General features: G+C 44.5%; 2 protein-coding genes across 2 annotated transcripts; one reads left to right on the top strand and one right to left on the bottom strand.

The window, feature by feature from the left end:
• Positions 1–13739: 13739 nt before the first annotated feature.
• On the top strand, positions 13740–48841 carry Aknad1 (AKNA domain containing 1). The gene is made up of 12 exons (XM_059266110.1): positions 13740–13875; positions 17578–18681; positions 19881–19923; positions 20069–20211; positions 20337–20399; positions 30133–30260; positions 38169–38266; positions 41658–41780; positions 41871–41978; positions 44858–44936; positions 47654–47783; positions 48445–48841. The coding sequence occupies exons 2-12, from the start codon at positions 17638–17640 to the stop codon at positions 48577–48579; spliced, it is 2094 nt and encodes a 697-aa protein (XP_059122093.1). The 5' UTR covers positions 13740–13875; positions 17578–17637; the 3' UTR covers positions 48580–48841.
• A 12267-nt stretch (positions 48842–61108) lies between these two features.
• Stxbp3 (syntaxin binding protein 3) lies at positions 61109–109765 on the bottom strand. Its single transcript, XM_059266111.1, has 19 exons — positions 109603–109765; positions 98174–98223; positions 97637–97718; positions 94948–95024; positions 90759–90837; positions 90079–90179; positions 86639–86793; positions 83644–83734; positions 79987–80111; positions 75782–75877; positions 75603–75660; positions 71912–71977; positions 70650–70730; positions 68997–69135; positions 68339–68445; positions 67311–67403; positions 65470–65555; positions 62623–62774; positions 61109–61801 (listed from the first exon to the last, which is right to left on the bottom strand). The coding sequence occupies exons 1-19, from the start codon at positions 109649–109651 to the stop codon at positions 61707–61709; spliced, it is 1782 nt and encodes a 593-aa protein (XP_059122094.1). The 5' UTR covers positions 109652–109765; the 3' UTR covers positions 61109–61706.
• Positions 109766–113497: the final 3732 nt, after the last annotated feature.

Genomic DNA, 113497 nt, shown 5'->3' on the forward strand with positions numbered 1-113497 from the left:
TCTTGCTAAGTGTTGCTCTGGCTGGGCTGGCACTGGCTATATAGCACAGGATGACTTTTAAATTACAGCAGTCCTCATGTCTCAGCCTCCTGAGTGCTTGGGTTACAAAGATAAGCCTTTGTGCCCTGCTGGAAGTCACTTTTAAGACGGATCTCACTTCTCAAGAAGCCAGGTCCAGTCGTCCTACAGATAGATACTCTTGGCCTCCAAACTGATGAATTCTATATGTTATAGATTCAACCTATTGTGTATTGAAATACTATACTGTTACACTACACATATTCAGACTTGTAATAATTTCCCAAGAAATACAGTGTAACAACTGCTTATGGACTATGTAGTGGTTTGAATGAGAATTGCCCCATAAGCTTATATATTTGAATACTTGATTCCCAGTTAGTGGAAGTGTTTGGGAAGAATTTAGGAGGTGTGGCCTTGTTGGAGGAGGTGTGTCACTGAAGGTGGGCTTTGAGGTTTCAAAGTCCCATGCCATTCCCAGTTGGCACTACCTACCATGCTCTCTCTTCCTCTCCCTCCCTTCCTCTCTCCCCTCCCCTGTCTCTGCCTCATGGTTGTTGTCTCTACCTGTAAGCCCTCAGCTACTGCTTTATGCTCCCACCTGCCTGCTGCCATGCTCCCCGCCATGACTGTGAGCCCCATTTAATGCTTTCTTCTGTAAGCTGCCTTTGTCCTGGTGTCTTTTCACAACAGAAAAATAACTAAGTCGGGCCATTTGCAATGTATCAATGTTTTAGTTTCATTTTCTGGGGCTGTGATAAAACACTCTGACAAAAAGCAACTACTCACAATTCCAGCTTACATGCTATCATTTTGAGGAAGTCAGTGCACAAACTTGAAGGAACTAGTCACATCAGACCACAGCCAAGAGCAGAGAGAACGCATACATGTCTATTGCTCAGCTGGCTTTGTTACTCTTACACAGCTCAGGACCCAAACCCAGGGAATCTACCACCCACTTAGAGGCTGGTTCTTCCCAGTCAGTTAAGGCAATCAAGACAATCCCTCCACAGATGTGCCAACCTGACCTAAACAATCCCCAATTGAGACTCTCTCTACAAATGATTTTATGTTGTGTCAAGTTGACAATTAAAACTGATCATCTCAGTTGAGTACTATAGCCTACAAATGATTCAAAATATACAGGAAGAGTGTGAAGGTCACATGCAAATACTACATCATTTTATGTAAGGGACTTAGGTGGATTCTGGTATCCCCAGGGGTCCTGGAATTAATCCCCCATGGATACCGATAGACAATCATGCCAATGTGCATGGTTGGGATTATGAAGACAATATTTGTTCTTGTACAAACAATAATAACACCTGAGCGCCTCACATTCTAGTCATTACCTCCACTGACAGCTTGTTCAGCTGCCTCCTCCCGACCAGGCTTTGTTGAGGTCAGCTTTGTCAAGCCATCTAGAAGTCTTAGAGACTTCCTCCCTCGACCATGCTAGCTCCAAAGCCCCCTTTCAGTCCAGACGTCTTTAGTGTCTCCCTTCACATGCCTGCATTTGGACAAGAGGGAAGAAGGGAAAAAAACGTCCACCCTTTATTGAGCACCCACACTTGTTAGACACTGGAGAAGCTACGCTGTCTACTCACCTCATTAATCCGTGTACAAGCCTCCGTTCCCAATCCTGTGGATGAGGGAAAAAAGGTTCAGATCCTCAGACAACTTACCAAGGTTCTCAGTAAGACGGAGCTTAGAACCCAACTCTAGTTTTTATTGTCGTTTTGATTTCAAAGATCTTATTGCATGTTTTATCCATTGGGATACAGTATATACACGGAGGTCAGAGAACAATTTGAGGGAGTCACTTCTCTCCCTCTATCTTGTGTGTCCTGGGGATCAGCAAGCCTCTCTACCCACTGAGCAATCTTCTCTCAAGCCCTGTCTTGTTTTATTTGAGACAGAGTTCTGCATATCTCTGGATAGCCTCGAACTCACCATGGAGCTGATGATGGCCTTGAACTTTTCTGTTCCTCATTCTACCTCCCAAGTGCTAGGATTCCAAGCGTACACCACCACGTGCTGAGGATCCAGCCCAGGGCTTCATGCACGCTAAACAACCTTTCCACCGACGGAGCTACATCCGACGGGGCTACAACCTCAGCTTCACGCATTTTTTGAGCTGGTGGTTTTCCACTCTCCTCACGCACACAGTGGATCTTCTCCACACCCGCCTCCCCCACCTCACGGCTCTCTCACTTCTCCTTTCCCATCAATAGTTGATGCCCTTATAAATGTCATTACAGAGATGCTGAGAGCTTTGAAGGCTTGTAGCAGAGGACCCTGCCCTAGTGCTGGGGTGAGAGAAGGTTCTCGAGTGAGTGACCTGCTAAGAGATGAGGAAGAAATAGGTAGGAAGGAAAGCAGAAAGAAAGTGGAGCATGTGCCTCACACAGAAAGAATGGCGTGAAGAAAAGGCCCACAGCGGGCAGGGAACAGTGTGTTTGAGGAAGGGCAGGCCAGGGGCCTAAGAAAGAGTAAGTGTGAAAGTAGCTCCTTTGGGAAGAAGATTGTGAATGTCATCACTCACTGTACCCACACTCACCCAAACTACCCAGGCAAAGATTAATCGTGATCTTCCCATAGCAAACGGGTTCTATCTTTTTTTTTTAAATACACGATAGTTTCATTGGCATTTTGGATGGACTCCTGTTGTACAGGACTGCTCTGTGTCTTGCTTCTAGCCCAATCTGCAGGTATTATAAATACCAGCACTAAGTCTCCATTTCCTGAAGCCTCTGGGTTTGACCTGCCTTCCTTCTGAGTACCAGCTAGCTGCTCTGGTTTAGGCTGCAGGAGGATGACTGCCACCAACTTTTATAAGTAGTTTTGTCCCTTCTTCCAGTGACCTTTGAACTCCTCTTTACCAGAGCTCCTTCCCATATAGACACATTGATGATTCCAGCATTTACCAATTCCATTCCATAACATAAAAGTTGAATCTCCACCATGTGCCCAGGTTGGCAGAACCTAGTACATAATAGTGACAGGGACAGAGTAAAAGACTTAGTTAAAAGATGGTGAGGAGCTGGGTGGTGGTGGCACACGCCTTTAATCCTAGCACTCGGGAGGCAGAGCCAGGAGGATCTCTATGAGTTCGAGGCCAGCCCGCTCTACAGAGCGAGATCCAGGCCAGGCACCAAAACTACACAGAGAAACACTGTCTCGGAAAAACAAAAACAAAAAAACAAGATGGTGAGGAAGCTCAGATAGGAAGTGGAGGTGACCAGTGGGAGTAAGGACCACTCACCTAACTAAAGAGGCCAGAGGCGAAGGGCTTTTCCCGCAACGTATTCAGAGACATAAGGGTATAAAGCACCAGTGGAGCTTGGGAACCCATGGGAGGCTCAGGATTGCTGAAGCCTGACTGTCGAGTGGGTGTGGCCAGAGGGCAAGTGGGCGGGTTAGTAGCCTCAGGCCACAAAGGAGCTCCTTTTAGCTGCTAAGGAGCTTTGCCTACGTGGAAGTAGACTCTCAACTCCTCACTGTTCTTGAAACACCAGTATCTGAATGGGGGATTTGAGCTTTGTAGATTAGGTTACTCTGGTGCGATACATGCTCTCATTTATGAAGTTCTTGTGTGCCTTGGAGGATTTTAATGTTGTAAGGCTTTGTTTGTGTGGCAGAACTAGGAATTGTTTAGGGTATTACGCTTGCAAGGCAAATACTCTACCACTGAGGTACTACTACAGCCCCTCCACACTTTTTTTTTTTTTTTGAGAGAGTATTTCATGAAGCCCAAACTGGCCTTAAACAAGTTATGTAGCTAAGGATAGCCTTAAACTCCTGATCTTCTTGCCTCTAGCTCTCAAGTGCCAGGATTACAGGCGTGTGCTACCATGCCCAGTTTACGTAGTCCTGGGATTAAATCCAGGACTTTGGGGAGAGGTATTTTAATTATTAGGGTATGTGAGGGGGCTAAGAGGTATGTTTACACGAATGAAGGTTCCCTCAGAGGCCAGAGGCATCCAATCTCCCTGGAGCTGGAGTGACAGGTGGTTGAGTGGTACCCGGCATGGAGGCTAAGAACTGAACTCAGATCCTCTGCAAGAGCAATACAACCTGTTAACCTTTAAGGCAGCTTTCTCCAGCCCTGAATCCAGGGCTTTGTGCATGCTAGACAAACACACTATCAACAGAACCATATCCCCAGCCCACACTGTGTTATTCTTTTACAGCTTCCTGGAACTAGAGCCAGCATACAATAAATAGTATACATTTAAAGGCAGGTTCTGGCATACATACATACATGTAAGGCAAGTTCTTTAGAGAAAACCAATGAAACCATCACTACAACCGATTTATCCATCTAACACCATCTTAAAGTTCCTCCTGCCTTTTGGAAATCCCTCTTTCTGCTCCCTAACCTCCACTCCTATCCCAGGCAACTAATCATCTACTTCTTGTATAATCTGAAATTTTGTATAAATAGAATGTGATATATAGCCTTTAAAAAATTCAAGTAGCATAATTAAGATTCACCCTTGTATTTGTAGCTATCAAAACTTTAATTAAAGTTTGATTTTAAACTTCCATTTTTGAGATATGCCTTCCAATTGTATCTACTACACCTTAACAAATTCTGGTGGTTCCATGGGGTAACAAAGCCTCACTCACATCAGAATAGGTAATGGAGGTTGAAGCGTCCTCTGGAGACACAAAGGATACTGTTTGGGGATGAAAGGAGATGATAGTCATTTTCTAAAACACAAAAGAGCACCATAGTAAATCAAATGGTCCTCAAAGATGTCCACATGCTAATCTCCCAACTGTAGATGTTACCCTCCAAGTCAAAGCGGACTGTGCAAACATGACTAAGGGTCTCCAGAAGGAGACATCATTTTGCATTATCTGGGTAGGTCCAAGACAACCACAGGGATCCTGATAAGTGATAGAGGGATGCAGCAGGAACATCAGAGGCAGCAGGATTGAGGATGCTGTGATGTCATTGAAGATGGAGAAAGGGGTCAGGGTCACAGGATGCAGACAATCCCTAGAAGCTGGAAAACACAAGGGAACGGACTTCCCTTCCCGCAGCCTCCAGAGGGAACGTAGAATGCCAGTGCTTTGACTTCTGATCAGTGAATCTACTGACCAACTTCCAGCTTCAAGTACTGAAAGACAACCAATTTGTTCTGTACTGTGTCACTAAATTTGTAATAATTTTATGTAAGATTTATTTGGAAGGTCAGTGTCTTGTATTAAGCTCTTGTCTGAACCCTCAGCAGGCCACACCAAACCAGGATGATATCATTCTTGCTAGGTGCCAGGTAATCAAAATGAGCCTGGAAACCACCTGAGACAGAGGCAGGCACCAATCCAAAGGGGTCCAGTCCGTATGAGTGGGCATGGGAAGGAAGCCTTCTCGGCTTTAAAGGAGGCCACCCACCCTCGAAACAAGTGGCCTGTTTCCCTTCACGTTTCTACTCTCTCCAGTCTTTTCTGTCTGGAAAACCTGCTGCTTCGTTCCAGCTCAGAAGGAGAAACTTCCTGTTCTGAAGTTCCAGTTCATAAGCACCAAGAAGAAGAGCTAGCTAGATCTTGTTAGTTTTTCATGGCTGTGACAAAATGCCCACAGGGTTTTAGCCCGCAGTTCCGGGGTACAGTCCATCGAGGTGGGAGAACACGAGGCAGCTGGTCACACATCTGCAACCAGGACGCAGAGAAAGATGAACACTGGTCCTCAGCTTGCTTTTTCCCGTTTGATGCAGTCCTGGAATCCACCACGCCATGGGACAGTACCCCCCACATTCAGGGTGAGTCTTCTTACCCCACCGCACCCCACTGCAGGAAACCTTTCTGGAAATGCCCTCTCAGACAGACACAGCAGCTTGTCCCCTAGACCATTCCAAGTCTAGTCAAGTTGACAATGGAGAGTAACCATCACTAATTTTTAAATGGAATTCATTGAGATTTTTGTTGAGCAATTTGTTACGGTAGCAATAGTAAACTAATAAATAACCAATCTCGGGGAAGGAAGAGCAAAAAGCAGAACTCTGGGTCTGATTCTGTTTCTTCTTCCTTGTGACAGGTGGTGTAATAGGAAAGGAAGCTGAGTGGCTCCTTAAGAGCTGTGGGAGGCAGAGTCAGGCGGATCTCTGTGAGTTTGAGGCCAGCCTGGTCTACAGAGTGAGGTCTAGGACAGGCACCAAAACTACACAGAGAAACCGTCTGGAAAAAAAAAAAAGAGCTGTGGGAGATATTGAAATGGTACCTACAAAGTGGTACTAGTGCCTCCAATAAATATTCCTTTCTTCACTCCCCAACAAATGTTTGATTTCAGGGCACTAACAGCTCTTGATCAAGGCATAATTTTAGCTAAATGTTTTCCTCTCCCTAGAACAGCCCATGAATGCAGATGGTGATGCCATTAATTCCTCCTAGTGTTTAATTAGGTTTGTGATGTGACTGGATGTGGCCGAAAGCATGTTTTAGGTACAGTGCGCTGCTGTGCTCTGAGCAGAATCATAGTTTTCAGGACAAAATTGTTCAGCATCATACTGTTTTCCACCTCGGAAATGATGGCATTTGCTTGAGAGAGGAAAGAAAATGCCTCACCTAGGAGTTAACTAATGCCTATTAAGCCTACACAAGCCTATCTTAAAAAGCTAAATGTGGATTGTTTACCTAAAGTATGGGCGTCACGTCCACTTCTGGTATGTAATACAGAATCTGATATTGTCCAATAAAGGTTGGCATTTCAGCATCAGCTGAGCTAATATTTTCTCATAATCATGGGGGTTTCTAATTTATTCTGAAGAGTTATGTAGGTTTGTTTGTTTACAAGGGTTATGAGTACTGATAACTGATTTTTTTTTTTTTTTTACTTTATAACAGGTTTGCATTTCAAATCCTTAGCTTTTAAAATGATACAGACTGGCTGAAAGGCTAAGATTCCTATATAATAGCTATATGTATTTTTTTTTTCCTGACAGTTGTTGGGATTATATTTGGGGGTCATTGGGGATGCTAGACAACTGCTCTACTACTGAGCTATACCCCCCAGCCCTTTTAATATTTTGTTACACAGTTTAATTCATTTTATTATGTGCATACATTGAATTGGTGGGCACCCCTGTGCCATGACACCTGTGTGAAGGCCAGAAGACAGCTTTGGGGAGTCTGTTTTCCTCCTTTCACTGTGTGGGATCAAGCTCAGGTTGTCAGGTTTGGCAGCTGGACCATCCCACTGGCGTCAGTTAATATTGCTTTAAAGCTAGTATTTATGAGACATTATATGGCAAGCACTGCTCTAAATTCTATGTGTGTGTGTTAAAGCTAAAATAGACACAGCCCAACCCTAATGCACTGCATTTATTTGTTTACAATGTTCCCAATATATAGCTGGTTTAGGATGGCTCATGCTGGGGTGAGGGTGGAGAAGGATTAGTAAGGCCCAGGACTTTGGTCCTATAGTATAGTAGCTTCCGTTCCTATGTATGACAATATTATAGGAAGTAAACACATTTTCTTCTTTATTCTTAGAGGAAATGTGGAGAACAGAGGAAAACCCCTGTGAATGTGTATAATGGAAAAAACCCCCAATGCCTCAGACCCATAGGAATTGGTAAAGCCTTCTCCCAGGTCAGGGTCAGGGAATTGGTAAAGCCTTCCCCTAGGTCAGGGTCAGAGTCAGGGAATTGGTAAAGTCTTCCCCCAGGTCAGGGTCAGGGTCAGGGAATTGGTAAAGCCTTCCTCTGGTGTGTGTGTGAATGCTGACAGAGTGTCCAGAAAGCGTGACCTGCAGCTTCCTCCTCCAGATGTTTACAGCCTGAGACTGTCTTCTACAAAGATTCTGAGACGAGCTAGCCCTCCTGGGCAGCACATCAACACAATGGCATTCCTGCTTGCTGTGTAGTAGGTGCCGCTCCATCAGAGCAGGCACAGCCCACCTAATCCCAGCTTTTCTGTACACGTCTGTGTGTCTGTCCTTCATTCCTGTGTCACCCGAGTCTGCTTCCCAGACTCAGCCCAGAATCTTTGAAGTTCACGCTGTGACCACCATTTTACAAAATAGATAAAATAAAAAGCAGAGAATTTAGCTAACTTGTGCCGAATTGTAAAACTAGAAAGTGCTAGTAGCAGGATTCAGACCCTTGTCCGGATGTCCCCAGAGCCTGTCCTTCTTGCACGGTATTCTTGGCAATTATGATGTCTTGAGTAACATCCATACACATATAATAAAGCAGTAGTGAATTTTTGTTTAATTAAGGTACGTCTTCGGGCTGGACATGGTGGGTCACATCTTTATTCCCAGCATGCAGGAGGCAAAGGCATACAGATCTCTGAGGCCAGCCTGGTCTACACAATAAGTTCCAGGATAGCCAGAGCTACATAGTGAGACCCTGTTTTGAAAACAAAACAAAGATGCAGCTTCACTTAGGCCACTGAGACAACTCTTTTGTCTGGAGGTACGCTGTATCTAAAAAGTCATCCTCTCTTTGCTTCTTATAGTTCTGTGCTAGCCTAGGGCTGGAGATGTGGGCTCGGTTGGTAGTGTGCTTGCTTGGTATACACAAGGCTCTGGGTTTGATTCCTAGTGCCTGTAATCCCAGCACTCTGTGGGTGGAGGCAGGAGGATCAAAAGTTCAAGGCATCCTCTGTTACATAGTGAGTTCGAGGCCAACGTGGGACAGATGAAACGCTGTCACAAAAACAGTTTACAATTTTGATTTTAAAAAGTAAACCTTAGTTGACCACAAATGTGTTCAGTACCTGAGACAGACTATTCTAACAAAGGTGAACACAGATACCTCTTTTCCTAGGCCTGTGTGCCCTGTGTATTTTTCTGTTACTCCACATCTTTTGCCCTTTGAGGTCATTTCCATATCGATCTGTGTGATCTCTGTTGTAGGATACCAGAGAAGAGCAGGGGGTGGCCGAGGAGGCAGGTTCATTGTCTTCAGTTGCTCCCCAGATTATTCTGTATGTACTGCACAACGTACACTTGCTTGGTTTCTAAGTTATTTCATGTGTACTGAAATGTACTTCTTTAGGCCTCGCCGCCGCCGCCGCCGCCGCCGCCATGCCGGCTTTCACTTGCCGACACCTCCAAACCTCTTTCTCACTTTCAGGTCTTGTAGACTTGACACCTCAGCCCAGACATTCTGTCTCTGCATAGCTGACTTTGGGTCCCTCCAGTCCTCAGGCTCCAGTCTGAAATGCTTGTCCTCCGACATCTCTTTCCTGCCTTGCCATTCATAAGAAAACCTTTTCTCTCTTTCCAACATTGTTTTTCTCAGGAGATTTTTTCTAACCTATTCCCCTGGCCCTTGCCACCATTCATAGTAATATACAATATTCTAAACATCACATTGTAATAATGTTTGTAAACTGGTTACAACAGTATCAGGCACATAGCGATATGGTAAGAGATTTGGTTGGTTTGTTTGGTTGATTTTATTTGTTTAGATGGGGTCCAAGGCTGACCTGAAGCCACTCTCTATATAGCCCAGGATAATCTTAATTCCTGATCCTCTTGACTTCACCGCTCTGGATGTTAACACTTGACAGGTGCATGCCACCTTGCTCATTTGATGCTGGGATCCAACCCAGGGCTTTATGCATGCTAGGCAAGCGCTCTACCAATACCCCTAGCACATATGGATTTCACTATGTAGCCCTGGCTGGCCTGGAACTTGCTATGTGGAACAGGCTAGTTTCCAACTTGTGATCCTCGGCCTCTGCCTCCTAAGTGCTGCCATTGTTCATATGTCCTTCTCTTGGGCCCTTGAGATGGCTCAGGGAGTAAAAGTGCTTTCTGTCAAGCCTGCAGTAGGTCTCAGGGGCCAAACTCAAGTCTCCAGGCTTATGCGAAAGGGCCTTTACCTGCCGAACCGTCTTACTGCCTGGAAGTTATTAGTATAATACTTCTTTAAAATCTTCTTTAAAACTTCTGAAGAGATGGGTCTGTAAAAGCTTTTCCTTTTCAAGTGTGAGGACCTAAATTCAGATTCCCAGAACCCATGAGAGAAGCCAAGCACAATGGCCAGCCATCTGATCCCAGTGACGATGAGTGGGGGAAGTAGAGCCTGGCCTATGTGGTGAAGTGCCAGGCCAGTGGCAGACTCTGACTCAAACATGTGGAAGGTGTCTGAGGATCTACACGGGAGGCTGTCCTCTAACTTTCACACACACACACACACACACACACACACACACACACACACACATACACACCTGCACCCCCACGCGAATCCCCTCACGTGAATGTATACATATCCATAAACACTTAAGAAGTCTATGGTGAGAATTATTTTTCAGAAAATCAATTGCTTCCCAAGTGCTCCTTGAGCATGGTCAAGGTCCAGGGGTTATGTATGGTGCAGATTAAACCGTCTATGACGAGAACAGGGCCACATGAGCAGGAAAACTGGACAAAACGACCGCGAAGAGAAGGTGTTTCTCCCAATGCTGGCTTGCTCAGTTTCAAAGACTTTCAAAATAGCCTCTGGACAGACACTCTCTCGCAGCTGGTCACCACATTCATGCCCACTTGTGGAAGAATGGTGTCCCTAAGCCCGACTATAAATAATGCACCCACCTGGCTCTCGAGGGAGGATTGATCTCTTGCTCCATCCCAGTTTCCTGCTGTCACTCTACAATGACAAGAGGAAGCTGGGCCACCACACAGAATGAGATACAGTTACAGTCATAGACACCACATTTGTGGGCAGCCAGAGGGCTGAGAGCCAGTTAGCGGATTGGATTGCCAGCTCGAAATCCAAGGCAGCCTTCACAGAGGTGGTCTCATCACATTACCTCTGCAAATATTTTAATCTAGAAACACCTTAGACTGGATACAAAAATCCCTGACTATCTGACCCCTCGGTGTGGCTTGGGACTTACTTTGAACCAGCTGACTTTTTTTCCCCTCATAGATAAACAGAAGTCCACAGCTAGAAATAAAGGCAGAGCACATAAAGATTAAGAGTGAAGCCACGTGGTTCTCTGACCACTCTTAAAACAAAGACAAAAAGTTTAGATCGCATCAGAAGTTCCCTGAGACTTCTCAGAGCAATCCCTTGCTTAAAAGGACCCGGGAGAGGCGACACACCACAGTTTTGAAAGGCCGCTTTTGTTCTGTCTTTCGATTGCAACCAACTTCCGGTGACCGAAAGAAATAAAACATGATTTCGAGTTAAAGGCTGGCTCACCTGCATTGCAAGACTCCTCACCATGGGATGTTGGGACCCCAAGACGCAGGTGAGCTTCTCCTGCTACCACCCTTGCTTTGCCCACAGTGGTGACTGTCACATTGCCGTCTGACGACAGGGCAGCATGTTACTGTGTGCGGAACAAAATGTGATGGAACGGACCCTCAAGGCTCCTGATTCTAAGTCAGTCATATTCTAAAGGAGGGGGAGGTGGCTGAGCTGATGGGTACCACATGGGGAGGGCAAGAAGGAGATGGGGTTTAAGTAGAAGTTGTTCTGGCTTTCTCTTCCACAGCTGGGCCACAGACATCTTCCCATCCACCTGGCTTGCAGAGCAGGGCATGGGGGGCTCTGAGATCAAAAGATGGTCATGGAACTGTACCTGGTGGTATAGGGCCACATTTCCAGCTGTGAGGGAGGCTGAAGAGGAGGAGGATCACAAGCTCAAGATGGTTGTAGGCTGTAAAAGTGAGTCCCAGGCCAACTGGGCAACTTACTGAGACCCTGTCTCAAAAATTAAAATGAGGGCTCAGGTGGAAGCTTTGTCCGTAAAGTGTTGGCTAAGAATCCATGAACCCTGGGATTCCATCCCCAGCATGAATTTGTCATGATGAGGCACACCTGTAATCCCACAACTTGTAATCCTCCCCAAAGCAGGTGGAGACAGGATGTACCGTCTAGTTTTATGTCAACTTGATAAAAGCTAGAGTCGTTTTGGAAGCGGGAACCTCGGTTGAGAAAATGCTGCCACTAGGTTGCCCTATGGGCAGGCCTGTGGTATGTTTTCATGATTGATAATTGGTGTAGAAGGACCCAGCGTATTATTGGTGTCTTAGTTACTGTTCTATGGCCATGAAAAGACACCATGATCAAGGCAACTTATGAAAGAAAGCATTTCATTGGGGGCTGGCTTACAGTTTCAGAGGCCGAGTCTGTGACCATCATGGTGGAAAGCATGGCAACAGGCAGGCAGGTAAGCATGGTTCTAGAACAATAGCTCTGAGTTTATATCTGATCCACAAACAGAACGCAGGGGAGGGAGGGAGGGAGGGAGGAAAGGAAAGAGAAGAGAGGAGAGAGGGGGTGGGGAGACTGGGCCTGGTGTGGGCTTTTGAAACATCCAAGTCCACTCCTAGTGACACACCTCTTCCAACAAGGCCACACCTCCTAATCCTTCTTAAACTTGTCCACCAACTATGAACCTAAGGGGGCCATTCTCACTCAAGCAACCACAATTGGCAGTGTCGCCCCTGGGAACAGTGGCCCTGGGTGCTTTACAAAGACAGGCCGGGGGCTGGAGAGATGGCTCAGAGGTTAAGAGCACTGGCTGCTCTTCCAGAGGTCCTGAGTTCAATTCCCAGCAACCGTATGAGAAAAGCAAACAGGCTGTAAAAGAGGCCAGTGAGCAGCATTCCTCTGTGCCCTCAACAGTTCCTGCCTTGAGTTCCTGTCCCAACTTACCTCAGTGTTGAAGAGTGATCTGGGAGTTGTAACATAGACCCTTTCTTCCCCGAGTTAGTTTTGGTCACGGTGTCTTATCACAACAATAGAAACTCTTAAGACAGAGGTTCGTACCGGAAACGGAGTATTGCTGACAGACCTGACCGTGTTTGGGGGAGGATCGCGGCTGAACAAGCCATGAGGAGCATGACAGGAACCAGTGTCCCTCCATGGCCTCTGCTTCAGCTCCCGCCTCCAGGTTCCTGCCGTGAGTTCTTGTCCCAACTTCCCTCAGTGACTTCGAGTGTGGCCCGAGAGCTGTAAGATGAAATATAAACCCTCTCTTCCCCCGAGTTGCTTTTGGTCATGATGTTTTACCATAGTAATAGAAATTCTAACAGACACAGGAGCATCAGAAGTTCAAGGTCATCCTCAGCATGGAAGGCTGGGGATATAGCTCAGTGGTAGGATGCTTGCCTAACATCTATGAGGCCCCTGGTTCAAGCCCCAGGTACTACAGCACAAAACAAACAAAAAAATCACCAACAAACCCAACCCATGACCCAATGATGAAAACAGACCTCCCAGGATGTGAAGTGATGCTATCATGAAACCAACCCAGTAAACAGAAGAAATACCACCTACCAGCCGGAAACAAGAGTCAGCTGACCGACCTTTGCCTCTACACTAAGTGGTCCCCCACCCTCAACTTGAAGATATCTTTGATTTCTCAGAATCCAGCTATTCCAGCCATCCTCTCTTCCACAGGCAAGTTAGTGGGCTTAGGCCAGCGCTTGGGCACCCAGTTCAGAGTTTACGATGTCGTAAACCACACTGGGAAGAGCTGTCAGAATGGTGGGCACCTGCACGCCTCTGCTCAGGGCTGGACTAAGGTGTTCTCACAGGCTGGGGCCCCGGGGCTCCTCTGTCCCACAGAGTGACTGTGAGCCACCGCTGAGTTCACAATACTCAGGTCACGGTGGGGGCAGTTGTGATGCCAAAAGTTCTGTTGGGTTCTCATCAGAATCTCTCAGAAGACACCTTCAGATTCCAAGACTGCGCAGGGTGGCATCGCGAAGATGTTCCAGTTCTTTCCAGCTGCCTGTAAGGGGCTTGTGATAATCAAAGGATGTGGAGTGCCTTGTGACATTCTGGATGTGCACCCAGGGGGACAACAGTAGTTCTGAAGCTGGCTTTTCTGTGTGTAATGAGGGAATTCCTTGGACTTCTGGCTCATCTTTGTGAGGTCTTTCCTTTTTTCTTTAAACAGTGTGTGTGTGTGTGTGTGTGTGTGTGTGTGTGTGTGTGTGTGTCTAGAGAGAGAGACAATCTGTGTGACTGTGGCTGTGTTGTACCACACCATGTGTGTGGAGGTTGGAGGACAAATTTCAAGAGTTGGTTTTGTCCTCCTGTGTGTGGTTCCCCGGGTTTGAACATGGGGCTTGTACCTTTGTCTACTAAGCCGTTTCTTCAGCCCTTTATCTTTCTTATCTGTTTGTCTATCATCTATATATCATCTATCTATCTATCTATCTATCTATCTATCTATCATCTATCTATCATCTGTCTATCTATCTATCATCCATCTATCTATCTATCTATCTATCTATCTATCTATCTATCTATCTATCTATCATCTATCTATCATCTATTATCCATCTATCATCTATTTATCTATTATCTATCATCTATCTAGCAATCATCTATCATCTATCTATCTATCTATCTATCTATCTATCTATCTATCTATCTATCTATCTATCTATCGGCAGGGTCTCTATGTTGCTCTGGCTGGCCTGGAACTCACTCTGTAGACCAGGCTGGCCTGGAACTCACAGAGATCCGCCTGCTCTGCCTCGAGTGCTGGGATTAAAGGTGTGCGCCACCACACTCAGGGAGCTTTTATTTTTAAGCCTATGCTTGCTGCACTCTCACTCTGTGCCACACACCTCACACGCCTTCTGTCAGGCCGTCATCTAGAAGTCCTGGGAACTTGGCACTCTCATTCCTATTTTTTTTTTTCAGAAGGAAAACAGACTCAGAAAAAGTTAAATAAAAACCAAGCACAGAGACACATGCCTGTAGGTCCAGCTGCTCCAGTTTGAGGCCAGCTGGCTATAGTGAGTTCTTATCATAGAACAACAGAAAAGGTAGATGAGGAGGAGGAAGAGGAGGAGAGAGAACTAAATGACTAGACGCCATCCAGCTAATGGTGGAGGCGGAAGAACCAGGTCCAGGGCTGACTCCAGCTTTCCCATTGTGTCTTCGTCTGTCCCGGGAAACATTTCCTCCTGCCTTCGACTTGGGCTGGAGTAACCCGTAATTCTGCTCACACAGATGTGCCTTCCCTGCTCTGCAGTCAGCGTCCACCTCTATACAAATGGCAAAGTAATCCTGTGGCCATTGTCTCTTCCTCCCCTCCCCAAAGCAGTTTTCACTCTTTAAAATCCAGGCTCTGTAACACTGGCGTGCAACCACAAACTATGATCTTTGTTTGGTGTTTCCCATATGCCTTAAGTTTCTGCTCCTCTTTTTTTTTTTTTTCTGAGGAGGAGTGGGGAGGGAAACTTAGTTCAATGTTTTTTTTTGTCAAGCATATTATTTCAGCCTTTGAGGTTAACTAATAAATCACAAGTTCTTGGGCATAAAAATCTGGACGAGGAAGGACCTCAAAGATCTGTTCACTTAACCCCATCATCAGATGGGCGGGGCTAGCCAGTGGTTATGGTCACCCTGCGTCAGTAGAGCTCAGGACCTGACTGGTGCTCTTGGGGAGCAGGAGCCCTCTAAAAGCTGAGGTGCTTTTACTACTTCTAAGGGGTTCATCAATCAGGAAGAGCTGTCTTCTAAGTGCTTTGTAGCTTTTCTGTAGTAAAAGGATTTGTACCCAGTGGCAGCCAGCTGTATCCTGACCATTTTCTAGTAATATCCCCAAGACACTTGGCAGCCACCACCCTGCCCTCTGGGCTGTGGCAGCTGCCCTGGACTTGCTGAGGCAAAGCCTCCCTGGCAAGCTTCCTGCCTGGGTCCCCGTCGAAGAGGGGTGTTGGCCTGTCTCCCAGGTATTCAAAAGACTCCACCTGTGCACATTCCTGTCAGTCCTTCTATGCCAGTGGTTCCCAACCATCCTCATGCTGAGACCCTTGAATACAGTTCCTCATGGGGTGGAGACCCCCCACCCTAAAATTATTTCGTTGCTACTTCGTAACTGTAATTTTGCTACTGTTATGGATCATAATGTAAATACCTGATATGCTGGATAGCTGATGTGTGACTCCCAAAGGGGCCGCAACCCACAGTTTGAGAGCCATTGTTCTGTGCTCTTCTAAGACACAAGAGGAAACCTTTGAAAGACAGCTGAGGGGAAAGAGCACTGAGACCTATGTGAGGTGAAGTAAGCCGGGCATAGGAAGCCAAGTACTTGATCATTCCTATGTAGAATCCAGAAAAGCTAATCTGATGCTGGGGGATGGCTGGGTCTGTAAAGCACCTGCTGCATGGCATGGGAAGTTGAATTTGATCCCCAACACCCATGTAAGAAGCCGGGTGTGCTGTGGTGTGTGCCTGTAGAACCAGTGCTGAGCAAGCAGAGGTGGGAGGCTCCTCGGGGCTCAGTGGCCAGCCTATCTAGTCAATTGTAAACACCAGGCTCAGTGAGAGATCCTGTCTCAGAAACCCCACATGCACATGCACACATGTGCAAGCATACCCACACACAAACATGCTCATTCAATCAGTGCACACACACACACCACATACACACCACACACACACACAAATTGAAAAGCTGATCCCATAGAAGCAGAGAGCAAAACAATGGTTAGCAGAGCTGTAGCAGGGATGGGGAGGACCTGGTCAATGGCTACAAAGTTAGTCTAGGAAGAGTATGTCCTGATATCCTAGTGCACAATGAGGCACTTGACAAAGATAAATATTTCAAAATAGCTCGCAGAGAAGATTTGTTTTGTTTTGTTTTTCGAGAAGATTTGTTTTGTTTTGTTTTGTTTTTCGAGACAGGGTTTCTCTGTGTAACTTTGCGCCTTTCCTGGAACTAGCTCTGTAGACCAGGCTGACCTCGAACTCACAGAGATCTGCCTGCCTCTGCTTCCCAAGTGCTGGGATTAAAGGCATGCACCACCACCACCCGGCGAGAAGATTTTTAATATTTCACCACAAAAAAATAATATGTGTTCAAGGTGATAAATAAGGTACTCTTAGGCCCAGTGTGGTGCTGCTCGCCTTTAATCCTACCACTTGGGAGGCAGAGGAAGGCAGATCTTTGAATTGGAGGCCAACGTGGTTATTATAGTGAGTGAGTCCCGGGTCAGTCAGAACTAAACAGTTAGACCCTGTATTTTTTAAATGCTACTACTTCATATTCGTATAAAAACATCATATTGTGTGCCACAAATATTTACAATTATTGTGCGTCAATTAGAAAATAAAATACTACTTTGGAAAAGGCAACAGAATGGAGAACTTGAGTGGCCATGTCTGAGCTGAGGCAGCTTCAAGCATCACGTGACTCGGAGACGTCACGGATGTGTAGATAAGTAATGGGCAGCAACTTTAAATGGCCTTTTACCTTGGTTTCAAGCTCTCACTCTGAGAGAACAACTCCACATTTGATCTTCACCAAAAGGCTGAGAAGTGATGAGAACAAATGCCGAATGGTACCTCCCAAGAGAGAGTGATAAAGACATGGTTAAGTATAGACCACATCTCCTTAAAATTTAATGGCTAAAAATTATTACCCTCCCATCATCCTTTTTCTCAACAGTATTTAGGATGAGTCATCCTTTGGTTGAGATTTCTGCTTTCAGGTCTGTAATTGAATTTCTCTAAATGAAAAACATCTGTTTCTGTTCCTCCATAGGAACCAGAACAAGCATCGTTTCGTACATTATTCTGATACATTCCCTAATGAAGCTGTTTTCTCTTCTGACAGCATAGAACACACAGTGCAGACATTCAATGAAAACCAGACGACGTATTGCGACCATTAAGAATGCCAAGGCCAGGCAGCAGAGGACCACAGACATCAGCCCACACCATCATGGACGAAGCCGACTTTTCAGAAGACACAACCTGTAAACAACAGGAAGATTTGCCTTACGATGGGGTCTTCTCTCAAATGAAGATGTGCAGCTCTTACAACTTTACCTCAACAAACAACACCCTTGCTGTCTGGGAAGACGTTGTTCTGTCGGGAGAGGACCCTCGGGAAAAGTCTGCCTGCTGTAAGATGTGCCAGAACACAGCTGTGGTCATGATTTCGGATAAGATCACTGCAAATGTTGTCAACAACAAACACGATAAAGATAAACAGTGCACCTCGGCTTCTTGTGTTCCAGCTAATAAAGGAGATGCCCCAAAGTCACACATTTCCGACGTTTTACTCCATCGACTCTCCAGGGAGCAAGTCTTAAGGGGACAAGGCGTTGGCTATGAAACTCTCCCAGAGACCTTGAATGCTCACCGTCTTGATGACACAGCCATTCTTACAAGTGTCATTTCACATTATGGAAAGAACTACTGCCCCAAAGAACAAAGTCCAGAATTCACTGACCAACCCAGTTCCAAAAGTGGTACGGAAAATAGCAGTAGGTCCAGCTTCTCTGCAGGCACAGCAGAAGAAAGTACCTCTCCCTTAGAAACACCAGTGACTGCTGGGCAGAACCACCAAGAAGCTCCAAGCTTTCTGAGTAGAACGAAAGGTCCAGGTGATGAACACAGAAACTGCCAAGGGCAGACACCCTGGAGATGGCTGACTGAAAAAGCAAGCTCAGGCCACCGGTTCAAATACAGTCCAGGTCAAGTGCATTACCACCTTCCAGATTTTTCTAGGGTTGCTCCCCAAGTGAAGATCCCTAGAAATGCCGTAACTAGTAAACCACTTACAATAGCTAACCAAGCCAGCTTTTCTCCTGGGTTGAGAAATAAATCAACAGTTGCACAAGATAGTTTAGGAACCATGTCTGGGCCAAATTGTGTTGGAAAACATCAACCAGAGCAAAAAAGGAAACTTACGGAACCTTCGCAGGAAACCCAGGTAAGTGGAGAACGGTCCCTAACAATACTGATGAACTTAAGAAGTACATTGGAGAGCATGGTGGTGTGTACCTTTAATCCCAGCACTCTAGAGGCAAGAGGATCTATGTAAGTTCAAAGCCAGCCTGGTCTACATTTTGAGTTCCAAGTCAGCCAGGACCATAAAGGGACTCTGTTTCAAAACAAACAAACAAACACCCCAGCAGCAACAACAACAACAACAACACGCACACACAGGCACACACACAGGCACACACACACACACACACACACACACACACACACACACACACCCCTGCAGCCAGTAGCCCACCTAGTCTGACTGGCTGTTTCTTGTCTTAGAGAAATCTACATTCCTGTGATATTGGGAAGCTATGGGGTTCCTCTTTCTTTTTACAAGAGCACATTCATACATGGCCAGCTCTCAGTGGCCCATGGATCCGTGGATCGTGGGATCAGAGAAGATGTCCACTTATCTCTCCTCAGCAGTGCTTGAATTTGTCAGGACGCTTGAGGTCAAGCCTCTGATTTTTCCCCCACCAGTCCTATCAGCTTAAATTAGAGAGCTGGACCCAATAGTTTTCTTTAGTGGATATGTCCATAATGGTCAGAGTCAATTTCAAACAGTCGTGTATCTCTCTGGCATGCATGTTTCTCAAGACCCTAAAGGTGAGTCACTCAAGAGTTTAACCCCTGTCCAGTCATCCTGCAGCAGTAGGAACCACCACCATCTTGATGCATTTAGCATTTAATGCATATTGTATTATTCCTGGAATCTGGCTGCCATGTTTGGTATTAACAAGAGCATCAGCAACAGAGCTATGACGAGATTGACCGTGGTCCTTGCCCTCATGCAACTTACGTCTAGGAGAAATGCTGGAGTAGTCCACATGCTAGTGTCAGCACATTCATGTCGACTGAACGTGTGCCCCAATTAGTCCTGAGAGTGCCCTATAAAGTACATTCTCCACTGTCCCCACTTTACCACTGAGAACTCGGAGGCTTAGAGAGACGAGCAATTACCAGTGTCACTCAGTCAGAGTTACAGTGGCACAGAGAAATTCAACCTCAACACATCGATCACAGCTTGGACCGTAGCTTTGTGCTGCCTCCTCAATGACCGGGACACAAGGCGTTCTGAACAACAGTGTCACTGATCAGTCTTCACGACCAATGCCTTCTCACTCTTTAATTTTGCAGATGGAGCCTGCCACACACACCTGCCAAGAAGCCCTCACAGGTAGTGTCTTAAACTATTATTTAGAGAAGCATTTTGAAACCTTAATAAGAATGGTGCTCATTGTTACAGATTCCTATTTGTAACATTTGGTAAAACTGTGCTGAGTCGAGATGAATGGTAGCCAAACTTAGCCTCTTTTGCATAGGAGTTAAATCTGTGAACTTTCACTTGAAGTTGACACCAACAACTCAGAGAGACCCTTCCCCAAATTCTTACATATTTCAAAAGATCTCCCAAGGAAGACAGATGTGCCAGAAACTGAAAGAACAGACTGACCAACTGAAGACTAAGGTAATACTTATTGAGTGTGTGTGTGTGTGCATGTGTGTGTGTGTGTGCGCACACACACACGCGCGTGCACCAAATGAAAGAGGCCATGCCATGAACGAAATATTGTATTTTTTTTAAAACTGCAGATACAAGAATTTTCCAAAAGAATAAAACAGGACCCTCTCTGCCATTTGCAAGACATCAGACTGGTAATGAACTTAATTTAATTTTTTCAATCTTTATTTGGGGACTCCAGTGGGTAAATGCGGAGGCTTCCACGGTACTGGACAGTCTGTACAGCAGTAGGAGTTGAAAAAAGGAAGGAAAATCAACCCATCTTAGTTTCTGGAGCTACATGGTCTAGAATTCTGTTTCTATATGTATTTATCCTTCTTTTCTTCTCAAAGAAGCTGTAATTACCTCACCAGTCACCTCATGATAAACCTGAGACCATGGAATGTTCCAGAGGAGACCATGGAAGCCACTGTAAAGGGTGACCTTGTCCATAGTGAACGGGCCCTGGTAAATTCCGATTGTAAAAGTAGCTGGTATCTGGCAACCCGACACGCAAGACTCTGAACACACCTAGAAATGAAACTCAAAGCAGGGCTTGCAGATTGTTACCTCCGACACGCTTCCACACCCTCGCCTGTGATCACAGCCAATCAAATGACTAATGCCTGTTGTCACCACAACAGCTTTGCTGTCATAGGAAATGGAAGTGTAGCAAGGGGGCAAAGGTTGAAACATGAGCTGAAGATGTGGAAGATGGAGTTTAGGCCATGGGGTCAACACAGGGAAGAGCCAGAAGACCTAACGTAGGTTTGAGCAATATTCAGGGCAAACCGGGTTCCAGAAACCCCACACTATGGGCCAAACCCAGGAAAGGACCCAGTGATTATTTGTTTACTCATCATATTAGTTAACTGATCTATTTATTCATTTACTCTTCATATTAATTAACTGCTCTGTCATTCAGAAAACACTTATCAAGCATCATTTTAAACGTCCCACGCACCAGGGAGTTAGAGAAACACCTCCTTTGCAAATGTCTTTTATTCTGGTAGGAACAGATTGATGAAGAGATCATTAAAATGTGTCTTGAGGGACGTGATAGCTGATGCACATTGCAGCCTAGCGGAAGTTCATCCTTTGCCATTGGGGTGGGGGGCTTTGGATGGTCCTCAAAGGGATTGCTCATTTGCGTGTTACAAGAGGAACAGAGTGAGCTTGGCAGAGCAGGGGACAAGAATCTTCCAGACCAAAAAGAAACAGCAAGCGCAATAGCACAGAGACCACACGGAACTAGTGTGAGGACCTGTGTGTCCACCTAACTCACCAGGTTGAGCTCAGAGTGCACACGGAGACTGGTGGGACGGACAAGGACCATGTCACGAAAGGAGCTTGGATTGCATCCTGGGTTTGCTGGTGGAGCAACAGGGAAGGAATTGAAGCCAGGGCACGGCAGGCGCCATGGGGAGAGTCTGGAGGTAGGGACTGGTCAGGAAGCCAATACTGGGCAAGTTGGAAGGGTCTGAACCAATGCTGGCAGTGGGGATGGAGACGGGGTGACAGATTGAAAGGGGAAAAAAATCAAGAAGAGGAGGAGGTGTGGATTGTTACAGGGTCCAATGGTTTGGAAAACAAAGTCAGAAATCAAAGTGGAGGATCCAGTTCAGAAAGGGTGTGGCAAGCAGGCCAGAAATCAAGTATAGCTTAGGAGATTTGAGGTCCTCTTAAGGACCTTCCAGTGAGGAGATCCAGCAGCAGGAAGTTGGAGCAATGGACCTGACCCCTAGCGGTATTTGGGTCAGAATAGATGCTTTGGCGAAATGGTTGAAGTCATGGTGTAGGTGAGACGCCCCCCCCCCCCCCCCCCCGCCCCCAGCCAACAAACAGCCACGGGTGATAAGTGGAAAGGGTTAAGGACAGGGTCCCAGGGAACAGGGGAAAAACAGCAACCCACAAAGGAGACAAAAGAGGAAGGACTCCCAGGGTCAAGCAGACCTGAAGGAGCGGAACCACTGAAGCCAGGGGAAAGAAGGTTTTGAGAAACAAGAGTGGGCAGCATGGCATCATGTGCTCAAGGAAAGGAAGATACGGGTGGATTTAGCAAGCGAGCTAGCCTAAGTGCCCTGGCCAATCTTGGAAGCTTCTAGACCTAGAAGCCAGTGGGGCCAGGGGGGGGGTGGGGGGTGGAGGAGGGGGAAACTAAGGAATAAATGATTGACAAAGGACAGTCCAAATGGAAGAATACAGACATTTTGTTTTGGTTTCATTATTTGAGACAGAGTTTCTCTGTGTGGGCCTGGCTGTCCTGGAACTCACTCTGGAGACCAGGCTGGCCTTGAACTCAAGGAGATCCACCTGCCTCTGTCTCTCGAGTATTGGGATCAAAGGAGTGTGCCACCACCTCCTGGCACAAGAATGCAGACTTTTAAAGGGCTCAGCAAAGCAGAACTGATTTGAGTCACTGGCCTCCAGAGGCCTCAGTTGAAGAAGTTTCTTTCTGGTTGTACAGGCTAAACGGGCATTCTTGGTGGGACTTTTAAGACCTTAAAGTGGCCCCTTAGGGGTCAGTCTGAGAGCTGCAGGCCCACAGCGTTCAGTGTTGGAAGAAGGGCTACAACCAACCTTCTTAGTACAACAGAGTGCAAGGAGATTGGACTTGAAATGTATAATTTTAGACATATCATCGTAGCATGTCCTTAATCTCAGCTCTGTTAGCAAACGAAATGAGATAAATCATGTCGCCTTCAGAAATGTGACTTAAATACCCAAATCCCTTTGCTCTTTTAGACCGAGTCTTATTATATAGCCCTGATTAACCTAGAACTCACTGTGTAGACCAGGCACGCCTTGAACCTGAGATGGTTCTCCTGTCTCTGACTCCCATATACAGAGGATCATGGCTATGCACCACGACGCCTGCCTTCTCTTTCCTTCTTCCTCTCTTTATTTTGACCACCTAGTCGCCTCTCATAGCTTTCACTGCCGTTTTCCAGCTTAGAGTCCTGATGGCTAGCCCCCACTTTTTGCCTACGGCTCCCAGTGTCTGTGTTCACCTTCTCTTGGACATTCATGGGCACTGCGAATCTGCCCTGCCCCAGGTTGGTACTCTCACTCCTCCTCACTTCAGTCAGACCTGTCCCATCCATCCCTTCCACCTCCCATCCTAACCAACCCCCCCCCCCCCCCCCCCGTGACATCTGTGAGACTCCCAGTATCAATCAGCGTCCTGGCAGGGACCAGATGGTTGACTCGAATGTGGTAACTGAGGAGAGTTGAATAAACGCATGGCTCTCCAGCAGCCTGGGCAAGGCTAAGGGAAACTCATGTAGGCTGTGGGGAGCTACCTCATCCCCAGGCCTGAAGGAGCAGAGGAAATGCGTGCCCTGGGGCCTAAGGGAGCAGCTGCAGCTGCAGGAGGAGCTGAGATGGTCTGTGGCTTTTGGTAGAAGGACGCAGTCTGTCTGTCTGTGATGGCGCAACAATGGGGGAATCAGAGAAACCAGGACTCTCGCCTCATCTTTAGCCAGCTCCTCTCTCCTGCTGCTCTCTTCCTTTGGCTGACAACTACTGAAGCCAGGGTAGAAGGGTCCTGGTAGTCAGTGGAGCCAGGGCCAGACTCCTGCAGAGAAAGAGGGCAGCCATAGGGCGAAGGGAAAACAGCCCAGCCATTTGTATACCCAAGAGCCAATAGGTTGCCAAAGTCATGTTTAGTATTTTTTTTTTTAAAGACAGGGTCTCACTGTGTAGCTTGGGCTGGCTTGAAACTTGCTGTACAAACCAGGCTGGCCTCAAACTCACAGAGATCCATTTGCCTCTGCCTCCAAAGTGCTGGGATTAAAGGTGTGTGCCGCCATGCCCAGTCGTTTCTGTATTGATAGGAATCTGTAGTAATAGCAGCTGCAATCTATTGAGTGTGCGCAGACAAAACCAACTCAGGATAGTTTGACTTAATGGGTGTTCAGCTCTACATGATGCAAACAGGACACCCATTCCGTAGATGGCTTAGATTGCGGGTCAGGGGCCCATAGATCCTGACAAAGGAAAAATGCTAAAGCTTAAACAATGAATGGCCTTTGTTGTCATATTAGACACTTGGATTCATCCTCATATTGAACTTTCCATTTTTGTGGGATCATTCTCTTCCCTCTCCACTCTAAGTAATTTTAGAATTCATTCCAGAGCTCCAGGCTAAGCTTATTTTCATGAATTTCCTGGTATGAATTAAAAGAACCCATTGAGTAGACTTAGAATCTGTCAAGTTCAGCTCTTTCCACTCATAGCATTTTAACAGGAAATTTTGATGCCAAAATATTTTAACAATTGACGTGTGGAAAAAGCATCCTGAGGTATTTTTCCCTGGGGCACAATTTTACTTTTTAGAAAAATAAATGAAAGCTGCCTACCTTCTGTCAAGGCTGCATAATTAGCCAGCGGCAATGGGTTTAATACTGGTTTTTCCCCTAGGGGCTTGTTTTCATTTTTGCTCCTGGGGGAAAAATTGCCACACGTTTCTGCTTTTTTTAAGGAAGTTAATAGAGTAAGTATATTTGTTTTCCAAGGAATCTCTCATTTTGGCAGCCATTTTCAAGACAGGCCTCTGTCCACATTGAGACCAAAGTTATACAATGTTTATTTATATCCTAGCTACAACCACACTGTGTCTGGTATGAATATAAATCAAAAGGGTTTGAACTGCAATTATATCCCATATACGGGAGAAGTTCTCTACTCTGGGAGAAGGGAGGGACTCAGTCTTTCCCCACACTTATTTGGAGCCACATCAGGACAAGCAAGGGCCAATAGCTCAAGACAGGCTCTCAGCCTCATGTGGGCTAACACGGCAATGGGCAGCGTCCCATGCAATGTTGGGGCTTTAGTCTTGTGTGGGCTAACACGGCAATGGGCAGCATCCCACGCAATATCAGGGTCTTGTAGAGTGCAGAACTTTAGCAGAGGTCTCCTCAATAGCTAATGTAGATAATGTCTCTCTACAGGGGCAAGAATTTGGCGAATTTGGTGACTAATTGCTTCTTCAGTAGCTGTGCTCTTATTAAAACCATGTTACCTTTTGAAGCCAGGTGTGGTGCTGAACACCTGTAATCTCAGCACACAGGAGTTCAAAGCCAGCATTGGCTACATAGTGAGTTCAAGGCCAGGCTGGACTACATAAGATCCTATCTCAAAATCAAAATAAAGCATGTAGAGTTGCACACACCCATCAGCTGCATTTGGAAGATGGAGACAAAAGGATTAGCAATTCCAGGTCATCCTCAGCTATTCTGTGAGTTCCAGGCTAGCCTGGGCTCCATGAGACTCCATCTCAACTAAAGAAATGGATAAATAGATTTTAAAAAACAGGATATATCTCAGCGACACCATGCTTACCTAGCATTCACAAAGTCCTAGCAACATACATACACTCAAATTAATATGCAACATTTTGGATCCAATAATTTTGGATCTGATGTGTCTTGCTCATTAGCATCTATCCAATAGGCATTTGTTTTTTTACACATTAACAGAAGAATCTGTAGTCAAGAAATTAGTCTATCTCCATCAATCCCTTCCCCCTGATATTTCCAGAATACAATCTTGTCTTCCATTTTACAGAAAAGAACATAAATTCCCTCCTAAATGTCTTTCCTATATCTCCATGTCTTTTTTTTTCTTTAGCCACCATCTGTGGTCTCCAGGGATGTCCTTGAGCCCTCCACTTTATACTACCTGGGGTCTTGCTCTCTCTCATCTCATGTTTTATTCCCACTGGAGCTTGAAGCCAGGGCCTTGTGTATGCTAGATATGGTGCTTTGCATGAGAATGTCCCCAACAGGCTCATGTATTGGAACACTTGGTCCCCAGATGGTGGATCTGTTTGGGGAGATTTAGGAGATGCAGCCTTGTTGGAGGAAGTATGTCACTGGAGGCAGGTTTTTGAGACTTTAAAGACTTGTATCATTTCCCATTCGTTTTTTGTTTTTCTTCATGCTTGCATTTGAAGACGTGAGCTCTTAGTTCCAGCTGCCATACTTGCTGCTTGCTGCCATGATGGACTCTATCCCTCTGGAACTGTTAGCTCAAATAAGTCCTTCCTCCTGTAAGTTGTCTTGGTCATAGTGTCTTATCACAGCCCCAGGATAGTCACTAACGTCCTAGGCAAGCACGCCACCACTGAACTGTGTCTCCAGCCTCCTTTGTCTTCAGATACCGTCTCTTCTTGTTCCCAATTTCCAATTTTTGTTTATTTGTGTGTGTGTGTGTGTGTGTGTGTGTGTGTGTGTGTGTGTGTGTGCTTGTGTATGAATGCGGGTACATGAGCGTCATGGCATGCATGTGGGGGCCAGAGGACAACTTTTGGGTGTTGGTTCTCTCCTTCCTCATGGTTGAGGTGAGTCTGTGCCAGGCCAGTTGGTCTGAAGGTCCTGGATGATTCTCTTGTTTCCCTCTCCCATCCCACCACAGGTGTTCTGGGATTACAGCTGCATACAGCTGTGCATCATCATATGCATCCAGTTTTTCACATGATGACTCAGGTTGTCAGGCTTGGGTGGCAAGTACTTTTAAGTATTGAGCCATCTCATCAGCCCTGATTCCTCCTTTTAAAATTTCCTATTTAATCCAAAGTTATTTAGGTGAGTGTTGGATAAAGTATGTTCTTATATATGTACATATATTCATAACAAACTTGTTAGGTTATTTGTAGATTTTTTCTTCTTTTTTTTTTTTTTTTTTTTTTTTTTTGGTTTTTTGAGACAGGGTTTCTCTGTGTAGTTTTGGTGCCTGTCCTAGATCTCACTCTGTAGACCAGACTGGCCTCGAACTCACAGAGATCCGCCTGGCTCTGCCTCCCGAGTGCTGGGATTAAAGGCGTGCGCCACCACCGCCCAGGAATTTTTATCTGCCCTCCTATAAATTCACATTAATAAATATTTCCTCAGAATCACAGCTCTTAGGACTGTGAGAGTGGGGGCTGGGGATGAGGTTTGCTTCCCAGGCTCACTTAGGTTTGATCCTCAATACAAAACTGGGTTCCCTTTCAACAACTCAGCAGAAAGCCTTAGCATCCAACTCATGAGAAATGAGTAGCTCCTTTAGCAGCTGGCCAGACAGCTCAGGAGGTAAAGGCCTATGTTGTCAGGCCTGATGACCTGAGTTTATACCCTGGGGTCCACAGACAGGAGAGAACCAGCTTCCACGCCTTTGACCTCCACACAAGTGCTGTGGCACACCTGCACACAGACACACACACATACAAAATAATAATGGGGGGAAAAAAAGCAAGCAGGAGTGACCTTGACATCATCAGGTCCAGAGAAGCAAGGTTAATCATGCCAGGGTGGAGAGGAGATGTTGGAAGCAGTGGGTGAGGATTGGAGCCTGGACTGTTGGAACGAAACTCTAAACAGGATGCCCCTCGGGGCACATGTGCATTGTCCTTCCTGCCTGAAGACAGGGGACATGAAAACACAGCCCAGGGTCCTCTTTATGAGCTGCTGTCCCTAGCTTGAGGGCTGACTATACAGCCCAGAATACGCCGGTGTGTATCCACTCAAGAAGTGAACGGGGTAATCTTCGAGTTAGCTGTACTGCTTGAAGATCGTAAAGGGAAACTGATGCACACCCGTGGGCCCCTTCTCTCCCCCAGTGCTCTCCCCTCACCCTGGATGTTGTGGATCTGTGTCCTCTTCAGCCTCAGATGAGGCAATCCAGCAGCTGCCAGCCGAACGCGGCACCAGGAGACTGGTGTTTATGTACATGTAGACTCTCAGTTCGTGGGCCTGCTGGATTCTGTCTTAACCCTTGACTTGCCAAAGCCTCATGAGTCATATTGTTTAAAATGGAGCCAGCTTTTCATGATTGGAAGCTATTTCAAGTGTTAAGTTTTGAGACACTGCATTAGTTTAAGATTCAACACTGCAGTTCAAAATGACAAAACTTGCATGGCTCGTGCCTGGATAAAGATTTTTCCTCCTAATTTTATGCCGCCTCTTTCAAATATTGTTTTTAATTATGTGTACATGTCTGTGTGGGGGTATATGTGCCTGAGTGTAGGCACTGTGGGAGGCAGAGGCATAGGATCCCTTTGTGGCAAGAGTTAAGGTGAGTCACCTGATGTGGCTGCTGGGAATCAGACTCAGGTCCTCTGGAAGAGCAGCATGTGCTCTTAACTGCCAGACCATCTCTCCATCCGCTGTAGTCCCCTTTTAAATGAAAAATAATAATAATAATAATAATAATAATAATAATAAAGCAAGTTCAGTAAACTAATGATTTCCTCTGAGTCCCCTTCTGCATTCTGTCTCGAACATTAAACTCTTTTGGCTTTTCTACACATGCAGGCTTGAGAATCAACCTCCAGGAGCTTTCTCTGTTCTTTGGTGTTCAGTTTTTGCCCAGGCATTTTATCAGCTGAGCATCCTCCCGGCCCTTGTATTTAACTTTTTCATGATGGGGTCTTGCTGTGTAGACTGTCTTAGAACTTGCCACAAAGACCAGACTATCCTCAAACTTGGACTGGTTCTCCTGCCTCTGCCTCCCAGAGTACAGGGATTACATACATCAGTTACCACACCCAATTCAGCCTCAATTATCAGAACAATTCAGACTATGCTAGAATTCTGAGAAACTGAGTCATCTAAATAATTGCCTTCACCAGGGCTCTTTAGTTTCATGAAGTATTGAAGACCCAGCCTGAAGGAGATATTCAAAATCTGAATGAAGCTTTTGTCAGCTAAAGCCAAGATATTATATAAGTGTAAACTCTTCCAAAGAGGTATGCCTGCCTCCTCCAGGCGCCTGCTTCCTGGCCAAACCTCACTTAGTCAAAGCCCAGCTTCAGAGGAATAGCGTTCTGTGTGCCTCCCCCTCCCCCTGCTCCCTCCCCTTACCAAACAGGATTCCTTGTTCCAGCCTTAGGGAAATCTTAGCTTGAGTCTGACTTGTTTTGTTCCCCGACATCCTAAATGGGGTGGGGGCTCCACATCCGAAGCCCGGAGCCCTTTGGACTTAACAACAGTCTCAATGCTGCCCAAGACGCTACCACTGGTGTTGTGGTACCCTGCTAAGCCTGATTCTGAATTAGCTTCAGGTTCTCAGCATGATGTCCCCCTGGGCCTGAACCTGAGTTACCAGTGGGAGGAGCCTGAGGAGGTCCAGCCATTGCCCAACAAGTCCGCATTTGCTCATTATTTGGTTCACAGCAACTGTTATGAAAGGATGACATCTATGTACTCCAATAAGTATATAGTCCCGAGAGAGTCTACTAATAACCCTACTCATTCAGCAATTCATTCATCCTTTTAGCGATTATTGGTAAACGCTAGGCACTTTTCTAAGAATATAGTATAGGACAGAAAAATCACCTGCCACGGAGATACGGAGATACGTATGCCTCTGTGAGGAAGAGTCGGAATGATTGCAGAATGATAAAAAGGGCTTTGAGGGGTAACAATACATCCCGCATGGCTCTGAAACCAGATCACCTCAGTTCAAATATTAGTTTGTCACTTATCAGCTTTGTGATCTCGGGACAGTTATGCAACCTCTCCGTGCCTCAGTTCCCTCCTCTGGAAAATGGGGAGAACAATGCCTGCCTGGCAGGGTGGTTAGCTCATTTAGATGAGCTAATGGATGTCAGGTACTTAAAACAGGGCAGGGCTCAGAGTAAGCGTACCGCCTGGCTGTTAACTTGTCATGCCTATTAAGTAATGGGATATGACCGAGAGTAAGCATGGGAGGCCCCATCCTAAGGGGCAGAAGGCGGCCTGGGGCATTTAAACTAAGTCCTAAGGTGAGACCCCAGCAAGGTGAAGAGCCTGGAGCAAAGGACAGGAGGTAAAGCCAGGTAAACCTTGGGGGTGTTTGGGTGCTGACCTGATTGAGTCATTTCCTATGGCCCGCAGTCCTAATGGCTCCTTCTGTGTGTTCCTGCAGATGACCAAGGAGCACGCTGGCTGTGTTCCAGGACCCCAGAGCTCACGAAGAAGGGAGGTGACGGGGCTGCCAGAGGCAGGGCCACAGGAGGTCACCTCCAAGGAGCTCAGTGAGCTGGCCCCAAAGATGTGAGTCCTCTCCCAGATGCCTCCACCACTCGGAATCGGGCCTGAAGTGGGATGGGGTGGGGGCTCTGCCTGTGTCCGGCCACACAGCCCCAAGGCAGAGGGCCAAGGTCCCACACAGCCAAGAATGACAAAGGGAGAGTAGCTGCAGGACATCCTCCCAACACTGTCCCATAGGTGGCTCCTTCTACAGGCCCAGGAGCACTGAACTAAATTCCCGTGGGCTTTTCCCCAACTAGAGAAGGAAGTTCAGAAATTAATGTTATCATGCACACTGCCTTCTCTTCCTCTTTATGTAAAAAGCAAACAACAACAAAACCTACTTACCTACATAGACCAAGTAGGAATATAGCTGCCCAGGATTAAACAGATCAAACGGCCATCAGGTTGCTCTGATCCTGTGAGCATCACCTGGTTCCATACCGCTTTGCTCTGTTGGCTCCTTAATTAAAATTCCTGTTGCCAGGCCTGTGGTGCTTGCCTGCAATTCTAGCTACGCTGGAGGCTGAAGCGGGTGGGTAACAAATCCAAGGCCTGCCCAGGTTGCGAATTCCAGGCCAGCCAGGGCAACTTCATGAGCACCTGTCTCAAAATTTTAAACAACTGGAAAAGACAAGGGATGTGGTTCAGGAGTAGAGCACAGGGTTAGCATGCACGGAGCCCTAGGTTCAACCCTCGGTGCCCAAACTCTCAAATTCCAAAACCTTGTTGTTGAATATGATGAACGTTGGGATTGTTAGATCGACTGGCTCACTTGACCCCAGAGCCGTGGCATCACAAACTCAGTTTACCACTGAGCTCTACCTCAGCTCCAGGCTCTACACCTCTTGGGCAGCCTGGTGTTACAGTTAGTGATACCGCTGTGGCTAATGCTTCCCACCCTTCCAGTTCTGGAGGGACTTGGGGAACCTGGACCAGGGCTTCTCTGGGCCTAGGAGTCATCCCTGCATCTTATTGAAAAATGGGCATGGATTCAGTAGGCCTGGTATGACCATGTGCTTCCGTAGTTAGAGCCCAGGTGGTACCAGTGGTGCTGGTTCCCATCTGGGGATGAGCATTTGGGTAACCAGGATCTACAGGGTATTTCACTGTGAACGAGCTGGAAATACTTGGAGTAAATATCTCGGGTCGGGTCTATGTCACGACTGGGTTTCTATTGCCATGATAAAGACCGTGACCTAAAGTAATGTGGGGAGGGGAGAGTTTGTCTCACCTCACAGGTCCCGTCCACCATTCAGGGAAGTCAGAGCAGGAACTGAAGCAGAGGCCGTGGAGAAACACTGCCGCCTGGCCTTCTCCCCAATGGCCTACCCAGCCTACTTCTTTATACAACCAGGTCCACCTGCCCGGGGATGGCACCATCCCAAGTGGCTGGGCCGTCCCACATCAATCATTAATCCAGAAAATGACCCACATGCTTGGCTGCAGGTTTGATGAAGTCTTTTCCTCAATTCAATTTCCTCTTTCCAAATGACTGTAACTTGTGTCCAGTTGACAAAAGTCAACCAGTACTAATTGTAACAGGCAGAAAATAATAATGATACAATAATTCTGCTGGTTGGGAGCTTCGGTTTATAAAGACTTTTTGCCGAGGAGGAACACTTCAGAGGGGTGAGGCCTGCATGGGACAGATGACAGGAAAGATAATAAAACCCAGGCCTCCCAAATCCTTTGAGGACGTCTCCGTCCTGCCGCTGACTGTAGTTTAAATGTTAAGTGTGGGGATGACTCTGTGAGCTTAGTGGTAATACAAGAAGAAAAGAGGGAAAAATGGCAGGGGAACTATAAATATGAGAGCCAGGTGTGGTGGGAGGTAGAGGCAGGAGGATCAGGAGATCAAGGCTAGCCTGGGCTACATGAAACCCTGTCTCAAAAAACAAACAAACAAGTAATGTTCTTATTACAAAAGCACCCAGAAATGATGAAGGGGTAAAGAAAAGTTCCCGGCCAGGAATGGTAACACATTCCTGTAATCCTAGTACTTGGAAAGCAGAGGCAGGAGGATGGCTGCAAGTTTGAGGCCAGCCTGGTCTACACATTGAGTTCTGGGCCAGCTAGAGATACAGAACAAGAACCTTTCCCGAAAAGAAATTTCCCCGGGAAAGATCAAATCTGTAGCATGTAGCCCTCCAGCCTTTGCCCTCCAAACATGCACGTCGTACGTCTGTTGTCAGTAGCATGGTTTTGCTTGCGAGCTTTGGTCCATGGTTCACTCGTTACTTAGAGTCCCATCTTAGCATTGCAGGGGATGGGTCACACAGTGCACACCTAACCTTCTCATGAAGCAGTTGGATGCCAGTGTTCAGGACCCACCTCTACGTGGGAATGCCAGGCTCTCCTACTTCAGCCCACCCCAGAGAGTCTTGTCTTCCCAACCTTTGCTAAGGGGTGGGGGAGGTAAAACCCGGTGTCTCCCTGTTGGTTTCTGTTGACCATTTATGAAATTCACCAGTGTTCCTTTATTGGCTATTCACGCTTTCTCTTAGACACCAACCCTGTACCTACATATGTAACGCCAAAACCTCAGTTACTTATTTTTTTAAAGGCAGACAGTTGGGAAAATAGAAGAGTGTGTATTGTTGGTGTGGAAATCTTCGTTCTGTCCAGGGCTCTGACAAGGAAGCAGAATTGGGGTTAAGAGCACACGCGTATGAGTCACACAGCAAAGGGTAGATGGCGGCTCAGCGGCTTACTCTCCTGTGACCTTGTCAAGTTCCCTGCGTATAATTGTGTCCATCATCGAAGTGGAGCTGGCAGAGCTGGGACCACAGAAAGTCACAGATGAGGTGCATGAGAGGCATCTGGAACACAACGGGAAAACAGCATGTACTGCAGTTGTTTCTCTCCACAAAGAAAAAAAAAATACTGAAGCACTTCAAAAAAATTAATGATCAAATAGGATGTGAGTTCAAAAGTGAATAGGAAAGGAAACAAACAAACAAACCGTGAGAGAAGCGTTCACCTTCTTTGAAACTAGAAAAGATGTGGACTTACACATCTTGCTCCCCCCACCTCAAGTCAGCGAAAACATTTTCAGGAGCTTCTTCTTGGTGCTGAGTAAGGTGTGGTCAAGCTGAGCCACCCACATTGCTGGCAGCTGTCTAATCCAATCAGGAAACTTATAGAAAGCGATCTGGAAGACACGTCATCACACAAACACGCTCGAAACCTTTGGCCCAGATGTTTCCTCAGGAAGTAATTCAAAATGTGGAAAAACCCACGCGTTCGGTAATGTTTGTGCCAGCCTCGTTTGTAATGGTGGAAAGGGGGCATTTATGTTGTTTACACCAGGGGTAAGACCGCAGCCAAACTACATGGCAGATGCTGTCAGCCGGTTCATTCAGTTGTGCAATCGTATGTGTTTAAGGAGTGTATGTGTGTTCCCACCACTTAGGCTGCCGGTGGTCCCTAGATCTCATGATAATTCATGAATGGATACATTTCTTTGGAAAACAAATAAACAAAAAACTTTGAGCTGGAGTATCCATGGTCAGACTGGTTTAAAAAGTTCTCCTCTAGAGGCTAAGGGATAGCTCAGTGGTAAAGGTGCTGTCTAAGCCGGAGGACTCAAATGTGATCCCTGGATCCGGGAATCCACGTGGGAAAGACCGATGGAGCGGCTCTCCTACAGAGAGCTGGGAGGTGGAGACAGGGCAGTGCTGGCTAGCCCAAACTACACAGGACATCCACAGAAACAAGAGAGACCAGATTTCGAGGCCAACCTGGTCTATAGAGTGAGTTCCAGGCCAGCTTAGTCTACACAGAGAAACCCTGTCTCAGAAAAAACAAAAGAGAAAGAAAGGAAGGAAGGAAGGAAGGAAGGAAGGAAGGAAGGAAGGAAGGAAGAAAGAAAGAGAAAGAAAGAAAGAAAGAAAGAAAGAAAGAAAGAAAGAAAGAAAGAAAGAAAGAAAGAAGAAAGAAAGAAAAAAGGAAGGAAGCAAGAAAGACCCATCTCAGCAAGGTGGAAGGTGGAATATAACTCTGAAACTTGTCTTCTGACTGCAACACATACACCATGGCATGTGACCCACACGTGCGCATGTGGCACACACACACACACACACACACACACACACGCACACGCACACGCACATTCCAAATAGACCATTAAAAAGCATCTTGGGGGGGGCAGGCTGTAGATCACTTGCTTGGCATGGATTCATTGCATCCTTGCAATAAAAGAAAATCCCTACGACTTCCCAAATCTATTCATCTTGGGGTGGAGGGTGGAGGACTTTGAAAATAAGGTGGGCATGGGGGAAGAGGACATATTCTCTCTCATCTGTACTCCAGATTTCAAATACTTTTGGAGGAAGAAAGAACTGCAAATAAGATCGAAGCTTCCCATCTCCAAACCTGGCCACAAGAGGCTCTGTCCACAGTGAGAGCTATCAGAGCTAAGGGAGAGCTCTTTCCTCTGGTCCCCCGGGGCTCCCTTCCTGTCTGTAAGAGTTGCCTGGCAATTATTTCTGGTCCTGATGTGGCGAAGTTATCCAGGTCTGAGCTGTGTTTTGTGGCACAGGAGAATCCTACAGTGTCTGAGGAAGGCAGGCACATGCAGATATGATGGCGCCCCAGTCGCACTGAGCTTTCTGCCGCCTGCTCCTTGGTGGTGAGGGCTTCTTGAGGATGGGTGGAAGGCAGTGATGGCTTCATAATCCCGGTGAGCATGGATAACAGCTAAACTAAGCCACTGGCTGGCTGCAGAAGCCTGGATCTCAGGGCTGGGTTCCCCCTCACCTTGAAAATCAGTCATCGCTGGTTCTTGACTGCAGAGAGCATCCAAAATCCTTGCAGAAGTTTTTTCAATAATGAACACGCCCCCACCCCACCTACCTTGCTCCCATTACTGGGAGGGGTGGTCTGGTAGAAGCCATTCATTATAGCCTCCCTGGTGATTCTGATGAGCATCCCTAAGGAGGAATCAGCCACAGCATGCACACCATGCTCTACAGACTGAACGTTGCCCGGCTGGGGCATTACAGTCCGCAGTGAAGACTAGCTCTCACTTGCACTGCTATCTGTGGTGAGCAAAAATCTTTCCCGGGGCCAGGGAGATGGCTCTGTGGGTAAGAATACTTACTGTACAAGATGAAGATCTGAGTTCAAATCCCCCAAACCTCCATAAAAAGCATGACATGGCTTCAGATGTCTGTATCCCTAGCATTTGCAGGAGTGTGTGTGTGTGTGTGTGTGTGTGTGTGTGTGTGTGTCTCCACAAGGACAGGATCAACCTGGCAGCTCACTGGACAGCCAGCCTTCCAGTTCAGTAGGAGATCCTGTCTCAAAGCAATAAGGTGGAGATCAGTGGCCTCTGCAAGCAAGTATACTGACATATTCATGTGCCTGCAACACACACACACACACACACACACACACACACACACACACGTCTTTCCTATTTGGTCTCACTTGAGCCCCCCAATCTCACGGGAAACAAGCCTCATTCCTCTTCTCAGGACAGACCTTTGAATTCCTAAGGAAGAAATCCCTCAGCTTTAACAAGCTGGAAGCTATAAAAACCCTAAAGAGAAGTCGGCAACACTTTGAAACACCCATGGAACAGCAGTTGGCTTGTGCGCTTGCGGGACGTCTGCAGCTCCTATCAGTTAGGCGAGGCACCACCTCCTGGTGCAAAGCTCAGCTGATTTACCTGGAAGGGTCAAGGGTCAAGGAGGGAAGGGCTGTTTTGCAACCACTGTGTAAGTACATAATGCGCTCCAATAAGAACGGATGACAAGCTCCGGAGGACTGTCACTTCCTGTTAGAAAGCGCTCCTCCATGGAAGCCACCTGTCACGAGTGCTTTATTACGTTCCCGCCCTGAGAGAAAGAAACAGCAGCTGTGGAGTTGGGCTACAGAGGACCACGCATGGCCTGGGATGGGCCAGTGCTTCCAGCCTTTGCGTGGGACTGCGCCTCTGAGCTCTTTACGCACAGAACGCCGCCCGCCGAAGCTTGCTCGCCCGGGCAGCCCAGGCTTGTGATCTTTAGGGTATTGAATTAATCAGCCATCCAGATTTGGGATCCTTAAAAAAGATTTTTATTAGGTCTAATGAAATATTTTTGACATTTATAAAAGATTTTGATTGCTGGGCCTGGTGACACACCTTTAATCCTAGGAGAGGCGAGGAGAACGCCGAGTTAGAGGCCAGCCTGATCTACATAGTTCCATAGCGAGACATTGACTCAGGGGGAAAAAATTGTTGCTTTTCCAAATTCCGAATCTAAGGCCTACAAAAACATATCAAAATCATATCAGCTCTGGCTGGGACCCATGTTCCAGAGTGAGCATTTAAAATGGAGAAGAAGGTGGGAAGATAAGCCCAACTCAGTGTAAAATCACACAAGTGACTCCACTGTGGGAGGTCTTACACAGACAGGACTTAGGAACTGAATCTTGGTAACGTCCATGACAGCCCTGAGGAATTATTCACTGGAGGAAAGCTGTGCAAAACTTTGTGTTAAAAGTCTCAATTTAACTGTCGTCAGGGGGTTACGCTCTTTATGGAGTTTGATAATGCACAAATTGTAAATTGCCTAAATGTAAATACGCTGATGTGACACATTAATTCACATTCCCCATGTGCTATGTCTGATGCCGGAATTGGGATTGGAGGGTATATGTTAGCCGCTTTGTCTGGCTGAAAAACTGCCTTCTCCAGCAGAATTGCTCTTGGCGGCTCTGTTTGGCCAGAAGATCTTAGTGCGGAAAGGAGTCTAAAAGCAGCAGAGAAACGTAATTGATGCGTTGGACTGCACTCGCTTGAACGACATCCAAGTTTCCCACTCGGAGAGCAGATGTTCACAGGCCCCAGAGGCAGAGGGTGGAGGACACAAAATGAGGTGTGAGAAAATACATGACTCAGGAGGAGAGCATGTTTTTCCAAGAGAAAGAAAGGGCTGGAAAGGGCCTGGCTTTCCAGTCCCAACCTCAGGAACCCCAAATGGGGTCCCCTCTCCACTACCAGCAGGCTTAGGCACAGCTGGACTGACATGTGTTTGCTCAGTAATGCTTCAAGTTCTTTAACTAGCCTTGGGCAACCCTGTCCCGTCTGCACCAGGATGTCCTGGACGCCATGCCTTTCACATTAGAACGCACACTTTCCTCCAGGGCTTGTTACTGTATCCCAGGGCTGAGCAAGAGCATTGTTAGGAGCTGTTAGTAATTAAAATTCTTTTGGAGGAGTTAGAATCTGCGTGGAGGGAGGCTGAAATGACACAGGCCAGCGAAGTCTCCCGACTGTACTTGCGTCTTTCTGGCGCCCCCTGGTGGCTGTATGCTGTTAAAGTGAACTCCAGGCTCCCAGCCATCAGCTCCTCAGTGTGTTCGTAAAACCCACTTTCCTGGATGCGGTTTAGCTTGTACTTAGAGGGTCAGAGCGATGCAATCCAGTACTAGTGTAAATGTGCTTTTTTCTCCAGACAAGGACTGCTCTGAGACAGGTGTGGTGGCTTGGCCTGAAGTCCCAGTACTGTGGAGGTTGGAGGCAGAATTATTGTTACTGGCCAGCCTGAACTAGCGTGAGATCTTGCCTGAAAAACAAACAAACAAACAAAAATCTCCCAAGCCCAAAAACCTGATTTTGAAATAGCATTATGAAGAAAACACCAATTCTTACAATTCTGTACTGCAAATTCCTTTTTACATTTTAAAGTAGTGTGTGTGTTTGTATGTGTGTGGGGGTGGGGGGGTGTGCCATGGCATATATGTAGAGGTCAGAGGTCAATTTGTGGGCATCAGTTCTCTCCTTCCATGATGTGGGGATCAAACTTAAGCCATCAGGCTTGGTGGCAAATGACCCTACCCACTGAACTATCTCATCAGCCTGGAGAATATCAGAGAAATTTAACACTTCAGCTTACCATACTAGCACTATAATTTTGAGACTTCATTTTTTTTTCCTTTTAGGAAACAGAAAATGGAGAAAGGGGGCCACAGAAGGACCAACTATGGAAAGTTTTCCAGTACCATCCATGAGAAAACACTGTGCCATGATTCACCTCTTGGTAAGCTGGAGCGGTTGGGGTGCACGTACTTGTTAAAGATCCCTCTGTGAGGTCTGCTCACAGTGAGTACCAGCCTGCCATCTGCCTTTGCCATAGCTCGGCATTTGACTAGGATGGTGTTTGTTAATCTTTTTCAAAACATGAAGAACTAGTAATGGGCCATTTAACTAAGAAATGGCTCAGCAGAATGAAGTACCAATCCTCGCCTCTAGACGGACTCTATGCCTGTCATCATGCTCCGGGCAAGACCCAGAACTGCACCTGGTAAGATTACCAGGCCCGTGGGAGGTGCTGCTGACTCAGTCATATACATCTCACAGAAGCAAAGACAGCTGGGGTGGGAGCCAAGAGGGCGTGAGTACAGGGGACATAATGATGTCAGTCATAAGAGCCTTGCTCCAAAGACAGTGTAGAGCAGAGAAACGTACTCTGGCCAAACTGCTGAGGGTGACAGAGAGATGACCAGGAGGCCTGGTGGTTCAGTGGCGAAGAATACTTGTTGCTCTTGCAGAGGATTAGCATTCCGTTCCCAGAAATCAAGTGTGGGAGGCTCACAAGAAATCTAATGCCCTCTTCTGGTCTCCATGGACACCTGAGCACACACACGCACACACACACACACACACACACACACACTCACATAAATAAATCTTCAAATAATAAGCTTCATGGACTGAACACTTGCTAAACTCAACGCTTATACCAGGAGCTTTCAAAGCCCTTTTAAGGAGGTCCTTCCTTTACTCAATAGTATTGTACTGTAGGGATATAAGGCCAGTGTCATAACACGTCAATAGAGATGCGGTCTTGGAACCCAGTTCCCAGCTACAAAGCCAAAGATAGTTACTAAAGCATGAAACAATGACACTCTCCTCATTAGCTTTGGGTTTCATTTTTGGAAAAAAATGTTTGTTTGTTTTTTTTTTACTTAAAATATCTTACTTTGTTAATCTAGGACGAATTCATTACTTTATTTTCAAAGGGAAAGTATTGCTATGTTGCCTACGTTGTCCCCAGACTCCTGGACACTCCTGCTTCAGTTGGGCAGTGAGGATGACAGGCCGGTGGCCCTCTGCCACTTCTTGTTGCTGTCATTGATGGTGCAGAGGACTGAGCCCAGGGCTTCACACGGGCTAAGAGCTCCTCCACTGACCCACACCCCAGCCCTTGTCATTTTTAAATAAAGTAATAAAGTATTTGTAATGTCTCAGTTTAAACTTAAAAGAATCCTCAGAACTGTTCACTTAGCCTTAGCAAGACCTGGATACTGAAATGGTTTATACTTTACATATCAAGATACCTTTGGGAGCCTATCTGCAGCTGGGGGACTGAATATTCTGTGATGATTTCTTCCTGGGGAGGCTTTTTGTTTTTTGAAACAGGGTCTCATGTGGCCTAGGCTGGCCTCAAATTTCCTATGTAGCTGAGGTTAGCCTTGAACTCCTGATCCTTCTGCCTCTGCCTCCCAAGTGGTAGTATTATGGACTTGAGCAACCACGCTTGCCTTTGGGAGAACTTTTTTATGGTATATAAAATGGTTTATGTTCTCATATACAGTAGATAAAAACCATATGAACACAAGTTATTTATATCCCCCCCTTTAAAAAAGATGTATTTATTTATTTGAAGCAGGGTCTCTCTACATGGCCCTGGCTGTCCTGGAGCTCACTCTGTAGACCAGACTGGCCTCAAACTCACAGAGATCCATCTGCCTCCATCTCCCAAGTGCTAGGATTAAAAGCATGCACCACTATGGCTGGCTTATTTGTTTTTATGTGTATAGTGTTTGACTATGTGGATATATGCATACCACATGCATGCTTCACCCTGGTGGAAGCCAGAGGAGAGTATCAGGTCTCCTGGAACCAGAGTAACAGATGATTGTGAGCTACCATGTGGGTGCTGGGAACAGAACCTGGATCTTCTGCAAGAGCAGCAGATGCTTTTAACTGCTGAGTCTCTCCAACCCTTTGGGTCCTTGATTTTAATGTAAAGAGCACTGGCATAGTATCTTTTAATTATTATAACACCTTTGTAAGATGGGTATTATCTTTATTTTACAGATAAGGAAATACAACTCGAAGAAATTAACTAGCCTGGGTCAAAGACCCAGTATATTAGTTATTGACCACTTCATAATAATGTATCCCAGAACCCAGTGACTCAAAACAGTGACCAATAGTATCTGACAGTTTCTGTGGGTCTGGCACTTGTGGGTTGGATGATCCAGGCACAGGGTCCCCTGGGAGGATGTCGGTCAGAGCTGAGATTGCCTGAAGGCTTGATTAGGGGCCAGAGTGGATCACTCACATGGTCCTTGACAAGGAGACTCCGTGGAGCCTCCAATAGGCCACTGTGCTTGTCACTGAGATGTGACAGTTACCTTATGAGCAAGGGACCTCAGAAAGAGAGGTTATTAGATTGTCATTACTGCTTTATTTTGTTAGATATGAACCCATACTCAAGGAGAGAAGAATCAGACCAAGACCTTCCTTTCCCCCTGTAGTGCTGGAGATGGAATGCAGGGCATTGTACATGCCAGGCAAATGGTCCCTAGGCCAAGGGCCACCTTTCAAAGCAAGTTATCTGCCAGGTGTGGTGGTGCACGCCTTTGATCCCAGCACTGAGGAGGCAGAGGCAGGCGGACCTCTGTGGGTTTGAGGCCAGCCTGGTCTACAAAGTGAGTTCCAGGACAGCCAGGGCCATGTAGAGAGATCCTGCCTCAGTAGATAGATAGAAAGATGATAGATAGATAGATAGATAGATAGATAGATAGATAGATAGATAGATAGACAGATAGATAGAGCAGGTGTCAAAGAATTCATGTAGATATTTTCAGTCACCAATAAGTGGCAGAGCCAGGATTCAAGTCTAGGTCTTTAATCTGTGATTTATGCGTACGACCTCCCCGTCCACAGCCCACAGTGTGCCCAACGGGTTCTAGATCAGCACCAGCTACACATGCCCTCTCCTGTGAGTCCATGAATATCCCATAGGAGGGGACTGTCTTTGTAGTCACCTGGATGACAGAACAAAGTCTCAGCCCTAAGAGAATCTGAGATGAAGAACTTGGGTGTATTGGGGCAAATGTGGAAAAAACCAACTACAAATGCAAGAGGACCCAATAACCCAGTGGACCAAATCCCAAAGTGGTTCAGATCTTCCTTGTGTGTCTATATGGCCTGGGTACATCTGGGGACTTTCACATCAGAAAGATCTCTGTTGTCAGCAGGGGTCCGAGACGACGCCCTTGGTTGGCACCTCCCCCTTGGGAGCACCACTGAGGAAATCACCCTTTGGTGCCTGAGGCACACTGTGCATGTCGGCATTAACTTTCCACGCTTCATGGCTATGCACAGCCAACCTACACAGGCTCTACACACCCTTTTAGGTTCTGACCCGGGGCCCAGCTTCCGTCCTGACTCTGGCACTGGACTGCAGCGGAACAGAGGTGAGGACAGTGGCAATGAGAGTCAGAACTCCCAGAGGGTCTGCGGTGAGGAACCACCAAAAGGTGAGGCCAACTCGGGGACTCCAGAAGGGGTGGGCAGGGACAGTCTTCATTCCCAGGCAAGGAGCTATGCTTTCAACCTTTTCCTTTTAGAATTTCATTATAGATACGACACTCCAGGGCAGGATGACTTAAATCACCGTGGAGGATACACCTCTGCCCAGCCCCACTTCTTACACGAAAATAAAATGTCTTCATCTTGTAAGTACATGTCCTGTATGACCCTCTCTGTGTTAACTGCGGCTCCCAGGCCCTCTCTAGACGGCTGCCTAGGCCTCCTGCACTAACTTGACACTTCCAAATTCAGGTCTATGTGTGGGTGACAAGAGGCTGAGCAGGGGCTGGGGCCTGGGAAGTGCTGGTGGTGGAGACACCACTGTGACGTTAGTGACCACAGTCAAGTTAGCAGCAAGCGTATACTCTGAACCAGTGAGCAGCTGACTTGACTATTCCTATCCCTCCCCAGTGTGTCCTCAGACATACCATTGTCAATTTCCAATGCAAACATTTGCAATATTTGAAAAAAAAAAACAACTGAAACCCCACATTTATTTTTAAAGATGACTAAGGCATAGCACCAACCACTCAAGAAGTTCCCAATTGAAAGGAACTTAGACCCAAGTAAGGAAAGCTCAAAGCAAATAGGGTAGATACTAAAAGCAAGGCCAAAGGATGCTGTGGGGACAGGGAGCAGGGAAGAAGATGCATCTTGTTCCATTCCAGCAGCCAGCCATGACTTCTCTGACAGAGGCACATCCCTTCTCCATCCCTTTAGAAGTTGTCCTCTCTGAGGCGAGCACCAGGCAAAACATTTCTTGCTCTTCACAATTGCCAGTGCCCAAGACCAAAGAATGCCATTTACCTGACTTAGTTAATGGGTCCTCTCCCACACTCCCCAGCTGACAAATTCTCCAATTGGACGTATTCTTCCAAAGGGAGTCACTATGATTCTGCAGAAGCCACAATGTAGAATTCTTCTCCATCTTCTTGGTCTTTGGGGCTCTCCTCTTCCTCCTCCTCCTCCTCCTCCTCCTCCTCCTCCTCTCACCCTCCCGTTCCCCCCTCCACTTCCTTCTTCCTCTTCTATGGTGTTGGGGATGGAACCTGGAGCTTCACCACATGTAAGGTTCTGTTACTGAACTGCACATCCCAGCCCTGGACTTGTTCTTCTAATACACAGTGAAATACACAGAAGTGTGATCCCGAACTCCCTTAGGAAACACAGCAGCTTAGGTGGAGACAGCTTGGGAAGACAGCTTTCCTTCAGCCTTGGGAAGGAACCTTCAGTAAAGGGAGCTGATGGAAATGACGATCGGGTACCTCATCTGAGAGGTTCATTGTCTATCTGCAGACTGCTCCAGAACGGAAACCCACCACACTGTGCTCATTTCAAAGTCTGTGTCCAATAAACTCCAAAACTGAGTTACAGACAGCTGACAATGAGATTGAACTCATAAGCATCTGTGTTCATGAGCCGACATTGGGTGGTCCAGTTGCCTAAATCCAAACCCTTTGGCGTCCACCCTGTCTCCCGTGTTTGAGGAACAGTCTTTGCTGCCCAGTGGGACCCTCTGGAAGGGAGCAAAGCCTCACTATGAGACGCCAGTGCCTAAGACAGGATGAAGAGGAAGGAGGAAGGGGAAGAGGGAAGGGCGGGTCCTTGGAACAGAAGCGTTAGCTACTTTTCTCACTGCAGCCACGTTATTCCTGACAGCAACAACTTGAGGGAGGATTCATTGTGGCTCATGGGATGAAAGGGTAAAGACTGCCACAGTGGAGAGAGCATGATTGTGTGAGTGTGTGTGTGTGTGTGTGTGTGTGTGTGTGTGTGTGTGCCCCGGCTGGAAGCAGAGCCAGCCTATAGCCCATAGCATCTAGCCTCGAGAGAGCCACTTCCTCCAGCCAAGTCCTACCACCACCTAAAGGATCTCCAGCTCCTAAAACATCCCCAACAACGGAACCAAGCATTCAAATGTATGAAGAGTGTTAGGAATGGGGGCGGAAGTGCATCTCATGCACACACTGTAACAGGTTAGGGGTGGGGCGGAAGTGGTCTGATATATATACTGCAACAGTGCAGATTTCTTTTCCCCACTGACTTGTCCCTTTCTGGCGGTCTCCTTGGTTTCCATAGTGACTTCCCATGTTTCTTTTCATCAGTTGGTTTCTCTTCTGGAATTATCTTAATCCAGTGGTTAGTTTCTGACTCCTGAAGCTGGTGGAGAGTCTAGAATTCACTTGGGTTTCACCTTTTGGAAACTGTACCCCCTGCACTTAGTAGCGGAAGTAGAAACTCAGAGCTGTAAACAATGCCTGGTCACACAGTGAACACCCAAGGAATATAAATCCCTTCTCTCTTACCTACTAAGAAATAAATATTTATTTATTTAGTATTTTGAGGCAGGGTCTCCCTTTGTAGCCCAGGCTGGCCTTGGGCTTGTGGCAACCCTCCTGCCTCAGCCTCCTGAACTCTATTGGAGTTTTATGTCAGAGTTTCATGTTGGTCATCATGGTTCACACCAGGAACACCAGTACTCAAGAAAACTACTGTGAGTTCTGAGTTCAAGACCAGCCTGGGATAGAGAGTGAGACTCCATCAACAAACCAGAAATAGGGCCAGCAAGATGACTGAAGTGGTAAAGGCGTTTGCTGCCAAGCCTGCCCACGTGAATTCAGTCCCAGGGACTCACACGGTGGTGAGAACTGACTCCTGCAAGTTGTCCTCTGACCTCTACATGAGTACAGTGGCATGTGTGCACCTGCACAAAATAAATCAATAAACGTAATAAAAATTTAAAGTTGAGCTTCATGAATTCAGAATTCTTGGAAGAAAGTTCTGCTTTCTGTGTTCCTTACATAGTTGTTAAATTTTTACAAACTATTTCATCCACACTGCAAAATTGAGGAAGTGATACATTCCCACCATTTGGAGGTTCCTGTTTTTTAATTTTTGGCAGGCTCTCACTATGTGCCCCGGGCTGCCCTGGAACTTGCAGTGAATACCAGGCTGGCCTCTAACTCAAAGATCTGTGGAGGCCATTTTTGATACTCTGAATTTAATCCCAGCTAACATTTTTCAGCTTGCTCAACATCAAAATGGATCTGTTTCCAGAGAGTAAACTCAGAACCCTTTCAAGATGAGCATGATTCCAGCACAAGGTGAGTAGTTCATTATTACTAAGAACAAAAGCAGAGCCAGATGTGGTGGCTCACATCCATCATCTCTAAACTTGAGAGGCCGAGGCAGGAGGCTTGCCAAAAGGTGAAGTCTAGTCTGGACTCTGTGGTGAGTTTGAGGCCAATGTGGGGTGCAGAGTAAGACTCTAGACACACACACACACACACACACACACAACACACACATGGTCGAGTTTCATTATTCAGGTGCATGCACTGTACCATTAACTACTTAGATAAGATTGCCTGTCCTATGCTGGGGGGGGGGGGATTTGGGAACCTGAGCTCAAAGGAAAAATATGAATGAACTATCAGAGGACATCGGGCTAGATGTGAAGAACATTCTAGACTAAGGCTTTTTGAAGAGAAAAGGCCTTGGGTAAGTTCAGGAACCCGTCAGTGTGTCAGGAGCCCAAAGGGAGGGGCAGGGGCAGGACGGAGCAGGTGGAGGCGGGCTGCTTCAGAACAATGGGAAATGTGTAGAACTGTAAAAGATGACTGCAGTAGGCAGGCTCAGTGGCTGACGGCTGAGATCCCAGCGTTCAGAAGGCGTAGGCCATAGTTCTGGCTAGCCTGGGCAACAGTGAGACCAGGCCAGCTCAGAACAAAACAAGAAGACGACATCACTGTAGCCAGTGAGAAATGAGCAGCGGGTTAGAGGAGCAGAAACCGGAGCCCAGAGGCCGAGCGAGGCAGCAAGGGGAGAGTCCACTGGGACCACGGCAGCTTGACTCGGGGTGATGGCGAGAGAAGCTGGCGCTGGGAGCCCCTTCAGACAAACCAAGAGCAGGGCAGAGCGGTAACAGTTCAGGCCCCTCCCCTGGACGAACTCAAGCCTGAGCCTGCTACCCAGAAAAGCACAGTGATTTAAAATACCACCCTGCAAGGCGGGCATGGCAGGGCTCCCCTGTAATCACAGCTCAGAGGCTGAGGCAAGAGCATGGGAGAGTTTGAGGCAAGCCTGGGCTACAGAGCAAGTACCAGGACCGAGGGGGCTACATAATGAGACTGTCTCAAAAAACGAACAAAAAACAAAAAACAAAAAAACCCCACCAAAACAAGGGGATGAAGTTTGGTTCCCAGCACCGGAACCAGGTGGCTCAGAAATGCCTGAAACTCCAGCTCTAGGGTCCTCTTCTGGCTTCTGTGAACACACACACACACACACACACACACACACACACGCACGCACGCACGCACACGCACACACACACACACACACACACTAATGCACATGTGCGCACATACACACACAAATAAAAAAATAAATAAATCGTTAAAAAAAGAAAATCAAACCAACAAAAGAATGTAGTTTTTGGAGACTTCTTGGGTTTATGTTGTGTCTCTTTCCTTGGAAAAGTTACTTACCCTCCCTGAGACTTCACTTTCCTGGATGTAAAATGGAGATGATAGGACCAGATTCACCAAGACTACATATAAAACACCAAGGATGGTACTTGGCTTAAAAAGTATGGTGGGTCTCAAAGCAAAACAAAATAAAACAAAATCAAAGTGGGATGGAGACCCGGTGGTGGGATGGGAGGGAGCGGATGGTGGGGGGGGGGGTTAGAGAGGGTAGAGGGATGAGTATGATCAGAATGCGTTACACAGATGTGGTACATATATGTATGGAGTTGTGAGTGAACTGTAAAAGACTTAAAACAAGGGATGTACTCAGCAATACCATTAATCCTGTTCAAGGCGCTGGATGATTCCATATGGGGGGAGGACTCCAAGGCCCCCTGGGCTCCCCACTACACTACACTGCCACCCCCGGCCTGGTGTGTTTAATGAGTCAGAAGCCCCTGAGACAGAGTGCTTCTCATCTGGAGGATGGCTCCAATGTGAACTGCAGAACACACACACGTGAAAGACATAGGGGCAGAGACATGCTCTGAGGTCACAGGCACTTGAAGGGACTCCCTAAAGATGCTACTGCTCACAAGTGTCCACCTCCCCCCTCAAAAAAAGACTTAGCTGAGGGACCAAACGCAGGAGGCTCCACACCAGACCTGACTACAGGCAAGTGCTGTGGCAGCCCCTCTTCACATAGGCTAAGGAAACGAACCCCTCAGAGCTATGTAGTAGACGCCTGAACACCAGTGGTCCTGCACTGCATCCATCACGGGCAGACTTAGTATCGGTCCTCAGAGGGCAGCAGGTAGGGTAGGCGGCCCCACTGACTTAAAGAGACACGGCTCTCATTTCCCCTCTGCATTGGCTGCCTTGCCATGCACGATCACTGGTGTGTGAATGAACTCAAGCCCAGGTATTGTCATTGGCAATTTTTTTTTGTGTATTTGTTTTATGATTATGCAGGGTAGAAAGTTAGCCCCCCCAAAAAATGACAAGAGAAGAATCTCTTTGGAGTCTTGGCTCTTTGTGTTCTGGAGGAAACAACACAAAACAAGAGCAGCTCTGGAAAGATGTGCTTCATCGACTGTAGTGACCACTTTTCCCTGAAGCTCAGCTGTGGTTGGCCTTATGGACTATGAGTGCTATGAAAGGCAGGGTCCCTCAACTACACACACACACACACACACACACACACACACACACACGCACATGCACACACAATCGTACGAACACAGGCACGCGCACACTCTTGTGCACACGCTCAAAGCCGTCACTGAGCCTAACGGGAGAGAGTGCATGTGGGCTGTGCCACACACAGCTAACAATGTGCTTTTGTCTTCTAGAAAACATCCCAAGATTTGCCTGACCTGTAACACAGACCCCGCAACACCCCCGACCCACCTCCGCTTCCTCAGGATTCCTGGAATCCAATCCTTATGTGACCGTAATAACACGGAAGAAACAGAATCTAAGGTGAGGACTGAGAAAATCCTTGCAGTTCAGATGTATGGTCTTAAAGAGCACAGAACGGCTAGCTTTCAGAAAATGTGCTAAAAACAATTTTTGCTCAGCACTGACCTAAAAACACAGGGCCTCAACGGCCTCACGGTTTGCATTATTCCTAAACTGGATCCAAAGGAAACTTCTTGGAGAAAGCAGTTGGTGGATGGTTCTTCGGCTGCAGGATTCTCCTGGGCCAGGCTTGAAGGCCGCACTCTGTTCCCGTGACCTTGGTTAGGGGTGCCAGCCCTTTCCTACGCTCAGACTGGGAACAGCAACCCTGGGTTACTTTGATGCGCATGTGCGGTATCCATGCGCACCCCACTCTCGGTTCCCTCCTGGGGTCCCTAAACTCTTCTTTTTCTCTGCAGCAGGAACGGGCCAGCAGGCTGCTGACCCCACCCTCTGACTCATGTTCATCAGTCACGTGCTGTACATCACTCCCTTCCCTTGACAAATACATTCCATCCCGGACTGGTTTCCTAGGCGACCAACCCTCAAAACCAGAAATAAACTGTGTGGAAACGGAATGCTCCAAAAATTCCGTCTTGTAATGTTTAATAATGAGTGAATCCAGTTATCAGAGCCATGAGTAAGTTTTTGTAATTAAAATATGTGGACTTTCCCTCTGTAGATTTTAAACTCGGCTTTGGATCATGCCTTAAAGACAGCAACTGTACTGAAAAAAACCACTGACCAAATGATTAAATCCATTGCAGAGGACCTCGCCAAAGTGCATCGATGGAGGTACCAACTAAGACACTCCTAACTCCAGCCCAGGCAACCAAGGGCTACATTTTTGAGTCTTCTCCAGAGTATTTTACTGATGACACAATGTGGGAAAGATGGCTTTCTAGAGAAAACACTGGAACTGTAAAAAATGAACTACACGAAGTTCTTAAATGAAACAAAAACAAAAACAAAAAGCAAACAGCCCTCTGGCACTTACGTATTTATGTGAAAATGAATCTATGTTCTTCCTAATTCACAGTAAAATAAAAAAATAATAAAACAAACACTTTTATCTATTAGTCTGGAAAGTTTCATAAAATTGTCTTGGCGAGATGGGAAACAGAGCCTCTCATACGCTGCTGCAAAGCAACATGACACCATTCCTCAGCTTACAATGGATTACGTCCTGACAAACTCACGGTAAATTCAAAGGATTTTAAGTCAGTATTGCTGGGAATACGCCAACCTACTTACTGAACGCACTTGCTTAGTAACGTAAGGTAATAATACACCGTCTCTCCTTGCGCCTGCGCAGCGGTCTGGGAGTTGCGGGCTGCGGGTGCCCAGGGGCAGGACAGTCCTGCGCTCTCTTATCATTGGCCTGGGGAAAGGATAAAAATCCAAATTTGAGGACTGGGGAGATGGCTAGCAGGTAAAGGCATTGCAAAATGTGACAACCTGAGTTAGATCCCTGGTACCCACATGGTGGAAGGAGAGAACCAATTCCCAACAGTTGTCTTCTGACCTGTGTATGCTACATACACACACACACACACACACACACACACACACACTGACAATATAACATTTAAAAAATTCCAATTAGAGAGCCAAGCAGTGGTGGCCCACGCCTTTAATCCTAGCACTTGGGAGGCAGAGGCTGGCGGATCTTTGTGAGTTCGAGACTAGTCTGTTTTACAGAGCGAGATCCAGGACAGGCTCCAAAGCTACACAGAGAACCCCTGTCTCGAAAAAACAAAAAGAAACAAAATTCAAATTAGAGATAGTTTCAATGGAATGCATACCAGTTTTGCACTGTCATTTAGTTGAAAAAAAGTATAAGTTCAACCATTGCTAAATTGAGGACTGGATTTACAGAATTCCAAAAAGCACTTACCTGACCAGCAATCCCTCTGCTAGGAACTTACGGGAAACTCACAGACAGCTGGAAGTGTGCTACCAAACACACACAAGAAGGGCCACCCATTCACCCAGTGTCCTGTATGGTGACTGGGAGTTGTGGCATCTCAGGACAATGGCCATATTGTCTTGGGCAACACAAGCTGTACTTCTGCAAAAAGGTCTGCAGCCACAGGTCGAGCATGCTCTCATCCCCTGTCATTTCTGCTGGGTTTCTCTTCCTAACACAAGGGACAGACACTCAGTGGCCAGAGCTCAGCCCTCACATGCTGATGTCGAACTTAAACGGGGCTCAGCTGAAAAGCAAAGTGTAAGGCTAGCCCAAAAGAAGTGGGTGCTAGGCAAAGTATTTTGAGAATAGGAAGCTGTAACAAATCTTAAAAGATCTTATTAATAAAAAAAAACCCGGAGCCAGATATTGGGGTGAAAGCTGAAAGATCAGAGGAATAGAACAAGACACTACAAGGTCTTACTGCTAGGAAATCCTCAGCCCAAGAAAACTACTTCTGGTATACTCATAACTTATATACCTTTCTGTGCCCTGCCATCTTACTTCCTCTCTCCGCCCAGCTACATCACTTCCTCTTTCTGCCCAGCTCAATCACTTCCTGTCTGTCTGTACAGACCTCCAGACCTCTATGGTTAACTAGTGCTGGGATTAAAGGAATGTACCACCACACCTGGCTCTGTTCCCAGTGTGGCCTTGAACTCACAGAGATCCGATGAATCTCTGCCTCCCGAATGCTAGGATTAAAGGCATGTGCTACCATTGCCTGACTTCTATGTTTAATATAGTGGCTGGCTTTGTCCTCTGATCCTCAGGCAAGCTTTATTTGTTAGAGCACAAATAAAATATCACCACAGGAAGCAACTTTGAACACATAAAAATGGTGGGGATTTGTGTCAGATGGCGTCTTTACCAGTTTCCTTGAAGGTGAAACTTCTTTGCATCACTTAACAGAAAAGACAGGACATTCCACCTGCCTTTCCCACAGTAGGTAACGAGGGACATTCTGCAGACACTGGAGAGAATGAGGTGGAGAGAACAAGAGCCAGTTGTGGTGGTGAGGTGTGTAAATCTGATGGGCGGGCCTAGGAAGGCATTTTCAGAGACTTTAACTGTGGCAGGAAGAACCTCCCTAAACGGAGGGCACTCCTGGTGGGCTGGGGTCCTGGGCTGAGTAACAGAAGAAGAAATCGGAGTGGCCACAGCCATCTCATCGCTTCCCGGCTGGGAACGGTGTGACCTGCCGCCTCACCGTCCTGCTGTCCACGATGGGCTGGAACCCTTCTTACACCACGAACCAGACTAAAACTTCCTTCTCGACCTTGATTTTGTCAGGGCAATGAGAAAAATAACCACTACAGAAACCAGGCACCGAGAGCTGGGGCTGTTGCCGAGATAAACCCGACCCTGTGGCTGACAGACCTTTGGAACTGGTTTGAGAGAAGAATGTGGAGGAGTAGGGCCCTGTCAGCTACACAAATGCTAGGGTGGCCTAGCCGAGCTTAGAGCCCTTCAGGTGGGGGAGGAAAAGTCTCAGAAAGCTGAGAGAAATGTGGACGATGGGGTTTCAGAGGGGAGCAAGGGCTCTACTGGGAACTGGCCTAGCGACCTTCATGTCACATGCTGGTCAAGAATCTGGCCGCATCCTTTCTTCCCGTGTCTTGAGAACTCCAGTGAGGTGGAATTAAGGAACCGAAACATACATTATGTTGGTTAGCTGTCCTGTGCTCTTTAAATGTGTTGATAGTGCACTCTGAGTGAAGAGGGCTCTCTTGTGCCAGACTCCAGTATGTTTGGTCCAGTGTCCTCCAAAATTCCCTGGCCTGAGCCTTCCTTCCCACCTTAGTTCAACTCTAGAAATAATCTCACAGACATGCCCACACATGTCTCCTCAACAGTTCCAAGATTAACTGTCACAAGTCCTCTCTCCACAACCTGACACCCAAACACACTTTTTTAAAAAGCGTAACATTCCACTCCTGGTCCCTAACGCCTCATGTTCACATAACACAAAATGAATTTAGTCCATTCCTAAACATCCCCAAACTACAGTCACCTGAGAAGAAGGAGCCTCAGCTGAAGAACTGCCTCCATCAGATTGGCCTGTGGGCACATCTACGGGGCATTTTCTTGATGAATGATTCATGTGGGAGGGCCAAGCCCACTGTGGGCGGTGCTACCCCTGGGCAGGAGGTTCTTCATTGTATAAGAAAGCAGGCTGAGCAAGCCAAGGGGAGCAAGCCAGTCAGCAGCATTCTTTCATGGTATCTGTCAGTTCCTGCCTCCAGGTTCCTGCCGTGACTTCCCTGGATGACTGTAAGCCAAGGAAATCCTTTCTCCCCTAAGTCACTTTGGTCATGGTGTTTATCACAGCAGTAGTGGTCTGAGGTAAGTCCACCAGAGAACACACACAGACATTCTCAAAGCGGAAAGTCTTTGTCACCTGCCAGCAGCTTCGTGGGGAACCTGCCCAAATCATACAGCCCTGATCCCACATTTCTTTGTCTTTCCTTTCTTTCTTTTCTTTTCTTTCTTTTTCTTTCTTTCTTTCTTTCTTTTCTTTCTCTTTCTTCCTTTCTCTCTTTCTTCCTTTCTCTTTCTTTTCTTTCTTTCTTTCTCTCTTCCTTTCTCTCTCTTTCTTTCTTTCTTCCTTCCTTTCTTTCTTCCTTTCTTCCTTTCTTCCTTTCTCTCTTTCTTCCTTTCTCTCTCTCTTTCTTTCTTTCTTTCTTCTTCTTCTTCTTCTTCTTCTTCTTCTTCTTCTTCTTCTTCTTCTTCTTCTTCTTCTTCTCTCTCTCTCTCTCTCTCTCTCTCTCTCTCTCTCTTCTGTTTTTTTGGTTTTTTTCAAGACAGGGTTTCTCTGTGTAGCCCTAGCTGTCCTGGAACTTGCTCTGTAGACCAGGCTGGCCTCAAGCTGACAGGGATCCACCTGCCTCTGCCTCCCTAGCGCTGGAACCAAAGGCGTGCACTGCTGCCGCCACCGCCGCCACTGCCACCACCTGGTAGTTGTCTTTTAAGCACAGCATCTATATCCTGTTTGGCAAGAACAGTTAGCTAGAAGCAGAACTACAGAAGCCAAACAGCAAGGTTAGCGTATTTAGGGACTTTCCTGGATCCTGGAACCATGGTCCCGGTCTTTGATGGATTGTGTCTTTGTTGCTGTTTGGGCTGGTGTTGGAGCTACACGCTGAGTTCTAAGGTCAGAATGGTGTCTCTAACATGGCATCAGTTGTGCTAACGCCTGGGGGCTGTTACAACAGAAGACCATTATACTCATTATGCCCACCTCCCCCATTCCCCCCCACCGCCACATTCCTCCCTTTTGGGATGATATGTACTCTACACCACTGTGCGCCTGAAGTGTGTAGCGTGCTGATTTTATAGGGTTTACAGTTTCAAGAGACTGCTTTCAGTCTCGGAGGAGACTCTCAGAGCCCCGTCAACCTGAGCTGACATGGAAAAGCCCCCTCTGCTTCACCACAGAACGACACTGGGACAGCATGTTGAGGGATGGACTAAATGCAGTTTGCATGAGATGAACATGAGACTTGGGGGTCTAGGAGTGGAATGTTATGATTTTAAACAATGTGTTTGGGTGTCAGGTTGACAAGGGGCAGGCTTGTGACGGTTAATCTCAATTGTCAACTTGACAGGACTCAGAACTGCTTAGGAGACAGCTCCTGGGAATGTCTGTGCGGGCATTCTAGAGTTGAACTGAGGTGTGAAGATCCACCCTGAATGGCGCCCTCCATGGGCTGGGGTCCTGCACTGGGTAAATAGGAAGTGTGTGGGGCATCGGTGTTCATCGCTCTGTTCCCGACTGTGGCTGCAACGTGACCAGACGCCTCACACTGCTACTGTCACACTTCCTGGCCATGACAGGCTGAACCCGCAAAACTGTGAGCAACATAAACCCTTCCTTCCTTCCTTAGGTTGCTTTAGTTAGGTGTTTTGTCAGCAACAAGGGAAAAAAGTAACCGATATGACAGCAAGAGATACAGGCACCTGACAGTATGTGCAGAGACGCCATTTGTGTACTGTTTTACAGGGCTTGTATATTTTCTAGAACGACACACAAAAACCTTAAGTGAATTATATGAAATAAAACTGAGTTTGGGAAAAGAAGGAATTTCTGCTCCCCCTCCTTTCCTGTTCTGTGTGGGGTTCTTGTGTTATTTCTGTATTGGTTTGCTTTCTGCTTGGGTAGGGTGGCGGATCATTGATTTGGCCCACACTTCCCAATCAGTCTGTCACTGAGGTTAGACAGAGCCGGCACAGAGGCGGGAACTTCAGAGCAACACTGCTTACTGGCTTGCTTTCTTATGCAACCCTGGATGACCTGCCCAGGGGTGGTATCACCCACAGTGGCTGGGCCTTCCCACACCAACCAGTCATCACAAAAATGTCCCACAGACATGTCCGTGGACCAATTTGGAGTCAATTCCTCAACCGAGGGTCCCTTTTTCCAGGTGACTCGTTTGTGTCCAGTTGACAAAAACTAACCAGAACTATGTTTATAGTATAGTTGTTTAATGATCTCTTGAACTCAAGAATTAAGTGACAGTCCTAAATAACATTTTAGAAAATAAGTCATTAAAATTGCTTATCAGGGCTTGTATTAGTCAGGGTTTTCTAGAGGAACAAAGCTTATTAAATGAACACACACACACACACACACACACACACACACACACACACTCACGGGGTTTATTAGACTGGTTTACAGGCTGGGATCCACCTAGTCCAACAACGGCTGTCTACCAATGGAAGGTCAGAGAACTGAGTAGCTGCTCAGTCCATCAGGCTGGATGTCTCAGCTGGTCGTCAGTATACACAGGAATCCCAAAGAATAGGCCAGGGAAGGAATGAACTTGCCAGTGAGAGCTAGAGAAAGCATCAAAGTGTGTGGGCTTCCTTCTTCCGCGTCCTTTATACGGGCTGCCAGTGGAAGGTGTGGCCCAGATTTAAGGTGGCTCTGCCCACTTCAAATGATTAAGGAAAAGATAAATCCCCCACGGGTGTACCTAAGCGCTTGAGTAGTCAAGTGACCACAGCCAAGAACAGCTACCACAGGGCTTATGAAAATTAGTAACATTCCCCACAGAACACCAGAAGAGCTTCTGAGCTCTCATTCAAATATCTTATCTTTCTTTGTTGTTATCATTAGCGTGTGCGCACGCGCATTGGTGCACCTGTACCACAGTGCACATGTGAAGGTCAGAGGACAACTCTGTGGAGCTGGTTTTCTCGTCCCACCTCTGTGCGGGTTCTGGGAATTAACGAAGGTCACCAGGCTAGCCAGGCAAGTGTCTCTACCCCTCTGACCCATCCTGCTGTCCTTTAAGCTCCTCCTTTATAATGACAGAGTGGCGGATTATTGCCACACGGCCCCCCCCCCCCCCCCCCCCACCCCCCCCCCCGCCCAATCCTCCAAACTCCATCACCTACACATTCAACTATAGGTTTCCCACCCCCAGCTCAGCTCAGCGGCTCTGAGAAGGCGGGAACACCTCCCTTGAGGTCTTCGTACTAAGGGAGGCAGCTGCTATTTGTCTAGCTCAGAGCAGCTATTTCTAGTCTAGCTTGAGGAACCTCTTCTAGGTTCAGGGTTCCTAGAGATAACGTAGAGGTTCGACTGAAGGTAACTGACTGTGTGGCTACGTTTAGTCAGGCCGAGGCACTGCAGGAGACAGCAAAGGCCTATGGCAGTAGCCTGAGAGCGGGAAGGGAGCATCAACTGTGCACTGTCAAAATTGACGGAGGTAGCTGGGTGTGACGGGCACGCCTGTGATCACAGCACTCAGGAGGCAGAGGCAGGCAGACCACAGCATGTTCCAGGCCAGCCTGGTGCACATAGTAAGTTTCAGGCTAGCCAGGGCTCTAGTAACAAGACTTGTTTAAAAAAGCAGAGTGAGGGCCAGGCAGTGGTGGCGCACGCCTTTAATCCCAGCACTTGGGAGGCAGAAGCAGGTGGATCTCAGTGAATTCGAGGCCAGCCTGGTCTACAAAGTGAGTTCTAAGACAGCCAGGGCTACACAGAGAAACCCTGCCTTGAAACAACAACAACAACAAGCAGAATGAGGCGGGGTCTTTTTTTTTTAACCAAGCTCAACCTACCAGACTAGAATGAAGCCTTGTGCCAGGTGCTAAGCAGTCAAGCTGAACTTTAAAACTGGCCAGTTATTTATTTTTAAACAGGGGACTGACTCTCAGTCATCAGTCAGACGAGGGCTGGTCAACCTGTGCTAGCATGACAAAGAAATCCCTGCTTTGCCCTCAGTTGTCAACTAGGAAAGTAGCAGCTGCCGTCTCCGTTCCTTCCGGCTCTCCGACTGTAGGCTCACTCGTCCACTCAGCTCTTCTATGCTTTTCATGCTACCCAGTCCATGGACGCACCGAAAGCCAATCAGATCATCAAACTTATATTCCCTGAAAAAAATCTTTTTGATAAAATCGTCAGTTTTTTTTTTTTTTTTAATTGTTAGTTTTGCAGGGCTATAACCCAAGTACTTGACAGAAACAACTCAGGGAGGAAGGGATTCCTTCGGCTCACGGTCTCTGAGGCTTTCAGATCATCACAGCCCGGGAGGTGTGGTGGATCTCAGGATGGGGGAGTGTGACAGAGGCTGTTCTAGTCACGGTGGCCCAGGAAACAGAGCGTACAGCAGGGACCTGAGGCCAAGGATCGGCTTCAACGGCCCACCACTCCCAACAGCCTGCTCCTTTCAGGTTGGCCCTTCCTCTTAAAGGTTCCTCAGTTTCCTAAAATGACACCAGCAACTCGGGAACTCATATTTAAAACATGGTCTATGAGAACACTTCATTTGAGACTGTAACATAGGCAATGCTCTTAAAAGGTTCTGGGAAAGTGCCAGGCTCCGACTTTCAGGGGCACTTGTTAATTCTGTAACTTGGGCTGTCTCTCCACAAAGCATAAGTGCATTTAACTATAACTTGGCAATCCATTCTGTATGCTAAGTATCATTATCCCACCCTCAGGTTGAAACTTGCACCCTTCTGGGCTGCTGAGATGGCTGAGGAAGGGCACCTTCTGCCAAGCTTGGCAACCTGAGCTGGATCCCCAGAATCTGCAGGTGGAGAGAGCTGACTCCCACAGTGGTACTCTGACCTTCCCCCACACTAGCCCTCCACAGGAAATAAAAAATAGCTGAAAATTTAAAGCTGTGCACTTTGTGCTGGAGAGATGCCTCAGGAGCGGTTAAGAACACTGGCTGCTCTTCCAGAGGACCTGGGTTCAATTCCCAGCACCCACATGGCAGCTCACAACTGTTTGTCTGTAGCTCCAGTTCCAGGGGATCCAACACCCTCTCTGGCCGCTGTGGGCACAAGGCATGCACATGGTACACAGCCATACTTGCACACAAAATACTCCTACAAATAGTTATAATATATATATATTTTTAAATTGTACACTTCTCTGGCTCAGTTTAAACTTTTTTTATGTTCTTAACATTTGGGTTCATCCCTCTGAGACCCAGATAAAGTCACCAAGCCTCCTTTTCCTCATGCTCTGCCCTCCTACAAAAAGGGATATTGGTACTTACATAATTCTGCACATTTTTTAAAGCATTCATGGATACGGGCTGGAGGGATGGCTCAGCAGCTAAGAGTGCTGGCTGCTTTTCCAGAGGGTCCTGGTTTGACTTCGGGACCCACGTGGTGGCTCACAGCTTCTGTAACTGCTGTTCCAGGGGATCCAGGGAACGCCCTCTTCTGGCCTCCACAGGCACTGCCCTCACATGGCGCACAGGTGAGACAACAAAATAAAAACAAATCATAAAAAATAAAGATAAAAAATCCGGACTCCTTGAAACAAGCCCATGGAATACTGCAAATTCAATCTTTTTTTTTAAAATATAAAACATGCCCCATCTTTGTCTTATTAAATCATACTCTAAGTGTAATTTTTCATTTCCCCAATGACTGGGTCATTATGAGCACTCACTAAAACACAGCTAATTTAAGAAGTAAAGGGATGGGGCAATGCCATTAAAGACAGTGACCCTGTCTCAAAAAAGAAAAAAAAAGTTCTGGGAAAGCACCCACCAAGTTCTGATCTGAGGGGGACTCGCTCAATCTGTCACCTGTGCTCCCCTGTCTCCGAGCTCAGGGATGTCCTTTCTTCTAATTCTGTTCCACTGGCAAACCAGAAAGACCAGCGAGTTATGTAAAACTATTTCTGATACTGAGTCCAGGGCTCTTCCCTGCCTGAGGCCGGGTTGGCTATCAACAGTTGCTCCAGTCTCCTCCAGTGTCCTTAAAATAGTGAAGCTAGATCATGAAGTCTTCAGGAAACAAACTCTCTGGGTATCCTTTTCTATTTCTTAAAGATTTATTAACTTTAGCTTATGTGTATGAATGTTTTGTACCCTTGTAGTAAGCACACCATATGTATGTGGCAGCCACTTCTGTGGATACTGGGACTTGAACTCTGGTCGTCTGGAAGGGACATGCTCTTTAAAAAAAATCTAAAAGCTTTTATTGATTTTTTGTGGATTTCATATCATGCACTCCGATCCTACTTATCTCCCGTCTCCGAGAATCCATCCCCTGACCTTAAAACCTCCCCCGCCAATTAAAACCAAATTTAAAAGAAAAACCAAAAACCAAACCAAACAAAGAAACAAACAAAACCCCCAAAACAACAGCAGCAGCAGCAGCAGCAACAACAACAGAAAACAAACCACACACACACAAAAAGAAGACTCTTGTCACGGAAGCTCAGTGTGGCCCGCTAAGATAGTTTACCCGCCAGTCATCCATATTGTAAGTGTTCGTTGTCACGAGTCATTGGTCTGGCTGGAGGCCTCTGGTCTCCGCTACACCACCAATAATAGGCTCTCACTGGGGCTCCTCTTGGATATCCTGCTGTTGCCCTGCATCCTGGAGATCCTGTTGTTTTGGGGCTGTAGGTCCGTCCCCTTCACATGCTCCAAAAGTTCATAGATTGGTGGATGTTGGGGTGGGCCAACTCATAGCCCTGGTTCTGGGCCTGGATGGTAGCTGGGTTGGTCAGCCCACCAGCTTTCCCTCATCACTACCTAGGTGAGCTTTCCAGCTCTTCCTCGGCTAGCTCACCCAATGCAGCCTGCAGCAAGGAGGAGGCCAGTTCTCCTGTGCTCAGGTCCTCAGATCCGGGTTCCCTACACTCACATCACGAGGGCCAGCTCTACTGGTTTGCCCAGGCTAGGTGCAGAGCTCTCTCTCCTGACTGCTGTAGGGAGTATTTTTTGGGGTGGGAGGAGGGCAGGGTTAGCTCTCCTGTTCTCATGCCCTCAGGGTCAGCTTACCTGCATCCAGACCACAGGCTCAGCTCTAGTGTGCTGCCCAGGTGAGGTGCACGCCTGCGGTGAGGGGTGGGGCCATCTTTCTTGAGTGTGGGAGGAAGGTCTCCTCTGTGGAATAGGGCAAGCTCACCTGCCAGCGAGGGCAGGGCCAGCCATCCGAGGACCAGTGAAGGGAGGGCTGGCTCAGCACACCATGCTTCCACAGGATCGTTTGCATGGTGACCCCCTGTGCAAACACGGGCCATGGACATCACCACAGACTCCAGCTGCAGCGGGACGACGGACCAGACATGGCCCTCAGCAGCAGCTTGGGCCAGATGCCACCAAGAACCCAGTGGCTGCATAGGCCACCCAGATCAACATGCTCTTAACCTCCGAGCCGTCTCTCTAGCCTCATCCTCTATTTTAAACAGAAAGGGACTTAAGAGAAAATGAGCATTATATGGAGAGGTTATACTTAGGAATATATATGTATATGTATAAACATATATGCATGCAATAACAATCAGCGAGAAAAGAAGTCATGAATTTGAAGGAGAGCAGGAAGGATTTAGAGGGGAGAAATGTTGTAATTATAATTTCAAAAACAAACACACAAAAAGAATTAGATCCTTATAAAACCACTGAAAAGTCCATAGATCCAGAAAACGGAATTAAGATCATGTCTATGATCAAGGGGATAGGAAGTGAGTGCTGCCTGAGAGGCAGGAAGCAGGTAACAAGGCTCTGAGCAGGTAACTGGGGTAGAACTGCCCCAGACATCTGGCTGCACCAGCATGCTGCAGGAGACGCCTCTGCCTCCTTCCTGCTGTGAATGACAGACCTCTACTTCAGAGTCTATAAAACTGGCTGCACCAGCATGCTGCAGGAGACGCCTCTGCCTCCTTCCTGCTGTGAATGACAGACCTCCACTTCAGAGTCTATGAAACTTCGGCTTTTCCTCTCAGGGGTACGGCGGGGCGAGGTAAGGCACAACGATGTCGGCGGGTAGGAGCCAATATTGAACATACACATCATACGTTAACATCAATTCCAGATGGATGAAAGTAAATTGCAAAAAGTCCAACGGTCTAGAAGAAACTGCGTGAATTTATAATCCTAGTGAAATTCTGAAGCCAAGAGAAAAGTTATGAATGTCTGCCTAGCAATTGTAACGGCTACTCTCGGCTGTCAACTTGACTATATCTGGAATTAACTAAAACCCGGAGACGGCTGGGCACACCTGTGAGGGACTTTTGTTTAATTAAGTCATTTGAAGTGGGAAGACCATTTCTAACCTGGATCTTTGAGCTGGGAAGACCCACCTCTAATCTGGGCCACTCATTCTGCTGGCAGCCCTGTAGAAGGACATGGAAGAAAGAGGCCGCCTTATTCTTTGCCTGGCTGCTCTTGCCCTTGTTAACAAGGGCAGTCCTTCACTGGCATCACAGCCTACTTCCTACAACCTACTTCTTCAGGATTCTGGCGTATACTGAAGACCAGCTGAGACGTTCAGCCCGTGGACTGAACAACTACTGGATTGCTAGACATTCCGATTACAGGCAGCCATTGCTGGAGGGAGGGAGGGAGAGAGAGGGAGAGAGAGAGGGAGAGAGAGAGAGAGAGAGAGGGTCGGGGGAGAGACTATAAGTTCTGTTATTCCAGAGAACCCTGACTGCTGGGACGAAGCTCAGTGGTAGGGCACTTCCTTAACACGCGTGAGACCTGTGTTCAATCCCCAGCACCGGAAGAAAGCAACACCAAAGGCAGTGATAACCACGAACAGTCTACGCACACACATGCTGTGCCACCAGCAGCAAATCTGCATTATGGAAACATTGATGCAAGTTGGCAGAGGTTCGCAACCAGATAGTGCAGCACTACTTGTAAAAACAAAAGTCTGAACAGGAGCAATTCAAAGTTTGAATGCTCCACGGTCAAGCAGAGCTCTGAAATGATGCTCCCTTAGGTAACACACACACCTGCAGGACTACCTATATCACCAAGCCTCATACAGATAACACATTGTTTTTGAAAATCATGAGGTATTGAATTGATGGAAGTATTACAGGCTCTTCTTTTTCTTCTTTCTGGCTCCAATTCAGAGTCAAAAAAGAAATAAAAACTCAGAAAAATTTTGATAACTATGTATTTATTTTCTTAGAATGTTCATGATTATTTTTGGTTTCTAACTTAAGCAGACATGATCTCAAACATATAAAACTGTGTTCTTTAGAAGCATCTTGCAGGTAATATACACAGTGAAATCATATTAATAACTGGAATTATTTTATACATAAAATTATGAATTTCAGTTTTAAGAAACTGCACTTATAAGAAATAATTCTATCATACATACATTTACAGTTTTTACTTTTATAATCTCTTCATTCAAAGTTATTTTGCCCCCAAACACTGTATTTCAGCGTAAGTATGCAGCAGTAATTAGTATGTATACAGGTGGCTGTAAAGACCACCCATAACTCTAACAGATTCTGCTCCAAAGGTGAAAACTTCCTGATTAGAAAGCATTTTAACGTCATATCTTATACAAAGCAGCAACAGTATTTAAATTATTAGAAATGGCAAATCCAGTAATACATAAAGTCCCTTAAAAAGTATACTTGAAAAGCACATTACTCCATAAAATATTTACATTGTTTAAATTATGACACAACATCTTCTGTTTTAGCTGAACATATTAACAAAAGCCTCTAAACAACAATACAAAAGCTACTCTTCCTTAAGAAAGGAAACTTTATCCTTGGATTTATTCAGCATTTTTATATCATCCAGCAGCTTTCTGGGTGTTAAAACATGTGTAGAACCTGGTGGAAGAAATGATACATTTTCAGAATTAAAACCTTCACATGGCCCGACGTTCGGTGCATTGAACAGCACCTCCACAGCGTTTTATCACAGCCACATCACCCCTTGTCAGGAAGCATGCTCAGAACTCTTGAGAAACGCTGCCCTTCACTACCCAGCGTTGGTCGGGTCTGTGCTCTACACTGGTTTCCAGGAGAGAGACGGGAAACTGCAGCAGTTGTCACTTGCCAGCAAAGCTCCGAGCAGCGATGACACAAAGCTGGCCCACAGCTCTTGCAGCTCTCTGGGTTAGGGGACTTTACCTGTTGGTGGCGTCACTGGAGAAAATTCTCACCTACTTTACTATCAGTGTGTACGCATACGCAAGCACATGAGTCCGCAGGAAGACTCTCCTGCCACCGTGGCCTCTGGGCCTGGAGGTGTCAGACTTGCTCGGCAAGCATTTTTTGACCCGCTGAGCCATCTTGCTAGCCTGGCTGGTATTTTAAAACTCAGTTCCACACAGGCCTCAGCAATGTTAGATATACATGAAAATAAATACTTCTGAAGTATAAAATGTACTAATATGTCACAAAAGCATGTAATGATTACAGCAGATATTATCAGAGGATGGAGTTTTAAAGGAGCAAGTTCAAGCCTCTAAAAATCAGAATATTTTACAATAAAATTATCAAAATACTAACTAGGAAAAAAAAACTTCAGCAATTTTACAAAATGTTTCATGATTAATTTTTTTCTGCACACTGTAATATAGTCTTACATTTTCCCATGTATAATTTTGCCTTAAACATTTAAGAAACAGAAAAGATGAAAGTCTTACCAATAATAACCTCACAGGATTTATGTGCCTGAGAAACTTCGTAAGCACAACGCATCTCAGAGTATGTAATTCCTCCAATTACAAAGATAATCAGCCTTGACCCATTTTTCCGGTCCAGCTCTAAATAGTTAGTTCTGGGTTTCTGGCGAGCACTAGAAAGTAAAAAATAAAGCAAACATGTTGTAAACATTCCTAAAGCCACACTGTATGTAGACTCAATCAAACTCCCCTTTGGAACCAATTGTCTTGGTCTTAATGAAGGATGTAATCACGGTACAATTTCACCATTTAGAGAAAGGCAGCACAGCCCACTTCAGATTCAATTTGAATAAGTCACAGTTTTGTTTGGGAGGATGAGACAGAGGACAAGAGTTCAAAGCTAGCCTAGCAGATGCATGGATGGAGATATATAAAAAAACACCTTATTTCCAAAAACCAAAATAAAAACCACTCATTTCAAAATGTTTAAAATAGTTTTAATTTTCATTCTGTGTGCTTGGTGTTTTGTCTAGATGTAAGTCTGTGTACCATGTGTATGCAGTGCCTATGGAGGCCTGAGAAGGGTGTTGGATCCTGTGGAACTGGAGTTACAGACAGTTGTGAGCTGCCATGTGGGTGCTGGGAATTGAACCAGGGTCCTCTGGAAGATCAGCCAGTGCTCTTAACCTCTGAGCCATTCTTCCAGCCCCCTCTTTTATATTATATGAAGACCTATTATGCCTGAAAAGTCTATTTGCTGAAATTGTTAGGAAATCAGGGATGTAGTCTTGCAAGAGTGAGATCTAAAGACAAGAAGGGGAAGAGAAGAGGGGCTGACTAGGACCTAGCATGGTAATAGGACAGCCACTGCTGGGATTCCCAACAGGATGATAACCAAAAACTGTCTGGACCTGAGTAAGGGCACCTGCAATGTCCATCACATCTGTCCGCATCTGAACAGGAATATCCAGGAAGTAAGGGCTAAAACCCAACCTAACCCAGGGATATGCTCTGTAGGCCCTGCGGGCTAACTGTCAACGGCTTACATGCAGGGAGACTCCAGACCATCTGGGAAAAGATGGGAAGGAAAAGAGCGAGCCTGAGAGCTGGCGTGTCGGAGGGTATTCCTTAGTCCTCAGTGTGATCAGAGGGTGGAAGGAACATGCCTGAAGGAATGACAGTGTCTGCCCAGACAACTGCTGATCGCTAAACTACACAGACAGAAACAACCATTAAGCCAAGCAGAAAATAAACAAAACTCAGAAGGCCTATGGGATGCTACACAGCAAGAGAGAAAAAGTCTACACTTTAAGTCTACACAAATTATACCAGAAGGCTGCTCTCAGTGCATGTGCTGACTAGATCTCATTGTGCGGCACGTCGTCTGCGTTGTCCATCGGTTCTTCCTAGTTTCCACTTCTGAGTTTTGTTAGCTTAGTCTGTGGTGCTGAAGGTGAAACCTACCGCCAGGCAAGCACATTACTGCTAAGTCACCGTCAGCTCTCAGAGTATTACTTTTGCAGAAGACTTGAGTTGTTCACAACTGTCTGTGACTCCAGCTCCAGGGAATCCGGAATCTCTGGGCTATGTGGACACTGGCACACACCTGCATACACTTCCCCCAAAATACACACAATTAAAAATCAATCTTTAAAAACTCACCACAGAAAGCAACTCAAGAGTTGCTCTACTATGTTATCTAAAAGGTTCATTTTCAATAAAATGTAGCAGATATACAAAGAAACAATGTGGTCAGTACTTTGGCAGAAAGTGAGTTTAGTAAAAGTAGAGGTTGTACTGAGCAAATCCTTCAAAGCAGATTGTATCTGTATCTTATCTCTATCTATCTGAATGTAAGGTTTTCGAAATGTCAACTGAACCAATGCAGCCTCAGCAGAAATGACAGGCGAGCTGACGGTGACTTAGCGGTAATGTGCTTGCCTGGCGGTAGGTTTCACCTTCAGCACCACAGACTAAGCTAACAAAACTCAGAAGTGGAAACTAGGAAGAACCGATGGACAACGCAGACGACGTGCCGCACAATGAGATCTAGTCAGCACATGCGCTGAGAGCAGCCGTGACACTGGAAGGCACTAGAGGCGGACAGGCAGGAGACAACCGAAGGAGAAAGACAGGAGAGCAGAGCTCCAGAGACCCCAGGACAACGGCAATCGTCAGAATTCTGGAGAGAGAAAGGGACCGAGAAATAACAAAACACCTCAAAAATATAACACTAAAAGCCCCAAATTTGATGAAGAGGAAAGAAACATAACAAACCTCCAGACAGAATAAACAAGAGAGAACTACATGTCGACGTGACAAGTCACTGGTAGAAGCCGAATTTCACGGGTCATGAGATGGCTCCTTAGGGAGGGGCTTGCTTGCTGCCAAGCTGAGGGCCTGCGTTCAATTTTCAGGACCCACATGGTGGGAGGAGAGAACGTCTCCTGTGAGTTGTCTTCTGACCTCTGCATGTGCTGTGCCATTTGTACATCCACACACAGAATTAAAACACAAACAAAACCCTACAAAGCAGTTCAGTACACTACATAGGGCAGAAATACAGTTAGGAAAAAGTATAGACATATGGGTAGATGATTAAACTCAGACAGATAAGAAAAACAGAATAAACCAGAGCACAAAGAGAAGGGAGGTAGGAAGGGAACTATGCTATATAAGGACACAGATGTGTGGGGAGGTGACAGATTTATGAATATTTTCCTGACTTCATTTAATTAGGTTATAGCTGAAGAAAAACTACCTTTGATGTTACTATATGCCTCAAAGAGAACACTGTGCAGCATTTTCAATTATTGGTCTGTAGTATCCTAGCACAAACATTTTAGTGACTTTTGTTTATAGGTTTACCTCACAGCTCCAGAGCCATTCCACACTGCTGGGCACCGAGAACAATATGGCCATTCTTTGGAATCTAATCTGTTATCGATGGCATCCTAGGGAAGAAAACCATTAACACCATCAAGAAGATGTAGTATCAGAAATTGGTTTTGTACACAGCTCTATGAGCACTAAAGATACAGAGCCCTTCTTTACACCACACATCTTACTTGCAGTAAAAGTCAACACACTAGGGCTCGACCGATGGCTCAGTGCTCAAATGCACTTACTGCTCTCCTGGAGGACTGAGATCCAGTCCCCAGCACCCACATCAGACAGCTCACACTGCCTGGAACTCTAGCTCCAGGGGGTCCAATGCCTCTGCCTTCCATGGACACCTGCACTCGGGTGCACAAATCCACACATGTACACACATAATTAAAATGCTAATATAAATACATGTATTTCAGAGCTGTCTTACTGGAAGGTCCTGCAATGGTATGAGACTCTTTCAGCTCTCGGGATGCTTGAGGTTTGTAAATGGCTCCCAGGCCACTGTCCTCCACAGTAGTGCCTCTGAAACAGAAGGCACATCTAACCCTGAGATACTGAAGACAGTCCAATGACTGTGCAGTGTTTTCCTGCTCACTGGAGTTTTTAAAAACTCCCCCTTTTCTCAGATTTTATGACATACTCATGTATATGCTTATATTATATAAACAGATTATGAATGTTTATTAATACAATAATATATATTTGGTCAACCAACAAGTTCATGCTCATATTTTAAAATTTATTATGGTTACATTTTTTATTAGTCAATGCAACTTGCTTTATAGATGATGCACAAAGATACTGAGAAGTGGACACAGGAGGGTAAAGCAATTCAAGAGGAAGAAATGATGTTCTAAGTTAGGAGGAATCTTAACTAAGACAGCCACAGATCCAGTGCACAGTTTCTGGAGTTAGCATGCAAAACCTTGTTAAAGAGTTTGAACAAGTTTATTTTCATTTAAAAAATAACCAGTTAAGAAAAACTACTTCGGCATAATCATTGTTGGGGTGGGAGGCAACTTACATTGTAGAAGACAAAGTCTAAGCTCTTTATATTTTTCGGCTGTGTTCATGCATTTACAAATGATGGAAAATTAGTTTTGAAAAGCAGAGTAATAGTAAAAGCATTAGCACTGAAAGGAAAGTAGAAATTAGAGCTATAATTAGTCAAAGGAAAGCTGGAAAAATGTTTTTTATTGAGCTCCTAAGGCAATTTTAAAATAAGTTTATAATTCCTATAATTAATACTATTTTCTAAGAGCAAACAGTACTAAAAGCATATTCACCTGATTAACAACAAACTATAGTGGGGTGTACAGTTTAATCACATACTTTTCAGTTTTTTGTTTTTGTTTTTTTGAGACAGGGTTTCTCTGTGCAGCCCTGGCTGTCCTGGAACTCACTCTGTAGACCAGGCTGGCCTTGAACTCACAGATCCACCTGCCTCTTCCTCCTGAGTGCTGGGATTAAAGGCGTGCAGCCCTACTGCCTGGCTTTTTACTAAGATATATATATCACTGTGTTCAACTGTCATTCAAATTAATTTATGTTACATCGTTATTTAAAAGAATAGAAATGTTCTCCATGAAGCATGTGTGTGCTCATTTTTATTTATTTATTTGGTGAATTTTTCTGAGGTCCTTAAGACTTCAAAAGCTTCTTTGCCTATAACATCTCCCTAGATAAAGCTTTCTTTTGTGACCCCTCCAAGCACTCCAGAAACTCCTGCATGTGAGCTCTGCTTACAATGACAGGTGACAAAGAGGAAGGAGTAGCCACAGGCGGCGGTCAGGGTCAGTGGAAGGCTGGCGTTTTACCTCCATGATGTCTTTGATAAAGGGTGTCCACCGGGAGAGCTGGAAGGTCTCTTCTGCAGAGCGGTCTTTTCTCACCGGCTTGGCTTGTTGGGACTAACAGAATGAAAGAGACAAACCATTTCATTAATATAACTCACAAAAATATAACTTACTGACTACTTAAAAAAAAAGAAAAAGAAATCAGAGCAGGTTGGCACATGCTGGGTCACCGAATAGTGTTTGTGCTAAGAGTGTCATACGTGCTAATTTACATAAAAGTATTATATAACTTGGGAAAGAGTGGGGCTCTAAATAGAGTTCTTTCGAATTTTACTCCGAGACTTACTTTTATTTGATTATTCATTATGTATTTCTTTATAGTACTGGGGATTGAACCAAGGACCTCAAACATACTAGGGAGTGCTATACCATCAAGTTTTATGCCCGACCTGAGCCTAAATTATGTTTAGAGGATGTAATTTCTTTCTGTGCTGTATAAATGGGTGGATGTAAAATTCGACCACTGGTACATGAATCAATAAAGAGAAAAGTATAAGTAGCAAATGATAATAGAAGCTGAAAATACAAATTCACTAGGAAATATTAATTCAGATTACCTGTGAAAACAAAACATCAGGGTGGGTATGTGGCTCAGGTGGTAAGAGCACTTGCCTAGTAATTCCCAGCAGCACACACACTGGGGGTGGGAGCAGAACTGTAACCCATCACTTGAAAGGTAGAGTCAGGAGTTTAAGGTTAGCCTTGGCTACAGAGTAAGTTTGAGGCCAGCCTGGACTCCATGAGACCTTGTCTCAGAAAATGAAAACAAAAACCCCAATTGCTTACTTAATAATCAAATTCTGTAAGATGACGTCAAGAATGTCTATAAGATTCCCATAAACAAAAGTAGTTAATTCAAGAACCTCAGGATGCAATGGCAGTGTGTCTGACTCCAGAAGTAGTTAAAGCATGCATACACCAGATGGGGAGACACACACACACACACACACACACACACACACACACACACACGCACGCACGCTCCTTACTGGGGGAACAATGGGAACACCAAGGTGACTCCAGTTACGAATCATGTCACTATCATCTTCTATCTTTACATTGTGGATCAGTCTGTCCAAATTTTCTTCCGTCGTTCCTTAAGGAAGTAAAAGCAGGAGTGCACGGTCAGATAACTGCTGCTCTAATTCTAGGTTTGAAGTAACAATACAAAGACTAAAGCTTAAAAGAGCAAACTTATCTCCCTTGGTCGTCTCTCTGCTTCCTATTTTCCTGTAAGCACCTTAACTGGCACCTACTTTTGGCTTTTCTAAGACTCCCTTACGGTGAGTACCAAGCTATTTATTAAAGTGTGACTTGGGGGCAGGGAGACGGCTCAGTGGGTAAAGGTGCTTGCTGCTAAGATGACAACCTGGGTTTGGTCCCTGGAACCCACATGGTGGAAGGGAAAAGAGAACCTCAAATGCACCCAAACTGCAAGACCACAGAGTAGCTACTATGTGGGTACTGGTCAATGTTGGTGAGAGCTAAAACCTAGATATAAAATGACCTCTAGTCACAGGCCGTGACATGTACGATCCCCACCACACACATATAAATAACATATAATAACTCACTGTAAAAGGAACCTAAGTGATTTTAGAGTTACCACTTGACTACATTCACAGACACGGGGAGGCTTTCCAGTACCGTTAATCCCGAAGATGTAGAGCAGGACGGCTCGGATTTTGTCACAGTTGTCGTGGTTCTTGTTGAGCAGCACCGGGAGGAGCACCAGCATGGAGTCCTTCACCCGCTGCCCTTCCGCATCTGTCCCCAGGGCCAGGTCCTTAACGACAGTAAATGCAGACAGTGCTCTACAATCCCATTTACTTTTCTCTTAAAAAGTGTCTATTAGTAAATTGTCAAATTCTGGTGGAACACTGATGGTATTTCACAGGAAATGTGAATGTTAGCTGTAACTATTCATTGCACAAAATACAAAAGGTCATAGAGCAAGTCAGAGGGAAAGAAAAATCACAAAACCCGAGCTAGCCACTGTGATAGCCACTACAAATGAGGGTACGTGCACTTCTGATGTGCTCAATCTGAGTCAGAGTGTGCTCTGGGTGCAAAACAATGGATTTTTGAATGCTTGTGAAAAATAGAAACTATCCCATTAACAGGTTTTTTTTTAAAGATATATTTATTTATTAATTTATTATGTACACAGTGTTTTGTCTGCATGTATGCCTGCATGCCAGAAGAGGGCACCAGATCTCATTACAGATGGTTGTGAGCCACCATGGGGTTGCTGGGAAATGAACTCGGGTCCTCTGGAAGAGCAGTCAATGCTCTTCACCTCTGAGCCATCTCTGCAGCCCAACAGTTTTTATATTAACTAAATGTTGAAACAATAGTGTGAACATATTGGGTTAGGTCAAATGTATTACCAAAATTAGTTGCACTTATCTTTGTAATGTGGCTACCAGAATAGTTAATAATACATGCAACTTTCATTCAATTTCTGCTAATGTGATACTCTAAACAGCTTAGGAATCATATATATAAATCTCAAAACAAAAACATGCTGTGTAGAGTCCTGCAGGCTAGTGCATTTACACTGTACCCCAAGAAAGCTTTGAAAAGGTGCTTCAATAATTCAAAGCACTCCACAACCCAAACTGCAAGACCACAGAGCAGGAGGGCCGAGCTGTTGATGTTGGTGGGTCTATAGTTTGGATCTGGAATGACCCCTAAAGGCCATGTGATAAGGTTTTGTCCAGTAGGAGCCAGAGGAGGTCTTCAGGTCTTGGGGTAGTTAGTGCCTCTGTAGGGACAGTGGAACTGCTGTCCTTTCCTGTTTGTCTCTCGGCTGCCCTCTAAGGACACCCCTGCTGTGATGTGCCACATGCCTAAAAGCAGTGAAGCTAACTGATCAGAAAACCGTAAATCTCAAGTATTCTCAACCAAGTGTGCCCCAGCACCAACACCAAACACAACCCACCACAACCGTGAGCCCAAACAAGCCTTTTCTCACTAGGACTCTCCCAGGTCAGGTGTGTGTGAGGAGGAAGCAGGGACCAGGCAGCCAATACCGCCCAGGTTAGCCCCTTCAAAGAGTCTGTGGAGCTGCACCACTGTACTGAGCCAGCAGTCACATGCTGGCCCAGGTTAGCCCCTTCAAAGAGTCTGTGGAGCTGCACCACTGTACTGAGCCAACAGTTACATGCTGGCCCAGGTTAGCCCCTTCAAAGAGTCTGTGGAGCTGCACCACTGTACCTCGCCAGCAGTTACACGCCAGCTCACAGAGTCGCTCTGGAAATGCACTGCACAAGTGGGTGTTTCTGGCTCGGTACATACCTGCTCAGTTTTGCAGAGCTTCTCAATATTCAGCTTAAACTTATTCATGCAATCTTCAGCTAAGTTAAGATGGACAACTTGCTGAAAAACAGAGGAAAGTGATTATTTATAACATTTTAATTACTTTTTGTGTAACTGATGATATTAAACTTTTTAAAAATTATGTCAATGGGTGTTTTGCCTGCTTGTATGTCTATGTGCCAGCTGTGTGTGGGGCTGGTGCCCGGAGGCCAGAAGAGGGCATCAGATCCTGTGGAACTGGAGTTACAAATGACTGTGAGCTACCAGGTGGGCACTGGGATCTGAACCTGGACCCTCTGGAAGAGCAGCCAGAGCTCTTAACTGCTGAGCTTTCTCTCCAGCCCCTAAATTAAAGTTTTAAGATGGTATGGGTTTAAATGCAAGAAAGAAACATGCAAGAAAGACAACCAGCTCAAGAAAGGAAGTGAGAATCACTGTAATTGATGGGTAGTCAACAGACATCGAGAACAGAACTCAGTGCTGAGTCTGTGTGGGGTCTGAAGAGCACTGAAAACTGGATAAGGAAAAGAAGAGTCAACGCCTAAAACCAACAACAAAAGGTTTCTTTTCTATTACTGCTTCTTAACTTGGTTATGGCATTATAAAATGTGAAAAGTCAACTGTTGTAGCACAGGCTGGGCTAGGCACGGTGGCTCACACCTACAGTACCAGCAATCTCAGGGATGAGGTCAGAGGATTGCCACAAGTCTGACACAAGCCTGGGTTAGAGTGAGTTCCGGTTCAGTGTGAACTAGAATGAGACTTATCTCAGCATCCCAAAGATGGATGGACTGATGGATAAATGGACAGATGACGGAAGGAGAGAGGGAGGGATGGAGGGAAAAGAATGGAAAGAAAGTGAGTTTATCTGGATGTAAATGATTTTAAATCTCATCTGTAACTATTAACTTAAGGAAATGTATGGGTTGGTGTCCAGCACTGGAAACAAACAGAACAGCCACTAGATAATCTCACACTGAATTTTTCTATGAGGCTGAGAAATACTAAAATTATTCTGTTCAGCTGTTTAAGACAAACTTTTAAAAAAGGTTTAAACAATGCAAATGATATAGACAGAAAAGTCAGTGGCTAGTTTGGTTAGTTTGGGCATTTCTCAGATCTACAGTAAAGGTTGGGAGGACAACGACCATCAACTAACTACTCCAGGGACGCTGATGCGCCCGACCACAGGAGCAGACAAACGGTCAAAGGCAGAGCGTCTCACACAGGCCACTGCTTACCTTCGTCATCTGTTTTCGGAAGTGGGGCATCTTTTTCATCAGCTGGGTAAGAGCACTAAGTGATGTCTAGGAAAACAAACAAACAAACACAACAAAAAACTTAAGCAAACCCATGATTCAGTTATTTCACATTACAGCTTCCAACCCAGAACTTTTAAGTCTTAATAAACTCAGCTAATTTAGTAAACGAGCTAAGTTTTAAAAGCACTTTAGGGGTCTTCTGACTCTATCACAGTAAAGCAGCTGATATCAGGCTACGCTTCCCCGGGGACAGATGAAACAGTACCTTCTGGGCAATGGAGGGAGATGGGGGAAGCAGGGCAGGTGGTCACTGAGCTCAGCCTGCCTGTCCCCTGGACGTTTATGTCAGGGTTGCCGAGGTAGGGTTCAGGAGCTGAGAGTCATAGAGAGAGGAACCAGCCAGAACACAAGATAAACACAAGTGCAGTGGCTGTCCTGACTCCCTGTACTCACAAGCCTAGAGGAAAACACTAACCAGGTAGTTCAGTGGATAGAGATTTCAGAAGAGTCTCAGTGCTAAGGACATGGTAGCATTCTCTGATTCAGACAAAACAAAAAGATTTAAGCAAACACTCCAAACATCCAGATCATATCTTAAATAACCAAAATCAAAAACAAAAGAAAGAGGAAAAAAGCCATTCCAAATCTCCTATAATTTAGCTAATGTTGAGAAGGAAATAACTCTAAATAGATACAGTAGGAGAAGTTAAAAATTAATACTCTAAATGTTCAATTCAAGGACCTACAAAAAAATTAAATCAAACAAAATTGAAGGACATTAAGACTGTACAAATAAACTAAATCTAAAACTAGCCTATAACAGAGCCAGCAAGATGGCTCAGCAGGTGAACTGCTGGCCAGGAAGGCTTGGTGAGCTGTATTGTCCCCAGAACCCGCACGAAGACAGGAGGAGAGAAGTGACTTTACTGTCTTCTGCCCTCTCTATGTGTACCACGGCACTCATGCACCACACACGCATCATACACACAATAATAGACAGACAAAACGAACCTATAGTAGAGAAAAATCAACCAAGCCAAAAGCATATATAATTGCAGTACTGGGGCTTGAATCCAGGCACTCATTCATGTTAGACAGGCATTCGACCACTAAGCTATAGCCATGACTCTTTGAAATAGTAAGAATATTAAATGTAGGAGCATTAAAAATCATGAGAAAAACAAATTAATAATATCAAGATTAATAAACAGAACATTAGTATACATTCTATTCACACTGAAAGGCTAAGAAAATAGTTCAAAAGTTAAGCATAGTAGACAAATTCTTGAAAAGTACAGTCTCTCAAAACTGACACAAGAAATAAAAATTTGGTAAAGGCACACATGCACAGCATGTGTATGCTATATATATATATTTTTTTCATAGCATATAAATATATATATATATATTCATGCTAAAGAACTTACATGAATTATAACTAAAGACCCTTGGGAAGGATACTCTATCTCAATGGTGAATTCAAATCACAATAGAACAATTAAGTTACACAAATACTTTCAGGATAAAATGAGAGAATCATAACTCATTTTATAAGATTAATATAATTTTTATATAACAATTGGAATAAGAACGTCACAAAGAGTCATGTTACAGGAAGTATTCCCGCATATAGGAAACAAATGCTCAGGACTGGAACCCATGAGTACTCAGGATACGGCATCATGACCAAGTGGAGTTCACTTCAGAGAGACAGCTGGTTAGCGCTAGACAAACAGTGACTGTGATTCATCACATGAACAGAGTAACAGAAAGAAGCCAGCTGTAGTGGCACACGCCTTTAATCCCAGCACTCGGGAGGCAGAGGCAGGCGGATCTCTGTGAGTTCAAGTCTAGCCTGGTGTACAGATTCAATGACAGGATAGCCAGGGCTATTCTGAGAAACCCTATCTAAAAAAAAAAAATAAAATAAAATAAAAAAAATCTAATCTTTAAAGTAAGTATTAGTATTAAAAAAATAAGTTGATTAGGATCATGAGATCCATAGTAAAAATTTACAAACACCTATATTTTATATGCTAACAAAATAGAGTTTTGAAACTAATGCTATTTATAATAACAGCAAAAAGAAAATGTGTACTAGCATTAGACTGAAAACAACATGGAAATGTGTACATGTAAGAAAAAACCAGCTGGTACACAGTAAGGTTTGTGCACTAAACTTACAGATTGTACTTCAACACTAAAAGCCTCACCTATCTGGGCTGGCAAGGTGGCACAGGACTTTAATCTCAGCACTTGGGAGCAGACTGAGCTCTGAGTTCACGGCCAGCCCTGCCTATAAGCCAGCAAAGGTGACGACGACAAGCCCTGCCTATAAGCCAGCAAAGGTGACGACGACACAGTGAGATTCTTACAAAACCACACCCAACCCTTACTGATGAAACTGACTGAATGGCCTTTAAACCTAAACTGTAACGCAGTAACACAGGTAAAAACGCTGCTAATTTTCAAAGATGAGGTGATGGGTACACAGGAGTTCTCTATTTCTCTCTGTGCTAGAATGGTCCCTAAATGGAAAGCCAACAGTAATTTTCACTTCCTTTTTTTTGGTTTTTCAAGACAGGGTTTCTCTGTGTAGCTTTGTGCCTTTCCTGGATCTCGCTCTGTAGACCAGGCTGGACTCAAACTCACAGAGATCCGCCTGCCTCTGCCTCCTGAGTGCTGGGATTAAAGGCATGTGCCACCACTGCCCCGCTGTTTTCACTTTCAACTCCATTTACAATTTGCCTTTGCAGGGCCGACAAGGTGGCAGAGTGGGTAAAAGCACCTGCTGTGCAAGCCTGATAACCTGAGCGTGAGCCCTGGAACCCATGTAAGGTAGGAGAGAAACCAACCGCCAAAAGCTGTCCTCTGACCGCCGCATCTCACACACACACACACAGAGTCATGCACACACAGAGTCATACACACACAGAGTCATGCACACACAGAGTCATGCACACACAGAGTCATACACACACAGAGTCATGCACACACAGAGTCATACACACACAGAGTCATGCACACACAGAGTCATACACACACAGAGTCATGCACACACAGAGTCATGCACACACAGAGTCATACACACACAGAGTCATGCACACACAGAGTCATACACACACAGAGTCATACACACACAGAGTCATGCACACACAGAGTCATGCACACACAGAGTCATACACATACAGAGTCACACACATACAGTCATACACACACACACACACACACATCACACAGAGATACACACACACAGAGTCATGCACACAGTCATACACATACAGTCATACACACACACACACACACACACACACACACACACACACGTGCGCACATACACACATCACACAGAGTCATGCACACACAGAGTCATACACATACAGTCATACACACACACACACATACAGTCATACACACACACACACATACAGTCATACACACACACACACATACAGTCATACACACACACACACACACACACACACACACAGAGACACACACCCCACAATTATTAAATGACCTGTGCAGTACACAGCTGTAATCCTGGCACCTGAGTGATGGAGGCAGGAACTCGTGTTCAAGGTCATCCTCAGCTCCATAGTGAGACTGACTTCAACTTGAGGTCTCAGAGTAAAAGTGCACCTCTGCTACCACTCTGAAAGACTCTTACCTTCCCCTCTGTAGCTTTCTTGGTTGATGAAATTTCTTTCATAAGTTTTGGAATTTCCCTGTCAGATATGTGAGAAAAATTTCTAAGTTAATTCTTTACAAAACTATTTGAAAGTTATAAAATATACTTTAATAATTTAGTACCTAAACTACAGAGTAAATTAGAACAGGCTCACATACTCCAAGACAACCGCGATGTGCCGGTGCCGGACCCGGACCCACAGGTCATCGTCTTCTTCAAGAATGGCTTCCTTGTCCTTTCCATCTGTTCTGTATCTAAACAGACCAAGAAGAACAGTTTGGGATTCTCTTACTCAGAAAGCAGAAGAAACATTATTCTAAACAACAATTTTGAAAATCAAACTGAAGAGTACAGACTCAGTCTGCTACGTGAGGGGGTCAAAACCCAAAGCAGATCAGAACCTTCTATTAGGAATCTAGGAAAACATCTTTTTCCTCTCAGAGGCTAGGTTTACAGTCTTGGCAGAATGTCATCTTACAAAGCAAAAATTCAACAGCCCACAGTGAGCGTTAAGAATAAAAGCAGCTAGGTGCAGCGGCACCTGGAAGGCAGAGGTTAGAAGGACTGGAGTCAAGGTCACCCTGACAACAGTGTTCAGGGCCAGCCTGAGTTCCACGAGACCCTGTCTCGACTACAAAGACTACAAAGACTAGTTAAGCGAACAACAAAGCTGAATATACAAGCAGCTGTGTCTTTAATCGCTTAAAATGATTGTGATATGCTAACAACCCACAGTTCAGCCATCAAACAAACATCTGCTAGGAGCTATGGCTCCTGTTAGCCTGCTGGGAGTGTTTGGTACAAATTCAGAACCCATCATCTGAGGCTTTATCCTAACCAACCCTATAGTCACACCTCCTTTAAAGAACAGAAGAAATGAGAAAAACTAATACGGTTGTGAAAATACTGTGACAGCTTTACCAAGCTCTCCCGGAGTAAGCAGCAATTCAAGGTTCACAGAACCCATGAAATGGGCTTTTAACTGATCTCCTCAATGCCATTTCTTTTTTCAGTACAAATACCCTTCTTCTATTTGTGCAGGTAGAAAAGACTCCACTGTCCTTGGGAATGTCAATTTCCTGAGGCAGATTAGGGACTACACAGCATTTTCTTAGTTCTGAACTATGGACAATACATGTCCATTTCTGTTCTATGAATGCAGTAATTTCTATAACCCCAAATTATAGGCTTCATTTACAAAACAATCTTCCTGTGTGGTCTAAGATACGCAAAGATAAAATGGCTGTGCTTAATGACAAGGCTGACCTAAGCATGGAAGCCCTTCGTCATGCAAACTACCAGTGTGTCCTTACATAATACCTTTGCCATCTGAGTGGATTATAAGCAAACCAGCAGCGTGAGGGCAACACTCCAAGATAACATCAGCCCATTAGAGTAAATTTAGAGGTCCTCACGATAGAAGTACAGTCTGAATAAGCAGAAATTCCTCTTTCCAGCAAAACTTGTGATGGAGGCCAGGCAGGGTGGCACGCCTTTAATTCCAGCACTCAGGAGGCAAAGGCAGGTGGACCTCTGTGAGTTCAAGGCCAGCCTGCTCTACACAGTGAAATCCAGACCAGCCAGGGCTCCATAGTGAGGCCCTGGGAGGATGTATGTGATGGAGATTAGCAGGGAGGTGAGCCCCACTACAGTGTGGAACACAGGGGTGAACAGCAGGCCATCAAATCAAACTCCAATGGGGGGACACAGGTGATGTGAGGCTTGGGGACGACTGTACCCACTTTCCTTTCCTTTGTCTCTAAGGAAAACGGGAAGTAATTTAAAGGTTCTGAGTGAAGTGATATGCATTGACCTGAATCTTACTAAAATTTTCTTTCTCCCGAGTTGGGGAAAAACTGAAGGGAGTGGGGCCCAAAGACAGAAGACAGTGAGTGTGGGCAACATCATGAGTTTGAGGCTAAGTCTGCTGACATAAACCAGCTGGAAAATTAGGTCTTTAAAATGTAGTCCTAAAGATTTACTACTGAACTGAGTGTTTTTGAACTTAATGGCCATGACTGAGCAAGTAACTACGAGACAGGAGCTGCATTTACTATGGGGAGCATGGAATGCTTTGAAGGGGGCCATCAGCAACTCAGGTGGACACACAAGTTTAAGATGCTCACCAGACACTTCAAATAAAGATAGTCACGAGGGAGTTGATATGAATCTGAAGTTAAGGTTCAGTGAGCCGATGGCAGACAAACCTTGAGACTAAGTGTGCTTCTGAAAGTCTATAAACAGAGTCCCCAAACTGAACACTAGAACGACATTCCAACCCTAGGAAGCAGTGAGACCAGACTTTTGGATTTCGTAACAGAGGTAGACTTTCTGGCTGGCTTGGTGGATGAAAGCACTCACAGTAGAAGGCTGACAGGCTGGAGTTTGGGGCTCAAACACTGGGACTCACGGAGGAAGGAGAGAACCCCCTCTGCATGATGGTCCTCAGAACTCCACATGCATGGCAAGGCAAGGCGCGCGCACACACACACACACACACACACACACACACACACACACACACACACGGCAAAAACACCACAACACTACTGTTAATAAGAAGTCATGTCCTATGTGAAAGCAGAACTCATGGAACACAGGGAGTTTAGACTCTTGTATCAGTCGGTCTTCTCTCTGAACTTTTGTGACTTGGTCAAAGGGTATTGCTGTCTTTTAAAAAATTAACCACCTTCCTTACTTTCTCAATCAATTAAACCTGGAGAGAACACATTTTAATACTAGGTAAGTGCTGTCTAAAACTTCTGGCAAGTCTAGAACCACATTCTCTATTGTCTGATACCAGATTCTTTTCAAAACCTACTGAACAATGCAGCTTGGAGACTTATAGGTAACAGGGGTGTAGATAGTACTTCTGAAAATTCCAAACAAACTGCTGAAAACAGTTTTTACAATAGAAAAATGGCTCTATTGATTTCCTGGCTAATATTGATACAAACAATACAGAAGAACTAAAAAAAAAAAAAAAAAAAATCAAGGTTTAAAAAAAACAATAGAAAATACACAATTTAAGAAAAATTGCAAAGTATCATAATTAACAAAAGTTGCATTTATTTAATAAACTACTATTACTTACTTAATTAGGTTATTTTTGTGGTACAATGGATTTAACGTAGGGCTTCATACATACTAGGCAAGGGCGCTACAACTAAGTCCTTTTTTTATTCATTTATTTAAATGTAAAAATATTTTTTTTTGAGTTAGGGTCTTACTAAATTGTCCAGACTGGCCTTGAACTTGTGGTGCTCCTGCCTAAGCCTCCCTAAGCCTCCCAAGCAGCTGGAATTATAGGTCTGAATCACTGGACCCAGCTCTACTAAATTAATATACACAAAATTTCCTAAAACAAATACTCCTTTTTACTACTGTGTTCAAGTGGTAGATCTGGCTTGAATCCTGCCACGTAGTCCAGGCTGGCATCAAAGTCATGATTCTTCTGCTAAATGTTCCCAAATGCTGGAATCATGGAGGTGTGCTGTATGCCTGGCTTCAAGTAGCAAATATTGGCTGAGAAATGACTATCTGGAATTTAGAGATCATGATGTCAAAAAGCACAATGAGTGTGTGCGTATATGTGTAAATTAAATGATGGTAAGTAAAATGGCTTCATTTTACTTCACTTCCCTTACCTGCCCTTACTTGAAAAGTAATACCCTTACTTAAAGATTACATCAATAACTATGAAAAGAGTGAGATCGTTCCTGTTCTCAGTAAGTGTTGTAAATTACATGGACAAGACACTTTGGGGTATATGATTTAGAATAAACACAGCCAAATCATTGCGACTACAATATATATGAAATATAATAATGGGGGGCTGGAAAGATGGCTCAGTGATTTTTAAGAGCACTGGCTGCTCTCCCAGAGGACCTGCATTCAATTCCCAGTACCCACATGGCATCCGACACCCTCACACAGACATACACAAAGGCAAAACATCAATGCACATAAAATAAAAATAAACAAATAAAAAAGAAATATAATAATGGGCCTGATATTTACTCTGAATGTAAGTGAAAAGTCCTAATTCAACTTGTTTAAATGAGCCTCTGTTGTGGAATAGTTAAGGAGGTAAATGCACTTAAAAGCTCTAAAGCAAGCTGCCCATCAGCTTACAGAGTGAACATTTTGTCAAGGTTACAGTTATAGGAGATAGAGAAAGAGACAGAGATAGAGATAGAGATAGAGAGACAGAGAGATAGATATATATATAGAGAGAGCAAGAGCGAGAGCGAGTGAGCTCTCTGAACAAGCAGGTCCCAGGTCTTTCAGCTTTCTGCCGTCACCGTGAGTCATTAGAGAGTCTGTCTACAAGCCCTCTACAAGCCCTTCAATTTATACTTGCTTGTATGTATCATTCTCAATTGGTAGTAGATCATATGCCATTGCCTGAAAGGTCAGTTCATGCAGGACAGTGGACACAGGATCAAAGCCACGGTCAATTATTAAGAGCTGGGAATGAGTTTTACCCTAGAATAACAAGATAAAATTATCTTAAGAAATTTCAGTATCTTTATGTGAACACACTTTTAATATTTTAAATTTTTAATAATAATTTTAATATTTAATAAAAGTAAGTTTAATCCTTTCCCTCAACAAAAACACACAATAAAACAAATGGTTAACTGCCTTAAGATGTGAAATGATATTAAAACAAACAAAAACATGAGTGGCACAGTAGGGAAAAAGAGGACTACACAACTAATATTTTCATAATCAGATTAAGAGGCTATATACATCAATACAGTATTCCCTAATTGTCTTTGAAGAAGTAACATCTAGCTTTCCCTAAATATTCTTTTTTCCTTTTCTTCTTTTTCCAGGACGGGATCTCACTATGTAGCTAACCCATGCTGGCTTTGGTCTCACCATCCTGCCTCAGTTTCTCACGTGCTGGACCTACAGACACATACTACTACTCCTCCTGGCCAAAGTTATTTTCTTGTCCATTCAGTTCCACAAAAAATAGGGCTGAGATAAATTATGAATAGTAGCTACTACTTGAGTTCTCTGTGTTAGGCATTTGCTAGACAACAAAGACAGACTTGTTTCACAGCGGTACTACCTCACAGTTCTTACAGCAACTCTTGAGACAGACATTATCATATCCACATGACAATGAGGCCATTACAGCTTAGCATTATGTCAGCTCTATCCCAATGCTTGTACTTGACTACTATGCTATTTTAAGAGTAGAGATTATATTAGCCAAGCAGTGGTGGCACATGCTTTTAATCCCAGCACTCAGTAGGCAGAGGCGGGTGAATCTCTGTAAGTTCAAGGCCAGCCTGGTCTATAGAGTGAGTTCCAGGACAGCCAGGGCTATTACACAGAGAAACCCTGTCTCAAAAAACAAAACAAAACAAAAAACAAAAACAAAAGGCGTGCTTGGCTGTATCCTTGAACAGATGGATTTCTGCCTCAGGAATGCTAGGATTAAAGGTGTGTGCTACCACTGCCTATCCTAATGTTTAATATTGTGGCTGTTCTGTCTCTGACTCCAGATAAGTTTATTAGGGTACACAATATTTTGGGGAACACAATACCACCACATCATAATAAAAACCCTGTTAACATTAACTCAAACACAACATCAACCACTAAACAGTGGCTGAGTAGCAGTGTTTGGAAATTCTACTGCTAATGTTTGACTCTTCCCCAGTTCTTCTGAGGGGTGAAGAGGGTGGTGGTAGTGGGAATCAAACCCAGGCAGATGCTCTACCACTAAGCTATAATTCACTTTTGATTTTGAGATAGGCTAGCCTTGAACTTACTTTGTACCCCAGGCAGGCCCTGAACTTGTGATCTTCCTTCCTCAGCTCCCAAAGTAAACTAGGATTACAGGCCTGTGGTACCAATCCTGGTTCACAATTCACTCTTAAATGTAGCTAACTCTTTAGCTTATTAGTCAAAGAAATAAGAGGTAACTAACTATAATTCAGACAACATTTCCCATGACTTTACACTTAGCAGACAGAGGTTAATCACATAAGCTAGATTTTTAAAATACGTCTGAATTACCGCCTCTCCTAATAAAGGTGAAGCAGAAAGGTACAGTGATAAAGACTTTGGAATCAAATCTGGGGTTGAATTCAGTCATGGTCGGTTTCTTGTTGTATGATCTCACCTAAGTTTTTCAGCCTTTCTTACATTAGTATTTGTAACTAGAGTTTTCCTGCCTGGCCCACAGTCAAGGCAAATCTCTCTCACCTGCCAGTCCCACAGCCACTCAGACCCGACCAAGTAAACACAGAGACTTATATTGATTACAAACTGTATGGCCGTGGCAGGCTTCTTGCTAACTGTTCTTACTGCTTAAATTAATCCATTTCCATTAATCTATACCTTGCCACATGGATCGTGGCTTACTGGAATCTTCACATGCTGTTTGTCATCATGGCGGCTGGCAATGTCTCTCTGACTCAGCCTTCCACTTCCCAGCTTTATTCTCCTCCTTGTCCTGCCTACACTTCCTGCCTAGCCAATGGCCAATCAGTGTTTTATTGATTAATCAGCAACACATTTGCCATACATCCCACAGCAAGTATTAATGATATAAAACGACAGAACCTCTCCCTTGTGAGACTGTTGTGAAGGTTAAATGCATTACCATGAAACACAACATCCATGAGCTGAGTCTGCAGAAACACACAAACTAAAAGGCAGTCCTGGGCATTTACAGAAAAGCTTGGGATATGAGAGACCATGGTAGCACTTGGCTTGAAAAATCAGGAAAGGCTTCGAAAAAAAGGTAAGCCTTCATCAGGTGCTTGAATAAGAAAGGTATCAATTGAAGGGCATGTCATTTCCCAGGAGAAAAAATAAAAAGGAGAGGGAGAGAGCGAGTGAGCATTTTGCCTTTTTTCCACTGAAACTATACAGGACTAAAGAGAGATTTACTAAAATTCTTTGGTTTAACAAATATTTGTATTCACTGTCCATTATGTTTATTAAGACACTCTACCTTTGTAACAGAATAAAGCTTTCACTAGACCTCCAAGCCAAAAGTCACTAACTTTTCAAGTAACCAGCAGAACTTCTACACTGACATCTTCCATTCATGTTGTCTAACACTGAATTTTACCTTTTTTATGAGATATTATTATATTATCCTCTTTCTCATGCTACAGTCATTCCTGAAGCTCAAGGCCTTTTCCTGCAGGATGCCTTCCAAGACTGGTGGAGAGTAAGGTAAGTCCCAGCCTGTGTTGCCACTGTATTCTGTGTATTCCTCTCAAGCCGCTGACGGCACAGAGCCGACAATCAGTGGTTTCCCTGGCCATCTCCTCTTCTGAACTAAGGCAGTTTCTGCCTTTATGCTCCAGCTATTATGATACAGCTTCTCAGCCTCCGACACCACTTGTCCATCTCCTTCCTCAGCTCTTCCTTCTCCAGCCACACTTACATGCTGGCATTCCCCAGGTCCCAACCTTACTCTTGGATTACATTACATAATTTTTAGAAGACAATAACAAAGGTTGCTATTTATTACTCTTACATGTATAAAATACTTAGATGTTACCTCATCTAATTCTCCTATCAACCAAGCAAGGCACACATTATCTCATTCATTTCAGAGATCAGAAACAACTCAAGGTTGGAGAGCTAGTAACAGTGGGAATCCCAGCATTTATTAAATATTAACTTAGTGGAAGCCATTATTCTGAAGACTCCATACACGTTAACTCATTTAATCCTTTCATTAGCTTAAAAATAGGCATTATTATTTCCACTTTATAGAGACAAAAATTCAGTTCAAAGAAGATGCCTTAATTAACATAATTATTCACTAACTGGCTTCAAAGCCTCTAGCTTCCTCCTCGACTGCACTGTCAAACCACACTACCTACTAAGGTTTCTGCTTAAGGACTCTCAAATCAGAACTGTAGATCCATCTTAATGATCTCCAGATCGATACTAGAAAATGAATGAACACAGGTTGCTCTGATTTATAAAGGAAATACAGATTTTGTGTAGTCATTACTCGCCACTTATAAATTACCTTTATTGGGCCATTTTCATCCATTTTGTAGTAGTCTTCAAGTTTTTTTTCAACCAGTTGTGCAAGCTTACTGGCATTATCTAGAGGTTTACTAGAAATGGAAAAAATGTTTTAACAATTATCTTTCAGGACACACTTTACAATACTGTAAAAGTTAAATTCTAAAATAAGACTTTGCAACTTTATGTTTATAAAATGCAAAAATTTACAAATATGGAAAACTTCAGATATTAAACATATCACATAATTGCCATAGCTTCAGCATGTGCTTCAGATATTTTAATATGAAGGAATAAAATATTACATATAAAGTTGCCATTCCCCTATCCCCTCCCTCCATCACTACACCAGATTCTATATATTCATCCCCTGAAAGCAGATGGACACCGAAACCATTCTCAATTTCATACCATTAAAAACAACATGGAAAAAATATGCTTGGCACATTTCTCCATGCATACATTTCTCTAGGTACACCAAATATGAAGGGATGAATCCTGGGTCAGTGGGTACACGCATGCTCAACTTTGCTTTCCAAGTGAAGTGACGATTACACCCCTAGTAGAAGTCTGGTATTTCCTCACACTCCCCCCTTTGCTCAGATTTCCAATGTAGCTACTGATTAAAACCTTGTACGCTCTGTCTTATAAAATGGCAGCACTGGTAGACAGGCTCAGTGCTTTCAAGTGCTCGCTGTTCTTGCAGGGGATGTGGGTTTGGTTCCCAGAACACACACGAGGCAGCTAACTGCCTGTAACTCCGGTCCCTCTTCTGGCCTCGGGGGCAACATGTGCAACATGTGGTGCATATAAGTTCATGCAGGCACAAACGCATATACATAAATAAAAGTCAATAAATATTTCATAATAAACAATAAGAATGGTGGCATCATACTTTAAGTTGTAACTTCATGATCAGTGGTATCATTATTTTCTAAACCTACAAGGAAAATGGTGGAAAATGCTCTTCCACTAGCACACTAACCTGAAAAATGGGGAAGGGGGGTCTTTATATGAGGCTTTTAAAGTGTTTAGGAATCTTTTGGTTTTATATTTTAAAAATAAAGGCATACCTACAAAGAGTGATTTTTTAATTTTTTGTCAAAAAGTGAAAAAGAGGTAATTTTATTTTAGAATTTACCTTAACAGTTTATATAGCATAAAGGAATATTCTGTTAGAGAACAGGTAGAATTTGTGTATTTATGATGCATGTGGTATGTGTGTGTGTATGAGTGAGCCCATCTGTGTGTCTGTGGAGGCCGGAGGTTAACACTGGGGTTTTCTGGTCACCCTTCACCTTATTTGTTTGGGACAGGGTCTCTACTGACACTGGAGCTCACCTTTCCAGCTAGACTGGCTGGCTACTTCCTGAGTGCTGGTGTGGCAGACACACGTACATGGGCTTTTGTGACTGCTGGGGATCCGAACTCAGTTCCTCATGCTTGCAAGGCAAGTATTTTACCAATGGAGCCATCTCCCAGCCCCAGAATTTTTAAAGCTATGGCTACTGTTTCATTTTTCAATAAATAAGTATGTCTGTATGCAAACTATTAGATTATAAAATGGTTTATGCTTACTCACTTTTCTGAGCATAACCAACCATTAATAGAAGCTTAAACTCTATCTAGCAAGAGGCAAACCACTTAGCTCAGCTCCACTAAGCCAGATCATAATTAGCATATTTTTTACAAGTTCTAATTCCCAAGGTAGAAAGCTTGTTTGGTGATGTCTGAGTTAGAGATGATACTGCTTTAATAATTAACAGCAGATGTTACTATTTTCTACATTTGTTTATTTATTTGTGGATACTAGCATGGAGTAGTGCAGGTACAGAGGTCAGAGGACAGCTGTGATAACTGATTCTCTTCTTCCACCATGCAGGTCCTGTGGCTCAAGCTCAGGGTCCCAGACCCTGGGGAGCAAGCCCCTTTACCTGCTGAGCCATCCTGCCAGCTCCCAACAGCAGACTTTAAAATGCCCACGTTAAGAGAGATGGAGTGTACGGTAATACATAAACTTGGCATGAAATGGTTCACCAATCAACCGGACAAACGTCAATACTCAGCTAACGGACATGCTCAAGGAACGGTCAATGTGCACTCACTGCATGTAGCAGCAGTGTGTGTCATCATCGCTCTTAGTGATGTACAGGTGAACGCCCTTCATTCTAACAACCCCGTGAGAGAGCTATCAGCATCATTCCATTTTCTAATTATAAATTCTAAGATCAAATTAAACACAGCCGGCAGCAGAGCCAGGATTACAGCCCGAAGTGACTGACAACACACAGTCCTTACAAAGTAACACTGAACAAAAACTTTGAAACAAAATCCTATGATCTCATCTAGAGCAGTTTAAAATCAGGCAAAACTAAGTCACATGTCAAAGGTGAGCAGCAGTTTGCTCTGGGGAGGGGAAGGGGAGGTGGCCAGGGGGAATCAGGCGGGCCGTGCGGTACTTCGGATGCTGTCTTTCACAGGAAGGTCAAGTGGCTACTGTTCATATTGGAATGAACTAACAAACCTTATACATAAAATGAATGTACCTTACAATAAACTTCGTTTTTATAAAGAAATAAGTAAATAAAGGTATGTAAAATTCTAAAATTTATTTAAAATGCCCACTGGGATCAAATACTAGAAATGCTTAGACACTGTAACAAGTGTCCAGATAATAAAGCCATTTAAATTTGGTGGAAATGTAATGATAAATTATTAAATGCCAAGATTACAGCCAATAAAACAGCTCTCGAAGGATAAACTGATAAAACAAACAAAACTCTCTATAAATAAACAAACCCAAATTTAGTTCTGGAATTTAGTGCAGAGGCTACTGGTTCCTCTGCTGTCAGTGTGAACCCTACACTCTCCAATCTTCCTCATGCAGAGCCTGACAACCGTGGGGGAAACTCTACTCCGCACAGTGATACAAAAGAGCAGAGCTGGGGTGCTCTAGACGTATCACAATGAACAATACGTACACCGCCGTGCCTTACCTCTTATACCTCACGCCAGGGTTCTCATCCAGAGTGGCACACACGGTCACAATCTGTTCAGCCATGGCCTCCATGACTGCTTCTTTCCTGCTGCCGTTACTAGGGTCTGGACTGTAACAGTAATAGAACGCGTCTGGTACATCAAGAGTGTAAACCTAAGTTAGGTCAAGAAAAGTTACACTGTCAATCTAGAGACTTGATTCTAAACATCCATCAGGAAAAAGAAGCTGCAGTTTGAGCCATTAGCGGACCAGTGCTTGCGGGCTGTCTCCTGACACAGCTGTTTGTATCTTACTCAGCCTCTCTGCCTCAGCTTTCACCCTTGATCTCTTGACTCAGTCTCCTCCTGCGTAGTCTGCCTCCCTCCTTCAGTCTTGTTCAAATACAGAGTGTACTGACTCCGTTTACAACCTGTGCAACAGAGAAAGGAGTCTGAAGTCGGAAGTACCAAACTGAAAACATCCACTGCCTGGCAGAAAGAAAACTGGAAAAATCTTAACCTAGTACTTCCCAAGGCTGCATCTACACCTCTTTATTTGTCTAGCTTAGAATCACATCCTTAAAGATTTTCTTCTCCAGTCAGAAGTCACTGTGAAAGACCAAAGACTTAACATGAATACAATGAAATCTCAGGTACATTCACTCACTCAGCTAACAAAGAACTGGGCATTACAATGGCAGCCCATTATTGCTATATTATTTGAGGGATACACAGGGCCGGAGTTGAGAGTTCCCCAGTAAACTAAGTTTGGGGTTTTCAAAACCAGTGAGAGTAATGCCTCTCAACTTAGATAAGGCACTGGGTGTAGGAACGGAGAAGTAACAAATACAGGTTATGTAACAAGGTACAAATAAACTTCCTTGCTTTTCCTTTCACTCAAAATCATTTACTTTCCGAACATAACCAACTACCAACAGCAGCAGCCCGACCATAAACTGAAGATCAGTTGTGCCAACCCAGGGCCTCTGCTCTCAAAGGCTTACCAACCAGCAAGCACTCTGCACATGAACTGTAGACTACCCCACCGCAGCTGGAGCCTCCTGTAGTCTACAGTCTCCGCCAGCTTATGGTAAGACTTATCTAGACTACCAACACTGCTTGTGACCCATATTCCCATTGTTCCCGTATCGTTCTGCTTCTGTTTTTGCATTCAGGTTATTCTTACCCCTTAGACTGTACCTCTTAATTGCAACCATGTAAAATTCTATTCACTTTACAAATGAATCCCCAATCTCCTAGTAAACACTCCTTTTGTGGCTGACTGTGCCATGTGTCCTCAACAAACATACCTTACTTTACAGTAACAACTCCAGGTCACCGGAAAGCACAGCTATACACGCCCATCTAAGACATTTTCAATTTCCCATGTGCTTAGGGTAGTCGTGGGACTACATTTTAGAGAATACAGTACAAATGAAGGTTCTTATTTCATTCTGTTTCTCTACTTGTTATATATCTTCTGTTATCCTGCTACCTCAATTAGGAATATAATAATTCTATAATCATCTGGCTCATGAAGGGAATGCCTAAGAGAATAGGCTCCTGACATTTGTGGAGCTACTGTGTAAGGTTTATAAAGCCTATTTCCTGACTTTTTATGCAGAAAGAAGTACATTTCTACACTGTTTGGGCCACTGAAGTTTAGATTTTCCTGCTCTGCTCAGTGGAACCTAATCCTAACTGACCCGACTTTGGAATACTTTGTATCTCTTTCATAGTTGTCAAATGAGGACAGACAGCTCTCCCACTCATCATCTCACAGGGGACACCCTACATGCACCAGTCTCTAGTCTCTGTGGACCAGGCTGCCTTGCTCTGGCGAGCCTATCGCCTCTGCCTCCCCAGAGCTGCTATTTTAGGCATGCTCTATCACACCCTGCCCTGAAGTGATATTATGAGAGCATGTCAGATAAGCCTCTGCTCCTAGCTCAAAGTTTAAATTTAGTAGTATGTCACATGTATTTCTAATATGTTTTTATTATCATCATAATTTTTCCATATCAATTAAACATCTTAGGTAAAGTCAGGCATGGTATTAGACAGTTGTAATCCCAGTACTTATTAGTATAATCAGACACTACCTCAAAATAATTTTTGTAAGTAAATTTTCATAAGATGTATATCAAGGAAGTAAGTTAGGAGAGGAAACTTAGGAAAAAACACAGGAAGAGGACCTTAAATCATATTTCACAGACTGGCAGTAACCCTTCTCAAAGGACTTCTTTATATACATAGATATTTTCTGCCATAAATCATCAACTTAAGTCACGCTGCTATGGAATTCCTTCCTGAAAACACAGCAAATGTAGGGTCTCAATGAATTCTGGGCTGAAACTATTATCTGTTGTGAAGTAACAGTCTGGAAACGTCCACAGCATTTACTATACTACTGCTTAAATTCACTGTTTACACATGATTTTAGGAAGCCTATTTTCATCCTACACTAAACTTACATATTGTATTAAAGGATGAATTTTAAGAAAACTTAAATATTTTGAATCTTAAAATCTTACAATTCGAATTATAGTCTTTGTCACAAATAGCAAAGCTTAAAAGAGGAATGCTATATCTAGGATCTTTCTATTCTCAAATACTGACCTGGTAGTTCAAAAAAAATCTCCAACTATTCCTCTGTATAATCTAAAATCTAAACAGAGAACTGAGTATAACAAGCCTATTTATTCATTGGCTGTGTAACTTGGGGTACGTTGTTTAACCTCTTAAATTTCCAGCCTTTAAAATGGGTACAGAAGCCAGGCACAGCAGTGCACGCCTTTAATCCCAACACTCAGGAGGCAGAGGTGACTCTCTATGAGTTCCAGGTCAGCCTGGTCTACATAGTGAGTTCCAGGACAGCCAGGGCTACATAGTGAGACCGTGTCTTAAAAACAAAAAACAAACAAAAAAACCAAAACCATGGGAACAGAAGTATCCACAGGACTCCTGAAAAGATGCAATCACTAAATTTATGTAAAGCAACCAAGAAAACTATGGGCCAGAGTAAATACTCTATTGGTGGTTACTAATCTCATCATGACTATCATTAATCAAAGATTCATTAACTGTGTCAGATGGACAGTTACTTCCCAGTTCTATGGTATCAAAGATTTATTTAAAGCTTTTGTTTAAGTATCATAAAGAGTTACAAAAGCTAAAAAAATCTCTGAATTTCATAATCTAATGAATGGTGACGAAACTTCACAGACACGGGATTTGGGCCAGATATGAAATGTTAGCTCCTCTTCTCACCATTCATGTTGTATTCCTATCTCTGTTCATGTTTCTCTATTTATTACGGGAATATTTACTTGGAGATTAGGCACAACATTTACCAATAAATACATAAAACATCCTAAGATCATGCTTTAGGAACAAGCTTATAAAACTAATTGTGAAAATCCATTATAAGCCAAAATTAAAAAGTAAAAATGACCAGTACCTGAGACTCTTGTGGAATAAAGGAAATGTTTATTTCCTTACATCTTCTTATGGACTTGGAGCAAGATGCCTTGATCTTGTTAAAGAGGCTGTCCGGGCAAACTGAGGAGGGAAGCACACATCGTAAGTCCTCACTCCTTCTGAATACATCCGCTAGCGTGCAGTGCTGTTTTTATGCACAGCCGCTGCATTTGATAAAGCAGACCACCCCGCAGACAGACGGTCAGTACAAGGCACGAAACACAGGGACAACAGGCTTCTGTTGCTGCTGTTTCCCCAGACAAGGTCTCTCGAGCCCAGGCTGTGCTCAGACTCACAGCCTGCCTCTGCCTCCCGAGTGCTGGCATTAAGGCGTGCGGCACCACCGTCTGGTTTCAGACTTCTTATTGAAATATAGTTATGTAACAAAACATAAACATAAATGTCTCAGGACTTCTTTCCTCTCCTCTGCTTTCCATGTAAATGTATACAATGGGGAAAATACGATAGATTTTTTTTTTTCTCCCATAAAATATGCCAAGCAAAAAGACTATTTTCTTTGGTACTTTCCCATAGGCTTCTTTCTGATAATTGGAATTTTGATTAAGATTCTAAAATGCTCATGGACGTAAACTAAAAAGCAGACACTAAAAGTCCCAGCATGTTAAACAGTGAGGTAATAACCTTTACAAAGGCACTTACAGTCCGTGAAGTATATATATGCAGCTTTGTATTTGTTCTCAGATTTACTTCCAAAATCTCGCAAGAAACAATCTACAGACTTAAAAAGAAGTGAGATGTTAACACATATTTTTATTAAATATTGATTTAAATATGCTGGTTTTGAAGTTTATTTTATTTCAATAAAATAAGCTCTTGCTGGTAAAAGTTGAACTTACAAACTGATTTGTAAGGATAACCATTTCTCCAGGCAGTGATAGCTATTCAGACAACATACTAAGGTAACCAGCAAGAAGGTACTAGAGTACACAGATGATACTATTGGCAATGAGGAGGTCTAGGACACAAACAACAGATGACAAGATTATTGAATGACAACAGATCAAGAATTGAGAGGCCTTGCAAGGTGCTGGCAGTATCCTATGAAAAAGAAATCACCAAGACTGATCACGGAGAGTGTTAGTAAGGAAGGAACTCCAACTGCTAACATTACAATAGAAGAAGGTCTAGTGGGTCCTCGGGGAGGAAGACACCAGGGACACATTTGGCAGTATGCGCCTTCATGTGCTCATTAAAAAGAAAGACAACCAGGCTGGAGAGACCACTCCGTAGTTAAAGCACGTGCTGCCCTTACCGAGCACCTGGGTTCGGCTCCCAGCACACACATGGCGCTCACAACTGTCCTTACCCCCAGTGTCAGAGAATTTGATACCTCTTCTGGATCTGCAGGCACCATGGACGCACGCGGTACATGGACAAACATGCAGGCAAAACACACATGCATGTAAAATAAAAACAGATCTTTTAAAAAAATTATTTATTTTATATCCCGAATATAATTTCCCCTTCTCCCTGCCACCTCCTTCTGCCCCACCCCTAATCCACTCCTCCTTTGTTTCTGTTCAGAAAAGGGCAGGCCTCCCATGGATATCAACAAAACATGGCAGATCAAGTTGCAGTGAGATTAAGCACCTCCCCTTGTATTAAGGCTGGGCAAGGCGACCCAGGATGAATAGGGTCCCGAAGTCAGCAGAAGAGTCAAAGATGCTCCCACTGTTAGACTTGGCTATCTACTCCTTGAAAATGATAAACAGGAGCTTTGTCAATCACAAATTCTGCAAAGAAACTACCATTTTATACCATTAAATTCCTTAAAAAAGATAATGATTTGCATGGGAAAATGAAAACAGTAAGTTAATACTCTCTCCCTTCCCTCTGATGCTCTTCTCTTGCAGTACTACTACATAGATCTATCTGTAAGTCTCTGACGATTAGTTTTTCTTTTTGCCTTAGAGATACACCGTTTTGATCTCACAGACTACTAATTCACATCTCTGGAGAGTTCCCTTCCCTTCCACAGCTGTTTCAACAAGCAATCGCACTCTGGGCTCCAGGAAGCGTTTCAGAAGCCACGTGGGTCTCTCCAGGCTGTGCTACTTTTCTGCTCAGGACAGCAAAGTCTTCAAGTGGCTCCTTCCCTAGCTGGATGTTTTCTTCATTTCACCAGACTTCCTCTCTCTGGCAGCTGGACCTCCTTAGGTGTGCGGCTGGATGCTTTTCTTTACCACACATGGGAATTAGTCAACTGTGGGATGTCCTAAATACAGCCACTTCCACAGGAGCAGGAAGGCAAAGTTTTTCTTCCCAAGGGCAACACCAAAGTGAAGTACACAAATCACTAAGGCCCTCCCTTCTGCAGCCGCTGACCTCCTCTTGGACTCTTCAGATCTCCTCCAGCCTACCTCCTGAAATCTGTCCATCATTCTCATCTGGGAACCCTGACGCTGGTCTCGGGCTCTCTCGCCCACAGGGAAGCAAATCTCACAATCTTTACAGTCTTCACAGTGCTCCCAAAGACTTCCAGGCCTCACCACCTGCACAGCGGCCTGGAGGGCCCACAGACAACTGATTCAAGGTGAGAAGAGATGCTGAGCTGGTTGTGGGTAGGTATGAGGGACACATCAGGCACTGCCTTCTCTAAATTGTCTGCTACTTTACTGAATGTGTAATTGTGTATTCTTTTGTCGCTGAACATTAAAAATGAATTCCTAAGTCATCCAATCTATACAAACCTTTTTTTAAAATTTTTTGTTTTGGTTTTTCGAGACAGGGTTTCTCTGTGTAGTTTTGGTGCCTGTCCTAGATCTCACTCTGTAGACCAGGCTGGTACAAACCTTATTTTTAATGGTCATGTGGTCTTTTATATTACCTTTTATCAATTCTCAGAATTTAATCAATTTATTCCTATCATCTTAATTTAACCATTTATTCCTTAACTCCAAACAGAATATTTTAAAAAGCTTCTTGAAAATAGGGAATCCATTTTCTTACACCGATACTATCAGTGTAAGAGTATATGTCAAGCTTTGCTTCATTAACCATGGATGGCTAGAATAACTAAGAGATTGTGTATGCACGCGCGCGCGTGCCCACAACCCTTTTGACAATTTGAATACTAGGTGAAAAGTAGTATGTTTTTCTTTTTCTTTTCTTTTCTAAGACAGAGTCAATCATACTGTGTAGCCCTGGCTGGCCTAGAACTTGCTATGTAGACAAGGTAGGCCTCAAACTCAGAGATCCACCTCCTCCTGCCTTCTAAGAGCTGGAGTTAAAAGGCATGAGCCATATATTCAGCTAAACATGGCATTTTTAGGTTGCATTTTTTCCCCAGTCATGAATTTTTTTCTTGTAGTACTATATCATGGAGAAATTATAAAATATCATTTAAAAAAAACACTATGTTGGGCTGGAGAGATGGCTCAGAGGTTAAGAGCACTGGCTACTCTTCCAGAGAGGTTCTGAGTTCAATTCCCAGCAACCACATGGTGGCTCCCAACCATCTCTAATGGGATCTGGTGCCCTCTTCTGGTGTGTGTATACATATTAAATAAATCTTTAAAATACAATCACTATGTTCCTAGCAGTCAACATGCAGATGTATTTTTTGTGCAGTGTTTTTCTGTTTGCTTGCTTCCCTGATTCTAACAGAGTTAGTTAGAAGTAGGAGTGAAAAAAGGTGTTGGAAATGCCTTCTCAGACATCACAAAGAGCTGGGCACAGTGGCTTATGCCTGTAATCCCAGCATTCAGGAGGCTGAACCAGCAGTCTATAAGTTCAAGACCAGCCTGACTGAAGTCACTATAAATAGTGGCTTCAAGATCAGCCTAGGACACATATTGAGAACTTGTCTCAAAAAAACAAGCAAGAAGATATTACACAGAAAAAAAATGAATCCAATACTAAAAGTTTGGCTCAAGAAGCAAGTCAAGTCATACTTGTCAGAAAAAAAAGAAGCAATTTCTTTGACATAAAAATACATACACACACACATAAACCTATACATAAACAAGTATACTACAGGAAAGTGACTAAGATAAATAAAGGCTTATTGCTCAGGGCTGGAGAGGCGGCTCAGAGGCTAAGAGTGCTTACAGTTCTTCCTGAGGACCCAGCACCCACTGGGGAGGGGAGGGGCTTACAATGAATGGCCTGTAACTCCAGTTCCAGGGACCTGACGCCCTTTTCTGGCTTTCATGGGCACCAAGCATGCATACGATGCACACATGTACATGTAGGCAAAACACTCATACACATAAAATATAAATAAATATATCTTTTTAAAAGACTTACTTATCTACATTTCCATCTCTTCCAAAATTAAGGGTCAACAGGAGCTATGTGAATCTCAAGTGCTGCAAAGCAACTATCATTTTATATCATTAATTCTGCTTTCATGTATGACAGGAGAAGGGAAATCTTTACATTCTTACTGGTAAGAGTACAAATAAAACCTAATACAGAAAAACTTCATAAATAAAGCAGTCAATAGAAATAATCTTCTAATAAGGCATTTTAATACTTCGTGAAGACACTGGCCATTGTTTGTGTGTTTCAGTATCAAGGCTGAGGGGCTGGAGAGAAGCTCGGCAGTTACAAGCACTGCTGCTCTTGCAGAGGACCTGTGTCACTGTCCAGGTACCTACACTGGGCAGCTCACACTGGTCTGTAACTCCTCTTCTGGCCTCTGTGGGTACCTGTGCACGTGTGTGCACATACAGAAAAGCAGAAACCCTACCATACACACGAAATAAAAGTCAATTAAGACGACCGTGAGATCCAGGTTCGACGGGTCTTGCACACGTGAACACACACGCTCTCCCACTGAGCTGTAGCCAGCCCCAAACTCACTCTCAAGACTGGAGATACTTACTTTTGATGTTGGAGAGATAAAATACAGAGCTTTCATCTGTCTGACAGGTTCACGATTCTTGTAAATATTCTCTACAACTGACAACAACAACAAAGTCATTTGATGGAACCAAAGTTTAAAATATTTTTAAATAAACTCCATTGTATTTTCCTTATAATAATAATAATAATAAACACATTTATAAACTGATGTGTAAATCTAATTAATCTTATCAATAAAAGTCAGGAGTCAGATATCAGGGTTAAAAACCTGAAAGATCAGAGAAGCAGGGGAGCAGCCACAGCCGCTTCCTATCTCTATGGTTCCTCAGACCAAAACGGCAGAGATCCTGTCTCTGCCCACCCCACCTTATCACTTCCTGTCTCCTCTCTGTACAGACCTCTAGAACTCTATGGTTAACTAGTGGCTAGCTCTGCCTTCTGACTCCAAGCAAGCTTTGTTTCTCAGAACACAAAATATCACACATCATCCCCCTCCCCTTTTTTTTTTTATCTAAATAAAAAGCGAAGGTTTTAACAAACATAGAAAAACTACATACAATAAGTACAGTAACTATATACAAATATATACAGGCAATTAACAATGTCTAGTCCATTAGCATTTGACAAAATCAGAGAAAATACTCCATTATCTATCCTATCTTGGTGAGTCCAAAGTGTGTTGTACCTAATTCACTTTCTTTTTTTTTTTTGGTTTTTCGAGACAGGGTTTCTCTGTGTAGCTTTGCGCCTTTCCTGGGACTCACTTGGTAGTCCAGGCTGGCCTCAAACTCACAGAGATCCGCCTGGCTCTGCCTCCCGAGTGCTGGGATTAAAGGCGTGCGCCACCACCGCCCGGCCCTAATTCACTTTCTATCCTAACTTGTATTAACAACCCCAAAACTACCTTTTTATGTCTCTCAACCTTATGCACATTATACTCTTTTGTGAGTGTCTTTTCTGAATTTGTTAACAAGGAAAACTATGTAACATTTTGGGTGACTGTCCAGACAGTCTGGTGTCCCTGTCATTAGGGAACATTTCACCCTTCTGGGGTCTTTGATGGAGCTGAAAACTAAATAGTTATAATTATAGCTTTCCTTAGTTATAATAGAAAGTAAATTAGATACAAAAGTTTAGACTCACCAAGATAAGACAGATAATTAAGTATTTTCTCTAATTTTGTCAAGCGCAAATGGATTGGATATTGTTACTGTAATTCTTAATAACTTAATAACTAGAACTAAAGTTTACAACATTTTTAAATAAGGGAGGGGGAACAGGAGTTGCTATGTAAAAGGAAAGAAAAATTTAAAAAAAATTATGTTTAAATAAACTTCATTGTATTTTCCATTTTATAATAATAGAAAAAAAACCACATTTATATATATTGAGCTTTTTTTCATTTACTAAATGAATAAATCCTAAAAAAAATAAATAAATAAAATTTTTTTTTTAAAAAAAAGTATCTTCTTTGAGACTCTGTATGGGAGTCAGCATGTGTCAGCATGGAGAGACAGAGCAGACCTCTTACAGGTGGGCACCAGAGTACAGCACAAGCAGTCACTATGCCAGGAGAAACAAGACATGCATCAAAAAGTAAAATAATTCTTGGGCTCAGTGAGATGGCTCAGGAGTAAAGGAACCCACTGCTAAGCCTGATGTCCTAAGTTTGGGATCCCCCACAGAAGAAAGGAAGAACTAACACCAGCAGATTGTCTTGTCACCACACACACACACACACACACACACACACACACACACATACACACACACACACACACACCCCTATTAACATTGGATAGACAGTAAAAAACAATGGTCTATTAAAGGATCAAAGCCCCCTACAGTACAGAATACTCTGCAGTTCCACAGTACTCTTACATGTGTAGCAAATGGTTCTCACTCTAGTTTCTATCAGAACAGCCTCTAGAAATTTAAACAAGTTACATGGCTTAATTAGTAATTCTTGGGGCCAGTGAGATGACTCAGCAAGCAAAGGCTGCCAAGTCTGATGTCCTAAGTTTAGTCCCTAGGACTCCACAGTAGACAGAAGGAACTGACTCCTGAAGGCTGTCCTGTGACCTACATATGCAAAACACACAACACACACACACACACACACACACACACACACACACACACACACACACACGAAGGCATGCACACATGTGCACGTATGCACACTCAATAAAAATGTGATAAAATTTAAAATAAAGATTTGTATTTTTTGAAAACACACTATTATAATAGCAAATGCAAACTGAATATGCAATAGATAACAAGCCACTTTATTCACAAACATCAAAACATAAGTATTGTATGGTCAGGCTTTCTGGAGAATACTGGATTTACTTCAACATCTCACAACCGAGGAGTGACATGACGAATCTGTTATGGCTAGAGCTCTAAAAAAGAAAACATAGCCGGGCGGTGGTGGCGCACGCCTTTAATCCCAGCACTCGGGAGGCAGAGCCAGGCGGATCTCTGTGAGTTCGAGGCCAGCCTGGGCTACCAAGTGAGTTCCAGGAAAGGCGCAAAGCTACACAGAGAAACCCTGTCTCGAAAAACCAAAAAAAAAAAAAAAAAAAAAAAAAAAAAAAAAAAAGAAAACATAATATCTTTGAAAGCATAATTACTAGCTAAAAAGCCGCCATACTCAGAACTCACACTCAGATGGCACGGCTTTCCCGAGCAGTGGCGACACTTACCGGTTATCCCCTCTTCCAGGAGGTCTGTCATTTTGCAGCACGAGGACAGAAGCTTAGTGGTGAACTCGTCTAACAGCATTATCTTAAAACAAAGAAGAGCTTCAAGAGCCGACCGTCAAGAACTAACAGACAACTAAGAAGCAGGATTTCTAATTCCTCTTCACTGCACGACCTGGGGCTTACTTTCTCAATACACATACACGTAAATATTACAACAAGTAAAGAAATAGATATATTTCTATTTTGAAGCAGAGTTTGTACATTTTAAATATATCAAATATTTAACAACAAATTTTCCAAAAAATGTTATTGCCATAAAGCACTGTTCAAACATTTAGCATTTGCAAGAATAGTATGATGTATTACCATCCCCATCCACTAGACAAGGAAACAGGGAAATGTTAGGTGACTTGCCCAAAGCACCACAGCTTGGAGGACAGTAAGGTCTGAAAGTGATATTCTAGGCCTAGACCTTATGGGAGCACCCTAAGTACAATGTTCTGAAGCCCCCAGAAGAACGAATTACTCGACTTCTACCTTCCATTCGCCTTCTTTCCGGCAGTCATCGAACACCGCTGTTTTTATCTCTGTTAAGACAACAACAAAAAAGTTTAGCAATCTAAAGCAACAATTAGAAATGTAAGACTATGTAAAAGGTTCAAAATGGCTGAGAAAAACTGCAACTTGGAATGTATGGAGGACTCTATAAACACTATATAATAAGCTCTAAGTAAATATACAAACCTATACAATACATAACCTATATATTTAAACTGTAATATATTCTCAAACGTAAGTGTATGAACATGTCCAGAAAATATTTCTGAAACTATTATCTGACTTAGGTTTTCCTTCTTTCTTAAATCTTAAGAAAAAAATAACCGATAGGAAGATCCTTAACTGGCTCATGGCTAAACTACATCTGACAAGCAAATTCGCATGAACATTTTCATCCTCATTTACCCTCTTGTTAAAGAATACACGTAGCTGGGCTGGGGAGATGGCTCGGTGGTTAAGAACACTTGGTGCTCTTGCAGAGGACCTGGGCTGGGCTGTGAGCACCCGTATCAGGCGGCTCACAGTCACCTGTAACTTCAGTTACAGGCATCTGACATCTTTCAAGGATGACCCTGAACCAATTCTCCTCCTGCCTCTACCTCCCAAATGTTTGGAGTATAGTCATGCACCACCATGCCTAACTCTAATTGTTTAAACTTTTTTATTTTTAAATGAACTATTTAATGTTATTGTGGCATAATAAAAAAATATCGGGGGGGGGGGGCTGGAAAGATGGCTTAGCGGTTAAGAGCAAGTACTGCTCTTGTGGAGGACTAGAGTTTAGCCCTCAGCATCACACTGGGTAGCTCCCATCCACCTGTAACTGGAACCTTCCTCTGGCCTCCACAGACAACTATGCTTTTGTTTACATACCCATACAAGCATACATATAATTAAAAGTAAAAATACATCCTTCAAAAAAAATCTGATCTTTGTTTCTAGTTCCTGGCATAAATCTAAAAATCCTTGAACTCTCTTATGTGACAGAGACTCTATGGTATGCTGGTGACATGACCCTTTTAGCTTCAGCAAGCAATTGGTCACCAGAAGGACCAAGCTATGACTTCTAAGGAGGCAACAGGAACTAGAGAGTGTGCTCAATTACCAGTGGCCAATGATTTCATCAGTAAGGCCTACACAATGAAACTTCATAACCCACCCACTTTCTGAGTCACTGAATGCAGCCATGTGTAGCAATAATAACACACCCAGCTCCACAGGGAGGGAAGCCCCTTCTGGACCTCCACCTACAGACTTCAACTGGCTGATGATTGGTATGCTTTAGAGAAACAACAACAATCAAACAACAAAAAACCCCGGATGACAGGATGTAGTTTATTAGAGTTTGTAAGCCACGAATTACAGAACCTGAAAGGGAAGGCAGAGTATAGGAAGTCCTGATGGGACTAGGGAAGTGTGGGAAGCTGCTTGCTATCATCATCTGAACTGGGGGCAGTCTTATGGGTCTGAATCCTTAACCCTGCCAACGTTGGCCCTAAGTATTATCAGAACTGAACTGAATTGCAGGACATCCCACCAGCACGTGAAGAGTTGGAGAGCGGGTTAGGAAGATGGAAAAATAACACATATCCGCTGTTAGAAGTGTTCCAAGAAAAAGGAGTATTAAAAAGTTGTGCTCTGGGGCTGGCGAGACGGCTAAGTGGGTCAAAGTACTTGTCCACCAAGCCTGACCTTGTGAGCTTGATCCCCAGGTTCCATGATGGAGTGAGAACCAACTCCCTTAAGTTGTCCTCTGACCTCCACTGGCACACTGTGGCTGTGCATGCCTGCACTATCTTACACACACACACACACACACACACACACACACACACACACACACACACACACACACCCTGCATGGAATTTTAAACCTTGTGACCTGATTTTGTAATCAGGAAGATTTTTGAAGTGTTAAGAAACATCAGTTAAAAGTTGAGTGTGGAGGCATGATAGGTACCCAAGTCCCCGGTAATAGGATGACAATGGCAGAAGAATTCAAGATTATCATCAGCTACAGGGTTGGAGGCCGCCTGGGCTACACGAAATCCTATCTCAAACCAACCTAAACAAAGCAAAACAAAAGAATGGAGGCTGAGGAGAGTGTGTGTTTTGCAAGCACAAGGAACTGATTCTGATTCCAAGCATTCATGTACGAAGTCAGCTGTGGGGGAGTGTCTGTACCCAAGTGCTGGCAACGGGGTGGGGAATGGACAGAGGAGGAGCCTGGAGCTCACTGGCCAGCTAGCCTAGATGAACGATAAGCTCCAGGTTCAGTGTGAGAACCTGTCTCAAAAACTAAGGGGGAGAGCTACGGAGGAGGACACCCAGTGTCAGCCTCTGGGCTCTTTCACCACACAGGAGCACCGCCCCCCGCACCCCAAAAAAAGATAGTTAGAAAGAAGTCAGTAAAGGCAATTACATATTGCTTACTAGGTAGGATATTTTATAGGGGAAATAATCAGAAAGCAAAGGTTTCTTCTCCCACACGACAGGCAAACACGAAGGCCATGTGAAGGGAGAGCTCACACACCGAGAGACTACTTCCTTCCGGGGCCAGCTTCACTGCACATACTGCGAGCTGAAAACTGAAGACACTGCATGTTCCCAGTGAAATGAATGCTGCTGGACCAGAGTCACGTCACTGCTCTCTACCTTATACCTGACTGCCCTAGATGACAGGAACTAGCCATGTGTGACCATGCAGCCCTTGAGATAGAGCTGGTGGTAGCCAGGCACAGGGGTTCATACTTGTAAAATTCTGGCACATAGAAGGCTGAGCAGGAGGGCTGCTGTGAGTTCTAGGTCTTCCTAGGCCACAGAGTAAATCTGGCTTAAAAAAAAATCACTTGAACAAAAGCAAGGGCTGGGATGTGACTCAATGGCAGAACACAGCATGTGTGAAGCCTGGTTTGATCCCTGGCACCACCAAAACAAGAGAACAGAGAAAGATTTTAAAGTTTAAAAAGGGGTGGGGAAATATAAAATAGCCTATGAAGTCTTTTTCCCTTACCTTATTAATTCTTATATTAAATAATTTTGATTGTATCAGGTTAAATAAAACATATTACAATTAATTTCACCTATTTCTATTATATTTTTAATATGGCTACCACAAAATTTTGTTACCTCATCTAGCTCACATTGCAGTTTCACTGTGTAGCCCGAGATGCTAAAGACAGCTGCATGGTCAGTGTCCGTATCTTAAACACAGTGAGTGTGGACAGAGAGAATGGGAACATTGATAAAAAGGGGTAGGGTCACAGGGAACACGTGCTGAGAGCAGAGAGAAGGAAATCTCATCAGCTAATGTCACAGGACTTCAAAGTACTTTGTATACTAATACAATGAAAATCACTCAATCTCTTCTTCAGCAACCAAGACCATCCTTTTAGCTGTGCTCTGCCTAGTCCACACTCATCCTCAGAGACTATGCTCACCAAAGTTTCATCATTAGTCAGCCCTTCAGTCTTCAACAATCTTACAGAGCCCCTTTTCCGGCCCTCAGTCGATCACACCGTCCATAGGTTTTGAGCACCTCCAAACCTCCAGTTGACACCCTTCCATAAAAACTGCTCTAGACCTCATTCCTGTCGCTTTATTGTTATTTTCTTAGTCACAGCCTTCGGCTATTTTCTCCTTCCCCCACATTCAATATTAGGAATTATTGATTGTTCTTTGGCAACTGGCCATTATTTTTGCTGCCACTGACATCAACAATACCTGACTCCTAACATCTTTCCCTGAGCTAGTGCAATAGTCTCCTATCTGGCATGGCTGTTTTTCACCTCCAATCCCTTTGTGTTCAATTTTTCACACTCCTGTTAGTCCCTTTCCTGAACCATAACCCATGGTTACAGCCACCCCGAAAAGCCCTCAGATGCTCACATGCTCCTTCTGCCCACTGAGGGAAATCTAAACTCTACCATTCAAGACACTCGCTAACCAGTGCCTCCCTCCCCTCTAGGAGGATCCTCCATTAGCCTAACTACTATGCCAACAGTGACCCACCAAACCAACTACCCGCCTGTTCCCTCTTGGCCTCTGAGGTACAAAAGGACACATGTGTGTACCCGTGATGCAAAGGCGGGCACAGTGAAGGGAGAAACACAAGAGCTCTGTTAGTGCACAGCATGAGCAGTGCCGACAGAACACTTGCACAGGACCTTAAGTCACAGAGACGCTTCTGAGACCATGGTAACGGTCAGAAACAGGACCTGACCTAGGAATAACTAGAATTTGAAAAAAAGACATTTAAAAGCTGAACAATGTGGAAGTCATAATCAAGGGAATAGAGGAAAAAAACCTGCCACTTCTAAAAGATCTCTACTTTGACTGGAAAAGATACTTATTTTCTAATTGCTCTGCCTCTTCTTAATCCACGGCTTCATGACTACTACATGCTGTGACCTAAATCTCGATCTTCAATTCAGCTCCTTTACCTGCTTTGTATGCCTCTATATCTCCAAATGCCTACCAGAGGCCTAAACTAGCACTTAAGATCATTGTATTGTAACTCAGAACTGTTTTCTCCCACAGATTCCTCCCTTCTTTCTCTTCATCAATAAACAACAACATCACTGAGTCTCCTGGACCAGAATGTCAGTTTAGGACGACTCCAACTCCTAACTCACTATTATTCTCATCCATCTTCTCTTTACCACCTTTTCACAGTTCCAACCTTCTCTCCAACCACCATGACCTAACTAGTCTTACTGGATCCTACTTCCATTAATGTCTCAAATGCATATCCCCTCTCCTTTTATGACTTTGTCTTGGATTTAGTAATCAAATTATCATAAAAAGGTTCAGCATATACATATCATTCTGTTACTACCCTCTCTGTTAAAGATGCATCATGGATAGCTGCCATATAAAGTATGAACAGGGATAACTTATTCTTTTAGTAATGTTAGTAACTTTTTAAGTAACTAAAAAGAATACTGACAGACTATATTTACCCAGCTATTCTCATTCACCAGGTTGCTGTTTTCTTTCCATTTTTTGCTACTATACTATTGCATTGGGGATCCTTTAATAGGGGTCAGTGAAATGGCTCAGCAGTTAAGAATGCTTACTGCTCTCCCAGAGGACCCATGTTCAGTTCCCAGCACCCACATGGAGGTTTACACCCATCTATAACTCCAGTTCCAGGGAACCTGGCACTCTCTTCTCACCTACACAGGCACCAGGCAAACATGCAGTGCACTTACATGTATGCAGGCAAACATGCAGTGCACTTACATGTATGCAGGCAAACATGCAGTGCACTTACATGTATGCAGGCAAAACACAAGTGTACTTAAAAATACATGTTGAAAGAAACGACAACTTTGAGTTCGGGTGGGTAAAGGTGCCTGCTGTCACACCTGCTGACTCGAGTGTGATCCCTGGGACCGGCAAGGACTGCAGGCTGTCTTCTGACCTCCACACACGTGCCACAGTGTAGACACAGGCAGATGTGCATGCGCAGAAAATACATTCTTAAAATCTAATTTAAAAACCCTTTGAGAAAAGAAATTTTAAGTATGCGTGTATATTTCTGTCACTTTTACTTTGGAAAGGCCCATGGTGGGATTGCTACAATCACACTGTACTGTCTCCTGTCTCATTAAATGTACCAGCAGTTTTCTCAACAGGCTGTAATTAATCACGCTCCCACAGCAAGCTTTCCAACTGCTACATGACATCATCTGATTCTGTCAATGTGATAGGTTAAAGGGGGTATCTGGTCTTAATTTGCATTTCTCCAGGTCAAAACCAGACTATATCATCTGTAGGCTGCTTCTTTGTTTACTCTGTTCATTTTTCTATAGGGCCATTATTTTATTAATCAGTTTGTAGGCATTCTCTATACATTAAGCCTGGCTGATATTTTCTTCAATCTTATATATTTAGTTCAAAAGTATATGAAACTAGAACCTATAGAAACTAAGGACTACCGCAAGAACTAAACAGAAAGGTAGGGCCAGGATGCAGTCCAGTGGCAGAGTCCTTGCTCGACACACACACACACACACACACACACACACACACACACACACACACACCCCACTGGCAAATAGAAAAGCAAAAAAGTTCACACATGCATGTGAAAATCTAATGAAGAATTTGAAGGATTCTCCTTAAACATGAGTGTAGAGATGAAAAACACTGTTGTAAATTATTGGATGATAACACAAGTCAGAATGGTGTTCACTCTGGGGGAGAAGCGAGGGTTTACACTGGGAAAGCTGAATGCTTAGAAACCGTCTATAGATTGATTTGGGTGGTAGTTACATGAGCAAAAATATCACCTAGCTGTATAGTTAACATTAGTATAACTTACTACACTTAATTAAATTTTAAAGGTCATTTCCCTTCAAAATAGGAACAAGAAATGGCTTCCTTTTGGCATTAACAGACTGCAAAAATGCTGGTGTCTGCTGTTTGAGAAGAAGGGGAAAAGTCATCTTTAATGAGTCTCCATTTCCTAGGGAATGCCTAAACCATTAAACAACTGGTTCCAATCTACCTTTTGGGCTACACGCCCCCATCCTTTGTAACAAATGCCTTGCATTATGTGTGGTGTATTTGAGAACTCATGTGGGGGCTGGAGAGATGGCTCAGCGGTTAAGAGCACCGACTGCTCTTCCAGAGGTCCTGAGTTCAATTCCCATCAACCACATGGTGGCTCACAACCATCCGTAATGAGATCCAGTGCCCTCTTCTGGCATGCAGGGACACATGCAGGCAGAATACTGTATACATAATAAATAAATTTAAAAAAAAATTCATGTGGGTGTGTGCACATGTGCAAGGAGGCTAGAGGTCACTGCGTCTTCATCCATCGCTCTCAGCCTGATTGTCTGACACAGGATCTCTCACTGAACACGCTCATTAATATGACTAGCCTAGCTGACTACACTGCCGTGCCTGACTCTCATGTGAGTGCTAGATTTCCAAACTCAGGTCCTCATGCCTGCGAGGCAGGCTCCTATCAGCTGGACCATCACCTCATCCTCTCATTTTAAGAGGAGTTTTACGGTAGTTCCTAATGGCTGATTCCTTCTCGTGTTTTAGGGCTGAGAAATGTCACCTAGTCAGATAAACTTTTCCTGATGCAGCTATTTAGTGGAGCCTCGCTCCCTGTGTGTCATAAACTGAATAATCATGTTTACCCTGAGTTTTCTTCTTTATTAGTCCCGATTAGTCCCTACTTGAAGGAAAGCTTTGAGAGCACTGGTAGCTTTCCCATAGGAATTCAATGCTGTATTAATGGGCTCTTTGAGGTAGGAATGGGAAAATTTAAGACACTGAGTCATTTATTTAACACAAAACAAAAATACACACTACCTATCACATTCTGCTGGGGACTGTTAAAAACTGACAGGCCTGGGAGGCTGCTGAGAGGGCTCAGTTGGTAAAGTGCCTACCCAAAGCATGAGGACCTGATCTGGACCCATCAAACACACATAAAAGTCAGGCATGGTGGAGCACAGCTGTAACCTCAGCTCTGGAGAGGCAGAAACAGGATTCTCAGAGCTAACCAGCCAGCCTAGCCAAGGGAGCTCCAGATTCAGTGAGACTTTGTCTCCTGAGGCAGAGAGCATTAGACAAGACATCTGACATCGACCTCTGACCTCTGCAAGCATGCACATGGGTACTGGAATTTGCACATGTGCACACACACGAATTTAAAGGACTGTAAGACAGAAAAGTGAACCTATCCTCTGAAAGCTTTTCAAAAGACTCCTAACAGTAAATGGTGGCTCACGCCTGTAACCTCAGCATTCAGAAGGCAGGAGGGCTATTTCAAATTCCAGGCCAGCCTGGGCTACACACAGAGAGAGACCTGTCTGGAAATAAAACAAAAGGAAACCAACAAAAAAGCAAAGCAAAGCTTAAGGAGCTCTCCTGAGGCAGTAGTGACAAGGGTAAACTAAATGTTAAAACAAAGGAAGGTGGGTGAAAATAAAAGCCCATTTGAACTAAGACTTGAAGGCTAAAATGTGAGTAGGTAAAGAATTAGGGAAAGGGGTCAAAAGACAGAGGAATGGACCACCAAGATAAGATAGGAAGATAAATAATGCAATGAGAATAAACAGTATGGGCATGGGGGAAATCAGTATTATAAAAGAAGGGAGACTGGAGCTAAGTAAACAGTCAATAGTAGACTGAAAGGAACACTAGGCAACTGGGTGCCTCTGCAGGTCTTCAAGCCAGCATTATTAAATGAAATTATTCTGGCAGCTATTTGCTGGATGGACAAGGAAGGAAGGAAGGAAGGAAGAAAGAAAGGAAGGAAGGAAGGAAGGAAGAAAGGAAGGAAGGAAGAAAGGAAGGAAGAAAGGAAGGAAGACAGACAGACAGACAAGAACTCTGGAGGTTAGTTAGGAGGCTCATGCAATAGACTGTGTATAAAATAAGACCCTGTAAGACTAAGGGTCTTACAGAAGCCACAGATGTGCCAAACATTAACACAAAAGACTCGGGTGTAAATCTTAGGTGTAGATTTTACTTATTTATTTGAGACAAGGTCTCAAAGTTCAGACGGGCTTCAAACTCACTATACGGCTGAACTGATATGTCTACCTCCACCTCTAAGTGTCAGGATTATAGGCATGTGCCACTATGCCTTACTCTTAGGCCTAGATTTAATAGCTCTTGTCAGGGCTCGTTTTAACAACATTATCAAGATATAAACTGCAAAGTACAGAATCCACTCTGCTGTGGGATGTTCTGTATGGCAAATGTGTTGCTAATTAGTCAATAAATAAAACACTGATTGGCCATTTGGCTAGGCAGGAAGTGTAGGCGGGACAAGGAGGAGAATAAAGCTGGGAAGTGGAAGGCTGAGTCAGAGAGACACTGCCAGCCACCACGATGACAAACAGCATGTGAAGATGCCGGTAAGCCACAAGCCATGTGGCAAGGTATAGATTAATGGAAAAGGATTAATTTAAGCTATAAGAACAGTTAGCAAGAAGCCTGCCATGGCCATACAGTTTGTAACCAATATAAGTCTCTGCGTTTACTTGGTCGGGTCTGAGCTGCTGTGACAGAGATTTGTCCTGACTGTGGGCCAGGCAGGGAAACTCTAGCTACACCACTCACTCAAAAGTGTACACTCTAATGGTTTTGAGCAGTCATGCATCCATTACTACTTTACCACAATTGTTTTGAGAACATTTACACTACTCTAAAAAGAAACCTCATTCCTTGGGGTTGGGGATATATGTAGCTCAGTTGGTAGACCGCTGACCTAGTATGCAAAGGGCCTTGAGTTCAATCTCCAGTACTGAATAAAACCAGGAATGGTGGAATTTACCCATAATCCTAGCACTCAGGTGAAGGCAGGAAAATCACAAGTTCAAGGTTATCCTTAGCTACAGAGCTGAGTCTGAGGCCATCCCAGGGCACACGAGACTCTGTTTCAAAAACAAAACCAAGTCCTGTGTGGTGACGCATGCCTTTGTGCTCAGAATGCAGAGGCAGGTGGAGCTCTATGAGTTCAAGGCCAGCCCAGACCACACAGTGAGCTCCAGGACAGCCAGGGACACACAGTGAAAACCTGTTTCAAACAACAGTAACTATAACAAAAGCCTAAACAGAACCCCATCCCTTTAATGTCATCTCTCCAGACTGTGACACATTAGTCTCCTTCCTGTCTCTCTAGATTTGCTTGTCCTGGACATTTTTCACATGAATGGTGTCATACCATGTGGTCCTTTGTGACTTTTTTTTTTTACTTTAGCATGTTTCCAAGATGCAACAGCATAAAATATATCAGTACTTTACTTATATTGAAAAAAAAGATATGTATCCATTTATGCATGCATTATTCATCCTTGCATCAGCCTGTGGAAATGTGAGCTATCTTCATTTTTTAGCTAAGCCATTTTTCCAGTCCCTCGATATATATATACATGCTTTGTGCAATAGACACCGGGCTGTTACGATCTTTGCGTTGTATTTCTAGTTACACAAGTTTAAAAAAATATTTTACAGCCTTACATCTTTTTCCTCCCATTCAGCCTGTCTGTATTTTACTGTCCATCTGGTGAGTCTGGTGTTACCCCAAGTTAACATTAAGAGGGAAATTCTGCTGTCTTTATGCTCTTCCTCTTGCCTAGTTTCACACTGCTGATACTGGCATTACTAGCTATTATAGTATCTTTTTCTCATAAACCCTAATATAATGTATCATTATAACTCAGAAATAATTTATACAACACAATTTGCCACCCATTTTTGTCTGAGAGTCAATACAGACAACGTGCCTAAGTCAGTTCTCTCCTTACATTACGTGGGTCCTAGAGTATCCAATTCAGGTCCTCAGGCTTGGCAGCAAGCATCTTTCTTTACCCACTAAGACACTTCACAAGCCCCTAAACTAAATTTGTAAAGAATAATTTCGTACTTCACAAAATCTATTTATACACTTATTTAGTACTTCTAGATGGTAAACACTATAAAACAGTATATGCCTGTACTGATTTGGATTTCAATTTTATACAAGGAATTCTATAAGACAGAATTCTGTTAACTAATTTCTATTCTGTTCCTTGTTCACCAAGCTGGAGTAAGAAACACTAATAAGACGTTACTCCTTTTGCACTGCTGGACTATAATTACTTTGAACCCAGAGATGCCAAACAAGAAAGGTCCTTCCGGTTTGAGGCTTTCATTGCTCCTCTAACCTGGCAGGCCTAGGTTTGGTGCAATTTTAATAAATGTGGTTGATACAGCAGAACACCAGTAACCAACAAGTAGACCAGTTATAACAGTGTAAGAGAAGACTACGCAAGGTGCTGACACTAGATAGACTTGAGCAGTCCGATGGTCCTGTCTCAAGAACTTTTTTTTTTTTTTTAGCAAGTCGTCTTCTCTAGGAACAGTGGCAGAAGGCTCTCTTGAACAACGAAGTCTGCCCTTTTTAAAGGACAAGACACCGAAAAGCGTGGTAGTGAAACCCTTGATGCTAACATGAATGCGGACACTAAGGGGCCTCTGAAAACACAAGGACCAGGGCGGGATAGAGAAACACAGAGCTCAGATTGTGTCGGGTGCAGAGACGTCCCTGCCTGGTGGGGCGAGTGGGAAGCACTGTCCCGGGACAGCGCAGGGACCCGGGAAGGAAAGCCGGCCCGAGTCGCCGAGGGTGGGGCTTGGCCGCTGAGCCTCACCCCGGCGGGCGAGCCGTAGCCGAGGCCGGGGAGAAGGCCGCGGCTGGTCACCCCGCCCATCCCTGGTGCTGGCACGAAACCCGACTCGCTGGGCAAGCCGGAAGGAGTCGTACCAGGGACTTGGTCCCAAAGCAACAAGTGGCCCGCGCGGCTCCGGGGGAGGCTGCAGCGGGGAAACAAGACCCGGTGCGGCAGACCCGCGGCCTTTTCCGTCTCAGCCCTGACCCCCTCCGCACTCACTCCGCCATACGACGCTCTTCAGCCCCCGCTCCGTCACTGGTGGCGCCATCTTCCCAAGCCGTGGAGCCGCAGCCACCGCCTGCCACTCGCAACCTACTTCAGCCCTGAAACCTGCGCCCGGGGGAGGGCCCTTCCCCTCCAGGCGAGGAAGGCTCCGCCCCCTCCGCGGGCCGCGCCCTCTGGTGACGTCACACGCGTCGACCAGGGCGCGTCCAGCCTGCGCCTGGACTGAGGCTGCGTAGTGTGGGCGGAATCCTAATGAGCAGTCTGGCGCCCCCTGGCGGAAACCGGAATTCAGTGTCCAGTTAGGCATCAGAAAACTTTCGTGCAATTATGAATTTATATATACAGGGTCTTTTCTTTTTGTATTTTAAAATTATACTTATTTGTGTGTATGTACGCGTGCACACGTGTGCATGCCCAGGCTTGCACGTGAAGACCTCTTCTTCCACGGTGTGGGTCTTGGAATCAAACTTAAGTTGTCAGCCTCAAGATCCATCTCGTCGGCCCAAAGATGGAGACTTTTTGCTTTACAAAGTAAATTTTCATTTAACAAAGCGATTCATAATAGACTATTCAGAAGCCAGCTCAACTACCAAATGGAAAGTCTGCTCTCCACCCACGCCAACTTCATTTTACTCATTTTTCAAGATCACTGATTATGTTAAACCGTAAGTAACCACCAGTATGCCCAGAACTATGCTGGACTTTGAGAAAAGTCAAAGAAATGAGAGACCCTCTTCTTCTGAAGAATTTCACAATTTAAATTATAGAGCACGGTTCCTAGCATTGCTAATCCCACCAGGCAAGAAAAAGGCCACTACCACAATTTTTAAGCCAAATTTGAAACAAGCTTTATTTTATTCAGGTGCACCTGCTTCCTAAGTTGGGTTAGAGAGGGAAGTGCTGAGTCTGTTTCTCAGGGTCCTTTTTTTTTGTTTGTTTGTTTTTTTGTTTTTGTTTTTCGAGACAGAGTTTCTTTGTGTAGCTTTGTGCCTTTCCTGGAACTCACTCTGTAGCCCAGGCCGGCCTCGAACTCACAGAGATCCGCCTGCCTCTGCCTCCTGAGTGCTGGAATTAGAAGTGTGCACCACCACTGGCCGGCTCTCAGGGTCCTTCTAAGGAATAAAATCATGAGTAGCGGCAAAGCAGGTTTATAGGAGAGAGACAATGGAGCAGTTGGAAAATACAGAAAAATCTCAAAAAGCAAAAACAAACAAACAAACAAAACCCCGTCATATGGTCACTGGTTAGGGAGGGTCGGGAGGGTCAGGGTGTTCCCCAAAACAAGTCAAGGTCATGGGTTAGAGCAGGTCAGGTTCAGGAAACAGAAGTTTAAAAACATAAACTCAGCTCTTATAGTAAATTGAAATTTATTTTTAAGAACACAACAAAATGGCTCCTGCCTTCAAAATGGAGTCAAGCAGGTTCCTCATTCTTCCCTTGACTTATGTGTCCTTGTCAAATCCTTGATAGGGGATTGTCTCTAATAATGTTATCAGGTGGCATTGTTTATTTGATGGGTGATCAAATTGTTAACACATTGAGAGCACAGGGCCCAATTATGATAACCAGTAGAAATAATATTAGAGGATCAATGAAGGGGGAGACCTATTTTAGCCATGTGGGACAGTCAAAATTTGTTCAAGAGATTTTGTCTATTTCTCGATATAGACCATCTATGTCAATAGTATGAGAGAAGTCAGGGATATTAAACAGCACATTCCAGTAAATTGCTGGCATCCAAGATTGTGTTTAGGTAGCAAGTAGTCATTAGAGGATTCTCCTCTGACACAGTTTTCCTGTTGGCTTCCTGGTGCTAGATGGAGCCAGAGGTTATAACCTACACTGTTACAGACAGGGTTACTCTGGGTATGCTAAGTTCAGTTGAAGTGATTAATGAATCTTCCCCTTCTTATTTTAGCACATCTGTAATTCCCATTATCAGAACCTTTGATTATGCTGAAGTCTGTATTATTACACTGGGATTGGTCATTTAGATTCGTCCATCCCAAGTACCCTCCATCCATGATGCATAAAAATAATCTTTTGCATGGCAAGACAGTATCAGAGTGTTTCCTATGATGAGGTGACTTGTATTTCCCCTGTCAAGATGCATTTAGATTCTGTTTGCATAGCTTGACAATAAGACAGTAAAACTGTTAGTCATAGGACAATCATGGTGTAGATTCCAACAGCAAGAACATAATGTTTAAAGTTATGTTAGATGCTCAAACTTAGAAAGTTTGATTTTTAATGGTCCCTTTTCGATCACTTTCTACCTCTGGTGGTTGGGCTCCTATCCCAAGGGTTTCTCGAGTGCCTTCTTGAGATGTGAGTGATGAATCAGGTAGCAACACCAACAGTCTTAATAGCAGTAGCAGTCCAGAGAATCACAAGGTAAGGTCCTTTCCATCTAGGTTCAAACTCTTTGGTTTTGAACCGTCAGACCAATACAGCATCTTTGGGTGGGAATGGGTGCTCAGGCAAGCAGTACCCAACAGGTTGAGCAGCCTGGACACGAGGGAAAATCTTATCCAAGGTTAGTTGCAATCCTTTTAGGGACTCAGAGATTGGAGTGGGGCAATCTGATAACAATCAAGCATGTACCTGAGGGATCGTGGGAGGTGGTTACCCATAGACTATGGGCATGAATTTTTCTCCATATAGGATACAGAGGACCCTGAGAAGGGCATAGGAGGTCAACCCAGTTACTACCAATCTCAAGAGTATGTTTACTTAAAATTTCCTTTAAAGTTCTTTTCATCCTTTCTAACTTTACTGAGCTCTGAGGACAATATATACAATGAAGTTTCCAATTTATGTTAAGAGCCTTAGAGAGCAACTGAGATAACTTGGCTGTGAAGGCCAGGCCGTTGTTGGACTCCAGAGATATGGAGAGGCCAAATATGGGGGGGAAATTCCATTATTAATTTCTTAACCAGGTGGTGGTGGTGGTACACGTCTTTAATCCCAGAACTTGGGAGACAGAGGCAGGCAGATCTCTGTGAGTTCGAGGCTAGCCTGGTCTACAGAGCAAGTTCTAGGACAACCAGGGCTACACAGAGAAACCTTGTCTCAAAAAACCAAATAAACGGCCGGGCGGTGGTGGCGCACGCCTTTAATCCCAGCACTCGGGAGGCAGAGCCAGGCGGATCTCTGTGAGTTCGAGGCCAGCCTGGACTACCAAGTGAGTTCCAGGAAAGGCGCAAAGCTACACAGAGAAACCCTGTCTCAAAAAACCGAAAAAAAAAAAACAAACCCTTTCTTAGCTACCACCTGGGCGCTTTCCATTAGGGATGGAAAGGCCTCTACCCAGTGCAGGATGGTGTCAGCAAAGACTAGCAGATGTTTGTAACTATATAGTTTTGGCTTGGCTTTAGTAAAGTCCAATTCCCAAAATTTCTCTGCACATACCTGTGCACAGGTCAGGCATCAGTCTGAAATGCTCTGAAGTTTTTCCCAGTGTCCAGGCAGCCAGACGTGAGGGAAGATGAGTCCTGATCCTTGCATCCTGGTGTGATGCAAGACAGTTAGCCAGTTTGGGCCCAGTACCTTTGGCATGCAGATTCTTCTGTCAGGCAAGTTCCACCATCCATTGTGGCTCTCCTGAGCCCGCAAGTCAGAATATGACTTGGTCTCTTCTGGATCGTGCTCAGAAACATCTTCATCAAGGCAGAGTAGGGGCTCAGGGACAGCAGATAGTTCCAGGGTAGTCTGGGGTTTGGGTTCCCCAAGAGCAGCCTTTTTGGTGACTTGATCTGCATGGTTGTTACCTTGAATTGGGGTGTGTGTGTTGCCTTTTAGATGTCCTGGCCAGTGTATTAACGGTCAGCAGTTCAGTTAGCAGCCAGATGCAACTGAACAATTATATATTTATTTTTAATAGTCTTTC

The sequence above is a fragment of the Peromyscus eremicus genome, chromosome 6, assembly GCF_949786415.1.
Source record: "Peromyscus eremicus chromosome 6, PerEre_H2_v1, whole genome shotgun sequence".
Classification (NCBI taxonomy): Eukaryota; Metazoa; Chordata; class Mammalia; order Rodentia; family Cricetidae; genus Peromyscus; species Peromyscus eremicus.

Coding starts and splice junctions, on each gene's coding strand:
- Aknad1 (XM_059266110.1), top strand. CDS start 17,638: ATGCCAAGGCCAGGCAGCAGAGGACCACAGACATCAGCCCACACCATC. Junction 44,937..47,653: donor GAGCATGATTCCAGCACAAG/GTGAGTAGTTCA, acceptor TTTGTCTTCTAG/AAAACATCCCAAGATTTGCC. Junction 47,784..48,444: donor CGGAAGAAACAGAATCTAAG/GTGAGGACTGAG, acceptor TTCCCTCTGTAG/ATTTTAAACTCGGCTTTGGA.
- Stxbp3 (XM_059266111.1), bottom strand. CDS start 109,651: ATGGCGCCACCAGTGACGGAGCGGGGGCTGAAGAGCGTCGTATGGCGG. Junction 95,025..97,636: donor CCTGGAAGAGGGGATAACCG/GTAAGTGTCGCC, acceptor TGTTGTTGTCAG/TTGTAGAGAATATTTACAAG. Junction 75,878..79,986: donor ATTGAGAATGATACATACAA/GCAAGTATAAAT, acceptor TGGTCTGTTTAG/ATACAGAACAGATGGAAAGG.